The following is a 144,179-nucleotide window of genomic DNA, read 5'->3' as shown; positions in this document are numbered from 1 at the left end:
ATGGATCCATGGGGTAAAGGTGTGAACCAATCAAGGGCAGGTCCACTCGGACTCTTTGGGAAAAACCTTCTTAGATATACATCACTATAGGAGACTTCCTAACAAGCTATGTAAAATTCTCTCATGTGCTCTCTAGGGTCTCCTTTTCCTTTGTACTTGTCAAATTTAGGGATCTCAAACCCTGCAGATAGGGAGCCACTAAAATAGATGGGTCAAAAGGACAAGGACATATTTCCTCAAAAATATAGGATTTCTTGGTGTCCCTTCCTTTAGATTTTTATTATCTCCTTCATAGCTTGAATTTCTTTTATAAGATCATTTAGTTGATTTTGGAAATTGGGGAACCCTTGACTGAAGTTAGATGTTAGGATATGTGTGAATACAACCGGGATACTACCACCAATATATTGATAAGAGGATGTGGCTATTTGGGAGATGGTAAAAGGGTATGACACAGTAGTCATGCTAATAAGTGGTAAGCTGATGTTGATATAGTTGGAAAATTATCAAAGGGTGTGAATGTTATATATAGATTGAAGTAGAGGTTTATCAACAAAATCATTTTCCATAGGCATGTCAAGGATGGACCTATCAAAGTTTGGAGGCAATTTGGCCCCTTGTTTTATAAGCGTAATTAGAAAGGTGTTGGGATCCATCTTGATAAGTTTTTCAATCATTTTCCTATTATATAGATCATCCACAAAGGTTCACAAGTGTGGAGAATGTTTGGGATGGTAAACATATTCTTCCTTTGTTTGATTATCATGATCAACATAGAGGTCAGGGTTGAGTAAATCATTGCCTTGGGCAGCCATTTTTTTCTTTTGTGCGTGCGTGTAGACCATACAAGGGTGACCTCAAGATGACAAGGATGGAAAATGAATTAAGATGGTATAGAAGGAAATGGTCAAGAGATGATGATAGAATGTGGGGTGAAAATGAGGACTTGGACTTAGTAGCCTTAGTTTGATAAATGGAGATTTTGCCTTTTTAGGGTAGGGTTTGGTATGATTAGATTGGATCGGATGAAACTTTGGTCCTTGGATTAGGACAAGGTTGAGTTGGATTTTGATGGCACCGTATTCCTTAGATTAGGATTAGGCGAGGTTTAGGAATTAGAGATGCAGTTCAAGAGCAAGGCAATAACCAAGCTAGTCTAAATCTACATCTTTTGATTAGGATTTTATTAGGATTAAGTCTTCTCCAATTTAGGGCAGGTTGAGTTCCTAAGCAATATTAGCCAAGGATGAGGGTTTGGATAAACCCAAATGATTAAGACTAATTAAGAAAGGTACTTGAGATAGATAGTTTCCCAAGCACCATACCAATTAGGGATCAACAAAGAATAAAGATCTAAATTGGACTTTGCAAAGTTATGACCTGGGTTTTTAGGGGTCAATGATTGATGGATGAAGTCAGATCAAGAATTGATTGTGGTTCATGTACCAAGTCCTCGAGGATGGAAAAGGGTGATAATGGAAAAGAATGGATTGTTAATGGAAGAGTGGTAAAGGAGGGAGGTTACCCAAGACAAAAAAGACACTAGTATGAGATCTTTGGGTGAGGAATGCTAGAGAATGGAATATGACCACTCCTATTAATTTTTTGAGACAAGGCAATTCATTGTTCAAAGGTTCATGTTCTTAAGGGATCTTAGTCAAATTCATTGTTAAATCCATGAAGATAATCATGAAAACGGTGTAGGAAGACCTTAAGTTTTAACAAAAACTTGTAGTTCTTGTACAAGAAACTTCTTCTCTTTAGGATCTTCTTCAAATTGAGCTTCATTTTCTTGACTTGGTGATAGATAGACTTTTTGGGATGCTTAAAACACTTTTGGATATGGTGCATTGATATTTGGACGGAGACGATGAAACCAAGGTGGAGACGTTGGTTTACAGGCAAAGATAGGTTATGTAGTTAAATAGAGATAGGGTTTTATGAGCGGAGGTGGTAAACTAGAGGTGCAGATGGTGAAAGATAGTTTAGACAAGGACTTGGCAAATTTTGATTGATTTTGCAATATTTTGGTCGAAGTTGGAACTAGAAAGTTGTCTTCTTGGAAAGAAATGTCAAACAATAATACCCATTGGCCGAGGTTGACTCTCGAAACAAGTGTGAGATAATGGAGGGCCTAAATTAGCCCGATTTGAACATCATAGGTTTCCACATTTGAAGACACTTGTAAGCATGTATGGCCTAGGCTGGAAAGAGGATACTACTTGCTAAGGCCCTTCGCTATAAATAGCAATACCTTAGACAAAGCAAACACATAGAGACTTTGTGACACTAGCTCCCCCACCACAACACGGGTACACCAAATCTCTTACTCCAAAGGTCTGAAGACATTTTGATTGAGGAATTTTGTGTCTCGTAATGAAGGTTACAAAAAGGGTTAACTTCGAGGTATAATCTGCATCCCCTATATTAGCAAGTATTGGGACTTTAGCCACTACAACAAAGGTGTCTAGTTAGCTTTCGACGTAATATTGGTGTCTACACATGAGGCGGATCACTCATTTAAGAGGCCTCCAAGCCCTTAGAACAAGGGTTTTAATGCATCACACAGATGCTAAGGGAGACTTTTGTCAGTATAGAACAATGGCACCAAGTGTTTGTGACTTTCCTCACAAACACGATTATTTATATAGCAGACTGAAAGAAAGCATCGCTTGGGTCATTCCCTCTCACTTGCACGAATGCTTCGAGAGGTAGGCCCTCTAAGTAAACACTATGTTTTATCCTTACCCACCAAAGAGGGAAGAATACACCAAAGTGTTTTGGGTTCTAATTGCAACAAAAATGGGGGTAGGTTTGGCTTTTGGTCATCCAAACTTTCATAAGGGGAAAGCATATACCTACTACCCCACACAACCACAACAAACAAGATTTTATTTAACTATTTATCAAAAAAAAAAAGGTCCTAATCAAGCACTTAGTGGAAAAACCAATCTTGGACAAGAGAACCCGCAAGAAATCAGTAACTAATTTGTAGAAGTTGGTCTTGGATGGTCAAAACGAACTACAACAACAACATGATTAGGAAAAATTGAAACTAACTATGGTAAGACAAATACGCCAATTAGAAAATGGAGACGACACTTTGTCTACACTGACGTCGAAATGGAGATGCTAGCACAGACACCATTTCAGGCTTCTGCAAAAACCAATTAGTTTACAAAATCAAAAAAGTGTTACTTATTAGATATATATATATATATAGAATAAACAAAAAATACAAACTATTAGAATCTACAATAAATAAAAAACTAAAAAATAGTAAAGAGATGGTTTCTTCTTCTTTTTTTGATTTTTTAATTTGCTAAAATGTTAAAATTTAATAAATCTGCTAATGAAAAACTTACACAAAAATTAGTTAGTGCAGAGATGGCGTTTTACGGTCATGGTTTGTCATTTTTTAGGCAAAGACAGTGTTCTTCAATTGCAAATGCCAATCCACAGAACCTACAAAAACAAACTTGTTAGAAAAAAAATGCAAAGTGGAGATGTCATTTGAGGACCACAAACAACATTTTGCAAGCCCAGACAGTGATATGGGGTGTGTAATGCCGACCAAAATACCCTAGAGAAAATAAGCTAAACTAACATCTAATGAAACACTTTTTTTTAATGTAACAACTAATGTTCACTTAAACATATTTTATGCAATGTGTGTAACAAACAACAACTCATTAATAACATGATATTAACATTAAACCATAATCCTTTATCAATACGCAAGCGAAACTACTAACAGCATACACATTGCTCTACTTCCCTAGGGTATCTCAACGTCGTTACTTAGTTTCCTTAAACCTAAGCAATAACATCTATGCATTATTACCTAATCTAAAACCATTACTATTTCATCATTCTCATATGCAATTCATTTACTTATTCCCTTAGAATGATATGCAACTACATGATCATTGATGCACTCTATTCTAGGTTTAACCTCCTACTCAATTATATGCATTACTTGATACATCCTTTAATCATCTACATATATGCAATCCACTTAACATTTCCTTTCATATTAAATTCTTTCCTTTATTATGATATGCAAACCTTTTAACCTCTTAGACTACATGAAATCAATGCATAATCAATCCCATTTCTAAGGTACATTTTAAAATCCAATTCCAAATGTTCCTACTGTCCCTTAACCATTCAAATCCTTATGAAAACTATGCAACCATCATGTTTATCTTTCACTAAATGCATAGAATATACGACCACTTATGAGATACTTAACCCTAATATGTTATTTTCTTTAAATGTTTCCTATATGCTTAATGCAAAGTCGTAATGCCATTACCATTGTTATGCCTAACATTTCAATGCATTAACATGAATGAAAACCACATTTAAGAATGATAATATTTCAGCCTTGATTAATCCTTATAATCATTCTACCATATAAGGCTAATTATCACCTAAGAATCCACTACAAGGCTAGTTTCCCATTTCTTTCAAATATCAATCAACGCATACATGAAAAAGTCTAGTCAATATGAAACCATTACAAGAATAGGGATCTACATGAATCACTTTCATAACATCAAACACAAATATCTCAATTACATTACATTCATAAGCCTCAATCCAAGGCATCATCTAAGCTACATACATCATTGCAATTACATGATTTACATAACAAGAGAATATCTCATCCATCTACTACATATCCTATGATCATTACAAGAGTAATTTACATCTCATATACATGATATCCAAATACATAAATCTGCTACAATAGAATCCATAATCCATCATGATGAAGAATCCACTTCCACTCAAGAAAGAACACCAACAAGGGGGAAAAAACCAATGGTAAAAAGCACCAACCACCCGACCATGTGGAACCAAAGGAACCACCCCACGTGCTAGGAGATGACACAAGGTCCCAACAAACACTCTACATCTAGGTTGACACTTAATACAAAAAGACAAGATTACAACAACACTCACAAGCATGGAGAAAAATACAACCAACATAAACAATCACAATAAGAAACTCCCAGAGGCTTATCAATCAACAAGGCATAGTCATAAGAACATCACAGGGAACACATGTAGGAATGGAGTGTCATCACATGCCATCCACATAACACCTAACAAAAGGCCCTAGCTTGATGGACATGTGGGGCCATCTCAACCTATGAGAGATCAAGGGAGATTGACTTACCATCTTTATGGCCTTCTCATGCTTATCCTAAAACATCCTCCCTAGGATCAAGTCATGAGGCACAAATCAATTAATTGTCTTATTTAATTATCTATCTACCCATCCCATGAGTTCATTATTAATTTTCCACTTGATTACAATAGCATGATAAACTCCCAATGTGCCCTGGCAATCTAGACTTCATGCATCCTTACAAGGAACCTCATGCAAGCCTATCTCTCGTGACCCCGGTAATCACAAGGAATCCCACTCCCCCCTAACATGGTCTCAAATAATGACAATACAAGAGGTTCTAAAATCATAATCAAAACTGAGAACATACATGAATCTTAAATCATAAACAATCCATACGCAACCAACAATCTCATCTCATAAGCATGAAACATGTGAAAGGTCACACATGGGAACCAAAACCAATGAGCCTCTTGGCCAAAACAACATCACAAGGACCATAATAAAAATTCATACAAATCTAAAATGAATCATCAAATAGTCTCAGCAAGGCCAATTCACTTGCTAGCGCAAAATCACAAGAATCTCAATCTCTCTCTCGGTGCATCAACAAGAGAGGAAGCACAAACAACTCAAATTGCATAAAACGCATACAAAACTCACAAATAAATCATATGAAGACGTCACTAATTATAAATCAACATTAAACAACACCATAAATGCCCTCAAAAATCCTCTAGTACGGCCCAAAATCCAGCTGACTTCAAACAGGACCTTAAACTAATCAAAACCCTAAAACAAATAGTTTGGTGCATACATATACCATTTTAGCACATTTGTTTAGTCATGCAGAGCATTTGTCAAATCCTGTAGCACATTTACAGAGTCCTATAGCGCATTTGCAACAGACTGTACTTTTTGACAAAAAAATGTAGAAAAACATGATCAAATTTGCACAAGACCTATTAGTGGGCTTAATATTACGTAAATATACTCATTGGAATCGAAACAAAATGAACTCTAAGAAGGTATGAACATCATAAAATAATAAAATTCACCCAAGGAACTCAAAATGAAAATATTCTATAGACTTCAAGAGGAAAAAAAAACATCTCCAGCAAGTTCAGAAAACCATCTAACACCAAATCTTGAATCCAAATCATGGAATAGACTCAGCACACATCTAAATACAAACAATAAACTTATTCCAGACATGAAAACACATAAAAAAATAATGAAAATATAAAATGTCTGAGAAGGAGATGAGTCTCGTGAGTCTTCCTCGCGGCAAGGCCAGACTGGAAGCTCACAAGACTCTCTCCCCGCAACTCCACAAACTCCCTTAAATCTTTAACAACATGAAAGAAATATCCAAAGCAACAATAATCAAATACAATCACACATATATAGGAAATCATTCTGAATGCATAGAAAACTTCATGTCATGCATTTCACGGCAATCACAGGAAGATAATTTCCAAATTTCATCAAACAAAGATCTCATAACCCATGGATTCACAATCAAATTCATTAAGAACAGAGAAGATGGAAGCAAACTATTTATTTTCTCCCAAAAAAAGCATTCACGGAATAAACATTTATAGACAATGAAAACAAAGATAAACAACTAAGGGAATGGCCTCCAACCTGCAACCCGTGTGATGGTAGATAGCTAAAGGAGAGCCCACAAGCTTTGCAATCTAAATCCAAGCCAAAATATCTTTCAAACCAAGTCCAATCAATCCACCGAGAATCCAAAGCCAAAGAATGGAACCCGTGAACAGTCAAAGGGAATCCATTAAAAAGAAACAATAACTAGGAAACCCTAAAAAAAATCCAACCAATGGGATAATTCCATTTTGGAATATTTTTCTCATATCCTATTGTTTCCCAAAATAAAATCCTCCAATAGGAGAATAGGGTAGATAGGAGATATTAACATATATTATAAGTAGGTGGGATAAATATATTCTAATAGCCCAATGTATAATTACCATACAACCAAATAAATATTAGTGTTTAAACTATAGCCCTATAGGAAATAATATTTAATACTTTATAGACTATATGTATTTTAATTAAATAATCACAAAGGAAAAACATAATCAAATAAATCAAACATTAAATAATTAATTACTTCCAATTTAAATATTAATTAATAGTTAGACTAGAGTCAACCATCAATAATTAATTAAATAATCCTTACATGATTATTAATTAAATAAATACCATAAATCTTAAAATCATAAATCAAATAATCAAAAGCTCAAATAGCTTAAATCAAATAATTTAAAATGTATAATACTATCAAATCTCTCAACAAATAAACAAATAATCCAATGCCACATAAATAACCATGTGACAATTAAATCAACCACAACATGAATAATCCACATACCAAAAGAGTCAATCAATACTAACATACTCACAATACTGAAAGAGCCAAGCTGACAACTGACATGACCCATTGTGCCTAGTGACAACTTAAACCTAGAGTATGTGAAGGGAACTTGTGTCAACTCTGAAACCACATATTACCATTGGGATAAGGACACACTCACACCTGTTAAGTCAGGGGAGCTCACACCTGGGAATTCCACGAGGAATGGATGTCCAGTACCTGCAAGTCCTACAACCACCAACAAGGATACATGTATATATACATATATAATAGACAAGTGGTATAATTATGCCACGGCACATCCCGCTCACAATGAGTGATGTGACGTTGATTCTCCACGAAGACAGTCAAGCAATGGTTAACACATCATACAACATCTCATCAATTAAATCCATGAAATGGGGTTAGAATATCAATAATAACATCAGATACTAAATCAACATAATATCATCCAATGCTTGATCCATGTAATCCATCAACAAAATAGGACATGTAAGATATTCATTACATGAATACATATGAAGTCCATCAAATCAAATATATCTATCCTATCATGGAATCAATAAGGATAGAACCATCATCTATATAAATCATCAAAGTATCATAAGTCCTCATAGTAATCTATAACATAAAGCAATTGAAAAAAATGCCAAATCATCATCATAATCCATAGCATCATCATGAAGAGTCTAAATAGGTCTAAATATGTCTATCAAGCATAAAATAAAAGTCTAGTAAAGGGTGGACACTATAGGGCGGAGACGGCGTTGCACTACTTGTGCAAGCTAATCACAAAAAACTCAAAAAAAGTTAAATTTAGGGACATGGGGTCCCACCGGGCATGCCAAAATGTAAGTGAGAAAAGATGGAAAGGTTTGTTGAACATGCAAAAATTATAAAACCAATGAAAACATGTAAAGCAACTAATCTTATACCTTTCTTACTCCCTCCAATTGAGCTTGAAGTCGAAGTGCCCTTTCTGCACTTGATTTGCTCCTTTGAGTGGATTAATTTGGATTGCTCTCCAAATACACAACAATGTGGGTAAATGGGTGATGGATTATGAGGATTGGATCTGACTAAATGTGAGCCTAATGTGGATACAATGGATGAATTCTTAGACTCAACTTAACAACATGACAATGTAAATGAACTAGATGGATTGTGAAGGGAGGAGACTCCAATTTATAGATTTGAGGGGCCCAAATGGACGATTCAGATTAAAATGAAGGACCAAGATTGAAGGAAAGGTGAGGTGGCTTGGATAGGACAAGTGGGAGATCCAAGATATCCTTTCCATAAAGTTATTTCTTGTCTCCACACTCCTCAAGGACATTGGAAAGAGATCCCAAGTAGATTGCGAAGAGAATTAAGGAATTAAAAATTCCTTAGGAAGAGGGGGCATGGAGAGATTCAAGGAATTCAAAATTCCTTAGATAGACAAAAGTGGGGAGCATTTAAGGTTGGGAGGTGAGATGGGAAAGTCATTTATGGCAAGAGGTTGACCACTTCCTAATCATGGAGATTAGGATGTGCAAGTGATTAGTGAGGGTGATTAGGTGAGATAATGGAGGATTCGGATGCAAGTGGGTGAGGTATGAGGATGTGACATGAGGAGAGAGAATGAGTAGAGGAATTTAAAATTAAAATAAATGAGAATGAAGGTTAGGCTTAGATTAATTAGGCTAAATGACAGGGATTAGGAAGGAATTCGTAGGAATCAGGATATTAGTTAATTAATTGAGATTAATTAACTAATTAGGATTAGAGGGAAGTATCGAAGGGGTTGGCTAAGGTTGGGAATTGAATGGATTTTAGAAGAATTGAAAATTTATATAGTTAATTAACAAATTAATTATATGGCTAAAGTGACAAAATTAATTAAAATATAATTTAATTAATTTTGAGAAGAATAGGGACTAACATAATTAATCAATTAATTATACAAGAAGGGATAAATTAATTAAATATTTTTTAAAAATTAATTAATTATGGACGTCTACAAGATCCATTTGTATTTAAAAAACTTTGTAGTATATATGTATAGTTTTGACTTGACCCTTGATATAGGTAAGCAAAATTCAAAATGGGTCCTGGATATAGCAAAAAATTGTCATTACATTTCCAAAAAGAGGATAAAGCTAACAAAAAAGAAAAAAAAAGGAGGAAAGGCATCAGAGATTAGTTTAGTGGCGAATATTCACCAATGGCGAATTTTTCATGTCAGCGACTTGGGAAATGGCGAATATTTCGTACCAACTGGGGGTGGCCATGTCCCCAGAACATTATCAATTTCCGTCAAATTCACGGCCTGATCGCCATATGTTTTATGTAATTAAATGTTTATTTGCAAGGATTTCACCAATACAATATACAGTGGACACACGGTAAATTTAATTTTTTCGCCTACACTCTCCAAGGTTGCCTTAATAGACGACCATAAATCACCTATAGGCATATGAAGATTTGGTAGCCAGGAGGACCCAATTCGCCAAGCATTTTGCTGACACGTGTCTCCATTCACCCCAACTTTCACCAATTATATTGCATTTGCCAATTATTTGGACGACCCATAATCGCCTTGAAAATTACATAAGTCATGTTATAGTTACGCAGGATTCACCAGATATTTGTATACCATATAAAATTTCCATGGAATTCGCCATATAAGGATTGGTATAAATACATTCAAAAATCATATCTATCTCTACACAATCTGGTGAGTTCTAGGCTCTGAATTTTGATCAATAACGAAGTTTCAGACTAACAAAAATCATTATTGTTGACTGCATTGGTGACTGCTAGTGACCTAAAGGTGAGCAATCATATTTTTGAAGTGTTATAATATTATCTGAATTTGTCTATATTTATTTGCACGGTTGAGCTCATTCTTATTCAGTGGGGACCCATCAGTGCCAAAGGGTCAGCTGGGAAATTCAGACCTCAAACATCTAGATTGTAGGTCATAGGGCCAATGAAACATATATTATACTTTATAGTCTATTATTGCTTCTTCAACAAATTGATATTTTTTTGGTAGCCTTTATTTCTTTGGAGATGTCGAACAGGAAGAAGGGTAGGAAACCTGAATGTGGGGAAGGTCATGAGAGGCCAACAAAAAGCAGAGCGTTGTCTTCATACTTTGGCTTTGGAAAAAATTGTGGTGAAAATCAGGAAGGTACATCATCACAAGTACAAGTACAAAATTTGCAACCTACACCGCATGTTGAAGATGGCGGCAAACCTAATATCTCAGATCAGGATGATCTTGAAGAAGATTATCTGGTAGATGCCCAAGTTAGCCAGAATGATATAATTGACTTGGGTGATAATGCCATTGATGATAATGCACGGAAGGGGAAAAGAAAAGCCAGATCAAAAAAGGATCAACCATAATCAAAAAAGGATCGGGAGTGGGATATGTCAATGAGGAATTTTTAAATTAATTGGGCATCAAAGTATCCATTCATTGAACCAGTGGTGAATCCAATTCAAGGCGAGCCTCCAATAGAATGCAAGTGTAAGATTTGCACTTGGAAACATAGCAAGGAAATTAGGTTGTAGCTAAAATTTGACACCATAGAAAAGCATATAGGTAAAGCTTATGAAAAACAAATGATAGACGAAGTTGAAAAATCAGTGATAAGATGGAAAACAAAGGAGGAATGTAAGCATGTAAGGAATGCCGAAGAGTATTATTTTCATGAGAAAATACATATGAATTATGTAGAAGTTAAAGGTTCTATTGAAGCTAGTTTTGGAAAAGCGGTGCAAATTGAACAACTGGGAAAAGTTGTTCAGTTAAGCATTGTTTTTTTATATTTTGAGTAGAGGGTGTGCTATGACAGATTTCCCATCAATTGGTGGTTTATTACACTTTTTAAAAGTTCCTAACTATCCTAATAGACACTGGTCAGTAAACAATGGATGGGAATGGGCAAGTTGTCTTGTTGAGGTTCAAAAAGATGTAAAGGAAAAAATAAGAGAGTCAAACTTTATTGCATTTTCTTTAGACAAAGTTACAGCAATAGACAATACTTCATGGGTATGCATGCATGTTTATACTATACAAAATCATGCCCGCCAACCTCATCTACTATCTGTTGCTAAAATGAAGGAGAATGCGACAAGAGAAAATTTATTTCAACTAGTAAAGAGAAGTTTAATTGAATATGGAGGTATGGATGACATGACAGTTGCCAAAACAATGGTGTGTGTTGGAGCAGATGGAGTTTCAGTAATGCAAGGTCACAGGAACGGTCTTTGTACAAAGATTGAAACTTCATTTGCATTGTACATTACTGCAATTCACTGCATGGCTCACAGAATGAATCTATCTTTTGGAATTGTGAGCAAGTATTCTTTGGTAGAAAAAAATGAAATTTTAATCAGAGAGCTCTACTCACACTTTTGTCGAAGTCCCAAGCGATTTATGGAATTTCAACACTTTGTTGATGGAATAACTAATGGGAACAAGCTTCTCAAGGATAATGGTACCAAATTGATCTCTTTGGATGGTCCAGGGCATCAAGTTTTTTCAGAATATCCATCCTTGATTGGACTATTTCACACAACTCGCGATGAATCAGAGAAACCGAAATTTCTTGACCTTTTTCGGAGGTTAAGTAATCTAGAAACACTCTTAACTTTAGCAGCTCTTATGCCCATGCTAGAGGAAATGAGGAATATTATGAAGGTTGCCCAAAAAAGAGCTTTGTATATTGCAGAATATGCTATGCTGCGTAAGATGACATGCATGACCCTCGACAATCTCTATCGAAATCAACCAACACTATCTTATAAAAAAATTGTTAAATGGCAGACACTCACAGATTTGTACAATCCTAATAACTTTTTACAAATCAGTGCAAATGGGGAGGTATGTGCCAATGTACGGGGAGTTGAGCTAACAATGCACTTCTATGCCACGGTCAACCCCGAGGAACTAGGAAAGCGCCCCATGAAGCAACTAGCAAGAGTTACAAGGGAAGATTTCGACAAGATTGTTGAGTTTGTAACTACTTCTGTGAACAAAATTGCCTATGATCTTTCCTCACAAATTAGAAGTAGATTCCCTCCTGACAACCTACTCGAAGCCATGTCTATTGTGTTTCCTCAATATTGGAGCCTCAATAATGTAACTGATTTTCGAAGTAAGCTATTGACTTTGATAAAACAATTTTGCATATCTAGAGAATTGAATGGAGTAACTATAAATGGAATATTAGACGAAACTCATCTTAGAGAGCAATCATCTCATTTTGTATACACTATGAGGGAACAATACGGCACAATAGAGAACCCCCACAAAGAGGGATCAATAAAAAGGCTTTGGAAATATATAGCTAAGAACACAGCGTTGCGTGATTCAATGACAGAATATTTGAAGCTTGTTGATTTATGTCTTACCATGATATTGGGTTCGGTGGAAGATGAGAGAGTTTTCAGTGTTGTGGGGTTCCTAAAATCAAAGCTAAGAAATAAACTAGACAAAAATTTGGAAAATTGCTTGAGGCTCTATACATCTAGGTACGATGTCCACACTTTTCCTTACGATAGGGCACTGCAAATCTAGAGGTCCAAATGTGAAAGAAGAGGTTTGGGAAACACTTCAAACCAAAGTGCCAGTGGGACTATTGACACATGTACTGGACCTACTGGTAGCATTGAGATGCATTTCAACAAAAGTATGCAGACTCAAAGTGAAGAAAACACAGACAAGAATCAAGAAAGCTCTGAATTTGATGAGGATGAATGGCAACTGTAAGAGGTTGGTATTTATTAATCTTATTATTGTATCTCATCATTCATATTACAAAACATATTATTATGGTTGATAACTTGATGATATTTTATGAGTCTCTCAACTTTTTGCAATTAGAATTTAATATTGATTTGTAATTATATTTTTCAACTTTCTATTTCCAGATTTAAAATACCATAATAAAAGACCATAATGTGTTTATTGATACAAAGATGTTTATTTAGACATGTTGAGAACTTAGATTTTCATCAATTCTTTCAAAATATAGCCATATGATACAATTCATTCAATACACCACTCTATGTGATTCTCCATGCAAAAGTCAATACAAAGTTTCAGAACCCTTTGCAAATGACCTTGAATTCCCTTTTATAGAAACAAGGGAGAAACAACAACTTTAGGTCGATTTACAACATGTGAAGACTCAACATCAAAATCACAAACTCGGCACAAATTTGCATGGCCATCACAAGCCGGATTAGCAATTTAACAACTGCTACATGTCTGATGTCTCCTGTTCAAAAAATAGTTCAAAATTAAATATTAATTCAATCCATGATAAATTAAATATAGATAATAGCAGTGCCCAAAACCTAGTAATCGGAAATAGAGAAATGCATAAATGTTAAAACTTGGGAGAATTTGAGAATACAAATTTACACGTTGAAGGTTTGCACTATGCATCATAGATTCATAGGCTGGATTACCAATAGCGAGTGATGGTTTTTTCCTGTTCATAAAATAGAGTTATTTCAAGCGATGCCAAATTCCAAACAGAAAAAACATAAAACCTTGAAATTAAGAGTAAAAGTAGAAAACTGTGCAATACATACTATGATTCTTAAGATTTTCGTCTCAGTTTTTGTAGGGTGTTCCACTCTTCGTCTAATGGAAGGTCAATATTCTTTAAACTATGGAAAGTCAATTGCAACTTCGTCAACAATCCATATTTAGAAGAGTGACTTGACATCACTGTTTCACCCAATACCACATTCAGAGTTGTAAATGGTTGGATGAATTCCAGAAAGCTTTGCGGAGTTGTGTTCTTAGGAAGCAAGTCTAAATCAGACTTCTTTTTTATCTCCGTGTTTTTTTAGTAATCTTCTTTTCCAATGAATTTATTTGATGGGTCAACGGTCTTAGGAAAACCAAGTTTAATCAAAGTAGTTGTCTTTTCTTGCAGCTTCAATATCTTTTTGCCACATTTATCTATAACTTCTGATGTTTCTCTTAGTTTTTGGCATTTTTGAAGGATAGATGATGTCTTAACTGTGGCATCAATGCGGGCTCTTAATTCCCTTGGATGCCAAATAGCTATCACTGGTACTGTAGACTACTTGCAAAATTTGTTTTGCCATATCCTCTTTTGAATAAACATGTATACTCTTCTCAATGTGCCCTTTGATTTTTATATAAATTAATCTCAGACTTTCATTCAATTCAAACCATTCACACAACTTGTCACTCCTCTGCATTATTTGCCCCCAGATGTTTTCTTGTATATACTTCGTTGTATTTTTCATATTATCTTTCAATCTATCCTCCGATGTTTTAATTTTATCATTTGCATTGTGCAGGTCTTCTTTCATTTGTGCACATATTTTTCTTTCTTCCTCTACTTCCTCTTTCAAATGTTTTGTTTTTTCTTTCTCATGATCCAATAGGTCTTGTATTTTTCTTATTTCGGTAGCAGCAGACTCATAACTTTTGTATTATTTTTTAAAACTGGCACTTTCCTCATCAATTTTTTTTACTGCTTTTAGTCAGTTTTTCTCTCAGGTCCTTCAATTTTGCATCCATCTTTTCCTCCTCTGCAATTCTATTATAGAGCCCGAATTTTTAATCCTTTTCTATAAACCATTGCACTTGTTATCTACTGCTTTCCTCTTTGATTTTTTGTTTGGCAGGTTTACCTATAACTTTTCTATTTGTTTCTCCAGTTTATTTTTCCCTCTCCACCTTTAGCAGTGAAGTGTAGACCACTTCTTTAGTCCTTTTTGTCACACTAATTTTGTCCACATTATGTACTTTGGAAAAATCCATTTGGAGGGTGCTAACTTGAAATTTGGAGGGATCTATTTGACTGTGTGGTGGATTTTTATCTTTAGTTGGGGGAATAACAACCATGAACTCCATCATATCTTTGTGTGGGTCATATGTTGGAAATACCCTATTCCTTGCAAGTTGTTCGTCTCAAAGTTCAGTCGGGGCACCCCTATGAAATGCTCACTTTTTTTCTTTATTTGCATTTTTTATGTGTTCAAATTTTTCATAGTAATCACGAAATTGAAAATCTGGGCTTGATGAAGCAATTGAATGTTTGAAAGGTGAAATAAGAATAGCAGAGGCTCCATTTCCACCTATGCATGTGGTTTTAACTAATGCATTATGAGGATTACCAACAACCATTCTTGATCCTGTCCCACTATCACTTTCATGTGTAGTTTTTATAGTCTTTTGAGGGGTCTAATCTGAAGCTACAAATGATAGATTTGTAGTGTCAGTGGCACTTGATATAGGATTTTGAATAGTATGAGTATCTACCACTAGTGGCCTCTTGCGAGAGACATTTTGTTGTTGCTCTTGTCCAACACCAAGATAACTAGTATCAGTAGTAGTACCCATGCCAACCCCACCAATCACATTGGCACTTGACTGAACACTAATAGGAATACTATCCCCAGATTCTCACTAGTGGCAGTGGCACTTGATTCACCACCAATGGGAATATCATGATGTGGTGGTGGTGGTTGTGGATTTGAACCTGAAACAAATGCACGTGGACCCTAAGGGTAATGAGTAGTACCTTTCCGTGATGAATCTGAAGAATCAAGTCCGAAGACTGGTTTAATAGGAGCTTTTGATTTTGAATTTGATGGAAGTTGTATCTCAAGTGGAATATACCAAATGCCTTCTCCTCTGGAACCTAGACCACCACCTTCAAAACCCATCTTTTCCACAATGTTTGCCCCTTTGCTATATTTTTCTTTCATGGACTCATTGACTCCACCTAATATTTTAGGGATTATAGTAGTTGTTGGAGTGGGCTCAACCTCATACTCATTTTCAACTTCACTCATGTCATATGTTGTTGTGGGATGCTCCATATTCCACAATTTGCTAAACTCTTCATCCTCGTCAATGGACTCAAATTTTGCACTAGTCTTTGGTTCACCAAGATTCTTCCTCATAGTCAAAAAATGATTTATTTTGGTTCGAGTCTAATAACTATCTTTACATTCTTGCAAAATTGTTTTGGGAATAGATTTGCTAGATGGATTAGCAGATTTTTGGTAGAAATTGTAGGACCTCCTATTTTGGATGCCTTGACCCTCCTCTGTTTTCCTCTGTGTGTGCAATGCCATAATTTGTGATGACATTTCTTCTGTTGAAATGTTATTGTCAACGGCAATTTTTTCCATCTCTTTTTTTACCTCATCCCAGGAGTCCATGTTTCTAAGCTTTTCTAGCAATGGTTTACTTTCATGTTGACATGACACTAAAGAGTTCCCATTTTTCTTAAGCCTTGCTTGAGCTACACCAATTGGATCATACTACCAGAGACCCTCATCACCAAAGCTAAAAACTCTCAAAAATTCATGTGCCACATTGAATAATTTTCTCTCAAATGTGAACCCTCAACATGAGAAAGGCAAGGAAGGAAATATGATCTTCTTTTGCTGACCATGGAAGTGACTATTTGTTCTCTCCAACTGCCATACATATTCCAATGCAAATACCATCTCTGTCACATGTATTGGAAGTGTCTAGGATTTTACTGTTGATCCGTAAAACCTTAACACAATGTATTCTTCCATAAAGAACTAGTCAGCCAATTGTATTTGACTTCCGAGTTGAATGCAATCTCTACAAGACACAAGAAATCTAGGCATTAGAGTGCTTGTAATTTCATTATACATTGGTGACAAAAAGAAGTCTACAAAATGGTTGTAGTTCTTTTTGTTACCATGCATCCTTATCTTTGGTGTCCATTCATATATTGGACACTCTCTTCTGTTCCGAGTCTTCTCATCAATCTTATAGTTCACAATGTGAAGATTGTTGGTCTCAAATATTGCACGATACTTGGATAGAAGGAGATAGCACAAGTAGGATGAGAACCTAAATGTCTTACAGGAACCTTTTTTTTATCATTAGTAATTGTTTTTGCATGGATTGAACAACGTGCTCAACAAAATTATATCTTACTGGCTGAGTTACACAATGGAAATTAAAAATCATTTCAAGAAGGCTAGCACCCACTTCCTTATCATTTTCCAATCCCAAGCAAAATGTCAGCAAAGAAATAGTATCTCGAACCCATGGAACAAAAATATTAGAATCATAAGGAGGCATATGATTCGGATCCAACGGAGTACCACGCAATCTTAGAGCTCTAATAAATGAATCTCTACGACCTTGACCGAGACTCTCATAATTCTTTGTCAGCTTTCCTAGGTCAATGTGGACATTTGAGTTTTGTGCTTCAAACCCTAGGTTCAACAAACGAGAAAATTCTCCCACGTTAGAATTTCCTCTTTTGTATTTTTATTGACAATTATTTTTTTATCTTCATCATAATTTTCGGTGCAAACCATGACAAAATCAAGGCAAGGGAATACTTCAGGTAACACCATGAGTCCCAATCCAACATCCGACGATGCGATTTTATTTGTTCTTTGTTTTAACATTGTGTTGAAAATAGTAAATTTTGCCCTGCTTGGATTTGTCGCCTTATTAGACAATGCATATATAATATCTATGATATACTTTTCACCATGGATAGCAGCGTCATAAATATCATGGTATTCATCAGTGAAACCTGATGTTTTAACCAGTTCGATTAGGTACATTTTTTTTCACTTGGCTTCCTGTTGAACTATTGCTTCCCGTTTTCACCATCGTTGTTATTGTTAATAATTCAAAATAATGCTAGATACAACCCTAAAAATGCTAACCTTCAAATCGAACCACTAGATTAAAAAAAGTAAAAAACGCAGGATGTAGGTGTTTTAGATTTTACCCGAAATTTCTATTTCACTAGATTGGTGCAAACAGACTTTGTTGCAACTTCCATTCCTCAATCTAGTAGTCGTTTTTGAATCTCCCTCGATTTACTGGTTTGTCCATGAAATGAAATACGATTATGATTTATGAGTCACTTATTTTGAAAACACTGAAAAGTACAAAAGTAATACCTAAAGGGAAAAATATCTAGAATCCTAATGTAATTTTATTAATTATTATTAATAGCTATTTGCCGTCGAAGGACAAAACATTCATTGCTTCAGTCTAAATTCTGAGGACATTAAATGTAAAACGTTCAATTCCAATCGAAGTTCTCACAAATGTGTTCACTTCCCACATTTGGGCCAAAATCCACCCTAAGCCATTGATTTGTGCTCATCCAACAGACGATGGTATCTATTGTCAGTTGTCGTGGGTCCCATGACTTTTGCCATTTTTTGGGCACGTCACCACACTCGAGTCACTTTTTCGGATTGTTTTTAAAGTCTTTTTAATTCTTCAACTTCCACCCGAAATAGAGTTTTATAGACTTAATTATATTTAATTAAATATAAAACGTTCAATTTCGGGCGAAGTTCTCACAAATGTGTTCACTTCCCACATTCAGACCGAAACCCACCCTAAGTCGTTGATCTGTGCTCATCCAACAGATGATGGTATCTGCTGTCAGTTGTCGTGGGTCCCATGACTTTTGCTATTTTTCGGGCATGTCACCATACTCGAGTCACTTTTTTGGACTGTTTTTTAAGTCTTTTTAATCCTTCAACTATCACCCGAAATAGAGCTTTATAGACTTAATTATATTTAATTAAATGTAAAACGTTCAATCTCGGGCGAAGTTCTCACAAATGTGTTGACTTCCCACATTCGGGCTGAAATCCACCCTAAGCCATTGATTTGTGCTCATCCAACGGATGATGGTATTTGATGTCAGTTGTTGTGGGTCCCATGACTTTTGCCATTTTTCGAGCACGTCACCACACTCGAGTCACTTTTTTAGACTATTTTTTAAGTCATTTTAATCCTTCAACTTCCACTCGAAATAAAGCTGTATGGACTTAATTATATTAAATTAAATGTAAACATTCAATTCCGGCCGAAGTTCTCACAAATGTGTTCACTTCCCACATTCGAGCCAAAATCCACCCTAAGTCGTTGATCTGTGCTCATCCAACGAACGATGGTATCTATTGTCAGTTGTCGTGGGTCCCATGACTTTTGTCATTTTTCGGGCACGTCACCACACTCGAGTCACTTTTCTTGACTTTTTTTTAAGTCTTTTTGATCCTTCAACTTCCGCCCGAAATAGATCTTTATAGACTTAATTATATTTAATTAAATATAAAATGTTCAAATCTGGGTGAAGTTCTCACAAATGTGTTTACTTCCCACATTCGGGCCGAAATCCACCCTAAGTCATTGATCTATGCTCATCCAACGAATGATGGTATTTGTTGTCAATTGTCGTGGTTCCCATGACTTTTGTCATTTGTTGGGCACGTCACCACACTCGAGACACTTTTCCGAACTGTTTTTTAAGTCTTTTTAATCATTTTCTTCTTTCACCCGAAATAGAGCTTTATAGACTTAATTAAATTTAATTAAATGTAAAATGTTCAATTCCGAACGAAGTTCTCACAAATGTGTTTACTTCCCACATTCGGGCCGAAATCCACCCTAAGCCGTTGATTTGTGCTCATCCAACGGACGATGGTATTTGTTGTCAGTTGTCGTGGGTCCCATGACTTTTGCCATTTTTCAAACACGTCACCAGACTCGAGTCACTTTTCCGGACTGTTTTTGAAGTCTTTTTAATCATTTTCAACTTCCACCCGAAATAGAGCTTTATAGATTTAATTATAGTTAATTAAATGTAAAACGTTCAATTCCAGGCGAAGTTCTCACAAATGTGTTTACTTCTCACATTCGGGTCAAAATCCACCCTATGTCGTTGATCTAATTGAGTCTAATCCTCTTCCCTAATTGAGTCTGAGAATCTTGAATTTTCTTCTAATGACCTTGGCCTTGAGTCTAATAATGTGGTGAATCTTATTCATAAACCTGCACCTCCTAAGGACCTATGCAATATGCATTACCTTTGATCCTAGTGAGACTATTGAAACATCTGATGGCCCACTATATATCACTGCAAAGATCAAAGACATACTCTCACGAGGGGTTCTCATTGATCCAACATGTATGGTGAATGTATTAACTTAAGAATATCTTTATACTTTACAATTGCATGAAGTAACTTATGATAAATTTGATTTAGTGGTTAAGATCTTTGATGGTTTCTCTTGTCCTACTATAGGTTCTATTACTCTTCTCATTAAGGTTGGTACTAAGTGCTTAGATGTCACTTTTGATATCATTCCTACATCATATCAATTTTGTGTGAAGTTGGGACATCCTTGGTTCTCTTCCATGAAAGCGATCCCATCTACCGTTCATAAATGTCTCAAATTTCTTCATAATGACAAAATCGTAACTATAAATCATAGCATGTACCAACCCATGCATGCACTAGTTCAAAACTTCAACAAGTAAGTTGGACTTTTAATTCACTTGTTTTCGCAAGATAAACATATTTTTTATATGTATTTATAAAATTATAATCAACCATAATCAATGTACAAATAATTAATGGAACAAACTGGATTTTATATATATATATTAAATATAGAGGAAGAAGCATTACATAAAAAAGATCACAATATTAAATTTATTTCCATTGTTTAACAAAATATTGAAATAATGTAGCTCATAGACAAAAAGCATTTGCAAAACTATCATTAATAAAATGAAATAGAAAGCACTTTAATATCCATAAGATGCAAACTGAAACGAACTGGAATTTGCAAAATTATCATTAATATTTATGTTTCGGAAATTTACAACTTTTACATGTTTGAGACTTGAGTCCTTCAAAAACTTTAAAGCCAAAATGAGTGAGCCACTGAGCCTGTGAGGTTACGAGGACATAGCCAAAAACATAAAACTACTAGGGGGTCAGAGCTAGGGCACAGGTAGTGGACACATTCATGGTTTACCCTAAGAATATGGCCCTCCCTCCATGTAGAATTCTTCAGACATTATAAGCTGAGAGAATTCTTCAAGCCAACTGTAGTTTGGAAAGTCATCCAGGAGGAACCATTTTCGGAAAAAGTCCCTGTCAATCCACGCCCATTTCCTATGACGCGTCAATTGCTCCGCATTCGGGATCAAAAGAACCGGTTGTCTGGCCACTGGCACTGTTTGGTCAAGGAGGAGAAGCTTGGTTAATTGACTCGCCCAAGGGATCCCCACCCCTACTTCTGCAAGAACGACAACAGTAACGTCGTCTCCAAGGAAGTCTTCTTTAAACACCTTCCTTAACAACATCAACATATCCACCTTGTGTCCTCCGAGGTCTAGAAGAGATGCCAAGAACTGGGACGTAATGTCCGTGTTAACATGGTATCTATTTTTGTTACGTAGAAAGTATTTGCCCAACACCATCTTCACAGCCTCACTAGTGAACATCCCAACCTCCTTGCAGACTAATTGGAGGGTTGGGTCTCTAATGGAGCCCAAAAAGGCCCTCTGGTCCTCCGCAGAAATGCTTCTCAAGCGGATAGGAGTGTCCATCTTGAGAAATCAGATTACCAAATTAAATAGTCTGAGCCTATAGACCTAAACTAGAGGCAGATTTTAAATACCATGAGCTTCGACGATATATCTACCAAAGGCTAATTGAAGATGAAAGAAGTAGAGATCGTATATAAATAGTTGAAGCTCTTGATTGTAATAATACCTTCTTTAACCGTATTAATTGCTTTAAAAAAATTTAAATCTTTTGTATATCTCTGCAAATTTTCCAATAAATGCACGAGTACCAAATTGGAAACAGCTATAATTTATAAACCAGTACCAAGTACCACATTGTAAGTTGTGGGGACAGAGTGGATTGCAACTAGTGACTAGACATATATTAAATGACCAACATTATTGACCGGGACATTTGATACGTGTCTATTGAATCCAATTTCATTCTAGGCACTTTCTCCTGAACTACGTTCTCTTCAAAAATTTGAGCCAAAATAAGACTTCAGCCATTGATCTATGATCATCGAACGGTTTAAAATCATTGATGGATTTTAGGTACATGTCACCCTTCACGTGTCAAAGAAGTCGCGCTTATCGATACGTCATGCAGAGTCCGGACTCAATGTGATGTATTGATGTGATGTATCATGTGTCTTGTCTATTAATGGCAATGAATTCATGAAATCGCCAATAAAATATATATTTTTCCATAAATAACAAAATATTAGCCAAACAAATTAAATAATTTTCAAGCGGTGGATAAAAACCACCAATACGCTTAAATAATTTCTCCTTTGGACTAAAAAATTTCGCCCATACAATTATATATTTGTTCCTTTAAACGAAAAAAATATTTGCCTCCTACAATATATATTTTACCCACATAACAAGGTATTATTCGCCAGAATTTTATGTAATTTTTGTACCCTAGGAAAAAATCGTCAATACAAAATAAATTTTTTTCCTACTTTGAAAAAAAAAATCGCCATCAATATGAAAATTTCCCCCAAAAAATTATGTCTGATTCGCCAGGATTTTACACTTTTGCCCGAGGGGTGGTTTCTTAAAGTTATCCCTAAAAGGCATTAGTCATTTTAGAGGCATATCATCCTCACTTTCTTCACTCTCGGTATCTTCCACTGCAAACACACCAAGGTAGACCATGTCTCGAAATTCCTCCCACCATGCTACGTAGTAAATAGTTTCCACTCACATTGCCTTTTGTAGGAATGAGCAGGTAAGGGTAGATTGTTCTTGTGTTCTTCAACTGTGGCAGTTCTTAAAGTTCGACAAAAAGGGAAGCCTGACACCACGACAGTCCTCATCTACAAAAGCCCTCAAGTTAGTGGTATTTGAAATACCTAACCCATACTGAGCCACTTCTAGAATCTCCTCCAAGTCATTTGTATAGTCATCTTCAAACAAAGACCTCATAAGCTTGGCAATGTTAGGCTTTGATTTGCCCAAATCCAAGAGAGAAGCCACAAAGCAAGAGACAATGTTTGAATTCGCCCTATATCTATTTTGTAGACCAAGAAATCCTCGCCTAGGACCCACTTCACAACAACAATGACTAGGTCATTCTTCATATTCATCGCACATTGTAAGCGCAAGTCTAAGATTAAGCCTAGAAATGCTAGTTGATTCTTATCACTTGTAAGCCTAACTGGAGTATCCATCATGATTGGATTAGTGCCTAAATTCTAAATTTGGAATGTCATGTTTAGCAAAATAACCTTGGTTTTATAGACAACTGAGGCCTTTTTCACCCGAGCGAGAAATCATTCACCTAAAGGTTGAGATGAGTAATCATTCTGCAAGATCAAACCTTGAGGCACTAAGTTGGCATGTGTGACATGTCTGTACTTGGCGAGAATTTAATTTGAGAGTCCCATTGGATGACAACAAGGATTATATGAGGCAAATTCTGCTTTTAAGACAAGTATGAAATTAATGCATTAATACTCTAATATATCACATGAGATTTGGCTTAAGTCTAACAAAGATTTTGGCTTTCTTTTCTAATACAACCCCTATCGTAGGTGTCATGTCATAGCAAGCAATGACTTCTATGAAATTCAATAATAATAGTGAACATTTAATGCTTCCCCAAGAAAGAATATGGTAGAAGCGTGTCTTTCATTAAGTGAAAAATCCTAAGGTTGCCTTTACTACCACTTTGATTTCTAGCTGGATAGTTTCACTTCATTGTCAACAAATTAAAATGCAGTAATATAAAGAAAAAATATAATATATAGATAAATCATTTGTGCTCAGGAGGTACAAGCAACTCTACCAGAGGTATAGATGCTCAATCGGCAATAGAGTTGTGTTCAACAAAAAAATCAAAGAGATATCCTTGTTGGGGCTATGGATGTCTATCTAGCCTGTTGGCTCTGTCCTGGTTGGCTATGAGGGATGAATCCAATTATGTAGCTTAATCAAAGCATAGTTTCTACTCTAATATATGTAGCTTCTACTTCTAAGACAAGTATGAAATTAATGCATTAATACTCTAATATATGACATGAAATTTGGCTTAAGGCTAACAAAGATTTTGGCTTTCTTTTCTAGTACAACCCCTATCGTAGGTATCATGTCATAGAAAGCAGTGACTTCTACGAAATTCAATAATAATAGTGAACATTTAATGCTTCCCCGAGAAAGAAAATGGTAGAAGCATGAATTTCATTAAGTGAAAAATCTTAAGGTTACCCTTGCTACCACTTTGATTTCTAGCTTGACAATTTGACTTCATTGTCAACAAATTCAAATGTGGTAATGTAAAGAAAAAATATAATATATAGATAAATCATTTGTGCTTAGGCAATACAAGCAACTCTATCGGAGGTATAGAAGCTTGACTGGCAATAGAGCTATGTTCAACAGAAATCAAAGAGATATCCTTGTTGGGGTATGGATGCTTGTCTAGCAGCAAGGCTCTATGTTAGTTGGCTATGAGGGATGAATCCAATTATGTAGCTTAGTGAAAGCATAGCTTCTACTTTATTCATCCTTGGAAAGAAGTGGGAAATGAATGATAATACACATACCAGAATGATTTGAGGTTTTGGACATTCTGCCCTTTTGTGGGTTCTTGGTAAAAGATTTTTATCTTTGGAAGCCTTTCTCAATCTCATTTCATAAGTTTAGGTAACGAATACATAAATCTCCTCTCCTTTTCTTAGGTAGCAATTTGTTGTGGTCTTTCCACAACACACCCCTTTTGATCATACTAAAGTCGAAACCTCATTATCGTCTCATTAGCCCACTAAGAGCTCAAGAAAGCCTACAGCCAATAGCGCTCCACACTTACTTAGACCCGAAACTCCCATCCAACTCATGCCCTTGCCCTAATTGTTGTGCTTGTTAAATGTTAGCCCCAAAAATGTTGTGAAGCATGAAACCAAGCTGCAATGTCATCCATAAAATCCATATCTATCCAATTCAAGCTAAAATCATTGCAGCGACCGTCTGTTTACCCGGATCCTCTTTGGGGTGTATATGTTTGTCTTTGATTTAGAATAAATTTTGATTTGCAATGCAAATGATTGCTTGAGATGCACAAAAATAGTTGTCAAATCTAAGGTGAATGGTGATGATATTTTAATAATTAAAATGCTTTTATCTGTAGGAAGTGGGAAGGCCATGAGATGGAGCATATACAATTTGTGGTGGACTAGCATGAAGTAAGGATGGGTGTCAACTAGATTGATCACCTCACAGGGGCTTCACTGTCTAGGCAATATTATATCATGTGCATTCATATTGTGGGGTTTTAATATCCCAAAAATGAGGGTACAATATATTGCCTATCGGTGAAAATAGAGGAGGGGTTTAATTCTAGCTATGAAAAAATACAATATTTGGCAAAAATAGGGGGCTTTTAATTCAAGCTGTGTATTGGGAGGGGGTGACAAAAAAGGGGTTTAAGGCAATATTTTTTGAAAATAGGGGGATTCTTTAGTATGCCATGAACGCACATGCTATAACCCATGTTCACTAAGTGAAGCCCCCATGGATCGCCTAAGGAGGTAGAATGATCAACCAAATCAAAACATCTCGCAAGTCCATTGAATGTTGGCATTCTTGTAATCCCATGATTCATCGTTAAGAATCGATCTGAGAATATTTGGAATGCATCAGCAAGATGGAAATTTCCTATTGACGTGAGTGGCTCATGCATCCAGAAACCAGAGATTTTGGATTCAACCTACACAGGCAAAACTCCCCTATGAGTCACCAAAGCTATAGATTTATCTACAATAGCCTAAGGCCAAGCTACAATTCATATTCTTAAAAAGACCCTATGGCTTTTTCTATTATTTCAGCCTTGTTTGAGCAACCTACAATCTTAATATTCTTAAGTGTCAAGCTCACTATGAAGCGAGCCACATGGCAGAATGGCAAAGTTTCTAGCAAGACCACAGCCTTTCATTTTCGCAAAGGCACGTGAGCATGCCACGTGGTGGCACAACAAGGTCTTTACAAAAAGCTTTTGTTTTAGCAGTGCCCATCACAAAATGTGTCATGTATTGGTATTGTGGGGTTTGGAGAGGAAGGAAAGAGCAAGATGCCCAAAAGCTCTGGCAGTGTGTCACGTGTCTAAAGTGTGTGCTTCTAAAAGGAAAGCACACAATATTGTGGTGCGAGCAAAGGATACCACATGTCAACATGGTAGAAGCCCATAGATGTTTTGAGCCCGAGAATGAATTATAAGAGCGCTATCAGTTGTTCCGTAAGCAGAAAGGCACTGGAACACATCGCGTGGCTAAACCAAAGGACACAAATGCAAATAAAAAGCAAATATCTATGTGATTCAAGAGTTCACTTCGCTCAAGCATTTGCAATGAAAGTAATGGATGATTCCAAGTGGCATCCATGTCACGCACATAAATGGAAAGTAGTGATATCAAAATCACCAACTCAAGGTAGTTGCAACTATCTCCATGATGGCACTTAACACATGACAAATATGCAAAAGCCTTTTTTAGTTGTAGGTACCTTTTTCGACATGGGGCGTTTCTTTATATAAGCCTAAGGGCACATTGTAATAAGAGGTTGGAGTTTTCCGCGATTAGGTTCACCACTTTTTTTAAAAAACTATGTCATTAAATAAATGTAATCGCTGTATAACGATTGAAGCTTTTATGCAGGCTGTGGATTATTGGATCATGTCTTGCACTCTTTCATTTTCTACAATGTTTTATGTTTGGCCATCATACTATGCTTGTTGGTGAATGATCATTAGGAAAACCAAGTTTTACTAGATAAAAGCGATACACCCATTTTCATCGAGCCTAGACAAGTGCTTCCCACGCTAAGGATCTAAATGTTATGCCATCTGTTTACATGACCTTGTGTATCCCATCCTCGTTCCAACTATAAAGAGTTTGTAGCATGTTGTACTCAATTTGCAAAAGTTAGTCATTTCTTGTTATCTTTAGAAGGGGGAATTTAAAGTGTTGTAAAAGCTTTGCATCGATACATTGCCTTAGAGTAGCTAAGTTTATATTTAGTTTTCTCTTCCCTTTTCATCCCCTCTGATATCTGAAGAGCCAACTTCTAAAATCTCAAAGGTTTCATAAGTCCCAAGCCCCACACTTTTGAAACTTTCAAGCCCTCTTTAAGCGTAGACTTTGGAGGTCAACAAAAACCAATAGCTTTTGGTCATCATGCATGCATTCATATCATGTATGAATGATAAAATAATTTAAAATATCATTTTCCAGCTACCACCGCTCATTCAAAGTAGATACATAGACTAACAAAATATATGTCATAAATTTGAATTACAACTTATTTATATAATTACATATTATTTTCAACATATTTTGAAAATATTCTATATATTTCTCTAAATAAAAGAAATGTTTATATATAATTATAATAAATATAAACTATATGAAACATAACTACAATATGAGAGAGACCTGCTGTCATAGATAGACCTTTTAACATCCAAGAGGCAAATAACTTATCGTACCATTGAAGGGAGCAACCCTCCAACACAAACACCCAACGATCATGCTGCTCCTAATATGGTTGCAAACTACACTAGAGAAAATAAAACACAAAAGACTTTTTTCCCATTTTCTCGTGTTCTCTAGTTTTCAAAGAGAAAACGCTTCCACTTATTACTTTTTTGACCAATGATATGATGTTATTATCAATTGTTAGTTGGCTGGCTACATTAACACCTATAATCAAGTGAACTAATCTAATTACGATCTCACGTTGTCTCGGGCTGATTTAATTGCCAATTATGATCAGGTTAGATAGTGCAGCTACATAGACGCCGTTTAGATTTTAACGTCCATGATAATATGTTACTTGTTTAGATTAGAAATGTCATGTAGTTTCAAATTTATTAAGTTTAATCATGTTCATTTTTTATCAAATATGAATATAAAAACTTGTTTATCCAAAGGATGGTATGCATCTCATATATGTTAATAAACAAGGTCATTTTTCCAGCATTGATTGTAAGATACACTAAATATTCCTGGTCTATGTTAAGTCTAACAAATTCATGAAGAGAAATGCATACAAACGTAAGGAATGTTATGTTATATTGTTGTAGTGGTTCATGGTTGAGGAAAGACGTTGTATGCATAGAACAACGAATACATCAGAAAGCATTAGGTGATATTTTATATGTTCATCATGTCAGAGTCGTTTGCTTTTGCTGTTCTTCTCTAAGTTAACAAAGGAACAACAGGATCACATTCAGTAAAAAGAGTCACGAATGAAGGTGGTTGACCTTTCATGGCGCAGCTAATGGAAATTTGGGCAAAGCAGGATAATGAGAAATGATTCCAAAAGAAGGGGGATTGTCATCGTCGCTTTTTTTATCTCAAAAACAACATCATTATTCTAGTGGAAGATCTCCATTTATTGGTATCCGTAACAGTTGGAAGCCTTTCAGCTTTGATCAATATAAAGAAAACAGTTGGAAGCCTGTGGAAGGGACCACCCTAAGTCGGCATCTTCCCCTTTGCCAGAACCCTGCTGATCAAATCGTAGAATGTCGAAATTCTAGTAGATTTTTATCAGTCCAACAAAGGATACCCCACCATAGATAGGATGATCAGGCTGGTCAAAATCGATTGCGACCACGAAAATACAGATGTATTTATTAAAAAATTAAAAATGAAAAAGACGCCATATTCAGGATTGAGGTCTAAAAGTAACAATTACTTTTAAATGTTCTAGATGTGCCCAAGGTAGTGTTGATCAACAACTGTCACGAATTTTGTGAAATAGGACCTAAAATAAATCACCACAATACTTCTCTGTGCTTCTGTCGGAAAGTGAATATCGTTCTCAGAAAAGGAATGAACCTTAATTATTAATTTGAAGAGATGATGGAAGCATTCGTATGAGCTTAAATAATCAATTTGGGGAGAAACTAAGAGACATTCTCATAACCTTAACAATCAAATTGAGGAGATAGTTGGTGACATTCTTAGAGTAAAAAGCGAAAAAAAGTTGGAGATAGCATAGCCAAACAGTATTGACTTCTCCTTGGGATTGTAGCAGAGAACAAAAGTTAGGCAAATCTGTGATATAGGGGAGAGGAGAGGGACCAATACATGAGCACCCTAACTTTGCACTTCTCATTATCTTATGTGGATAATCCAAATCTCTCAATTTTGTACAGCAATTTATTTGTCAACTTTCCTAATTAAAAACTTTGTTTTCCAGTCCACATGGTCAAATATGATGCACATCAGAATGCTTTTCTGTGAAGATGTTCAAAATGGTCTCCAGAAAAAAGTGAAACCAATAGGTGTGCACTCAGTCATGTTTAATGGTGCACTGATGTGGCGTCACATGATTGGTTGCTTTTTGAAATTTAGAGAAATCTTTTTGGAATAAGTATTGACATGACATTTTTAGTGCACCACTATAGGGACCGTTTTGGTCACTTGCTGTAACATGTATTGGTACCACCATCCACTACTGGTCCCTCTCCCCTAGCAGGGAAGAAAAAATCACCAAAGAAGGCACCAAAAGGCTAGTTTGCTTAACATGTTTCCAAAATAACTGGTAAAACAAAACTCAAAATTAATAATATATTGAGTGACTATCCAGAGAATGCACTGGTGGTGCTAATATTCACATCGATTCTCCAAGTAGATTGCTGAGATAAAAGGATCTGTTTAAAATGTGGGAGAAAAGACATTTATGTGATTGAGATTGATCAGTGCATGATAGCAATCAGAGATTTCCTCCTTGATGCTATCAGCATTTGACACAGAGGATACTGTATAAGTGCGGAGTGGATGCATTTCGAATTGAAGTCACACTTATCTTCTCTATGCACTAACATTCTCGATCAAAGCTTTTTTATCAATTCTCTTCATTATCCCTGCTATAACCTGGGTGGCAGAGAAAAGGATGGCATAAGCTTAACATGTAACATTGTGCATCAGATGCTTACATATCAATCTAATGACATAATTACCTTGCCACAACCTAGCTCATAGCTAGTCTTCAACCCCTTGCCCAGAAGAGACTTCAATGTAGTTTCCCACTGAACTGGAGATGTGACCTGCAAAATATTAAATTACTGCATTATGTATGGTGCACCTTCAAAGAATGTGGGAAATCTTATCTTGTAATGGACACAACATCAGAGTCTTAATCGAAGGAACCACATGATTTGCAAGAATTTGGATTACAAAACATAAAAACTGCTTCTGATTTAGATCTAATATGTAAATGAAACCTTAAATTTAAAACAAAACAATTCATTTAATCCCACCAGAAATCGGTCAACCATTATCAACCACTTAAGACTTTTTCATGAATGCTTCCAAATTCTGCATATTAGTAAATGTGCTTGACACTCTGAACATGCATAAATTTGTTTCTGGATTAAAATGAATAGAATAGATCGAATAGATCGAAAGCTGTTTCTGGATTAAATTGTGTACAGAAACAATTTAATCAAGAAACAGCTTTCGATCTATTCTATGGATTGTGGAAATCTCTTATCTTTAATGCATAAATTTACTAAGTGCAATAACACCGGCAGTAGTTTGCTTACTCTATCAGCCAAAGATATACTGACGACCAATAGCATGATGCAGAAGTATTAACCTATCAAAATTAACTCAATATTGAAAAAAAAACCATGGAGTGGAACATGACAGTCAAATAATCTACCTGACGAGCTAAAATCTTCTTAATAGTAGCAGGATCTGAGTGTGGCTGAGCATCAACATTTGATATGACTGGAATTCGTGGAATCTTGATCTCTGTTGCTTCCAAGGCTGCTTCCAGCCTTGAGACAGCTGGCTCCATAAAATGAGTGTGGAAAGCACCAGCAACAGCTAAACGAACCTGTCAACCATAAACATACAACAACTACGCATTAAAATTAAACACACAACTTGCTTCCAAACAATATAATTTATGGGCAGGGAAATCCATGTCTTGGAGCCATCAGTTCAATATGCACCTATCTCTAGATAAAGTTTTGTCTAGGAAGATTCATGCTATGTTAGAAAAACCTAAGAAGCAAAAGGAAAATGTAAAAAGTCAAACCAACTATGACCCATGTAGTGCAAGGAAAGTATTCAAAAGATTTCATTCCATACAAATCCACTTAATAAAAATCAATACAGGAACACATCGTTGCAATACAGTTTAAACCATCAATTGTCACGACCCACTTTTGCCTCATTCATTAATTAATTAATAAAAAAATTGGGTAAATTAACAATGATTATTACAATAATTGACAATTTAAAAATCAGTTTATTAGTTAATTTTGCATTATCATTTATGGTGTAAATTGTGATTATAATAATTTTCAAATTTCAACGTCTTTAAAAACATTTATCGCATTTTGTAACTGATGGGAGTTACAAATAAAGTCAATATGGTGTATTTAATAGTAGAGGATAAAATTAGTAAAGAGACCATCAGTGGGAGGGTGGAATCGACCATCACATACTCTGGCAAGTTGGTGCACTAGACAAAATATGCGAAGGGAGAGATCAGATAACTGACTCTAGTACGAAGGAAGAGAATCCCATGGAAGGAAATAACCAGCAAAAGGGGCAGAAAAACGTGGGGAAACTACTAGTGAATAGCACAGAAACCACAGTCAACTATTAAAGATGACATTGTTGACATTTTTAGTAGTTAATAAGTGCGTGCAATCAAGAACTGTTGTTAAGGGAATATACGATGTCTGATGAAGCTTTTCAGCGACTATATAGACCATTACGATTTGCACGGGTGTTTTGAATCTTTTAAATGATCTAGATGTATTTGGAGTCTATTGTTTTGTGAATGGATTTTGACATGCATATATGCCTCCTGTATTCGTATTCCTCACAACTAGGAGGTATTTTGGTTTAACATATGGATGGGTTTCATCCTGATTTAGTGCCACCAACATTCCTCGCACCCTGCATGTGTTTAGAATATTATTTGTATAACTTGCAGAGACATCTTGATCCGCATGTCTTGATATATCGATGCCACAATTTACACATGGTTAATCTTGGTTTTGTGATTGAAAATGATCAAAATTTCAGACCTTGTGACTCACAAATGCTCTTATTTTGCTTTCTACAACCTACTATTATGGCACCGATTGTAATGTCACCATTTTGAAATAGGATTTAATAATAATGCTAATAATAAAATTAGAATAAAAAATAAAATTAAAATAATTCAAGTTTAGTAAAGCTTAATGAATGGTCAACAGGCATGAAATGAAAAGTTGTCACTCCCTCAAATGTGAGATATATAAGGGAGAAGAGACCTTCACTTGAATGGGGGGGGGCGGGGATTTGGAGAAAGGCAGAAAGAAGGGAGCATGTGAATCAAGGAAGGATTAAGGGAATAAGAAAACAATAGGAAGTAAAAAAGGAAGTGACTCTTTCAAAAGGGCAGACATTATGAAGGGTTGTACTCTTTCAAAGGGCGCTAAAGGAGAAGAAGGATCAAATGGAACAGAGAAGGAAGTGGAATTAGAGGAGATCTAGAGCAGAATCAGATCAGAAGTATATGGAGGGATCTGAAATAAGATTTGAGAAGGAAAGAAGAAAATATGATATGCAGATCTAGAAGAAGAAGATATGCAGATCTTAAATGGGATATATGCAAATTTGAAAAGCAGTAAAGACAGAATTGAAAAGTGAGAGATAGGTGAAGATCAAATAAGAAGTAAAAGGGCAGCAATTGTTGCCAAATAGTTGTATCTTTTCATAACCAAGGTGTGACCCTTTTTCTCCATGAAGGGTATAAAGTGGAGACCACCATCGAAGAAGGAGAATCATGAGGCATTCGATCAAGGAATATATGCAGATAACATATTGCTTCTAATATATATATATATATATATATAATGATGATGATAAAGACTCCTTTAAGCTTCAACCAATCTGCCATCCCATTATGTAGAGGAGATATGTACATATAAGGAATGCAAGTAGCATAATGGCGGGTGCGGCTGGGAGGCCAAATGGCAGGTGTCATTCTGTGCTCTTGGGCTTGATGGATAGGCTCAAGTGCCTTGTATGATCTCCCATAGTGCTTCATAATGTGGAAGAGTTACTGGGTAAAGCCTTAAGGGAATCCCACATGTATATTATGTATGTAATGACCCCTTCTCAAACCTGATCCTTTCTGCAACCGTTGGTCTCTTTCTAGGAAGCTCGGAGGCCAGTCGGAGGGTAAAATTAGGGTTTCCTATTTTTGAGGAGGTCTTTTTGGATGGGTTCATCGTCGGCTTTTTCTGATGGTTCAGAGGGCTTCGCAACGATGTCTTCATCTCAGTTTTTGGAGCAGTTTTCAGAATTTACTATTTTTAGTAAGTTCTATTTTTGGTAGGGCTCGCGTGGCATCGGGCAATCTCTATATCCTGTTCAGTCAACTCCAGGAGCATGGTCAGGTTCTAGCTTCAGATTTTGGAGTTGTGTGGTCAAGTAACTTTATTTTAATTAAATAATCATTATAATTATAAAGTTGCTTATCCCCCCTTGGCCTAGTCCAACAACTTAAAAACATCACTTAAAAGGGGGACTTTATGGGTGGCGCCCTCATGGAAGATTTATTTAATATTTTATCCTTGGCCAAAGTCAAAACATGGCGAAAACTTACCAAGGTGATATTTTTATATTATTTCATTTGACTTTTTGGCTAGGTGTGATGGCGCCATGTTGAGGAGGGGATTAGGGTTTGCCTTGGAAATCGAATTAGGGTTTTGAGGAGGCAAGTGAAGCTATTTATTGGAGTCTTGGGAGGATTGAAGGGATCTTTTGGCAGAATTTGTATTTGGGCAGCCGTCTGGCTCTGGACATGCTTCAAGGAATGGAAGCCTTCTAGCATAGGCATCTCTTCTTGCTTGAAAAATAGCAACTAGGGTGATTATATTCTCTATGTAATTGCATTTAGCCGTAGTTTATCATCAGAGTTTTCATTGTAATCATTTAGGCTTATAGTTCATTCAGTTTTCTGCATCTAGAATTCCCGCGACTAATTTCATGTTTTGTTCACAACCAGAAAATACAAAAAAATTGCATTGTGGGTATTAGTTCTTTGCATTTGCCTCACCTAGGCGTTGCATTTCCTAGGGTTTCAGCAAGTTTGGTTCATGCATTTATTTTTAATGACAAATCGTATTTTGCAGCCAGCCGTACCATTTTAAATGCATTGGAAATCGTGCCATTTTTCATTGTGAGGGTTTTGCAGTGTTGTTTGAGTCTTTCGCAGGTTTCCACGTCACCAAGGCATTTTGCAATTAGTTTCCGGAGGAAAGAAGATTGTACGAGGACGAAATGAGCTGTTGGCAGTGATCCATGGGTTCGCGGCTGAATGTGCAGGTTTATGTTGAATCAGAAACTCTCTTCTAAAAGGGGAGTTGTGAAAGAATTTCTTTGATTGTACTCTGACTAGTAGTACTGGCAGTCTTGAACTGTGATCTTGATTGTAATTGTCAAGCTAACCAAACTTATCTTATCTACCTCCATCCTATGGTAGCTCCTCTCCCTGTTGGGATTGAAAGCACATCCTGGATGTCGAGTGTCTTTTCAGTTTCTGCAATCAATTAAATTCAAGCATTTAAGTTTCACTCCGTCATATGGTAGCCCCTATCCGTCTGGAGTGGGTAGCACATACTTGGCGTTGAGTTCCTTCCAGTTCTAGATTTCAGGGACCCTCTGACCAATGCTCGCCATCCCGGCGCCATACTGGTTAGAGTTCTTTGCATAAGCAACTAAGACCCTCTGACCAATGCTCGCCATCCCGGCGCCATACTGGTTAGAGTTCTTTTCATAAGCAACTAAGATCCTCTGACCAATGCTCATCCACACGGTGCCATTCTGGTTAGAGTTGCTTCAGCAAATCAAATACTTTTTTCTCAGAACTAATTGATCACTCATATAGTTGTTGTAATTAAGTTGATCAAAAATTTCAAAAAAATTGGCTAGGGATATTTCAGTGGTATCAGAGCCAAGATCCTGCCATCCTGTGAGCAAGTCTGTATATGAGTGACAGAGAAAAAAGATACTGGGCAAGAGAAGATAAGAAGGTTGGGAAACAATTCCAGTTTCATCAACCTCCTGAGGGTCAGACAGCCTCAGAAGTCTTAAGGGCTCACTGGGAATCTTCCAGGGAATCTAACATGGCTGAAGGAGAAAGGTCAATCGGGGGAAATGAGGGGTTCACCCGCAACAGAGATGATAGTGGAAAGGAAAGAGAAAGATCTCTGAGTCCTGGGAAGAGATTTGAAAGGAAGATGGATGCTTTAATGGACATGGTATCCCTCATGATGGGAAGAGTGGGTCAGAACACCACTCCTCAGAATAACTCAGGCCATAGAGGAGAATATAGTGCCTCCAAACCCCAAGATGAACATGCAGGCCGGGTAGTACCTAATAATACCAACATATCTTCCAGGCCCTTTAAACCCACTTTCCTGGCACCTACAATCAACCAGCCAGATCCCGAGGAGAATGCTTCATTTGTGGAGCAGTTGAGACTCGGTAGAGCAGAGTATGATTCTCTGCCTGATGACATCAAAATGGATATGTCCTATAATGATTTTATGGATCATAAAAGGAAAAACAAAGGACAAGGGAGGTATTATGACCAAAGGAGATCATTCAATCAAGGGGATTTGTACCAAGCTGTCAACAAAGTTATCCTTCCACACTTTGACGGAAGTGAGACTAATTCAGCCCGAGCTTGGATTCAGAAGCTGGATAACTATCTAGCTCTTAGGCCAATGGCAGAAGAAGAAGCGATTAAGTTCGCTACGCTGCACCTGGACGGAGTAGCGCACGAGTGGTGGTACCATGGCCTCATTACTCTTGGTCATCGATCTATCACAACGTATGATGAGTTCACCACTAGGCTCATCGAGAGGTTTGAGAAGAAGGATCCTGAAATCCATTTCAGAGAGCTTGCTCAACTGAGACAATATAGTACGGTCGAGGCCTACATTGCAGAGTTTCAAAGGCTCTCAGTCATGGTGACTGGAATCACGGAAAGGAGACTGGTGATTTTGTTTAGTGAAGGGTTGACAGAACCTCTCAAAGGTTGGATCAAAGCCTTTGACCCTCCATCACTGCAAGAAGCCATGAAAAAGGCAAGGAACATGGAGTGGGCTGCTCCTAAGGCCAAGTTTCAGTCAAATTCCCCCTTTCAGAAAAGGGATAAGGGAAAAAGGCCTCAGCATAGACCACCCTTGAGACCTCAACACCAAGAGTTCAAGAACCGCAATCCAAATGTTACCAGATTGGATCCAGAGACCCTGAATGAACTCAGAAGGAAAGGGTTATGTTTTCGGTGTAGAGAAAAATGGTCTCAAGATCATGTTTGCCAAAAGGGGGTTAAGTTCAATCAGATTGAATATTATTCTGCTGGTGAAAGTGGGTCTGATTTATCCGACCAGCAATCTGATTATGAAGAAAGTGAAGGTGATAGAGCCCCAGAAGAATCTGGAGATGAAAAGGAGTGTGGTGGAGTCTTGGCCCAGCTCTCTAGTTTTCAAAGAAACGAATCATTCAAGGTTCGTGGGATGATCAAAGGGCAGCGAATTGTTGCCTTGATCGACACCGGAGCAACACATAACTTCATTGATGAAGTTGTAGTAGCCAAGAAGGGGCTGCAAACTGAAGAGTTTGAAGGGTTCAAGGTCATGGTTGCAGATGGATTTCATATCTCTTGCACCAAGAAGATTTCAAACATGACCATGCAGTTGGGAAACTACGAAGTCAAGGATGACTTCTACGTAGTACACATTGGGGATACTGATGCTGTCTTAGGTATTCAATGGCTGCGATCTCTTGGAGAGATCTCCTTGAATCTGCAAACTATGGAGTTAAAGTTTCAATCAGATGGGAAGAGAGTAGTTCTAAGAGGCATGTCTAATGGAGGTCCGCGAGTGGTGTCATTCAAAAGAATGGCAAGACTGATCCGTCATGATCAAGTTGAATGGGTTGCCGAATGTATGATCCTCCCTGCAAATCCCATTGAGGCTAAGCGTGATCAACCTCCTGATATCCAGTCTCTGCTTGCAAAGAAGAGTGCAGTTTTTGCCGACTTGCCTCCTGGACCTCCCCCTGAACGGGGTTCAGAACACATTATAGAGCTCAAGGAAGGAGCTAAACCAGTGATCACAACTCCATACCGGTATCCAAAGAGGCAGAAGGATGAAATAGAAAGGAATATTCAAGAACTCTTGGAGATGGGTTTCATTCGCCCAAGCAAGAGTCCCTTTGCTTCAGCAGTAGTGCTTGTTAAGAAAAAAGATGGGACCATGCGCATGTGCGTGGACTATCGTGCTTTGAATCAAAGCACCATCAAAAATAGATACCCCATTCCCCGAATTGATGAACTCATTGATGAGTTACATGGGGCCAAGTTCTTTTCGAAGATCGATCTGAGGTCGGGCTACCACCAGATTCGGATGAGGGGATCTGACGTGGAAAAGACAGCCTTCAGATGCCACTATGGCCATTTTGAATTCCTAGTCATGCCCTTTGGGTTGACTAATGCTCCAGCCACCTTCCAGTCTTGCATGAACCGTGTCTTTCAGAATCAGTTAAGGAAATTTGTGCTGATATTTTTTGATGACATCCTGATTTACAGCAAGACTTGGGATGAGCACCTTAAACATTTGGAGGTAGTGCTTAGTACCCTAGAGTCAGAAAGTTTGTTTGCAAAAGCTTCCAAATGTGAATTTGGAATGGAGGAGTTATTGTACTTGGGTCACATAATCAGTGCTGGGGGAGTAAAGGTGGATCCGGAGAAAATAAAAGCAGTAATGGATTGGCCACCTCCCGAGAACTTGACTCAATTAAAAGGATTTCTAGGTCTATGTGGTTTTTATCGGAGGTTTGTTAAGGGGTATTCCCAGAATGCAGCTCCTCTTACTGATCTCACCAAAAAGGGGGCCTTTGTTTGGTCCGAAAGAGCTCAAGAGGTGTTTGATAAATTTAAGAAAATCATGAGCTCGTGTCCAGTTCTAGCCATTCCAGACTTTTCCAAACCATTTGAGTTGCAGTGTGACGCATCAGGTGAAGGAGTTGGCGCTGTCCTGATGCAAGACAAACACCCTATCGTGTTTGAGAGCAGAAAATTGAGGGGTGTGGAGAGATCCTATTCAATTTATGACAAAGAAATGCTTGCCATTATGCATGCATTAGCCAAGTTCAGGCAGTACTTGGTGGGAAACAAGTTCGTGGTAAAAACAGACCACAATAGCCTCAAGCATTTTATGCACCAGAAGGATTTAAATGAGAGGCAACAGAAATGGGTGAGTAAGCTGCAAGCTTACGACTTTGACATTGAATATGTCAAAGGGAAAAATAATGTCGTGACCGATGCTCTCTCCCGACGGCCTCATCTTAGCTCATTGTGTGAGCTTACTGCAGATTGGAGAGACATGTTGCTTGCTGATTATGCCAAAAATCAGTTTGCAACCAGCATTTTAGAAGGTACTTTCCATGATGAGAAGTATCAGGTGGTTGAGGGATTGATTCACTATAAGGGAAGAATCTTTTTGGTGGCTGATTCTAAGCTCAAAAGAAAGATCCTTGTGAATTTTCATGACATCCCAGTTGCTGGCCATCAAGGTTTTTTCAAGACCTATAGGCAGATCCGCGAAAGGTTTTCTTGGAAAGGTCTGAAGAAGGAGGTGCAACGCTACATTCAGGAATGTCCTGTTTGTCAAGCGAATAAGAATGAGCATACATTGCCCGCCGGATTGCTGCAACCACTTCCCATTCCCAATCAAAAATGGGAAAGCATTTCAATGGATTTCATCACTGGGTTGCCCAAGGCCCAAGGGAGGGATTGCATTTACGTGGTGGTTGATAGATTAACTAAGTTTGCTCATTTCTTTGCCATTACTAGTACTTTTTCTGCAGCCCAAGTTGCAGATTTATTTTTTCGAGAAGTGTTTAGGCTTCATGGATTGCCAAAGAATATTGTAAGTGATAGGGACAGTAAGTTCCTAAGTACATTTTGGCAGGAAGTCTTTAGAATGAGTGGTACTGTGCTGACTCCAAGCACAAGTTATCACCCCCAAACTGATGGGCAAACTGAAGTTGTGAACAAGTGGCTGGAAGGCTACTTGAGAAATTATGTGTCAGAGCAGCAGAAAGCTTGGGTTAAGTGGCTGCATATAGGCGAGTATTGCTACAACTCTACCTATCATATGTCAATCAAAATGTCTCCCTTCTTGGCACTTTATGGGTATGAAGCACCCAGCTTTGCAGATTTGGTGTTTGGGGATAGCAAAGCCCCTTTAGCCAAGGATTTATTGCAGCAGAGTCAAGACATAATGAGGTCCTTAAAGGATAATTTGCAGATTGCACAGAATCAGCAGAAGTTATATGCTGATCGGAGACGGGTAGAGCGTTCTTTTGAGGTTGGGGACATGGTCTACCTCCGGTTACAACCTTATAGACAGTCCACTCTCAAGAAGAGTGGAGCTGAGAAGCTGAAACCGCGCTTCTATGGACCATTTAGGGTCATCAGGAAGATTGGGGCTGTAGCTTATGAATTAGAGCTACCTTCAGATAGCAGAGTGCATAACGTCTTCCACGTGTCTCGCCTCAAGAAGGCACTTGGACACAATGTGGTTGCTTCTTCACAGTTGCCACCGTTGGACGAAGAAGGTCTATTGATTCTAGTTCCCGAGGATATACTTGATGTCAGAGAACGTTCTTTGAGGAATAGAACTGTCAGAGAATATTTAGTGAAGTGGAAGAACCTACCTTTGGAGGATGCAACATGGGAAAATGATGAGATATTGCAGCATCCTAGGTTGCGATTGCTTGAGGGCAAGCAATCTTGGGGAGGGCGGACTGTAATGACCCCTTCTCAAACCTGATCCTTTCTGCAACCGTTGGTCTCTTTCTAGGAAGCTCGGAGGCCAGTCGGAGGGTAAAATTAGGGTTTCCTATTTTTGAGGAGGTCTTTTTGGATGGGTTCATCGTCGGCTTTTTCTGATGGTTCAGAGGGCTTCGCAACGATGTCTTCATCTCAGTTTTTGGAGCAGTTTTCAGAATTTACTATTTTTAGTAAGTTCTATTTTTGGCAGGGCTCGCGTGGCATCGGGCAATCTCTATATCCTGTTCAGTCAACTCCAGGAGCATGGTCAGGTTCTAGCTTCAGATTTTGGAGTTGTGTGGTCAAGTAACTTTATTTTAATTAAATAATCATTATAATTATAAAGTTGCTTATCCCCCCTTGGCCTAGTCCAACAACTTAAAAACATCACTTAAAAGGGGGACTTTATGGGTGGCGCCCTCATGGAAGATTTATTTAATATTTTATCCTTGGCCAAAGTCAAAACATGGCGAAAACTTACCAAGGTGATATTTTTATATTATTTCATTTGACTTTTTGGCTAGGTGTGATGGCGCCATGTTGAGGAGGGGATTAGGGTTTGCCTTGGAAATCGAATTAGGGGTTTGAGGAGGCAAGTGAAGCTATTTATTGGAGTCTTGGGAGGATTGAAGGGATCTTTTGGCAGAATTTGTATTTGGGCAGCCGTCTGGCTCTGGACATGCTTCAAGGAATGGAAGCCTTCTAGCATAGGCATCTCTTCTTGCTTGAAAAATAGCAACTAGGGTGATTATATTCTCTATGTAATTGCATTTAGCCGTAGTTTATCATCAGAGTTTTCATTGTAATCATTTAGGCTTATAGTTCATTCAGTTTTCTGCATCTAGAATTCCCGCGACTAATTTCATGTTTTGTTCACAACCAGAAAATACAAAAAAATTGCATTGTGGGTATTAGTTCTTTGCATTTGCCTCACCTAGGCGTTGCATTTCCTAGGGTTTCAGCAAGTTTGGTTCATGCATTTATTTTTAATGACAAATCGTATTTTGCAGCCAGCCGTACCATTTTAAATGCATTGGAAATCGTGCCATTTTTCATTGTGAGGGTTTTGCAGTGTTGTTTGAGTCTTTCGCAGGTTTCCACGTCACCAAGGCATTTTGCAATTAGTTTCCGGAGGAAAGAAGATTGTACGAGGACGAAATGAGCTGTTGGCAGTGATCCATGGGTTCGCGGCTGAATGTGCAGGTTTATGTTGAATCAGAAACTCTCTTCTAAAAGGGGAGTTGTGAAAGAATTTCTTTGATTGTACTCTGACCAGTAGTACTGGCAGTCTTGAACTGTGATCTTGATTGTAATTGTCAAGCTAACCAAACTTATCTTATCTACCTCCATCCTATGGTAGCTCCTCTCCCTGTTGGGATTGAAAGCACATCCTGGATGTCGAGTGTCTTTTCAGTTTCTGCAATCAATTAAATTCAAGCATTTAAGTTTCACTCCGTCATATGGTAGCCCCTATCCGTCTGGAGTGGGTAGCACATACTTGGCGTTGAGTTCCTTCCAGTTCTAGATTTCAGGGACCCTCTGACCAATGCTCGCCATCCCGGCGCCATACTGGTTAGAGTTCTTTGCATAAGCAACTAAGACCCTCTGACCAATGCTCGCCATCCCGGCGCCATACTGGTTAGAGTTCTTTTCATAAGCAACTAAGATCCTCTGACCAATGCTCATCCACACGGTGCCATTCTGGTTAGAGTTGCTTCAGCAAATCAAATACTTTTTTCTCAGAACTAATTGATCACTCATATAGTTGTTGTAATTAAGTTGATCAAAAATTTCAAAAAAATTGGCTAGGGATATTTCAATGTAATTTACAATAAGGATTAAGATAATGTCCCTAACTCTAGTAGGAATGATCGATTTTATATCTAACATGATTGAGTGGTCTCAATCAGGATCTAACTTGTAAATGATATCTCTATTTCATTCCTTACTTCACTTGGAATTGTGATTTTAGAGCAAAGACTAGGGCATTGGAAAAGGGGCCATTACACCCATCTTCAATCAACCTACTATTCAGAGTTTCATGAAAATTTTAAAAGCCTTTTCACCAAATCCATTTAGCACATACCCCGCAATCATTCGTATCATGAAATCCTTTCAAACCATTCTGTCATACAGTTTGCAAAGCCTAGTATTTGCTTCCACATTTTGAATACGATCCCAAGTGCTCATTTTGGCACAGGCATGGAGACTACAGGCGGCAAAACTTGTCGAATTTGTTTCCTTACCAGTCGAATGCATTTGCAGGTTAGTTCCTAAAGCTTTTCAAGAAATCCATTTTGTGCATATCCTAGAACCTTTGTTATCCACAAGACCATCTCATTGACACATTTTATCATACACTTGTGGTGCATTCTCTACATCTTGCATACATGTCCATGAGAGCATTTCCAACTGAAGCATGAGGCTGAAATCTACTCCTTGCAGCTTGATTATGGACTTCAACACCCCATTCCAAACTTTGGCACATGCCGAAACAACACTAGAAAAGGTGAAGTGATTAGATTGAAAATCCACCAGTTGTAAGTTTGTTGGACTCTGCATCTTTCTTTATGCATTTTGGGCAGCATAATATAGATTTATTTGTGTTATGGACTTTCATTTTGCCATTTCTCCAGATTGAAAAAGTCTTTCTCTGTCAGTTTACTCATTACACCTACTCTTATGTTTTGAAATTATTATTTTTGATTCTTTAACCACTGGATTTATATTCAGAAATTATATTCTTTTCATGTATAAAACACTATATTATTGAAGGGAAATAAATAGGAATGTAAGTAAAAAACAAAAAAACTTGGATCTTAATATGACAATTTTTGTATTGAGAATAACAATATACGTTTCAATGGTAAACAGTTATCTCTGTAGTTCACAACTAAGATTTGTTCTGAGAATCAGGAACTCCAAATAAAAGTTATTCATGCAACTAAGTAATATTGTCAAACAATTGGTCTTCCTGAGGCTTCATCAAGAAGCTGAGGGCTTATTTTATCCTGTTTTAAAGGGTGTGAGTTGATGTCTGCCCACTATTCCTTCGATGTTGAATTCACATCCAAATTGCATTGAATGGTGTTCACTTCTGTTAATTTATTGTCCTATTTTCAAAATTCTATAGACTGCAGATAGACTCTTCAATTCTCCTGTATCTCTTTTTAGTTTTGTGACCTACGTTGCCTCATGCAAACTTATTAATGCCTATTCCCTTCTCTCACGATCTACATCTATTAGGATAATTTTATACCTTGATCTAGGCAAAACGTTACTCTTTCAGAATTAGAGAACTAACATCTTATTGCTTCAGTCTTTTACTTATGATTTATTATTATAAACTTTATCTATGTTTATAATTGGGAGTTTTCAAGAAACATTACAAGGGTTATCATTATTAGGAATTGAAATGGTTAACTCAGAAATATCGCATGTTAACCTTCTAATTAGCATGAGATGGATCTATTTCTTTGTAACCCTTGGTTCTTTTGTTAAGGCAATCTGCTATAATCATTATGAACACTGAGTAGGGGTATATAATATATGTAATTGCCAAATGGTTTGCGAAGAAAGTTAGAAACTCTTATAGTATGTGACTGGTTTCTCTATTAAATATATCCATTCTGATTAAATGGTTGTTGTGTTATCACGACTGCAATACCAAAAAGGTGATTAAATATAGCCATTCTGTATAAATGGTTGTTGTGTTATCACGACTGCAATACCAAAAAGGTGAAGCCATGCTGTAATATCAATTTGAAAATCTCAATTTAACAGGGCTCAATTGTTAAGTTCTTTCAAAGTTCTGTGATCAAAATAGAAGAGATGGAGATATGATCTGAAAGTTGTATTTTATCTGCTATAGCGTGTTTTAAAGATGCACCACACTTATCAATTTCGGTGTGTACATCCTCCTCAATGTAAGCATGCTATTTAAGTGGATGAGGGGTTACGTAGTGAAGAGATATGTCTTCCCACGTGGGAAGACACATCTCTTCCCTACGTACCTCACCATAGTATATAAACTAGTCACGTGGGAAGACATATCTCTTCCCTACGTACCTCTCACCACAGTATACAAACTAGTCACCGTTTACTTAACCGATCGGAAGGAGTGCGACTTGTTTGAGAATCGCTTTACCACCCGATACCATGAACGGTGTAACCGTTGGTCAAACGCGATAAGTTAACTTTGGTTTTATTTATCATTAGTTAACGTTAACATATTAGTATATGAAATCAAATTTATATATATATATATATATATATATATATATATATATACGACCGACGTTACAAAATTAACACCCCCTCTTAACTAGGGAGGACACATTTCATGTTAGAGAAAACATCACAATTCATCCATTGATTGTGAAGAGAGGAGATATCACACCATGGTGATATTCAGAAATATGGTTCACCAATGAATATCAAGTCTCATGATACTCACCATAACTCATAGTTATCAAGTAAGGTATGTGCACTGGCATCAAGTCACATGATGCCTACCATACTGATAATGATTTCATGGCATGTCCACGAATATTATGTTCATAATATTCACCATGAAGATCTCTATCATAATTATGGTTTATTTAATGATATCAACCAACAGATATCTACCATAAAGTCTCAGAGATATATATACTATCATGACATGTCCACAGATATCAAGTCACATGATATCCATCAAGATAGTTAAATTGATAATTGTAAAATCGTCACCTTACAATATCAATTTGAAACAAGTGTTCATTTTTTAAAAGTCGTCAACCTTCAATAATGTTCACAGAAGGCCCATGCAGTCATGGAGTCACACACATGACAAATAAAAGAGTTTACACACTAAACATCTTTAAATATATTAGTATATCAGAATAAATGAGACTCTATCTAAAAATTAAATAACATTTTCAAACATACCAAGTTTATCTCTAAAGTGTTCAATCTTGATTCTGGAAAGAGGCTTGGTAAGAATGTGTGCAATCTAATCACCTGTACTAATATAATTCAGTTGGATCACATTCATTTCCACCATATCTCGAACATAGTGATAAGGAATCTCAATGTGTTTAGACCTGTCATAAAATATTGGATTCATTGAAAGCTTGATGCAACTTTGATTGTCACAGTAGATGACAGTAGGATTTAAGGGCTGACCAAACAGTCCTAAAAGCAATTTCCGAAGCCATACAGCTTCTCTTGCTCCCATGGAGGCTACAATGTATTCAGCTTCTGTAGAACTCTGAGCAACGGAAGACTGTTTTCTACATATCCATGAGATCATTCCCGAACCTAAACTGAAGCAACATCCTGATGTGCTTTTCCTGTTAACTATGCTTCTAGCCCAATCAGAATCAGTGAATCCATGTAGGTCAAGTTCTACATGTTTATATTTCAAACCAAAACCAATAGTTCCTCGAAGATATCTCAAAATATGCTTTGCAGCAACAAGATGTATTTCCCTGGGTTCACACATGAACTGACTTAGTGCATTTACAGCATAACATATATCAGGTCTTGTGTTTACCAAATACATCAGAGATCCAATAATCTGTCTGTAGAGTGTAGGATCTGCAAACTCTGATTCTGCAGCTGTTTCCTCTAGCTTGTGCAAATTTGTCTCCATAGGTGTGGTCATGGATCTACAATCCAACATTCTAAATCTCTTCAGTATATCAATGGTGTATTTTCCTTGATTAAGGATCATACCATCTACCTGTTGCCAAACTTCCAATCCAAGGAAGTAGTGAAGAATTCCTAAATCTTTCATATCAAACTCAGAGGCTAATTCTTTCTTACATCGAGAAATACAATTATCCTCTCCTGTGATTAGTAGATCATCAACATAAAGAATAAGAATTAATAATTCACCATTGATTACCTTTTAGTAGAGATTTGGATCTGCTTCATTCTTGAAAAACCCTAATTCCAAGAGATAGTGATCAATTCTTTCATACCATGCTCTAGGGGCCTGTTTCAATCCATAAAGAGCTTTCTTTAATCTGCAGACATGTGATTCAACCTTATGAATCACAAAACCTTCAGGTTGCTCCAAATAAACTTCTTCTTCAATCTTACCATTCAGAAAAGCAGTCTTGACATCCATTTGGTGGACTTTCCATCCTTTAGATGCTACAATAGCCAAAACTGCTTAGACAAAAGTGTATCTAGCAGCAGGAGCAAATGTCTCTTCATAGTCAATACCTTCTTTCTATGAGAAACCTCTGGCAACAAACCTTGCTTTGTGCTTCTCAATGCTGCCATCTGCTGCATGTTTGATTTTGAAGAGCCATTTAGAAGATACCACAGATTTGCCTTTAGGCCTAGGCACAATATCCCAGACATCATTTTTCAGAATTGACTGATACTCTTCTAACATAGCATCTTTCCAAACTTGATGCTTGAGCGCATCTCCAACACAGGAAGGTTCTGCATCAATGATCTCACTCATCAAGGCAGTATAACTAGAAAATAGGTTAGGTCTCTTACTTTCTCTGAAGGTCCCCTTTGGAGCAGCATAATTTTCAGCTTCTTGAAGCATCTTTTTAGCCAAAAGTGGTCTCTTCCTAGTTTCGGGATAATTTTCTTCTAAAGGTAAGCCTTGAACTTCATGCTCAGCATCTTCAAGGGTCTCCCTCTGAATCTCAGGGGTGGAATCCTCATCCAAGCTTGTAGGAGGATCTTGGTGTTCTAATTCATTAGAGCTTTTTGGAACCTTCAGAATGCTATGTCTTCCTCAAAGATGACATCTCTGCTTAGTTCAATTTGTCTTTGACCAGGTATGTATATTCTGTAGGCTTTAGAGGTTTCACTGTACCCAACAAATACTCCTTTCTTTCCAGAAGGTTCTAACTTTGACCTCTTTTCTTTGGGGACATGAATATAGACTGGACACCCAAAGATCTGGAAATGACTTATGTCAGGTTTGTTGCCAGTAAAGGCTTCTTCAGGGGTTGTATTGTCAAGAAGAGAATGAGGACATCTATTTTGAATGTACACAGCGGTCCTAGATGCTTCAGCCTAAAATAAGGTTTCTATATTTTGGTCAAACAACATAGCCCTAGCAGCTTCTACTATAGCCCTATTCTTTCTTTCAGCTACCCCATTTTGTTGTGGGTTATAAGGTACAATTAACTCCCTCTTAATCCCAGCATTTACACAATAATCTTTAAACATATCAAAAGTGTATTCCCCCCCATTGTCTGTTCTTAAGGTTATGATTTTCTTACCTGTCATATTTTTTCTGCAAGATCTTTGAATTCCTTAAATTTAGAAAGGATTTCTTCAGACTCCTTGTACCTCAGAAAATATATCCAGGTCTTCTTAGAATAATCATCTACAAATATTACATAATATAAAAATCCCCCTAATGAGGGTACAAACATGGGCCTTCATAAATCAGAATGAACTAATTCTAATACATTTTTGGATTTACTATTGCTAGAATTAAAAGACCCTTTAGTATTCTTTCCCAAGGCACACCCTTTGCAGGCTCAGGCACACCCTTTGCAGGCTCCTTCAAATTTTTGACTTAGCTTGGGTAAGCCGATCACCATCTTCTCTATCTTAGGTAGGGTATGGAAATGAAGGTGCCCTAATCTTCTGTGTCAAAGTTCATTCGAATCTGGAGTCTCATGAATCAAGGCTAGAGGTGGAGTGGTGCAAAATTTGTAGAGGCTCCCTTGTCTTAGTCCAATGGTGTGGGCTTTCTTGATGGTGGTTTCTTTGGCCAAGCAAGTACCTTTCCTTCCATAAAGGTTAATCTGTAACCCTTATCTTCAAGTGCAGAAACTGAGACAAGGTTTCTCTTTATACCAGGTACAAATAGAACTCCAGTCAGTTGTAGGGATATGCCTGACTTTAGGTTGATATTGTAGGTTCCTATTCCCATAACTGGATAATTTGAGTTATCACCAATTGTCACTTCTTCATTTGAACTTTCCACAAGTGTATCTAGGTGCTCACAAAATCCAGTGATGTGTCGAGATGCTCCGCTGTCAATCACCCATGTGTTGAAACTGGAGGTGACTTAACTAGAGAGGGTTGAGTAGAAGACTAGCTTCTCGGAATTACTCCCTTTCTTAATTTCTGCCATTGAAGCTTGTTGTTTGATCCTGTCTGGACACTTCATTGCATAGTGCTCATATTGGTCACATCTAAAACATTGTACTTCAGAAATGTCTCTCTTCTTCTTTGAAGACCTCTTCCCATTTGAGTTGTTGTCCCTCTTTCTCTTAAATTTTTTCTTCTTTCCTTTCTTGTGGGAATTAGAGTTTAAAACTTGAATGTCTTAATTACCACTGTTTTGTTTTATTCCTCTTGTGACAAGCCGAGATTCCTCTTGAATGCAATCGGTTTTCAATATATCAAACTTAGGAAATTTAGAACGAGCACTAATTCTTTGAATGAAGGATTCCAATGAGGTAGGAAGTCCATTTAGGGCCATCATAGCAAGTTCTTTGTTGTCTACTAGATGTCCAATAGTTGATAGTTGATCCCTAAGCTCAGTGATCCTCAAGAAATAGGATGTAACTGTTTCTCCTTTATTCATCTTTATATGGTGTAGTTGATTCGTTAGGGTGAGAGCCCTGCTAGTGTTGTTGATTTCATAAATGTCAACTAGTGCTTTGAACATCTAAAAGGCCGTCTCATATTTAGAAATAACTGGTACAATGTGGTCTCTTACTGAATCCACAATTATCTTAAGGGCCTTCTCTTTGTCCTTACTCCACTAAATTTTCTCTGTATCATCAGAGGGTTCAGGAATTTCACTTTTGACATGGGAGTCAATTTTATTTTCTTTCAAAACAAGCATGATCCTGAATTTCCAAGATACAAAATTTGATGCTCCATCTAATCTATCTTCAAACCTAACTTTGGTTGCCATTAGCATTATGGGAATGTGATCTTAGTAAGAGCCTGGTGAAAGTTTATGAGATCGTTATAGAATTTTAATATGATCTTCCTTAACTTCGCTCTGATACTATGTTAAGTTCTTTCAAAATTCTGTGATCAAAATAGAAGAGATGGAGATATGATCTGAAAGTTGTATTTTATCTGCTATAGCATGTTTTAAAGATGCACCACACTTATCAATTTCGGTGTGTACATCCTCCTCAATGTAAGCATGCTATATAAGTGGATGAGGGGTTACGTAGTGAAGAGATATGTCTTCCCACATGGGAAGACACATCTCTTCCTTACGTACCTCTCAGCACAGTATATAAACTAGTCACCGTTTACTTACCCGATCGGAAGGAGTGCGACTTGTTTGAGAATCACTTTACCACCCGATACCATGAACGGTGTAACCGTTGGTCAAACGCAATAAGTTAACTTTGGTTTTATTTGTCATTAGTTAACATTAACATATTAGTATATGTAATCAAATTAATATATATATATATATATATATATATATATATATATATATATATATATATATATATATATATATATATATATATATATATATATATATATATATATCAGAAGCATGAAATAGTACGACCGACGTTACAAAATTAACATGAGATGGTTATTCATGCAACTAAGTTAATATTGTCAAACAATTGGTCTTCCTGAGGCTTCATCAAGAAGTTGGGGGCTTATTTTATCCTGTTTTAAAGGGTGTGAGTTGATGTCTGCCCACTATTCCTTCGATGTTGAATTCACATCCAAATTGCATTGAATGGTGTTCACTTCTGTTAATTTATTGTCCTATTTTCAAAATTCTATAGACTGCAGATAGACTCTTTAATTCTCTTTTGTATCTCTTTTTAATTTTGTGACCTACGTTGCCTCATGCAAACTTATTAATGCCTATTCCCTTCTCTCACGATCTACATCTATTAGGATAATTTTATACCTTGATCTAGGCAAAACGTTACTCTTTCAGAATTAGAGAACTAACATCTTATTGCTTGAGTCTTTTAATTATGATTTATTATTATAAACTTTATCTATGTTTATAATTGGGAGTTTTCAAGAAACATTACAAGGGTTATCATTATTAGGAATTGAAATGGTTAACTCAGAAATATCGCATGTTAACCTTCTAACTAGCACGAGATGGTTCTATTTCTTTGTAACCCTGTTGTGACGTTTTCACACATCGCCCCATTTAAAATGGGGACCCCCTCTTTTCGCTTTTGTTTTGCCTGTTCTTCTCTCTGCTTTTAGGGTTTTGAATGAGTGAGTTGTCTGTCTGGGCTAGGGCTAAACCTTAGGGGTTTCTTTTGGATATTTTTCAAGCTAAGTCCAGTCAAATTTTGAAAGCTATTAAGCGTCCTCCCGAGGATTGAGATTGAGTCGATAAGGTGAGTCTGTCAGGAAGTCAGATATGTCCCAGGTTAGGTCTAGATTCGGGAATTTTTTGGGGTAAAATTCAAATTTTGTCTAAGTGTGAGCATTTTGAAGATGAAATTGTATATTCTTGCCTAGTAAATTTTGATCAATTTTCGAAGGCAAGATGATGCTTGAAACAACAAAAGTGCTCATGTCCCTCTCTAAGGGATCAGGGCGAATTTCATTCTAAGTGCAATTTCTTATTTTGCGAGGGCTTGCTAACTGGTTCCTGGCCTTGAAGATGACCTAACTCCGCCTTGTGAAATGATTGGAGACCTAAATTTTGAATATTTTAGCCAGAAAGGACAAAAGTGCTCCTGTCCCTCTCCAAGGGACCAGAGCACAAATGTTATTTTATGCATATTTGTCACTGACTTTTCTATTTTGTTTTGTGCAGGGTCTTCCGGAATGATAATTGGACATGACTTGATACTTTTGAAGATTTTTTGAGGCACAAAAATGGTGAATTTTGAAGGTTAAAAGGAAAAGTGCTCATGTCCCTCTCCAAGGGACCAAGGCAAAGTGCTCCCGTCCCTCACTGAAGGACAAAGGGCGAAAAGACTTATTTGAGCCATTCCTGGCCTTGTTTGGTCAAATTGAAACATCAAAGGCATAGTGAAGGACGAAATGAACATGATAAAGCATCCAGACTTGATTGAAAACAATGAAATGATGAAGTTTTTGCCTAGAAGGTAAAAAGTGCTCCCGTCCCTCACTGAAGGACCAGAGCACTTTTCTTTATATGCACAATTCTAGACCTTTATTGGACATTAACTTCTATTCATAGCATGAAGTAAGATAAAATCTTCCCTAGCAAAGGAATTTCGAGACGAAAAGTGAGACAATTTGGCTAAGAGAGCAAAAAGTGCTCCCGTCCCTCACTGAAGGACCGGAGCACTGAATTTCAAATTCGCACTATCTTTGCAAGGTTAAGGTGATTTTATGATTTGAAGAGGTCAAGGGAAGCATGTTTTGTCCATTGAATATAATTTAAGTGGTCTACAAAGGAGTAAATCAACCCAAATGACAAAAAGTGCTCCCGTCCCTCACTGAAGGACCATGCCACTTTTTCAAGTTTCTCTTCTTTGTTTGGTATTTTATGGCAAAACTTGACTTGGATGGGAAGGACGAAGGATGTTTTATGCCTTGGACGCGATTGAACTTTTAAAAGAACAAAGAAATACACCAAGATGCAAAAAGTGCTCCCGTCCCTCTCCAAGGGACCAGAGCGATTTTCCAAAAGTGCTCCCGTCCCTCTCCAAGGGTCCAGAGCAATTTTCCAAAAAGTGTAAATTTCCTGCAAAGACAAGGCAAGTTTGTGATTGAAATGAATGGAAGAGGACATGATTAGCCCATTGAAGATAATTTGGGAAGCTAGCAAAGGCCGGATAAGCTTGAAATTGAAAAAGTGCTCTCATCCCTCACTGAAGGACCAAAGCACTTAACATGTTATCTAGCCCTTCTCTCCAATTTTGGACAAATTGAGGCCAAGGCGCAAGTTTGAAAAAGTGTTTAAAATGCCTTGAGGTGGAATTGAAATGCGAGAGTTGCAAATTTTGACGACAACTTGCAAAAGTGATCCCGTCCCTCACCAAGGGACCAGGGCACTTTTTCCAAATATGACTATTTACATTGCATTTTGAAATGATATTTTTATTACCAAGGCTCAAGATGGAGTGAAATGTGATATTCTACGCCTGGAGGATAATTTGAAGTTGATATGATCAAGAATTCATGCAATGGACTCAAAAGTGCTCCCGTCCCTCACTGAAGGCCCACGGCGCTTTTTATGAAACAACAAATTCCCTCCGAGATTATGCTAAGGCAAAGTTGTGTGAGATGGGAAAGATCTTCTAAAGCATGGTGAACAAAGGTTTGACTTCAAAAAATTGAGAATCCTAGCCTAAAAATGAAAAAGTGCTCCTGTCCCTCTCCAAGGGACCAAAGCGAAGTTAATGGCATTCATTATTTTTTACCATATTTGGGCATTAATATCCTCCAAATCACGTTAGATGCCAAATTGCTAACTTTGGAATATTTGAAAAAATTAATTAAATTGGCATTTAATAAATTAATTTTGGGCCTCAAAAAATTGAATTTCTATTATAAAGGCATTTAAAATTAATTTTTGTGAAATAAAAAATTAAAAGTTGAGCGCACAAGGCATTATTTTGTCTTTATTTATCAAGTCGGCCTTCTTCTTAGTGTTTTTTTTATATTTTATTTTAAGGCTTATTTGCTAGGTCGGCCTCTTGGAGGAAAGAAGGTGAGCGCTCTATATAATAGGGGGGGCATTGTTTCAAGTTCAAATCATTCATTCATCCCTTCTAAAGTGCGAAAGTGTGGAGACTAAGGAGGGCGAAATTCATCTTGAAGCCTATTGGAGAGGCAAATTTCTTGCTAGATTGGAGGATAATTTCCAGATTTTTTGAAGACATTTGAAGGCGAATTTCCAGATTTTTGAAGAGGCTAGTGGAGTTTATTCTTTTTCAAACTGGAGGAGGCATACTTCATCCAAGGAAGGACTATAAATCTTGCCCAACAAAATCCGGTCCTCTTCCTTCATTTTTCAAGGTTTCGTACTTAGATACTCAAAGGGAAGGTATGAAGAATCATTTTTTGAAGTTCTTATTCAAGACTTATTATGATCCCATTGCAATTTTGTAAAGTCTAAGTCTTGAAGATCCAAATTCCATTCATTATTAATTTGAAAATGTGTAGTTCTTGATTTATCATGACTTTTTTCAAATTAATATCTTAAGTTTTACCGTTGAAAGGTCTTAAATTTCATGCTTTGAGGTTTGATGCTCAAAAGACTAACTTTAATATTTTGTGTAGGCATCAAATGGAGATCCCGGAGTTGTAAAATCAAGCCAGATCAAGGACGGTCTCATCAAGGACGATCAAGCAAGGACAAGGGCGACCTCCTCCAGCCTAGCATCGACAAGGACGACCTTCTTCGATCCAGCATCATCAGGATAAGGGCGACCTCTTCCAATCCAGCATTCCAAGGCGAGGTACATCAATCATCCTACACATCAAGGACACAAGAAGTCAGAGCAAAGGTTCGTTGAAGAAGCAGATAGTTCCAGATGAGTTAATTAAAGCTAGCTTCTCAACAACATCAAATTGAATATCTACCAAGCTACAAGTGTCAAACGAGTTGGCATCCTAGTCATCACTCCTCCAATCGGATTGGTCCACCTCAACAATGTCCAGATTCAATGTACCTAACTCATAGAAGGTAGCACAAACTTCAGTGTACCTACCCTGGCTATCCATTGGTCGATTTTTCCAGAGAGGACATGTGTCCAAGCAATACAATTATTTCATTGGTCAAGCATTAAATGTTATGTAATGGTTGTAACAAACCCTAATTAGGGTTTTCATTATTGAATCTTGGCCATTGATCTCAAATTGATCTAAGCCATCGAATTGTATTGAGGGCACTATATTAGCCCTGGCATTTCATTTGTAAAGGGAATAGATAAAAAGCATTAGGCAGTAAGCAGTTGGAAGTAATAGAATAGAGTTAGTGAATAGAGAGTAGTTAGAAGGTGATTAGAATAGCAATTAGAATAGAGTAGAGAGAGAAGGCAAAGATTGTTGCCAAGATGTTGTTGTAAAAGACTTGTAACTTCATTGAAGAAATGGTGAAATTTATGGGTCGATTTGACAATTTGCATGGTCTCTATACTTCTCATATTTGATTTCATGTTATTAGATGAGTGGAAGAAATGTGCTTGATTGATGGTGAAATTCGTATATCCATACTACTAGCAGTTTGTTGATTGCAGACTTGCCTTGTGTAGTCAACTGGAATCATTCAACTTAAGCTTAACTTCAATTGTCGCTTCTTCATTGATATGCATCAACCTAATGGTGTCTATGCCTGCAGTGATGATTTGAACATCACAAAGCTTTCCTTCGAAGATCACACTAACCTTGTGGAGATGGTCTTGGGATGTCAAAACAAGACTTAGTTAGAATTCCATCAAAGATCATTCATTGCTCTTACATTCTTAGTGTTAGGATTAGATCCTTTCCTCGCCCTCATCTTTTTTCTTTTTTTCAAATCAAAGCTAGTAAAATCCTGTGTTCCAGCAATATTCAAAGCAAATCAGAAGTTTAGTCATCAAGTGTAAGTCCCCTTGTGATTCCAGCAAAATCACATCATACCACAAAGAGCTTATCCACACGTAGAGATCCTACATACAAGAACCTTGAAGTCATCCCGATTGATCCTTTTCGCGATATCTTCAGCATTCGAAGACTTTACTCAAGAGAGGATAAGGTACCTTTAGGTATTTTATTCTGTGTTTGATAGTGTACAAAATACACGTCAACAAACCCTTGGTTCTTTTGTGAAGGTAATCTGCTATAATCATTATGAACATTGAGTAGGGGTATATAATATATGTAATTGCCAAATGGTTTGCGAAGAAAGTTAGAAACTCTTATAGTATGTGACTGGTTTCTCTATTAAATATATCCATTCTGTATAAATGGTTGTTGTGTAATCACGACTGCAATACCAAAAAGGTGATTAAATATATCCATTCTGTATAAATGGTTGTTGTGTTATCACGACTGCAATACCAAAAAGGTGAAGCCATGCTGTAATATCAATTTGAAAATCTCAAGTTAACAGGGCTCAATGATGTTTGAAATATGATTTTATTTGTTAAATATTAAGGTAATGATTATAATTGACACTGTCTTGGTCTATGCGGAAAGTTTTATTAAAATTATTTTGTTTTAATAAAAAATAAACTATGCCTTGTATTTAGAAGAATTGTGTATTTGCTTTCTTTAGAAATTAAATGATTTTTGGACGGATGCTGAATATGGAGCAACAGAGAAGGGTAAGTTTCAACTATTAACCTGTCTACCAATAATGGCTTACAAGATGCTTTGGCCAAATCTTGCAAATCATTAGTAATAGTTACTACTTGATTATTTTTCCCACTGCCACATCATGATATATGTACTTTAGCATCTTTATATGCATTAGAATGTTAGATATATCATGCTGCATCAGATTCCATCACACTTGCTGGTTCCAATTTGCTAGGCCCTTCATGTAGGGTCAGGAGTTCTTCGTTGGAAGAACACCAGGAGAGTGTAAACTAATGATGTTCTTGCCCTTGTGAGCACTTGAAAGAAATACTTGGCAGGTGTCGTCATTACAATTTGCGTAAAGGATGTGTTCGACCATGTGGTCTATTTGTAAAGAAATCACTTTCCTAATATAAAAGCAAGCCTTTGAGCTTATGCATCAGACATTCCTTGTCCAATTTGAAAAATAGTCAATTAATATATATTTTGAACAAGAAAGTTCAATTGTGTATTTTATTATTATTTTATTATTATTTTAATATTATGGAGGTCCTTACATCAATAAAGAGGTATTTTACCTGCTGAATGTGTTTCATTATGCTTTAAGATAATGTCAATGAAGTGAATTAATTATGAAATGAGAAATATCTTTTCCTATGAGATTTTGAACATGTTTCAATTTGTCGCTGCTAAGTTTCATCAACCCCTATCCAAGTATTTGTTTAGTTTTAGAATACTTCGCAAATAAGTTGCTGAGTATTAGGAAGAATCCAATCAACAATATCAATAAGTCAACACTTATATCCTTGTGAAGTTTAAAGAAAAAATTTGAAATGACAGAAAATCACAAATAAGAGTGTCTATATTGATAATATCCTAGTTTCTCTGAGACTGGAAAAAAACCTTCAAGGAATTTGGATAAAAAGCTTTGTTAGTTGAATAGTATGGATTATGTCTGCTAAAGAAGTAAATGCTGTTATTTTAAAGATGTAGATTTTGGGGGGCTAGAAAGCAAAATAATGTTGGACATTGCTGCTGCTAGGATATGTTGTTGTCATTGATGTCAACATATTCCTGCTCTGGTGATTGCAGATTGGTTTATTGGGATTATGGTTTGGTGTATGTAGTATTTCTAGTATCAGTATATTCTTCTGTATAGTTTTGGTGATTCGGGAAGCATAATTGATCATATCAGATGATCATTGTAGTTTGATTTTCTGATCAGTGCTTTGCAGAGTTCAGTATTTCCTCCGCTATATTTCGGTGTGATTAGATCTTGTGCTGAGATTTTGAGAGTTTGTTTGGAATGGCCTTGTGTATCTTCATTTCAGATGGTTCGTGACTTGGTGCTCCACAAGTTATCTTTTTTCGTGTCAGTTGTTGTTGGTTGAGTGTTCTTGAGTTTCAGATGTTGATCGATGAACATTTGATAAGTGGTGTTGGTGCAACTGTTGCTGATGATTCTAACATGCTTGTTGGTGTTTCCTAATTGTGTCCTATTTGTTTTGATGATCCGCATTGATCGTTGTGCGAGCTCTTGATGATTTTGCTGAACCGGTGATGTTCTTCGTGTTATGCGGTTTTCCTGGTGGTGTAGCGTGTTAAAGTTGATCTTGGCGTGATTTCCGGTGGTGTTGCATGTTTGGAGATTTGATTTAGGTCCATGTTATGTCGTGTAAATCATTATATTGGTCCGGTGGTCGATTTTTGTATCGTGTGATGTAATTTTGTAATTGTGAGTTGAGGGTCTAGCCGACCTTGTTATCAAGGTTGATGAATTGTATAAATAGGTGATATAGTCATGTTATTTAGGTGTCGTGGTTGTGTCTGCATTATCAGAGAGTGGTGTATGTGCAGACAAGTGATTCATCCTTCGGCATTGTGATTGAGCAGAGATTGGTGTTGCAGAGAAGACAATTGTGCTTAACCGGAACTGTCACCAGGCATTTGGAGATGCTATTATTGCAGTTCATTCCTTCCGGATTATAGTCCGAATCTTATTGTAAGTCAGTGAGACTTCCCTGAGGGTTGTAGCCTTTTGGGTCATTATCTTTTGAGCAGTGAGCTCTAGGCAATGTGCCTAAATGCATGTGCATTCCCCATTGTAATATTTTCACATACTACTGCAGAGTAGCATCTTATTGTGGGTAGGTTCCCACCGTGGTTTTTCCCTTTACCGGGTTTTCCACGTCAAAATCTTGGTGTTGTGTGTTGTGTTATCAATTTGCTTATCTTTATTATTGCTGCAGTTTATCAGATTTGTATTTGTAGTTAAGTTTGTAGAACTCCATTAATGGTTTCCAAAGAGTTCAACCACTCCAAGTATTACAAGATTTGGAGAAATAGATCCCTCCCCCTTCAAAATTTTTAAAATTCAATTTCAATGGAACCTCTAAAGGTAATCCCAGAATCTCTGAAGTGGGGTGTGTAATCTGAGATTTCTTTGGCTCCTTGATTCATGTTGTCTTAAAAATTAGTTCATGGAACCAACAAGGCTTACGTTCAAGCCTTCGTCTTGAGTTTACAGTTTGCAGACTAATGCAGAATTTCAAAGATTTGTATTGAGGGAGACTCAATGATCATTATCAATGCTATCAACAAGCAACATTCCCCAATTGGAAATTTGGGAGCATTCTAAAACAGACTAGGTGCTGCTGGATTCCTTTGAAAGCTTTTACTTCGCCACTAGTAAAAGGAGGTGAATAAGATTGCTGATTTTATTGCCAACTTCAGGATTGATTCTCAAGAGTCACTTGTTATCGACAATGGCATTGGTCACTAGGAAGGTCTCAGGGTAATTTGGGAATCGGGATCCCAAACAACTTCCCTTCACTTCTCAAAAGTTTATTTTTATCCCTTGCAATAATGGTCATAGGTTAAGGATATGACTTGTTTTGTGTCCACATCAAATCATGATAGTTTATTCAGATTTGAGTAGAAGTTCTGACACATGACCACCATTTTGGGAGAATTCCTCACAGAAGATTTTTCAATCTATACTTTATAGGGCAGTTTCTTCCTCACTTTCTGCATCCAAGATGGAACCTTTTTGCCAAGTATTTTTGCAGATCTACAATGGATTGAGGATTTGATGGAGCCCTGCTTTTCTTGTTTGCAAAGAAGAGAGATGGCATTTTGGTGGCACATGTTAGATGCCAAGCTCGCCATTATCTTCATCCAACAGGATGGCTCTGTGAAGCAAGGGATCAAGGAAATTTTGGGTTCAAACTTCAAACTACCTAGAAACAGAAATTAAGAGCAGGGTGAATTCGGAGGTCACCTTCATGTTCATTTAAATTGTACTTTCACTGATTACTGACAAATTGACAATTACAAAATAGGTTACACACTTTTTCAGGGTAGAATTTCAGGGTGGCCTTGATTTGGTGTTTTCCTTGGCAACCGTCGAGAGTTTTAAATAGTCTTCTTGTAGTCATGGAGAGCAATTTGATCCTTGGCTTAACATCTCTAGTCTGCTTCTAGAAGAACTTCATGTGAATAAAGATATCTATTTTTATTACTCTATATGGTATGCATTGTTATTTTTGTTCATTATTTCAAGTGTGGTTGAAAAACTCAGACTCAGAAAAAAACTTGGCAAGGCTCGAAAATGCGAGATGGCAAAAATTTGGCAAAAACTCAGCAAAAAGCTTGGCAACTGAAAAATTGCTTAAATTTCATTAGAAACTCATTTTTTTTGCAAAAAATTCAATGAGATATATTCAAGGAGTTAATAAATGAGTACATAAAATAAACAAGTTGAGTCTAGTTATATTTCATTGATTTAAAAATTGGGTAGAAAATGGCATCCTCATAGAATGAGAATGGTTGATAGTCTAAAACAAAATGAAAATAGCATATTGTTTTTGTAAAACTAAAAGTTAAAACTACATCAAAACATTTTACATCTTCCTCTTCCCAACTCTAGTGAAAACTAGGGGAGAGATGGAACTAGAGGGTCTAGTCCTAGAAGTCTGTTATGGCTCCTCCACCTCGCCAAAACAAGGTTGAGGGTAGCACCCCTCATGGGGGTCTGAGTGTGAGGAAGAAAAGGTAGAGAGATAGGTCTAGATCTTGCGGGAAAGAGGAGAGAGTGAGATAGAGAGCTATAGGGAGAGAGAATAGAGGAAAAGTGATAGGGAGAGAGATAGGTCTAGATTTTAGGGCAGATAAAGTGAGTGAAATAGAAAGAGCAAGAGAATGCTGATAGGATCTTGTTGATTACTAAAATTTGATTAAGTCTAAAAATTTATAAGATCTTCTAAAACCTAGAATTTGCATTATAACTCCTAGAGATCTAAAACCACTCTCAAACATCTTGCATATATACATGAAATATAAGTATAACAAAGGAATTCTTTCTTATACTTAAATGTTATGTTTCATGTATATATTATGATGAAGAGAATGAGACCGACTTGAAAGAAAAGAAAAAATAGTTTATTTTTTGACACATCTGGGCCTTTTTTTATGCAGCTGAGTTTTTCTGAAAAATTCACCAAAAACTCACTAAGTTTTCTCTACGAGTTTCTAAAAACTCACAAAGCAAAAAAACTTTCAAGTTTTTAAAAACTCACAAAGCAAAAAAACTTTCAAGTTTTTAAAAACTCACCGAGCAATCTACGAGTATTTCAACTATGATTCCAAATACTAGTTTTATTAAATTGAAGAGTAAACACTAGTGTCATTGCCTTAAAGAAACCAAGTCTGACTTAAGATAATTTATGCCCTTAGACCCCAATAAAGATGGGAAGAGACCACAATATGGTGAGGACCGAAAGATCAAATGTTCTCTAAAGTTAGTAGAACAAAAAGAACAAAGAAGATGACTACAAGAGGTAGCCATATAAACTCTAGTAGTTCAAATTCAAAGCAAAAGTCAAAGTTAGAACATTAGTCAAAGTAATCAAGAGTGAAGATATCAAAACATTTGACCAACTATGAATAACCACGTGAAGGAAGAGTGGGAGTAAATAGCTACACATCTTCCATTATCGGATGAAGCATGTATCAAACTTGCAAACCAGTTTCAATATGAATAATCAATATCATTGAGACAAGGAAAGTCTTTGTTGGGAGACAAAATTCAAAGATTCCACAAATAAAGAGAGGGAAGCATACGAGAGAAACCTTCAAGGTGTCAAACAATTAATATAGGAAGAAACCAAACCAAAAACTCTAGGGCTAAGGGTTGGGGCATACAAGAAAGAATTGGAATGTGAAACAAGTGTGTGTCACGTTGGAGCTAGAGTAAGTGTAGAGGATCACCAAATATTCAAGAGTATCAAATGAACACAAGAAAGTCAAATGAGAAGTCTTTGAGGAGAAAGATCCAAGCGTTAAGTTTGCATGAGAGTAAAACCATGGTGACTCTACCATCACGTCCAATTATAGAAAGGCGAAGGTTGCCTAAATTTATAGGAGATGATCGAAGGATTCAACGAGACATTCTAAGACTTGTGAAACCATTTGGGCAACAAATGGCCAAAACGTCAAAGCACATTAGCTATTGTCCTTTCCAACCAGCTTGAGAGATGTGGTCATTGATTAGTACATAGAGATTGAACTAGCCTCCCAAAATACATGGGAGAAAATACAAAAGGCTTCTGAAGTGGAATTCAAACTTCTTCAAGATGATAATGAAATTGTAGTGAAAATCTACAACACCGAACATGGTAAGCATTAAAGTGTAAGAGCTTATTATCGTAGGCTTAAGGAATTTCTTATAAAATTAGATAAAGAACCCAAAATATATTTATCAAGGGCTTTATCCCTTCATTGAGGATAAAGATAAAAGTTGTAACACCGTCATACGTAGAAGTGTATGGTAGAGCAATGGGCACAAAAAGTGAGTATAAGATGTCTTCACGATGCCAAAGGAAAACCGATGAAGATGATGACTCAAATGGATGCAAAGACAATAAATCTCAAATGGTACAAGCACTTCGAAGAGACATGCTTTCAATGATGAAGGAATTGAAAGCAAAGAAAGAGACTAACAAAGAACATAAAGAATTATGGTGTAGAAACCACATAAACAAAGATCACACCAAAACTAATTGTCCCAACAAAATGTTTTGTGATATTTGCAAATTATGAGCCAAAGAGTTCCCATACAATTTGATGAGTATAAGTAGACAAGAACTCTTCACACAAGGAGAGATCCACTCCACTAAACACTCCATGGAAGCCACAAAACAACATTAACACATCTCTGAATGGCTATCAAAAGCAAAGAGGGGACTTTGGGGTCAAATATAGTATGACCCAAAAGTTTGTCCCATTTTCCAATGTCAACAATGTAGTGAATGGGGACACTTTGCTAGTGATTGCCATAAAAACCAAAATGAAATGCAACTACATTGTAAATTGTGTGGACCTGAAGATCATGCTGATGCAAGATATATAAAACAAAAGGGAAGCATCAATATAATTGATGCAAATAGGCATAACGAAGTATTGCCCATTACTTGAGCCCAAGCAAAGAAGGTCGTGTACCCATAGTCATACCCACGTGCAAACAAAGAAAGACTTCGTGAAGCAAAAGCCAAGGTAGAGCATGCTGCAAATAATGGACATTGCAACTCAAATACAAATGCTAGTATGGTTACAAATCAACTACAATATGATTAAATTATTGCAAGGCAAGTATTTCAATCACTATACCAATTAAAGTAGTGGGTTTATTACAAGGTATTCTCGAACTCAAAAATGCTATAATTAACATTGTCTCTAAGAGGGATGAGATGATGCATGCCACTAGCCATTTAGAATTTGGCAAGATGTTACATCCCTCTTTTCCAGCTTTGGAATTATGCTTATTATGCCTTTTGTGATTAGTTAATCAATGACATTATATTTGCTTTCACATGTCGATGAAAACTCTTAATGATTAGAAATTGAATAAGAAAGTTATTTTGAAATTGATGTTTCATGTATTCGGATATAATGTTTAAGATTAGACTAATTGGTTTTTATGTAACCAAGTGGATGCATGATACGCAAAACCCTCAAGAGGGAGGGAGAGTATCATCAAGGAGAAGATTGCAGACTTTGGAAAAGATTAATTCCCATTGAACCCTGAGTCGGGAGATAAGTTGTGTTTCTTTTTTTTCTTTTTTTTTCTTTTTTTTAATAGATTAATAGCTGTAGAGGGGCAGCACCCTTGTATTAATCAAAATTCAGAAATACATACATGGTTCAGAAAGAGCCGTAGAGGGAAAGAACCACGAAGAAAACCCCCTACCATTGCTCCAACAGTGAACAAAAAGGCCAGCCAAGCTGGCAAAGATCCTAAAAAGCTAGAAAAGAAACAACCAGAGGAGAACAAAATGTCGATTGAAGCCAAAAGCCTACAATTATCTAAACAATGCAAGAAAATGAGATATGGAAAACCAAAGAGGATCATAACACGGGGCCGAGGAGGTCGATACATTCAGGATTCTTCATCGCTTGAGACTGGGCCCTTGTCACCGGGAGCAGGAGCAACGGCTGCATCCAAAATTACCGGGCAGTCATTCCCGCAAGCAGCATGAGCCAATGCTTCCGCTTTTTCCCAGGGGTGGCGGACATCATCTGGAATCCACTCTTCGCCGCAGCCAAGACCCCAAGAGTTGCCATCAACTATGTCACCATTGGCCATAATGCCAATGTCTTCTTTACTCGAAAGCCCTTCCTCCTGGATAAAGGTGCTTCTCCCAGCAGCCGTGAAGCCTGGCAGTATACCAACAATCTTGCAGAGGAACTCAATATTTCTATTAATAACAGGCCAAGAGGCCTCCAAGGCATTGAATTCAAAAGAGTTTGCAATCACCTTTTTCCGCACCTCCACACCATTTCCCAAACTCATATAATAATTTTGGGGGAAGGGCAATCTGAGATTGTCGTCGACATTGTCCAAAGCTGCGTCAATTTCCCCAAGAAAGCGGTGTTCGAACACCATTTGGGTGAGAAGCTTCGCCTTTTGTTTGCTAATCCTCATATAGAGCAACATAGCTAGGAAGAAAGTCGAGATGTCTGCATTGGCTTTGTATCTGTGGTATGCATTAAGGAATTCCTTCCCCAAAATTCCTTTAACACAGTGCAAAATCAAAGGGTGGTTTGAGGAAAGAACCGATTGCAGGCGCTTATCAGAGATTTTGCCTAGGAATGCCATCTGACGGCAGGTCGCCTCCAACAAAATCGGTGTTTCCATTATAAAAGAACAGAGCAAGAAAGAGGAAGAGTTTGATATGTTAAAAATATGCAGGTCTTCCTTTATTTATCTCAACAGCTCATAAAGGTTGAGGAGCTCAAGGACTTAGCTAATCGAGCCAAATTACTTCGCACAAACAAGGCACATCTTAAGCATGCCATCTTTAATCGTAATTAATTGCCTCTTTGATGTCAGTTGCCGTCTGGCTTCATCATATCTAATAGTAATGATGAAATTAGATTATCTTTTGACAACAACTAGATCGGAGCTGGAGTTAGTGACCCCGGTAAGATCATATTACCGAAACCATAAAGAATACCAGTATGTCTCCCAGTGAGTACTACCAACCGGTAGAGGCCAATACATCGGGGAAACAAACATTTCATGCTTAGAACAAGGTCGGTTGCATCACTCAAGCCATAGTAATCACCATAATCAAATGAAGTTGTGCCTCAATCCGAACAGGGTATCTGAGGAGAGGAACGATTGCAACCGCTTATCAGAAACTTTGCTAGATTATCGTTCTAGCAGCAACTGCAATGGGATTGTAGTAACCCTGATGAGAACCTATACCCGAACGTAGTAAATACCGGTTGGGGACAAGTGCAAGAGACCTATGTAAACAACAATAATGCCAACCGGAAGAGACCGAGCAGCCGAGATGGATACCCCTACCGGTAGGAGCCAGAATACCACAATCAAAGAGAGACCTATACCCGGTAAGAGTTCATCCCCCGGTATGAACTACCGACCAGTAGAAAGGGAGATAAGTTGTGTTAGTAGTTGGTTGTCACCTTGGTTTTAGGGTTGACCATCTCATCTTTGTATGTTGATTGTTGGTCAGTTTATACCTTGTTGTCTAGAGTAATACTTGAGTGGGTATTGTACCTTAGTTATGCAATCATTATTTCTTTTCTTTATTAAAAAAATCTCATTAATTAATTATATATATAAGAAATATATATATATATATCCGTTAAATAGCATTGATATTTAATAAATACATATTTATATCTATATACATATCTATACATATACATTGATAAGATGTGCACACACACACACACACAAATGTATTAATGATATATTTATAACTGGGAAAAATGTATTTATATTTGTATATGCTTTCAAATGCTTCATCTTACTTTATCTATCTACAGGCTATTAAGTCAAAGGAATATTATTTAAAAGTAAGCATTTGTTTAGAGGCGTTGTTCCTTACCTTCATAGGCGTTAGCACCATCACTATAGTGCATGACCTGTCAGGTTTCAGTTTTCTTGTTCGAGCTCCCTCTTCTTGGAGCGGTAATCAACGTAAATGCATTCATTATTAATAACTTTTCTTTCGGCTAGTCGTGGGTCATCATTTTTGGAAGGAAGTGACACTTAAATCAAAGCATGTAGTAAAAGGACCATTGAAGCATTCGTATTCTATTGTGTTCAGTCTGTAGCACATTGTTTCTATCTGGGAGGAAGGAAAAAGATTATACATCAATCTCTAGCGGTATCGCATCACTGGATTGTCATCTAGGATCACGCAAAGGACTGGTTTTGTCGGTGCTTTGGGTAGAGATTAGCGAGCAAAGACATCTTCTCTCAGGCATGAACCATTACTTATATCTTTTTCTGTGATTTATTATATGTCAATGCCAAATCTATTATAGAGGTGTGGGTATATAAATGTTAGATTGCATTTACACAATCCTTGATTACGTATTCAATTGATTAAGCATGCATTATTAGAATGAACTGCATTCATGGAGATCTGCTTAACCACTTGTGTACCCTTACCATGGTATTGTAGAGCCGATTAAACAAAATCTTGGGATTCAATTAGATGTTAAGAATTCATGGAAATAATTACTGCATGATAGTTAAGACAGTAATGAAACTATTGATTCAAAATACCTTAAATTAAAAGAAGTAAAAAAGACATGTATTACGGAATCACAGAGTATGCGTAATGATCCTTTATGATTCGAATGTAAGAACTATGTTCATTGCTTTAAGAAAACAACTCAGTAGGTGATGTTGATAATATCAGATGTATTCTAAGTCTACTATGTCTTGTTGATCAGGGAATGTTTTTCCATGTTCGTTTAAACAGCTTGAACTGTAACAATTAGTTTATGATGTCCTTGTAGCAATGAGAATTGTCAAATTATGTAGACAGCAGTAGGCTGGTTGTTAAATCAAGTTACCTTGAAGGTTGTTAAAAACCATTAATGTCAGTTGACTAGTGATTGTTTGAACCCAGTCAGTTATTTCCTTGCATCAAATGAACCATAGTGCTGTATGAATTTGTGAGTTAGTTGCACTCCAATCTATTTAAGCTAAGTAAGGGTCATGAATGCTGACAGCATATTATCGTGCATGTTATATGAAACCTTGGCCAAGGTGGCGCTACAGTTGGCATGCGACCGTCAATTCACATGAACCAAATACACCACTAGTCAGATGGTCATGCTAATTAGGGGGTACCTATAGTGTGTGACCGGCTAGTCTATGTAGGTTCTAACACCAGGCTCAGATGGCTAAACGGTATTTGATCTTTCCTTAGTCCGCTTCCCTTGTGAAGGGTCGGGACCTTCCAAAAGGAAGAGGCACGGGAGACTAACAAGTCTATGGTTGGGCAGTAAAGCCCTTGATGATGCTCTTCCTCTCAAAGCCCTTGATGATTCTCTCCCTCTCCAAGATTATGTCGAGGCTTGTATCAATCATCAGCAGGAAACTTGTTGCTTTGTAATCTCTAAAGTCTTCTCTATTTCAGTTGAATTAGAATAACTAATTTTCAGTTGATAGTTAGTTTTCTCTTTCTGATGAAAGTTAGTTAACTGTTTTCTTTTTCAGCTGAAATTAAACGTTAGTTGTAAATTCTTTCAATAAATATTATATTAGATACTATTTATCTTTACTTCTGTTTTGTGGTTGTTACACAAGACCTCATACTTGAACCTCCATTGTTGGGAGACCAAGTGATCAATCCCATTTTATTGACGATTAACAAGCAAAGAAACCAGTAGTGGAGATCCTTCAAAGGAATCTCACTAGCATAATTATTTATGTAGGTCTAGTGTGAATATACTTTTGTAAGACACTAGAACAAGTTTGGACAAGTCAATCATTTTGCCTTGAACTTTCCAGTTGGTAGGAGTGGATTAACAAGGAATTGACGTGCTTGGAATCCTCATGGGGCAAAAGATACTTATTGGAACTCAAGATTTTTTATTAAATTTTGTGGTCATCTCATTATGGAAGAAAGTATTGATGCATTGTTGGGTTAGGGTTGGCTAGCAACAACCAAAGCCAACCACAACTAGAAAAAGAATACACTCTATTGAAAACAATGATTGGAAATACATAATTGATCTAAGGAAAATATTAGTGAAGAAGCTTCCTCAAATCCGTGAAAATCGAACTTCAAAGAAGAGTGGACAAAGAAGCATGATGAAGGTCCAATAGAACCAAACATCAAGGGAATTTTGGGATTACAATTGTGTTGGGAATATGAAATAAATTCCCTTTGTGGCCTGTTTCATTTGCAAAGTGAGGACAATGAAATAATTTTATCAAACTACAGTTTTAATGAAACAATAGAAATTAATGACAAGGAACAAGGACTATTAGATAACAATTTTGAAAAGTTGGACAGTTCATGTATCCGTGAGGAAGTACATGGTTTGCAAAGACCAAAAGCTTTAAATATGAGTCCTCGATGTTCCAACAAAGACACCCAACCCCACTGAAGATCCCAAAACTAAAAACATATATCTTAAAATAATAATATTAAAAAATGCTAGATTTGGATCCTATGTGTACTTCTCCTAATGAATGTTTCAAAGGACCATACTCGTGTTGTATATATCAACATGACATCAATGTCAAATCAAAGTAAACTTCACAAGAAAATAAGGGAAAACAGATAAGTATAGTACAATAGGTCCAAAAAAAAATCATGAATTCAGTGAGGAAAATAACAAGTGGACCCCACATGATAAGAACAAAAAACTAAAGGGAAAATATTGCATGGGTGGAAAAGACAAAAATAAAAAAAGAATGAAGTATGGCCACCAATGAAAAGAGAAATTAGAAAATTATATTATTAAACTCATACTTTTTATACAGACATAAAACAATCATTAGAGGAAAAATAAAAAATTATAATAATAAAGTTGTTTATTTCATAATGTACGGCCTCCCAAAAATGGAAAATATATCCTATTATACGGCATACGAGGAAGGAGAAAATTAAACTTTGTTAAGTTCCAAATTATTTTACCATATAACAAGCTGAAAAGGACCCCACCGTACAGCATTCAAAAGCAGAACATATTAAAATTTATGATAGTAAATTTCTCCACTCAAATTTGCACCCCTTTTCTACTATCATATGCACAGCTTTGTTTTGAACTCTGTTGCCGGGAATAATCATTATGTCATGTTGTCGTATTATGTTATGTTGTCGTCGGTAATTATGAGTTACGGCAGTTAGTTAGTCGTCCCAAAGGGCAGTTGGACGCGACGGTTGGTCACACCCCTTCGGGTATTATATATTGCATACCTTTCCTTCGAAGTAGCATCATGATAGTCGTATCTGGGTGTAATGTTATAAGCACTTGATGTACATGGACTGTTGAATTAATACAGAATTTGGTTTTCTAATATATTTCAATTATGTTCTGTGCATTTACTTTCTGCGTTTAATCGTTTACCCGTATGTGGCAAACAAACTCCACATACAGTACTACCAGCAAATTTTTCCCATCATACAACTACTGCGAGCACTTTTTATATAGGACTATATGACTCTTGCCAACAATTTATCCTATACAACTGCTTCAATTGCTCCTATATTTTCTGTCATACGTGTTGCTTCTCCTCATGATGTATAGTCTTGTCGTTTCCACTCTTTTACTAGTATTATATGGTCTATGTATCCTATTAAAATAAAATCCAAATCTACTATTGCAATTGTTCAGCTTTTTTTACTTAATTCTTCCCCAAACTCAATTTGGTAGAGTAGGAAGCATTCCTACAAATTGGCGAGCATGGACAAGCTCATTCCTAACATATGTGATGTACAGTCTCGTCATTTCCACTCTTTTACTACTATTGTTTGGTCTATGTATCCTATTGAAATAACATCTAAATCTTCTATCGGAGTTTTCCAGCTTTCTATACTTGTTTCTTCCCTCGACTCAATTTGGTAGAAAGCAGGAATCATTCCTACAAATTGATGAGCTTGGAGCAAGCACATTCCTAGCATATGTGGGTACTCGACATGAAATTCATGATGGGAATAATACTAAAGTGCCTAAAGTATTGTTAGGGTTCAATTATCAACTTGAGGAAGCATTTTTTGAGTCTAGTGTGCAATTAATTTAGGCTCCTTGTTTGTTTGGTACTCCAACATTACTCCTTAAAACTATATGGTCACCGGTCCTTTCTACTTTTTGAAATCATCTCACAAATTTGTGTCCATCTTTCATCATGAAACATTCACTAGTTGTGGAATGATCAAGGTATGATTGGGCTATTATGGTTGCAAGAGGGAAACATTAGCTCGAAGACCCTTTAGCCATCACAAGTTTGGAACACTTCACTTGATATTACTTGATTGATTGTTTTCCCCTTGTTATTTGGAAGCTGGCCTTTGTTTTCGGGGGGGGGGGATTGGGGGCTGATGTTGTAGCATAAAACAAATTTGTTGTGTTTTATTATATGGCTACATCCAACTATGTACTTTGTCAACTTGCAAGTGGTTATTGGATTCAGTTGTTAGACAATTGTGTTTTTCTTGGCAACCATCAAGGGTTTTAAATAGACTTCTCATATTCAAGGAGAACAATCCGATCCTTTGCTAATCAACTTTGGCCTACTTCTATAAGAACTTTGTGTGAAAAAGAATATATTTATCTACTATGCATTATTATTTCTATTCATTATTTCAAGTAGTGGTTATATCAAATCAAAGACTAAACTTTTTCAAGGAGATTTTTGGCTCTGGTTGGACAAATGGAGATCCAAAGGCTAGTCATTGCAGAAAAAGTGATGAGAGGTTTTAACAGATTTGGACTTGTCTACTCTTTAGAAAGCCATTTTTCACTCCCTCTCTGCACCAAAATCTAGGTCATGCCACCAGAATAATTATGGCAGCCAAACTCTAAATGAGGATAGCAAGAATAGGTGTTCAATGTATGGACCTGTTGGTGTACGTTTTATCATATACCGAACATTAGAATAAAATGTCCAAGGATACTCTATCCTCTTCTGAACAAAATCACTACTTGTGCCAAGATTGCAAGAAAGACCACAAGGAGACTCCCAGGTCTATATGTGCGAATGAGCGACTTTATGTGGATAGCTTCTTGGGTAGTGTGTGCTGAAATACAGGGGGGGCTTACGCTTGACAACTAGCATCATTCACAAGCTGGACTTAGGCAAATTTATCAATGAATGCTCTTTGTTTTTGGATTTTCTGATTTGGGATTTCAAAAAAACGATAAAAGGATAAGGGTTTAGAAATTCTAACTACTACTAAGAACTCAAGAGATAATGTAGACTGGATGAAACCAATAAACGACACTTTATTTCGCCACACTTAGGACAACTACGCAAAGCATGTGCAATCTTCTAAGGTTGTGCTCAAGATTTTTACACGTATGAATAATACCAACAATTGAACAATTACTCAAAGTAGAAATTAAGCATCCACATCAAAAGCTCAAGCTAACTTTACACATTGAATGAAAATCATCCATCCAAAAAAAGTATGAGCAAAATTTCACCAATCTAAACTATCAATCCTTCATTCGTCTAATAACTTAAAGCAAATTACTTAAAACAAATCTATTCTAAGTGTTGAAGAAAATATGCAACCATGCAACCACTTGATAAAAATAAGACTTCAAAACAATACTAATAATGAACTTTTTATTATCCAAGTAGCTCTACCCAACAATTTCATAAATCTCTCCACACTGAAATGAAATGAAATGAGAGAATGAGTTTACATAGAGTTTCCGAAAACAAATGAATGGCCGAGATCAATATAAGATCAACGGTCGAGATTAAGACAATATAACCCTAATTAGGGTTTCCCAAAATAAAACTAATATCCAGTGCATGGAAGACAAGTAGCACAAGGTGCTATCTTTTAGGATTGCACCCCCTTCTCCTGTTGAGAAGCAAAAAATTCAATGAACTTGGTCACAATTTGATCAACCTCTTCCATCGCGACATGTGGCAGAACACTGACTCTAATTCTAATCCTTCCAAATCATCTGCACATACAGCAAAAGTGATTTACCAATCTAATTCCTGTTTTTGGAAAGCATCTCTGATGGACAGGAGGTTCGATGCCTTAGCCAAATTCTACTTCAGGACTGGTCCAGTGGTGAGGATCTCTTGCGTCTTAGTCTTTAGATTTTCCAACTTCATGTCCTCTCGGATAGTTTCTTTTTCAAGTACCTCTGCAGCTAATAAGGTAAACCTTGTTTTGAATTTCTTTTATCTGCTCTTCAGCTTTGTCTGCATCTACCTTCACTTTCTACAAGACTTCACTACGTGCAACCAATGCCAAGTGCCAACTGTTGAAGTCATATCTAGCTCTTGCTTCAATTATATTTCCATCAATTAGCTCTTGCTTCGAAATTCCTTTCAATTCTCTAAGGCATGGGACAATTTTGTCTTGAATATCCTGGAGATCAGCCCATGCTTCTGCCATACTTGCAATCCTGGAGAGTAAAGAGGAGGTTTGTCCATATGTTAATGCTAACCTTTCCACAAATGTGGCTGCCTCTTTACTTGTGCTTTCCATCCATTTTTTAGTTTCCTTGGTCGTTATTGTTTCTTCCTTAGAACTTCTAGTTGTTTCTTGTGAATTCAAGAGTGGAGGAGCTTCTGGATTGGCTTGGTTAAGTGGCTTAGTCAAGTGTTGAATGTATTCCCTCATGCGCTCAACTTCTTTCTTATATTCCTTCTTCTTTTCTACTTCTTTGTCCACTCTTGCCTTCATGAAAGCAACTGAATTATCCAAGTCTTCAGCTTCCTGCTTCTTGGTTGTTGGTCCTAAACTGATTGTAGTGACTTCATATTCATGGGGACCAATATCTCCCTTTATCTTGTCTACTTTTGGCACAGCAATTTGCAATGTCCTGCAGCCGGCTTCATCTCTCTGGATGGTGGAAAACCTTCTAGCTGGCTTCTTTGTGGCAACTTGTTCTAATCTGGCCAAGAAATCTGCCATATCATCCTCTTCTTGAACTTTTGTTTCTTGTGTCTTTACTTTCAATCTTTCCTTCAACCAATCAAGAACAATGGGCTACTCAATGCCTTCCACTTCCTGATTGCCTTCTTCACATGTGATACCCCAAAGGGCAGAAATCATTCCTTCTTGAAATTCACCTTCCTCAACATCCATTTCATTGTCCGACTCCAATACTTTTGTGTCGGTAGGAGATGGAGGCTGCTCATCTTCTAGATGGATTGACTCTACGTTTTCTTCATGAACTAGGGAAGGAATTTCCATCTCTGCCAATGACTCATCAATGGCCAATATGTCATTTATGTTTGTTGATGCGGCAAAACGAGATGGTTCTAGCCTTTGTTTCTTCTGAGCAGATCCTTCATTCACAACTGCCTTCCCTTTCTTTCTAGAACTTTCAATTGGCCTGGCACTTTGAGATGCCTCTGCATTTGAAGAACATTCTTTTGCTTCACCCATCAGGTCATAAGTCAAGGTTATATTTCTCCGATTTAATCTATGACTTTGTTGATCAACCCACCACCTGAAATATTTCACAACTGGCTACATCAAGGTGGTCAAATCTGCACGCTCTGGGTTCTGACCATTTGATAGGAGGAAGAGGTGCATGCTCATCAAAGCTAGGCTGAGTATATTCTGCATTATCTTCCAACTGATCCAGCACAAGGAAAGGTTCAGTCGTTCTGATCAAGCTTATTAGCAATCTGGACCATAGTCTTTTCCTGATGTCAAATTCATCTACAGCATTTGCCCAAAAATCCTCTATGTCCACTCTATGTCTGAATCTTTCTCCATTCACTGATCCAATATTATTGTGAGGATCACAATTAGCTCTAGGTCGGTAGCATGTAAAGGGATACCATTGCATTTCTAACCTGGCACTTTCAGTTATTTGTGTCGTCGAACAAGACTCTTGCATATTTCCAATAAAGAATGGAAAGGTAATTGTTGCCTTTTGTTTTATTCTTTTGAAGCTCTGATATGTTTCTAGTTGTCTAAGAACTTCAAGTAGGACCATCCACAATAAGGACGACCGTCAAAACCTTGAACTCTTATGTATGTAAATTTCGGAAACTGGATAAACCAAGATCCATACTTGTCAATTAAACTTTTGGCTTCAGGAGATAACCATTGGTGAGTTCCTCCTTGTAATGTCCTTGTAATGTCCTTGTGATGTACATCAGGAATGCATCATTGACTCACTTGAAATGGCTTTTCTCCTTGAGTTGTGGTTGAAAATAACAATCATAAGACTTGAATTCGTTTTCTCCATTGCCAACTACGCCTCTGCAGATCAGTCTGGAATATCTAAAGTTTCTAGCCAATGAGTAGATAATGTAGGAGCTCATGTAGAATGATTGTCTTCTCCAAATTTATTAACTGTTTATGAAGATTGTTGCTAATTATGTGGGACCAATTGAACATCTTGACTCCCGAGGTAATTTCATCTATGAAGTAGTACATCCATGTCTCAAATGGTACACTCTAAGGGCTGCCCATTACTCTATTCAGCAGTAGGATGATATCACCATATTCTTCTTTGAAGTATGGACGCAACAGATTCTTTGGCACTTTCCCTTGGGGTCTTTTCTTTTCCAACCATGACTTGTTAATATTTGTCGCACAGAGTTCAGACTAGTTATCATAAATCTTTTTGGTATCTTCTTTGGTCTTGTAGGAGGTTTTATTGTAGCTTGGAATTCCAAATGTTTCTTGAATGGCTAACTCTGAAAGATTAGCTAAAACCCTTCCATCGGATGCAATGGTCTCTCTTGATTGTGCGTTGTAGTGGATAGCACATTCAACTATCAACTCAGCACATTCTTTTGCCGGAGGAAATCCAACTGCCTGGACAATGCCATTTTTCATCATCCAGCAAGCAAAGGGTGCCAGTAGGTATCCATCATGCCCGTACATTCTCTTTTTGAATTCTTCTACGTCCACATGTCCAAGGTCAATATCTGTGACATTCTTCCATTTAGATTTGATTTTGGATTCTGATTGTACTCCTTTACTAGCAAACTTCATTGGTGCTTTTCTCGAAGGTGCTCCTTTGGTGGTCATTAACCTACATGACACATGAAAAATCAATATTATTTTCAAGACAACTTGCTGATTTTAATTCTGATTTTCAGACCTTTTTACTTAAAAATTTCACTTTCAACTTGTCAAAACACTGAATTTCTTTGGAAAAACAAACTGAAAGTAAGGAATTTGGTCTAGAAATTGATGAATTTGATGAGAAATAAGACAGAAAGGTAGAAGAATTCAGTAAAATTCAGATTTTGGATCATTGAAATTGCTCTTTGTGACTGAAATTCACCTTTAATTCTGAAAATTTTGTCTTAAAATCAGAAAAAAACACTTTGTTTTTGTGTTTCAACACTTCGAAAATTTTACTGCTTCAAAATTCCTCTTCAAAAATCAATTTTCACAAAAATCCGAGAGAAAACTTCTTCTCAATTGCTCTCCAAATTTTCAACCTGAATAGTGAATTTTGAAAGTGACTGGTTGAAAATATATAATTTTACGATTTTAAACTTAAAGCTTCATCTTTGTGTTTTTTGTTTTTTTTAAATTATTTTTTGTGTTTTTATGTTTTAAATCTTTCCAAAATGGAAAGTTTTATTTCTCTCTCAAAATTCCATCCTTAGCTAAGAATCTTCTAGAACTTTCTCACAAATTCCAAAATTCTTGAATTTTCGAAAATATTTCTAAGTGTTGAAATTATTTTCCGTTTGAAAATAATTTCGAAAATAATTTTAAGTGTTCGAAAATAATTAAAAATATTCATGTGTCAAGTTTTATTTTCCAACCCGTTCATTTGATTGACCCTTGATTCCATGTGCTTATTTTCTCAAACTTATATTTCCTTTAGCCACTTTTCTCTCTTCGTCATGGCAAGTTGATTGTCTCGTGTCTAAGCCATGGGCGAATTTTTTCATGCCTTGCTCAAGTATCTTCACATATTCCATTTATGCCTAGGCCAACTTGGAAGTTCTAATGTCTTATTTATCTTGGCCAATTTTGTTTTCATGTCCAAAATTTCTTGCTAACTTGGCAAACTTGTCATCTTGTTTGGCTATTTTTCACATGCCATCGTCGGACTTGATATATGCTTAGGCCATGTCTTGCTTGTCATTTAGATTTCCTAGCTTATATTCTTATCTTTGCCAACTTAACCTCCTCATGGGCGGACTTTGAAGGTGTCTAGCCAAGGGTGGACTTGAATGTTTCTTAGACATGCTGAGAAGAGGGCGGACTTCAAGTGCACTTAAACATACTAACTTTCACCTTGCTTGTCGAAATTGTTATTCCTCTTATCCATTTTTCTCTTCTTCATAGCGAACATGACCATATATATATTATACTCCACCTAGGCGGACTTGGAGAGTCTTTAGAAGTGTTTTGCTTTGTCATGCTTTTCCAAGGGCAGACCTGGAATGTGTTTTGCAATCCGTCCCATGTGCTAGGCGGACTTCTTACTTGTCTTGCCATCTTCAAAACTTCGTTAGCTTTTCCTTGTGCTTGCTTGATTTTCTTTATCTAGATGGCGAAGTTGACATGTCCTTGGACATGTGTCTTTGGCATCTTTGTTTTGCTTTATTCCTCTCCTTGTGGCGGACTTGGAATCTTCTTAGACAAGGTGGAGTTCACACAAGTCTAGACATCTTTCTTTATGCCTTGGCGGAGTTTTAGGGTGCCTTGACATGGGCAGACTTGGAAGGAATCTTATGCCAAGGCAGACTTTGAAAAGCCTTTGGCATGATTTGATTTCCTCTTCAACTGCACGTAGGAATTAGCTTGACCTCTACCATGAGTTAGTTGACAGAAGGTAGGAGTTTGATGTTTGCTTTCCAACCTTGTTTGTGCATGGGCGAACTTTGAAGAGTCTTAGCCATCCTTCCAACATACTTAGGTGGACTTGAGAGGTCCCCTGCCATGGGTGGGCTTGAGGAGAGCTTGGACATGCTAGTTAATGTGCCATCTTCCAAGCTTCTAGACAATCTTTGTCTGCCATTCCTTTCCTTGGGCGAATTTGTCCTTGGTGCCAATTTTCCTTCCAAACACATTCATTTGAGCTGCTATGTTTATATATAATCTGCCATATCAATACTGGATTCATCTAGAACAAAACCCTAATTAGGGTTTCCATCTTGCTTTTTGCACTTGGAGACCTAATTTTTCAATTCTAAGAACATGGGTACTGATGAAATGGCTTGAGGAATGATCTTCTAGAACAAAACCCTAATTAGGGTTTTTACCGAGACAAAAAAATTTGAATTTGACAACATGGGCAGTAACGATATGGTATGAGGATCAAAACCCTAATCTCAGAAAAACGCAGAAAAAACATAACCCTTCTTTTTGTACTTAGAGGCAAAAAAATTTGAATCTGAAGACATGGGCACTGACCAAATGACCTCAGGAACAAAACCCAGTATCTATACTTTCAAAAAAGCAAAAAAAACAAAAAAGTGAGAAAAGCAAAAAAGCAAAAATTCCTAAAAATAGAAAGTTGTCAAAAATGACCCAAAGCAATTGTGATCCTCGTCCTTTAGACTTTCTAAGCACTTTGACAATGTTCAAACATGATTCTGAGCATGATTTCTCTATTTGGCTCGGGATGACTTCAAAACTCTAACTCAAAACTCACAGAGAAAATGGATTTATGAAACTGCAGAGCTAGGACAAAACCCTAAAACGCAAAAACAGGGGGACCCCATCTGCGATGGGGCGATGTGTGAAATAGGTCACATCAGGACCCAAATGGAGGCATTTTAAGCAGCAGCAACAACATTTCATGTCCACAGATTTGGTTAGTTTATAGATGTTATGTGTTCTTCCCATTTTTGTTAATTACAGCCCCATTATTATCTTTTATTCCTAATTTAAAGACTTGGTTTCGTTTTTCTAGATTTCAGCTTAGTTTTGTTTTTTTGTTGAATTTTGTTCTCCCAATTCGAGAGAACAAAATTTTCAGTTAGCTTTGTTTAGTTTTCAAGTCTGGCTATAACAGGTCGATAGCAAACATCTACGCAAATGATGCATTCATGGAACAAGGTTCAATTAAGAAGTATCCAACAATGCAGCCAAAACAGAAAAAGACTAGATTCAAACAGCGGAATGAAGATAACACAAGAAATGAGTAAAACAATACTTCATTGATTCATAGTGAAAATTACATCAATAGTCTTTGTCGCAAAGGATTGCAACAAAATGAGACCTCAGTCTTCAGTGATGACTTACAAGCACAATCAGTGTGCGAATTCTCCAATTACAATCTTCTAAGTTGATATACAATATATGATGCCCTTAGACCTTCAACTATATCTTGCAATGTGGAATGAATGATTCTTTATAGCAAATGCAAGCAAGCTAAATGTTATGGCATCGACCAATGAAAGCATTGCACATTAAAGATGGAAAAGCATTTAGAAGGGCCTATCTTAGATGAATGCAGCAATGTGTAAGAATTAGAATTTAATGTGGTCCCAATCATGAACCTCCCTAGGACCAATAAGGTTATACGTCTTCAAATGTTGACACAAGAATAAAATGTTTGGTGGATGATTCAATTAGGTTCTCAAGAAATTTGATGAGTCATATGTAATGTCCCCTTTTTAGCAGTTATCTGGCGATTTGTTGTTAGCCCTTTTTGTCATGGTCCCGAGAGCTAACCAGGACTTTGCAGGGATTTGCGTTGGTTTTGGCCTAGGCAAATTCAGTTTCGGGCCAAACGGAGTTGATTTGATAGGGTTTCCAGGAACTTACTATTTATAGTAAGTCAGTTTGGGCACAGCGTCGGGTAAATTTTGGTACGATTTTCATCAACTTCATTTATGGTGCATTTATTCATTCGCCTGGATTGAATTTTTATGAAGGAATTGATTATTCAGGCAAAAAATCAAAAGTTTCTAAAGTTAAATTTAATTATTTAACTTAAGGGGCTATTTAATGCTGAAGCTAATGTTTAAAAAGGAAATATTAAATGTACCCCTTCTTTGGGAGACATATGGGGATAATAATATTTTATTCAACTTTTCCTTTATCCCACATTGATAGTGCTTTGGAATGTGTGCCCAAAAGAAGCAATAAATAAGTGCATTTAATGAAGTTTCAGATATCTTGGGGAATTGTGAATGCTGGAATTTGTGTTTCTGGAGAAATGTGGAAAATTTTCAGGCATTTGGGGACGATAACCCTCAGTTGTGACATTTCTCTTGCCTGTGAAAGATCAGGTTTGGAAGATTTTGGAGAAATAAACAGGAAGATTAGTTCATTGAAGCTGATGGAGAGCAATGGTGAAGTCCATAACAGACAGCTGAGTGCTTCACAGTAAATAGCAGGTATTCTTTAAAACGTAGTCTCAGTTTTTGGTAGGAGGAAGACTTCAGGGAAGGAACCAATTCGGTGTAATAGCTGCTGAGGGGTTGAATAGAGGATTAAACACGATTTTTTTAGCCACGTTTTCATACTTGAAAACTGAAGAAGTCGCCATTGCTGAAGACTGTAAACTCCATGTTGAGAAGATTGGCATCACCTTAGAATACTGGAAACCACGAACTGCTGCCACCGTCAGTATATTCTGGGAACCACGAACAGCTGCACCAACAGTATTGCCGACTAATTTACTGTGTATGACGCAGCCTTGTAATGACAGATTCTGACATACTTTGGCATATTCCTCATCGTTCTGAGTGTATGTATTGATAGAGCTGCTGAACTGATGGAAGAAAGGACTCCTCTGTGCCGTGGATGAACTTTAACAGACCCAGCACGTTGAGTGAAGGATCTAAGAACTCAGCTGGGCGTGTGGGTGGTAATTGGCGCGACTGCAGCAGCTGCTAAGATGTCAACACAGTGGTCAGTAGAAACTCGCACTGATTCTGATGTATTTACTTTGAAGGAAGTTACCATGTAAACTGTACTGCTGATTTATAATTGATCGATTTGGAGTTATTGTCACTGCTAGTTAGCTTAAATTGTAAGGTCCATTGAGTAAATTGGTTCATGTTGGTATTGAATAATCAACAAAGTTTATATTCCTTAATACTGGTCATGCATTGACTATTTCCTGAGTATTTTTCAGTCTTAGTGTTTGTTGAAAAAGTGTAATGGCAAACAATATAAAACCCAAAAAACCCACCAAGTATCATTAAAACAAACATCAGACCTTAAAGGATCGTCAACCAACTGTTTGACAAAATTTCCACAGCAGACTGTTTGGAAAAAAGAAAGAACAGGGCAGCCTATTACATCATATCAGATTAACCAATAGTCAAAACACTTGGTAATGACATAGAATGATGTAAAATGACGTGTTGAAACTTTGATATCAATTTGAAGGCTTTGTGATCAAAACATGTTAACCATAATAAAAATACTATTTGAGCATTGATAAGCTGATGTGTTAAAACATGAATTGTAGGAGTTGAACTAATGTGGAAAGAACAAAATGACTAAAATACTTCTAGGTAACAAACATTAAAAAAAAAAAATTTGGTTTATGCATGCTTACACCCTGTATTCTCTTGCATCAATAAACATTTTTTGTAAAGTCTATAAAGGAGAGAAACCCAGTCCCCTTGCTTATGTTTCAAAAAATAATAAATTTTACAAATGAAGCATACAAACCAAAAGGTCCTCCAATTGATAATTTGATATTTTTGTCAATCAAACAAGATTTGTCTCCTTGTGTGTGTGTGTGTATATATATATATATATATATATATCATGGAGGTCAGGCATATAATATTTGTATAATAGCGTTTGTTACAAGGTTCAGTCAAAAAACCCATCTCATACCCAAACTGGTTAGGACCACCACCCTCGCCTTTCCTTCCTCCACACCTTAACCCCCCATACGTTAAAAATTGCATGAAAGAAAAAAGACCCTGACAATTAAAAGTGACTTCTTATGTCACAACACTCCAAAAAATATGCACCCCTATCTCTCATTAACCACTCACCCAAAACTCCAATAATATTCATTGCTCAAGGCTGCAAGATTTCTTTGTGTTCAGACAACATGAACTTGCCATGCCTATACCTGGAGGAGTGTTAAAAAAGTGTCAAGAAGATCATAGAGCTTCATTGCTCAAGGCTGCAAGATTTCTGTGTTCAAACAACATGAACTTGCCATGCCTATACCTTGAGGAGTGTTCAAAAAGTGTCAAGAAGATCAAAGAGCTTGTATCAAGAACAATTTCCATTCATGTTTTTTTATTAATTTCTTTCCAAGCTCCACAAGAGCTAGAAAAAAGCATTTAGTATTGTTTTTTGATCTCTTGTTCACATTTTTAGCAAATAATAATAGCTTAAAGTTACATTGTTATTTTAGTATTCCCCGAAATTTGATTATTTTAAAACATGTAGATACAAGCTAAGTCATGGAGTTCGCCCAAAATTTGTACGGATAGCCCTTTTTTTTAAAATGAATCTTTGGGTGTTTAATCTATGTAGCTTGTGTTGAATTCATTGGCCAACATGATGACCAATGCAGGAGTGGACAATTCAGACGAGTGGAGGAGTTGTTCAAAATCCAATGTTGTAGAATATCCGACTTCCAAATCTCACCACTAGCCAAATGTGTTTGACTCCCTCTCCCATGACTCAAATATCAATCAATCAATCAATAACCTGCCACCCCTTTCTCTTTCATAAAATAATTCCCCAACCGACCCACCATCATCCATGACAAGTTTAGGTTTTGTTTTTATTTTTAAATTTTTTTTGTTTTTTAAATAAAATTTAATACCTTTATATTTTTCTTTTTTAATTTTGTGTGTAATTCAATATTTTAAAATATTTAAATTAGATATTTAATTAAAATACATTTATTATTTAATATATGAATTTTAATATATTTTTTTATTTATATATTAATAATATTTAAATTAAAAATTTGGATTCATTATAATATATTCAGATTTTACATGATACTGTTTTGTTTTTTTCAATTCATTACTTATATTTTTAAAAAAAATTCAAATTTATATAGACAAATTTCATGACAGTTCATTTTTTGAATTTTTTCCCCTACCGAATTTTATTGTTGTCAAACACAAACTCAAACTTGAACCTTATGACATGGGATTAAATCATACAAGTAAACTTTAGAATGGTTGTGTTGTGAGGTATTCACACATCGCCCCATCGCAAATGGGGACCCCCACTTTTTTCTTGCTTCCTAGGTTGTGTTTGAGTCTTTTGCTATTATAGCCTTTGCATTAGAGAAGCATAGGTGCTTAAAATGGCTAGGAGTCAAGTGAAGAGCCTTGTGTGAAATGTGAAGTAAGTGAGTAAGTTTATAGGGTTTGCATGTCATACCGGTTAATCAAGAGTCTAGCTAAAAATTTGAATAAAATTGCTGATAGCGTCAATCCAAGAGTTCAAGGTTGTAGGTAAGCTTCAATTGTTATAATTTTCCCTTGACTCTTTTGCTTGAGAATTGGTGTAAGTATGAGTTTGAGCAATTGAATGAATTATTCCAAGGATTGAAATCTTGTGCAATGACGTGATTAATAAGCTCATTTGTAATCCGCCTCATCTCTAAGTCTTCTCTAGGTTTTAACTTCATGACTCACACTTTTGAAGCAAACTTCATGTTTGAAGGATATGGAGCGAACTTCATGAGATGGAGGATTGGAGCGAATTTTACACAAAGAGAACTTCATGAGTTGCTCCTTTGGAGCGAACTTCATGAGTGAGACTTTTTGAGCGAACTTCATGCTTGGGAGATTTGGAGCGAGTTTCTTCATGTTGGAAGTGGAAGAAAGAAGGAAATTGCCTACTTCATGACTTGCCTCCTAAGAGCAAAATTTCTTACTTCATGACTTGAGCTTTTGGAGCGAAATTCCTACTTCAGGAGTTGCCTTCTTAGAGCGAACTTCATGACTTCACTTCTTGGAGCGAATTTCATCAATGAGCATGCACGAGCAATCCTACATGAACGAAGTTGAATAAGAAATGAAGGATGATCGCCTTGAGTAGATGCAATGCCAAACGAACTTCATGACTTTGTGTTTTGGAGTGAACATCATGAGTTGTCATTTTAGAGCGAACTTCATGATTTCACCCCTTGGAGCGAACTTGAACTTCATGAGTTGATGGTTAGGAGCGAAATTCATGAATAAGGAGGTTGGAGCGAATTACATCTTCAAGTTTTCATGAGTAAAGTTGGGAATAAAAGGAATGAAGCAAATTAGAGAACATCAACTTCATGAATTCAACCTTTGGAGCGAAATCCTTACTTCATGACTTTGCATATTGGAACGAAATTCTCAACTTCATGAGTTGCCTTCCAAGAGCGAAATTCTCAACTTCATGAGTTGCCTTCCAGGAGCAAAATTCTCAACTTCATGTTTGCACTTTGGAGCGAAATTTAAACTTCACGAGTTGGGTTTTGCAAGCGAACTTCATGATCTCACAAGTTGGAGCGAAATCTATACTTAATGAGTTTAGCAAGTGGAGCGAAAAAACATACTTCATGAGTTGAGCAACCCAAGCGAAATCCCTACTTCATGATCTCACAATTTGGAGCGAAATTTGCATTTGAAGTAACTTCATGAGTTGGAATATTAGAGTGAACTTCAAGTTGGAGAGTTTTGGAGCGGATTTCATGACAAGCAAGCTCAGCAAAGCAAGGTGATTGAGATAACACTTCATGTGCATTGTGCATACCCCTTAGGTCGAGATTTACAACTCATGAGTTACCATCTTGGAGCTCACATTAAGACAACTTTGTGAGTTGGAGTATTGGAGCGGATTTTGCAACTTCATGAGTTGGAGTATTGGAGCGGATTTTGAAACTTCATGAGTTGGAGTATTGCAGCGAACTTCATGTTTGAGTGATTAGGAGCGAACTTCATGTTTTGAGGAAATGGAGCGAATTTCACACAAGCAAACTTCGTGAGTTAGAGATCATGAGCGAATTTCATAAGTTGGAGAGGGAGAACAAGCTTGATGAGCAAGATGAGAGAAACAAGCTCCATGTGCACACCAATTAGAGCGACCTTCATCCTCAAAGGCTTCATGAGCGAATATCAACTTCATGAATCAAGCTACATAAGCGAATTTTCACTTCATGTTTCATATAAGCAAACTTCATGTAGAGAGCTTCAAGAGCGAATTTCAACTTCATAACCCAAGGTATATGAGCGAGTTTTACATTTTGGGGACGAATAAACTTCATAAAATGGTGTAGAAGAGCGAACTTCATGAACTCACCCGCATGAGTGAATATTATGATTTGATCTACATTAGCAACTTCATAATCTCAGTAAGGTGAGCGAATTCAAAAGTCAAGGTATATGAGCGAGGTTCAAGAAAATGAAGAAGAGTAAGACAAGGACAATGTCATGAACATCAAGGATGAAATAAACTTCAAGAGCTCCTCTCTAAGAGTGAAAGCCAACTTCAAAGTGTTCCTACATGAAAGCCAATTCTCTTTATATGCTCTCATTAAACCTATATATCAAGTGTATTTGATACTTGCTTGTTCATTTTGCAAAAAACAAAGCAAGATACAAGGAGAACCTCTTCAAGAAGCTTCATCGGCAAACACAAGAGCATCAAAGAAGGATAACTTACATGATGGAAGGATGTTTTACAAACTTGAATTCCCTTCGCGAATCCAAGAATCAAAGTTAATACAACGAAGAGCTACATTTAACCAATTGCATCACTCACAAGTATGTTGTGATGTCCCCACCCTAGTCAGTCTCTGTGACTGATGGGTTAGCCTATCATTTTTGGACTCTCGTAGGCTAACATTCTGGATAGAGGATCTCAATGGCAATTCCACTTCTTCAGTTCAGTCTTGGGTTCAATTCCAGGGCCTTAGCAGTTGGTGTGTGGGCTTAGTTGCGGGACTTACTATTTTTAGTAAGTCAATCTGGCAGTTGTGCTATGTTTAGTCAGGGCACCTGGACACATGGGGGTTATTTAGTGTTGACCCCTGCTTCTGACAGTTCGTCAAAAGACTGAATATTGAGGGAGATATTAATATTTTAGTGGTTAAGTTATTTATTTGACTTATGTGCTTATATTATAAAGTCACAAAGTGACTTTTTTAATTTAAGAGGCACTTAAATATTATAAAGTGATTTCTATTAAATCACTTAAATGATTTGGGAACCCAAGTTGAATATAAACTATGCAAAGTTAATTAAATACATTTTAATGTATTTAAAATGCATTTGGGCGTACTTATTGAAAATCGTGTCATTTGGGGGTTATAAGGAAATTGGAAGCAATTTAAACTCCATTATTGATTATTTGATATTGCTTGTTATTTTCTTTGTGGATTGTCTGAGACAAGGGTTTTAAAGGGTTTGCTATTGAAGAACGTTCATTCTTCATGGATCTGTGATTTTGAGGATATGCAAGATCAACTGAATTATTGCAAACTAAGAGGGCTTCACACAGAAGTTTTCAGGTGCTTCATCAGAGGTTATTTGTGTTAGTTATTTGCAGATTTGGAATAAGGAAGGAGGCAATACAGTTTAGAAGCCTCGTTAGCAGCATTCTTTCAATTCAATAACCAGTCGTACAGGATTCATTGTTGGCCGTACCAATTTGGTTGGCACGTGGGGCTCCAGAAAAGAGGCGTTTTGCCAGGGAGGCTCGAACGCCTACCCAAAGTGCATTCTGAATGCACAATTCCCAACGCCTAGTCCTTTCAAGCTATTCTACCTACTTTTTGCCTCAAAGAAATCATTTCCTGGACTTGCACGGCCCTTTGATCAGTTTCCCAGTTTTGGCTGGCAAACACCAAATTTCTTCCTTTAAAATAAGCTAAGAACCCACGGGTATGCAATTAGCAGTAGGATTTATTGTAGCAAGTATCTTATTCATAATATAGTTGTAGTTGCTCTCAATTTTATTTCTATTTGGTTTTATGTGCAATTCTTGCCTGGCACGTGTTATTTTGTGTTTTTTAAAATTGTTCAAAAACCTTGAAAATCCAAAAAACACAACAGCAATAGTATTTCAGGAGATTTAGAACCAGCAGAGTTCCTACAGTGGTATCAAAGCTTTGATCTTGTCTTCCTGGAGGGTTAGAACTTTTTATGCATCAACAACAGACTGGGCCTCACAAGTATCACACACGCAGCAAACCTGGTTTACAGGGTGATCCTGATCAAACTGATGAACTACCCTTGGAAATTATGGGGGACAAGAATGATGGTGAGCCACATAGAGAGGTTGTTAACAATGAGAACCAAGACGTCGGAGTTATTATGAGGGGTTTAGTAGCAGGGCAGCGATAGATGGCAAATGTGTTGCAACAGTTGACTACAGCCATACAGCAAATCACTGTGCCAAGGGGGCATAATCAAAACCAAGAGGAAAATGGTAGTGTTGTTGGTCGCCCAAGGGCAAGAGTGACTCCCACACACACCTATGATAGGCCTACATGCCCAACCTTTGTTAGAAATGAACCTGAAGAAGAGGACGTGGCTGAGGAGGAAGATGAGGTGGCCTTTACGGTTAACGTGACCACACTTCATGATGAATGGGATGCATTACCACCAAGAGTTAAGGACCATCTTAACTTTGACAAGTTTATGAGTCAAAAGAGGGAACACAGCAAGAAGTGGAATTGGAATGACAGGAAACCTTGGAACAAACTAATGATCTCAAATATGCAATCAACAAGCTCATACTTTCTACTTTTGATGGCAGCGGTAGAGTTACAGCTAGAGCTTGGATTAGCAAGTTCGATACCTTCTTGCCCCTACGTCCTATGTCAGAAGAAGATGCTATTAAGTTTGCAGGTTTGCAGTTGGATGGGGCAGCTCATGACTGGTGGCACCATGGGATGGTTACTTTACATCATGACCTTATTACTACATACCAAGAATTCATTGATAGATTGATTGAGCGTTTTGATAAAGGAGATCCAGAGTTGTATTTCAGGGATTTAGCTCAACTGAAACAAATGGGCAGCTTGGAATCTTACATTAGTGAATTTCAGAAGCTTTCAGTTATGGTAACTAACATCTCAGAGAGAAGGTTGGTCATTCTTTTTGTTGAAGGTCTTTATGAGCCTATGAAGGGTTGGATTAAGGCTTTTGATCCCCCTACCTTGCAAGAAGCCATGAGGAAGGCACGTAGCATGGAACTTACCACTCCTTGTAGTAGGTTCACTCCAAACAACTCAAAACCATCCTCATCATTTAATGACAACAAGTCTGATCCAAAGAAATCAGAAAATGTGGACCAAAAGAAGAAGTTTGCAACACCTTTGGATAGGGAAACACTTAATGACTTGCGTAGAAGGAAACTGTGTTTTCATTGCAAAGGCCCTTATGATCAAAACCATGATTGTCCCCTTAAGCCTAAGGGTCAAAATAGGCATATGGAGTGCTTTTATGAGGGAGAAAACATGACTGATAACACAGACCAGCAAGCTGATCAAGATGATTCAGAGACTGAAAATTCAAATAAGGGAGTTGAAAATGAAGGGGAATTTGATCTATAGGAAGCTCATATGTCTAACATGCAGGGAGAAGGTTCTTTTAGGTTGCGTGGACTCTTGGCTGGTCAAAGAGTCATTTCTCTACTTGATACAAGTGCAACTCATAATTTCATAGATGCACGGTTGGTGGACAAGAATGGGATTCAAACTCGAGTTTGAAGGCATAAGGGTGAAAGTTGCTGATGGTAATGTGCGGACTTGTGATAGAATGATTTCAAACTTACCCATGAAACTCAATAATTATGAATTCAAAGCTGATTTTTATGTGGTTAACATGGGAAACATGGATGTGGTCCTTGGCATGACATGGCTTCATGCAATAGGTGAATTTACACTCAACCTTAGAGATATGGAGATGAAATTCAAGGTTGATGGGACTAATCATGTTCTTAAAGCTATCAAGGCTAGCAACTTAAAATTAATCACTCTTAAAAGAATGGAGAGACTTATAAGACATGACATGGTGGATTGGGCAGCAGAGTGTAAACTAATGCCTACCTATGAGGAGCAGCATAAAACACCTTAACATTCAGATATTCAGGAGCTTAGAGTCAAGTAGACAAAGGTGTTTAGTGACATACTTCCTGGTAGGCCTCCTGATAGAGGCATAGAGCACATCATTGAGCTTGAAGAGGGCACCAAGCCCATCATGATTACACCTTACAGGCACCCAAAGTATTTGAAAGATGAAATTGAGAAAACCATCAAGAACTTCTAGCAATGGGACACATAAGGCCGAGTAAGTCTCCTTTCGCTTCATTAGTTGTTTTGGTGAAGAAGAAAGATGGCACACTTGGAATGTGCATTGATTATCATATGCTGAATAGAAGGACGATAAAGAACAGGTATCTCGTTCCTCGCATCGATGAGTTGATAGATGAGCTTCACAAAGCTGGTTATTTCTCTAAGATTGACTTGAGGACGGGTTATCATCAGATCAGTGTCAAGGAGCAGGATATTGAGAAGACTACATTCAGATGTCATTGTGGACACTATGAGTTTTTGGTTATGCCTTTTGGGTTAACCAACGCACCAGCCACCTTTCAGTCCACTATGAACAGGGTCTTCTAGTCTCAGTTGAGGAGATTTGTTCTGGTTTTCTTTGATGATATTTTGGTTTACAACAGAACTTGGGAGGAACCCCTGGTTCACTTGGATACTGTTTTAGGCATACTTGACAGGGAGTCTTTTTACGCCAAGGAGTCCAAGTGTGCATTGGGTATGGTTGAACTTTTGTATTTGGGTCACATAATCAACAGAGAGGGAGTTCGCATGGATCCTAATAAGGTCCGTGCTATTGTTGATTGGCCTATGCCTGAGACTGACTCGTCTCAGGGGATTTGTAGGTTTATGTACCTTCTACAGTCAATTTGTTAGTGGTTTCTCATGGCATACCGCACCCCTTATTGATTTGACAAAGAAGGGTGCATTTGTTTGGAAACCTCTAGCACCGGACTGTTTTGAGAAGTTCAAGCAATTGATGACTACATGTCCAGTTCTAGCTTTACCAGATTTCACCAAACCCTTTGAGCTTCATTGTGATGCATGTGGAGAGGGTATTGGTGCAGTGATTATGCAAGATCGTCATCCTATAGCTTTCAAGAGCAGGAAGCTTAGGGGTCCTGAGAGGAGCTATAGTATTTATGATAAGGAGATGTTGGCCATCATGGATGCAATGGCTAAGTTCTAGCAGTACTTAGTTGGCAGCAAGTTTTGTGTCAAAACTGGTCATAATAGCTTGAAGCATTTCCTTGGACAGCAGGATCTAAATGAGCATCAATAGGAGTGGGTCAGCAAGTTACAGTCTTATGATTTTGACATCTCCTATGTCAAAGGGACTCAGAACATTGTTGATACCTTATCTCGCCATCCCCATTTGAGCTCCATGGCAGCAATTTCGAAGGATTGGAAACACTTGATTATAGCAGAGTATGCCAAGAATTTGTGGGCTTCTAGCATTATTGATGGGACAATATAGGACAGCAAGTACTCTCTTGTGAATGATCTTATCATTTACAAAGAGAATATTTTTAGTCCCAGATTCAAATATGAGGAACATGGTATTGAGATCGCTACATGATTCACCCATGGCTGGTCATCCCGGTTACTTTAAGACCTATAGGCAGGTAAGGGAGAGATTTACTTGGAAAGGTCTCAAATCTAATGTTCTCCAGCATGTCAGGGAGTGTTCTATCTGTCAGCAGAACAAGCAAGAGCATACTTTCCCTGTTGGATTACTAAGTGGGAATGCGTCTATGGACTTTATTACGAGCTTGCCGAAAGCTCAAGGGAGAGACAATATTTATGTGGTAGTTGATCGATTGACTAAGTATGCACATTTCTTCCCGATCACGACTACTTATTCAGCTGCATAGGTGGCCGATCTTTTCTTTCGTGAGGTATTCAGATTGCATGGGTTACCTTGAAGTATTGTTAGTGATAGAGACAGTAGGTTCATGGGTAACTTTTGGCAAGAGTTATTCAGACTATGCGGGACAGAGCTCACTCCGAGTACTAGCTACCACCCTCAGACTGACGGGAAGACAAAGATTGTCAACAAATGGGTGGAGGGATACCTACGGAACTACATTTCTAGGCAGCAGAAGGCTTGGGTGAAGTGGTTGCACCTTTGTGAGTATTGTTATAATTCCACTCACCACATGTCTATTCGGATGACACCATTCAGAGCTTTGTATGGTTATCATGCTTCTAGTTTTCTGGATTTATTGTTGAGCGATTGCAAAGTACCGAGTCCAGGGGATCTATTGCAGGAGAACCAAGATATCATGAGCGCTCTTCGTGAGAACATTCAGAAGGCTCAGAATCAGCAAAAGCAATATGCTGATCAGAGGAGGGTTGAGAGATCTTTTGAGATCGGGGATATGGTGTATCTAATGCTTCAGCCCTATAGACAATCCTCTCTTAGGAAGAAGGGCTCTAAGAAACTCAAGCCACATTATTATGGGCCATTCGGGATTATCAGGCGAGGTGGTGAGGTGGCTTATGAGTTGGATTTACCGACAAATAGTAAGGTCCATAATGTGTTCCATGTTTCGTGCCTCAAGAAGGCATTGGGACAACATATAGCTCCTTCTTCAAACTTACCACCCTTGGATGATGAGGGGAAGTTGATTTTAGTACCTGAGGCCGTCATAGAGACTAGAGAGCATCACCTTCAGAGGCGGGTCATCAGAGAAATTTTGGTTAAGTAGAGAGATCTGCCGATAGAGGATGCTACTCGGGAAAGTGAGAGTATTTTACAGCATCCAACATTGAGTTGGCTTGAGGACAAGCAAATTAAGGGAGGGCGGACTGTGATGTCCCTACCCTAGTCAATCTTTGTGATTGATGGGTTAGCCTATCATTTTTGGACTCTCGTAGGCTAACATTCTGGATAGAGGGTCTCAGTGGCAGTTCCACTTCTTCAGTTCAGTCTTGAGTTCAATTTCAGGGCCTTAGCAGTTGGTGTGTGGGCTTAGTTGAGGGACTTATTTTTAGTAAGTCAATCTGGCAATTGTGCTATGTTTAGTCAAGGCACCTGGACACACGGGGGTTATTCAGTGTTGACCCCTGCTTCTGACGGTTCGTCAAAAGACTGAATATTGAGGGAGATATTAATATTTTAGTGGTTAAGTTATTTATTTAACTTATGTGCTTATATTATAAAGTCATAAAGTGACTTTATTAATTTAAAAGGCCAGTTAAATATTATAAAGTGATTTCTATTAAATCACTTAAATGATTTGGGCGCCCAAGTTGAATATAAACTATGCAAAGTTAATTAAATACATTTTAATGTATTTAAAATGCATTTGGGCATACTTATTGAAAATCGTACCATTTGGGGGTTATAAGGAAATTGGAAGCAATTCAAACTCCATTATTGATTATTTGACATTGCTTGTTATTTTCTCTGTGGATTGTCTGAGACAAGGGTTTCAGAGGGTTTGCTATCGAAGAACGTTCATTCTTCATGGATCTATGATTCTGAAGCTGTGAAAGATCAACTGAATTATTGCAAATTGAGAGCGCTTCACACAAAAGTTTTCAAGTGCTTCATCAGAGGTTATTTGTGCTAGTTATTTGCAGATTTGGAATAAGGAGGCAATACAGTTTAGAAGCCTCATTAGCAGCATTCTTTCAGTTCAATAACCAGCCGAACAAAATTCATTGCTGGCCGTACCAAATTGGTTGGCACGTGGGGCTCCAGAAAAGAGGTGTTTTGCCTGGGAGGCTGGAACGCCTGCCCAAAGTGCATTCTAAATGCACAATTCCCAACGTCTAGTCCTTTCAAGCTATTCTACCTACTTTCTAGCTCAGAGAAATCATTTCCTGGACTTGTACGGCCCTTTTGGTCAGTTTCCCAGTTTTGGCTGGCAAACACCAAATTTCTTCATTTAAAATAAGCTAAGGACCCACGCGTATGCAATTAGCAGTATGATTTATTGTAGCAAGTATCTTATTCATAATATAGTTGTAGTTGCTCTCAATTTTATTTCTATTTGGTTTTATGTGCAATTCTTGCCTGGCACGTGTTATTTTGTGTTTTTTAAAATTGTTCAAAAACCTTGAAAATCCAAAAAACACAACAGCAATAGTATTTCAGGAGAGTTAGAACCAGCAAGGTTCCTACATATGTCAAAACGAAGAAAGATCAACCAAAGTCATCACAAGACCTATATCGAGCACGATTGAAGTAGATTGTTTCAGAAGAGTTAATCAAAGTTTGCTTCACATCATCATCATCCCTTTGAGCAAGCTGGATAATGTTGAGTATCAAGAATATCTTCATGATGATCATCTATCAAGCCTTCAAAATGCGAGTTGAGGTGGAATCCTCACTTTTCAACGTCTTAGGCAAAATAGGGGGTCAAATTGAGGATTTCGCTCTAGATCCTTTGGAAGGGTCAGGAGCAAAATTCCTACTTTAGGTTGATTTTCATTATTCCATCACCTGAATCCACCTTTCAAAGGCAAGAACACATCAACGTCACTCCAACCATGCCTTAGAAGTCCAAAACTTGGCCATGACAAGGAAGAAAATGAAGGTTATGTGAATTTCGCTCTGGACCCTTTGGAAGGGTCAAGAGCGAAATTCTTACTTGGGCTCATTTCTCACCTTTTTCCTCCCTTCCCTGGCTTGGATATAACTTCTTAGGCCTCCTTCCATCATGATCAAGTGAATTTGCTCCTCAAGTTGGCATCTAGTTCAAGATTTTGTGAAGAAATAGGGTCTTATAAGAATTTCACTCTGGACCATTTGGAAGGGTCAGGAGCGAAATTCACCCTTTCGCTCAAATCCTGACTTCATTTTCACATTTCTTCATCCAAACAAGTGAATTGCCTTCAATAATACCTGGGATATGGATTAGTTTATAGTTTTGATCAATGTAGAGTGTCCTATAGAGAAATTCGCTCTGGACCCTTTGGAAGGGTCAAGAGCGAAATTCCTATTCTAGACTCAATTCACCTTCAAATTGACTTGACTTTGTCTTAGACTTGATCCTAGATCCATTTCCTTCCATATCCTTGCAAATTTGCTCAACCATTCAATGATTTAGGTGAAGAATTTAGGTCCTTTGCGAAATTTCGCTCTAGACCCTTTGGAAGGATCAAGAGCGAAATTTGACATTTTAGCCTCTCCATCAAGATTCATATATGGAATATAACATTTAAGTATAAGTGAAATGTCACTTATACTTTAAGTTATATTCCATATATACTGTCAGGATGTTTGAGAGTGATTTCGGACCTTCAGGAGTTATAATGCAAAATCTAGTTTTTGGAGGATTCTTCAATTTTCCAAACAGTCAAATTTCAAGATTAGGATGGCATTCCATACTTAGCCAAATTTCAGGACATTTGAGGATCAGGATAACATTCCAGACTTCTCAAGGCGAATTCGCTCTGCCCTTGATGTAAGGGATGGGACCTAGGAGGACATTATGCATTTAACCAAGGCCTTTTGACTTGGTTGTTAGGTTGTTCCTTCATCTTTTCAAGTCAATTCACCTTCAAGGTGACATCATTTCAATGTTTTGATGACAATTTAGGTCTTTTCCAAGGATTTCGCTCTGGACCCTTTGGAAAGGTCAGGAGCGAAATCTCTCCTCTAGGCTCATATTTTGACCTTTTCATCAAATCTCCAAGTCCAGACTTGTCCAAGGTGTCCCCAAAAGGATAAATAGGTTGGCTACTCATCAATCAACGCCCAAGACTTCATCACTCACCAATTTGACCTATCTCAGACCTTCAAAGATGATATTCACTCACCAAGCTTCATTGACCTCCTCAAACTCAAACAAGACGCAATTAGCAACAAGAGCAAAACTTTGTCCTAAGGAAGACTTTCAAAGAAACCTTAACCCGGAGCATCCACTGACTCACCCTAGCTCAAACAGAGCCTGCTATCGTAGTGATCCCTCTAACAACTCTTCAAAATGCAAAGGCTAATAGACAAGACCCTAAAAGACCTAGAAAACAAACCCTAGAAAGCAAAAATTAGGGGTCCCCATTTTTAATGGGGCGATGTGTGAATACGTCACAACACGTCCCAGTCACTACTTCCACCAATCAGAGAAGTTCCACATCAGCTCGTCTTGATTCAATGAACCTGACTCACTAGTGATAGCACAAACTCCGAGGCACCTACCCTTGTTGTCTATTGGTTATCCTAAAATGTTGTAATCATTTCATTGGCTGAATTAAGTTTGTTATAACAAACCCTAATTAGGGTTTTCATTATAAAATCTTGACCATTGATGGAGATTCAAACCTGGCCATTCGTTGTAAATGAGCTCTCTATAAAAGCTCAGACTCTTCATTTGTAAAAGTTAATAGTTGAAGAATAGTTAATAGTGAGTAGAATAGTGAATATAATAGCAATTAGAATAGAAGTTAGATTAGGAGAAAGCAAAGATTGTTGCCAAACCTTGTTGTAGAGAACAATTGATTTCATTGAAGTTATGGTGAATTTGATTTGTTGCTTCAACAACTCGCATGGTCTTTACTTCTCAATTTACTTTCATGTTAATTAGATTGAATGGAGGAATTTGTTGAATGCATTCATGTGGGATCCGTTTAATCCATACCACTAGCCTCTTGCTAATTGTAAGTGTGCCTTGCGTGGTCAACTAGAATGATATGAGTTTAACTTCAAATCGTTATACGTCCATTGCTTATGCATTAACTTGAATGGTGATCAATGTTCGATGGTAATGATTTGAATATATTTGAATTGTCCTTAGAAGATTGCACTGAGCTTGTGTCAAGTTGTTCAGTTTGATGGTGAGACCTCGCTCAGTAGGATTCCACCTAGTCATTCATCTATCTTCTTACATTCTAGGTCTTAGAATAGACTCTCTCAACCCTTTCCTTTTGCCATTTTTTTAAACTCAAACTAGTTTAGGATTAAAAGCATCGCCATATTGTAATATCAGATGATCAAGTTCCAACAAATCAAGCATTCAGGCATTCAAATGTAAGTCCCTTGTGATTCCAACATAATCACATCAAACCAATGAGCTTATCCACAAGTAGTGACCCCCACAATCATGAACCTTGGAGTCTTCTCAAGTGATCCTTAAGCTAATATTCAGCATTTGAGAGACTTTGTTCAAGAGAGGATAAGATACTTAAGGTATTTTATTCTATGTTCGCATGTGCATAAAAACACATCAACAGGTTGGAAGTTCTACCTCCATAACCCAAGGGTTGGGTAGAGCTTTCACAATCAACAATTTCCCACCGCTCTAGTGACACACACAATGATTGAGCAATGCCATGTAGCATCAGCACAACCACACAATATTTGTACAGTGCAATCAGTGGGAGTGGCACTGCTGCTACTTGTGGTTTTAATGAACCAGCCAATAACATTAATGCTCTCAATGAAGAGCAATATGATGACTTCTATTCCTTGTGTAGAATCACACATATAAACTTTTTGAATTATCTTTGACATATAACAATTGACATTGAATTATCAATTATCAGCTGTATTCTATATTTAATTTTGTACACTATGAGTAAACTATATATATATATCTGTGTGTGTGTGTGCATGTATATGTATATGTATATGTGTATATCTATATATACATACAAACATATATACATACATACATACATACATACATACATACATATATATATATATATACATACATACATATATACATACATAGATACATACATACATACATATATATATATATGTATGTATGTATATGTATATATCAAACCTATGTATATGTATATATGTGTATATTTATATATACATAGAAACATATATACATACTGGCAACTTTGATAACAGCAACTTTGAATCCCAAACCCAAATCCAAACTGGCAACTTTGATAACAGCAGGTATGCTACTAAATTCTAAATGGATGAGTATTGTGCCCATTCAAGGCCACTTGATGCATTTGAAAAGAAAAAGAAAAAATGAAGTGACTAAATAAATGGTGAATAAGACAGACCCAAACTCTATCCACTTTAATTTCTATTTTATAATGTTTCTCGGTTTTAAATGGAAAAATTATATCGCAAATAACATGATTTTCAGGCGCTATATAAAATAATTGCAAATTTGCAAACTCAATCCCTAAAGTTCAGTGAACCCTTTGACAGCCTGGAAGGATAAGTAATTCATGCAGAACAATAGAAAATTCTCAAATATTATGGGAAAAAAATTTTAGAAGGGGTGTCATTATGCCTCTAATGCTCCACACATCATTATGTTTAATTGAGGTATGAGGTGGCAAACTTATGGGGATAACCTATGAACAGTCTTCCAAAAGTTTCATAGTTTTTGATAAGTCAGTCTTATTAGGGGTCTAAGGTTGTATAAATAGTTAATAGGCATATATTTGAGATCATGAATTATAGAATTCATTTCTTGGCCTAGTACTCTTGGGAGGTTGCCTGCTCAAAGTGCCTTTGCTTTCATATTTCAATAAATAGATATGTTCAGTATTTTGCTATCACATATAATTTCAAATCTGCTCATTTCTGCTCCGTTGCCTGTATTGTGTGGGATGGCTACTGCTTTATTGTCAGGATTGTCTTTTCACCTGTGAAATATAACAATATCATTTCTGAATAAAAATTGATCAACAATTTTAAATTGTATAAGTTTTTGCAAGGAATTAAGTAGTTGAGATGTGTGGGAGCAACTTCTAAAATTTGCTTGTGATGTGTCTGTTTTCAACTTTCAAGTGTATGTGGTTGAAGTTAATTTATATAATATTGTATCATTCCTATGATAGCTTGGATCTTTCAAATTCAAAAGCTTTAAAGGAGATTGCTTTTTCAGGAACAAAGCTTATCTGATAAAAAAAATTGAATCTTGATCATACTAGCAGCCTATCAACAATAAAGAAAGCTGGCTAACAGCTTCATCCAAATAACTGTTTAATTTGTGCTTTATTTTGTTTGAGATATTAAGTTGCAACAAATTGTACCTATTTTTGTTTCTCAAACTTAGCATTCACTTTTTATCCTTTTTAAAAGCTGACAAATACTTATTAAGATTTGAAGTAACTGGATGTAAAGGACTTTAGGAATTTGTGATCTAGAGCCTATTGAGCACTCTCCAGTGACTGAAAAAAAGTGTAAGCTTCAGAGTTTCTATAAGTTACTCAAAAGAGCATCCCACTTGTTACAAATGAAAGGATGCTTGGAAGGGTTAAAAACACAGCTGACATAAAGACTTGCACATAGAGCAATACCGTCATCCGTGCTTTGAATGATTTAGCTTTTGACTCCACAACTTCTATTCCTTTCAATCCCCCTGAAACTGCATAATTTCCCTGTAAGACACTCGTTATATCAATTGTTGATATTCAGAAGCACCATGGTCTAACAGGACACTAGAACTGCATGAACTGAATCAGAACAATGTATACTTGCTCTCAAACAAGCCAGAATAGCCATCAAAAATTCCATCTCACATACATTACAAAGATAATTAGCAATCTGCACTCTTTCTTTCTCATCAACTTCTGCATTGGCTGCATCACAAAGCATTTGAACCTTCTCTGCATCAAGTCCAATAACACTGACCATGCCACTTTGAGCAGCATCTGATGCTTCCTAAGGAATGGATGGAAAATGAATAAAAATTATTGTCAGAATATAATCATAAATAAGGCCTAGGGGCGTAGGGAAACTTCTCAATAAAAATTGAAATGACTTACTTGCATTGCCTCCCCTCTGAGTTTAACAAGTTTGAGTCCATCCTCAAAACTTCAGCACGAAAATAAGCCAAACAGTAAATTCAGTAGCCTATTTTGAAATTTACATTTTTAAAAACCAACACACAAGCAGCAAAAATAAAATCAAATCATAGCAACATGTGCATTCTCAAGCCATATATTGAGAATCAAGACAATATTATATTCAGTGAAAGACACCTGAGAGCACCAGCAAAAGCGAGTGCTGTATACTCGCCAAGGCTTAGTCCACATGTCACATCAATGGAATCAATGATATCCTGGCCTTCATCACGAGAACGCAATACCTCAACTGCAGCCAAGCTTGTCACATATAATGCAGGCTGTTCCAAAAACAAACTAAATAATTGATAAATCAAGTTTCAACAATAATACGAGAGCCATTTAATTATTTACCATCAATAGTTGGAAATGTTTAAAAACAAAGGCTTTATTCATTTCACAAAATCATTGACTTGAATTCAGAACAAGAAAATGCATCAATCCTTAGCAGCATGTTTCATCAAATGCATATCTGTTCTTTTACCTGACTTATAACTGTTGAATCCAGTTTTTCCTTAGGTCCATTGAGACACAGCTCTAGAAGATTATACCTGTTACCAAATCCAGATTCCAAAAAATGGCTTATGCAAGAAAAGATATGTAACATGTCCAGCTGAAACCATAACGGCTGATTGCAAGATTTACATTTCACCAACTTTTTTTTTCTTCAGATCAAGATAAATATTAAAAAACAATTGTGGAAGACTTGTATATTTCTTTTTCACTGGCTTAGGTAAAGCTGAACTACTTTGATTATTCAAATTGAAGAAGTAAATGGCATACCCTAGTATTTCATTGGCTCTTGTAAATAAATTAGCAGCATCTGGCACACTCTGGGCATCTTTGCCCATCCCCACAGCTTGCGCACCCTGCAATAAACATAAGTTTAAAGAGTAAAGCTACTTTTATTTAAGGAAAGTTAAATTTTAAAAACTGAATAGAATAATCCTGAAAAGGACATTGCACAAAAAAAGAATTGATGTGTTCCCGAATAAAGATGGATAAAGACTAACATCCTATCTACTGGCATCCATAAGTTTGCAAAAACTAGTTGCAATTTTAAGTTCAAAATTACCCCACATGGAAATGCAAATTTCAGCAGACTTGACCATTCAATCCATAACATGAACAGTATCTATTATCATCAAATGTCCTCCACGCATAGAAATTGTCAAAGGCATAGAGAAAATAGACAGTACTTAAAACTAGCTTTACTTGCTTCATTAAAAAACTCATGACATTATGAAATTCCTTGTAATGTTAGACTGTGTTGGACTAGCATGCATACATCCCTAGTCACTAACACACCCCAGCATGAGTAAGATTACTGAATTGAGACAAATTAACAACAATGTCCCAAAGTCACCCTCAATGGTCTTAGTAGCATCTTCTCCCACTTCCCATGGCATGTGGGCTAAAGCAGTATGCAGTGTTACCCCATATAAAATGAAAAATCAAATTAGAGAGCCACCATGGTATTTGAAGCCATTATTGAACCTAAGTTTGAGCGAGAGTACAAATGATTTCCTCAGACTACACTGAACTATAATTGCAAAGTTTAGTTTAAAATAGATAGTAATGTATTAAAAAAATATTTCTCCTCAAAGCATATAGAGTATACAGTGCATGTAAGACACAATAAGATTAAAATATAAAAAATTGCCAAGTTTGTAATAAACTCAAATTTTGTAAAAGAATATATGGCAGGCATAAGTGAGTAAACAACAATGAGAACGAGAATTAACCAGAGAAGCATCTAAGTGCAATCAGATAAATGATGGTTTACCTATTTGCAGTCAATTCTTAGCTCACACTAACATTCCCTTATCTAGGCATAACACTTCTTGAAGATTTTGCAAATGGGATAGTAAGCTAAGAAGCTAAGCGAGCTTGATTGTGGGGAAAACTAGGTGGTTAAGGACACTTGAGCCCAAGTAGTTCATCAATGGGTAAACTCTTGTGAAGTTGTAGTGTTTACACCTATCTGCATCACCTAGATGCAATGATTGCGAAGTGGGACATTCAATGGTTTCTCGTGAAACATCATCCATGAAGTAACACGTAATTTGATAAAGTACAAAATTAGCACTCGTATAAAAAACAAAGATCTATAATAAATGATTCACAAGGCATAACACTTGCTCAAAGTTTTGCAAATGGGGGAGCATGCTAAGTGGGATTGATTATAGGAGGAACTATATGGTTAAGCAAGTATGAGCTGAAGTAGTACAATAGGTGACCTCACAAGAAGCTCCATAGCTCAACCCTTTTGAGCATCACTTAGATGCAATAAGTGCTAACTTGACCATTCATCCTTGTTGAATACCAAAAATTCAACACATAATCTAAATACTAAAAATTCAGCACATAATTTGAATGCCAAAAATTCCATTGTTGAATACCAAAAATTCAGCAAATAATTTGATACACTGCAGAAATAACACTTGTCCAAAACTGAGTAAGGTAGGGAGCTCTATTATGAATGGTTTCTAAGACACAACACCTATTGAAGGTTTTCCCAATGGGATAGCAAGCTCAAAAGATTTTTCCACTACTAATGAAAAATGTGTTAGTAGCAGCCAAGAAGGAAGACTGAGAGGCGGGGGTGAATCAGTCTTCACCGGATTAACAAATTTAAAAGATCTGATAAACAACAGTAATAAGATAGATAAACAAATTGAACGCACAACACACAACACCAAGATTTTGACGTGGAAAACCTGGTTAAGGGAAAAACCACGGTGGGAACCTACCCACAATAAGATGATACTCTGCAGTAGTATGTGAAAATATTACAATGGGGTGAACATGCATTCAGGCACACTGCCTAGAGCTCACTGCTCAAAAGATAATGGCTCGGAAGGCTACAACCTTCAAAGAAATCTCACTGACTTACAACAAGATTCAGACTACAATCCGGAAGAAATGAACTGAAAGAATAGCATCTCCAAATGCCTGATTACAATTACGGTTAAGCACAGATGTCTGCTCTGCAACACTTTCTCTCCTCAATCTCAACACCGAAGGATAAATCTCTTGTTCGCACATAAACCTCTCTTTGATAATGCAGACATAGCATCGACACCTAAATTACATGACAATATCACCTATATATACAAATCATCAACCTTGACAACAAGGTCGGCTAAACCCTCAATTACAAAATTACATCACATGATACAAAGATCGACCACCGCACCAATATAATGATTTACATGGCATAACATTGACCTAATTCAAATTCCCAAACGCTCAACTCCATCGGAAATCACATCAAGATCATAACACGAAAACCATCACCGGTTCATAGAAACCACCAAAAACTCACACAACGATCAATGCGGATCACCAAAACAAATAGGACACGACTAGGAAACACCAGCAAGCACGTTAGAATCATCAAGAACAACTACACCAACACCACTTATCAAATCTTCATCGATCAACATCTGAAAGCTCAAGAACACAACCAATCAGCAACTCTCACGAAGAAAGATAACTTGCGGAGCACCAAATCACGATCCATCTGAAAAGAAGATACACAAGACCACCCCAAACAGTATCCCAAAATCTCAGCACAAGATATAATCACACCGGAATATACCGGAGGATATACCAAACTCTGCAAAACAGTGATCAGCAAAACAACACTACAAACCGGATCATAAGATCTTCCCAATCTGCAATCACCGGAGCAATACACAGGAGTATGTTAACATCAATGACAACAACATATCCTAGCAGCAACAATGACCAACAATCTCCAACAAAATGGATCTAATGTAGATCAACTCAAAACTTTGCAGTTGAATACCAAAAAAAATCATCACATTAAAATATGGTGTTTTTTGTCTATTACTTAAAAAGTTTCATTAAAGTTACTTTTAGTAATTATAGAGCCTCAAGGTGAGGCACCTAACCAACACAATTATATCGAGGATGAAATCCTTTTTAGTAAGGTCGGACCATCAGTTATTTGGCTCTCCCTTCTGGCATTGCAATTTTCCCTACTGACCAGTGAAAGTGGGTATTTGAAAAATCTGATATTCAAACTTCCAGAAATGAAAATAAAAATCCATCCCCCACCTAGGATTGGACTCCTCCAATTGAGCACATCTTCAAGGCTTTACCCTCTTTCCATCTATAGAGGCATAATGAATGCTACAAATGGTACTCAAAAGATTGGTCTAGAAGTGCAAGGGTGGTGATAAGGAGCTTCACTTAGGAATAGGTTTCATTCTTCCAAAAGAAAATGGTGATTAGGGCACTGGAAGCAGCCTTAAAAAGTAGATGGTGAAGAGTGATTTTTAGGGATGCACCTTCACAGTCAGTAAGGCACATAATTCAAACCATTCTTAAAGTTATAGTGATTACTCTCACAGCCATTAAAATTGTATTCATAGATGTTTGTTCTATTATCAAAATGCTTAGCATAGTTTGAAGCATGCAAAGAGACTAAGTCATTGCTGCTAAGAAAGAGGATTAGAAATTTAGAGTAAAACCCTTATATGCCATTTAAAAGGCATTACAATAGAGCATTCAAATAAATAAAACTACTCCCAACAGGACTAAGTAGTAAATAATCACATCCACCTAACAGTCCTCCTATTCACCATAGTCCTCCTATTCACCATAAATTTTGAACCTCAGATGTATCATCATACATCTAAAGGTATAAGTCACTACTGATCACAATTGAGCAATTTAAACAAAACACGACCATTTGCTACTAAACAAAAGGTGAAATTTAATGCAAAATTGATTAAGTGTCCTGATAGAAATCTGTGTATAGAAAGACATAAAAGGCTTTCTTTTGAATAATTTCCTTTCCAACAGCTAAATTTAAGCACTAATAACTTAAAAATCATATATCTGTCAAGTTGCATTCAGTTCATTGGCAGAATACAAGGTCATTTATAGGATGGCCTAGTTTCTCAATAGGATTGAAAAGGTACAATTTTTTGTGCTTCCATAGTTGATCTATAAAAAATAGGATGGATATTCCATACACTAGGCATCAAATCACAGATTTCATTATGGACACAACAGCTGAAATTTTGAAGCAACAATAAAAGCTCAGAATGCATAAAGAAACAAGAGAAAATCCTCACCACAAAATAGAGACAATGATTTACCTTAGAGACACACACATATGGGACAAAACTCCAGCAAAATGTGAACTACAACTCACTTAAAATCCATTACTCCAATGGCAACACAGAACTTAACCCTCTTGGGCCTTCTCACAAGCTGAACCTAACTAGATTCAACCCCTAAGATTCCTATCAAGCTCTCAAACAACTCCCTGTTTTGTTCTTGCCTGAGCATAGTCTACATGGAAATCAGAAATCACACCAAAAACCCGTCTAAATCCCAATTACATGCCTTTTTGATACCCAATTCACTTTATATACAAGAATGGAAATCCAAGAGTCAAAGGAAGCAGAACAATCGAAGATATTGGAATGCCACGAGCCATTCATATCGTGTAAAGAAACCGACGCTTGTCTGCACAAAACTGCCTTGACAGTTTCAAGCAAAAGCCAGTAACACCCCTTTTCCTCAGTTTCCCTTCTATTAAAACCTCCTTAGAGATGTCCCATTTCATCTTAAACATTCTCCAGCATCCAAGTACCTGACTCTGTCCCAAATCCTCTTCTTCCTTGTAATGTCCCCACTCTAGTCAGTCTCAGTGACTGATGGGTTAGCCTATTATTTTGGACTCTCGTAGGCTAAGATTTTGGATAGAGAGTTTCAGTGGCAGTTCCACTTCTTCAGTTTAGTCTTGGCTTCAATTCCAGGGCCTTTGCAGTCAGTGTATGGGCTTAGTTGAGGGACTTACTATTTATAGTAATTCAATCTGGCAATTGTGATATTTTTAGTCAGGGCACCTGGACACATGGGGGTTATTCAGTGTTGAACCCAAATTCTGACGGCACGTCAAAAGACTGAATATTAAGGGAGATATTAATATTTTAGTAGTTAAGTTAATTAATTAACTTATATGGATTTTATAAAGTCATAAAGTGACTTTATTAAAATTATAAGCCACTTAAATATTATAAAGTGACTTTATAGAAAAATTAAAAGGTCACTTTAAATATTAAAAGTGATTTTAAATCACTTAAATGAAAAAGTGCGTTCAAGATGAATTTGAACTATTGAAAAGTGATTTAAATACATTTAATGTATTTAAATTTGCATTTGGGCGTACTTTTTGAGAATTGTCCATTTAGGGGTTATAAGGGAATTGAAGGCAATTCAAACTCATATTATTGATTATTTGACATTGCTTGATTTTTCTCTATGGATTGTCTGAGACAAGGGTTTCAGAGGGTTTGCTATTGAAGAACGTTCATTCTTCATGGATCTGTGATTTTGAGGCTGTGAAAGAACAGCTGAACTATTGCAAACTGAGAGGGCTTCATTCAGAATCTTTATGTGCTTCACCAATGGTTTATTTCTTCAGTTATTTACAATTTTGGAATAATAAAGGAGGCAATACAAGTTAGACGCCTCATTAGCAGCATTTTGAATTCAATAAAGGCAGTCATACACTTCTCCTTTGCTGGTCGTACACTTTCAGCTTGCCACGTAGGGGTTCCAAGAAAGAGTTTTTTGGCTGGAGGTTGAAACGCCTCCCTAATTTGCATTTTGAGTGCACAATTCCCAACGCCTAGCCTATTCAAGCTCTTCCATCAAATTTCTGGCTCAAAGAAATCACATTCTGGACTTGTACACCAATTTTGGTCAATTTCCCAGTTTTCGCTGGCAAACACCAGAATTCTTCATTTAAAATAAGCTAAGGACCTACGGGTATGCAATTAGCAGTAGAATTTATTGTAGCAGTTCTCTTATTCATAATATAGTTGCAGGTGCTCTCAATTTCATTTCTATTTGGTTCTATGTGCAATTCTTGCGTGGCACATGTGTTATCTTTTGCTTTAAAATTGTTCAAAAACTTTGAAAATTCAAAAACACATCAGCAATAGTAATTCAAGGGAGTTAGAACCAGCAGGGCTCTTACAGTGGTATCAGAGCTCTGATCCTACCATCCCGGAGGGTTAGGAGTTCTTATGCATAAACAACAGCTTGGGCCTCACAGGAATTATACACACAGGAGACCTGGTTTGCAGGGGGATCCGAATCAAATTGAAGAGATACCATTTGAAATTATGGGGGACAAGAATGATGGTGAGCCACATAGAGAGTCTGTTAACAATGAGGACCAAGAAGCAGAAATTATTATGAGGGGTCTAGTAACGGGGCAGCGACAGGTGGCAAATGTGTTGCAACAGTTGACTATGCCAAGGGGACATAACAAGAACCAGGAAGAAAATGGAAGTGTTGTTGGTCGCCCAAGGGCAAGAGTGACACCCACACGCACCTATGATAGGCCTACACGCCTATCATGTCCCCATCTTTTTGATGCAATTCCCACATTGCATTTGATGAATAAAGACATTTAAAAATTTCTAAGTGTCAAAAGTCATTAAGGAAAAATAACTTTTATAAAGTTACTTTATAAGCCTAAGTTTCTTTTTTTTAATAAAGGCTTATGTTTGAATAAAGTGCTATGCGTACCTTTTAATAAAATGGCCCCTTTAATGTCAACGCCCCCTTTGCTCAAATCACTTAAATGACATGGCATGGTGGGACCCTTGCCATGTCATTCTTTAAAAGCCTTTAAGCCTTTAAGCTACGTGGACCCAAAAGATGCCAAGGAAGATGCCTTTTGAGTTGGATTCCAATGGGATATTCCATTTAGGGCTATGTCACTCTTTGGAAAAGGTTATTAGACATTTTGGAGGAGAGAATTGAGATTATGTTATTATTTTATTTCTGATTTTTCTCTGCTCTACATTAGCAGTAGAAATAGCAGGTGTTTGGAGGACGTAAACCCTCAGATTTGCATTGGTAGTGGAGGTGTACCCACTAATTTGCTCACGTGGGACAAGGATGTGCCTTGTCTAGACCCATTGGGGGTCAATTTAGCAACAAAACCAGCCCAGCAATCACCATTAGGTATGATACATCAGTTCTGAGCAGTTTGTCTTGAAATTGAAGCAAGTGTGGGTTTTATAATTGCAGCCGTACCATTCCAGGCAGAGTTGTACCATTCTAGAAGGTTGTGCATCAATTTAAAATTAAATGGAGGGTTCTAACTCCATTTCTTATGCTTGATCTCATTGTTGGGATTAGAAAGGGGAGTGTGGAAGAAATCACAGTCAACTGACTAGATTTGTGATTAGGGTGAGCAAAACAGTGGGAAAAGAAGATCAAAATTGTATAATTTTGCCTGGCAAAGGTTGGATTTCCAGCTGGTAATTGGGTTCTTGCCCAATTTGTTATTGGTAATTCATCTTATGGCAGAATAAGCAGATTGGATCCAATGATTTGCTCCTACACCATCCTTCTCAGCTTGTATCCATTTTCTAGATAGCAAACCAACCTCAAACCCTAGCACTGGATCTTTCGTATGTTTTTTGCTTGTACATGTGAATGTTATTTCACTTCTAGATGATTGTAATCTGCTGTCATATAAAAATCAGACGCTGATCTCTTGATTACAGTTCATATTTATGTTGTTTCTTGTCATGTGTTGCAAACCCCATCACCAAAAAAACAACACAAAAGAAACAAACTCTTCTGCATCTTCTGTCTAGTCTCTAAGAACACCAAAAAGGCCCCAAATATAGTTTATTAAATTAAAATTAAAACAGGGCATCAAAAGACCTATTTAGGGATCTTTCAACGCCCAACCTTTGTAAGAAATGAACCTGAAGAAAAGGACATGGCTGAGGAGGAAGATGAGGTGGCCTTTACAGTTAATGTGACGACACTTCATGATGAATGGGATGCATTACCACCAGGAGTTAAGCAACATCTTAACTTTGATAGATTCATGAGTCAGAAGAGGGAACATAGCAAGAAGTGGAATTGGAATGACAGGAAACCTTGGAATAAAACTAATGATCTCAAATATGCAATCAACAAGCTCACACTTTCTACTTTTGATGGCAGCGGTAGAGTCACAGCCAGAGCTTGGATTAGCAAGTTGGATACCTTCTTGCCCTTACGTCCTATGTTAGAAGAAGATGTCATTAAGTTTGCAGCTTTTCATTTGGATGGGGTAGCCCATGACTGGTGGCACCATGGGATGGTTACCTTGCATCGTGACCTTATTACTAAATACCAAGAATTCACATAGATTGGTTGAGCGTTTTGACAAAAGAGATCTAGAGTTGTATTTCAGAGATTTAGCTTAGCAGAAACAAATGGGCAGCTTGGAATCTTACATTAGTGAACTTCAAAAGCTCTCAGTCATGGTAACAAATATCTCAGAGAGAAGACTGGTCATTCTTTTTGTTAAAGGTCTTTATGAGCCTATGAAGGGTTGGATTAAGGCTTTTGATCCCCCTACCTTGCAAGAAGCTATGAGGAAAGCACATAGCATGGAACTTACAGCTCCACGTAGTAAGTTCAACTCAAACAATTCAAAACCATCTTTATCCTTCAATGACAGCAAATCTGATCCAAAGAAATCAGAAAATGATGATCAAAAGGAGAAATTTGCAGCACCTTTGGATAGGGAAACAATTAATGATTTGCGTAGAAAGAGGTTGTTTTTATTGCAAGGGCCCTTATGATCAAAACCATGATTGCCCCCTCAAGTCTAAGGGTCAAAATAGGCATATGGACTGGTTTTATAAGGGAGAAAACATGACTGAAAATACAGACCAGCAAGCTGATCAAGAGGATTCAAGATCTGAAAACTCAGAAAATGAAGTTGCAAATGCCGAGAAATAGGAGCTACAAGAAGCTCGTATATCTAGCATACAAAGGGGAGGCTCCTTTAAGTTGCGTGGACTCTTGGCTGGTCAAAGAGTCATTTCCTTACTTGATACAGGTGCATCGCACAATTTCATAGATGCACCACTGGTGGAAAAGCGTGGTATTCAGACTCAAGAGTTTGAAGGATTTAAGGTAGAAGTTGCTTATGGTTGCACTCTCAATTGTGAGAGAATGATTCTGGATCTGCCTATGAAACTTAATAACTGAGTTTAAGGCAGATTTTTATGTGGTTAACATGGGAAACACGGATGTGGTTCTTAGCATGAAGTGGCTTCGTGCAATTGGAGAGTTTGCACTCAACCTTAGGGACATGGAAATGAAATTTAAGGTTGATGGGACAATTTACATACTTAAGGCCATCAAGGACAGCAACTTGGGAGTTATAACTCTCAGAAGAATGGAGAGACTTATCAAACATGAAATGGTAGAGCGGGCAGCAGAGTGTAAGTTGATGCTTTCTTATGAGGAGCAGCATACAACACCCTATCATTCAAATGTTCAGGAGCTTAGAGTTAAGCACACAAAGGTGTTCAATGGCATACCACCTGGTAGACCTCCTGATATAGAAATCGAGCACATCATTGAGCCAGAGGAGGGCACCAAGCCCATCATGATTACACCTTACAGGCACCCAAAGCGTTTGAAAGATGAAATTGAGAAAACGATCAAAGAACTTTTAACTTTGGGACAACATGTGATTCCTTCTTCAGGCTTCCCACCCTAGATGATGAGGGGGATTTGATATTGGCACTTAAGGCCATTCTGAATTCCAGAGAGCATCATCTTCGGAGGTGGGTTAACAAGGAATGTTTGGTTAAGTGGACAGATCTACCGACAGAGGATGCTACTTAAGAGAGTGACAGTATTTTACAGCATCCAACAATGAGTTTGCTTGAGGACAAGCAAATTCAAGGAGGGTGGATTGTAATGTCCCCATTCTATAGTCAGTCTCAATGACTGATGGGTTAGCCTATTATTTTGGACTCTCGTAGGCTAACATTTTGGATAGAGAGTTTCGGTGGCAGTTCCACTTCTTCAGTTCAGTCTTAGTTTCAGTTCCAAGGCCTTTGCAGTCAATGTATGGGCTTAGTTGAGAGACTTACTATTATAGTAAGTCAATCCGGCAGTTGCGATAATTTTAGTCAGGGCACCTAGACACATGGGGGTTATTTAGTGTTGACCCCAACTTCAGAAGACTGAATATTGAGGGAGATATTAATATTTTGGTGGTTAGGTTATTTAATTAGCTTATATGGATTTTATAAAGTCATAAAGTGACTTTATTAAAATTATAAGCCACTTAAATATTATAAAGGGACTTTATAGAAAAATTAAAAGGTCACTTTAAATATTAAAGTGATTTTAAATCACTTAAATGAAAAAGTGCGTTCAAGATGAATTTGAACTATTAAAAAGTGATTTGAATACATTTAATGTATTTAAATTTGCATTTGGGCGTACTTTTTGAGAATTGGCCATTTGGGGGTTATAAGGGAATTGAAGGCAATTCAAACTCATATTATTGAGTATTTGACATTGCTTGATTTTTCTCTGTGGATTGTCTGAGACAAGGGTTGCAGAGGGTTTGCTATTGAAGAACATTCATTCTTCATGGATTTGTGATTCTAAGGCTGTGAAAGATCAGCTGAACTATTGCAAACTAAGAGGGTTTCATTCAAAAGTCTTTATAGTTTATTTCTTCAGTTATTTACAATTTTGGAATAAGGAAGGAGGCAATACAGGTTAGACACCTCATTAGCGGCATTTTGAATTCAATACAGGCAGTCGTACACTTCTTTGCTGGTCGTACACTTTCAGCTTGCCACATGGGGGTTCCAGGAAGGACGTTTTTTGGCTGGAGGTTGAAACGCCTCCCTAATTTGCATTCTGAGTGTGCAATTCCCAACACCTAGCCTATTCAGTCTATACCATCAACTTTCTGGCTCAGAGAAATCACATTCTGGACTTGTACACCAATTTTGGTCAGTTTCCCAGTTTTGGCTGGCAAACACCAAAATTCTTCATTTAAAATAAGCTAAGGACCTACGGGTATGCAATTAGCAGTAGAATTATTGTAGCAATTATCTTATTCATAATATAGTTACAGTTGCTCTCAATTTCATTTCTATTTGGTTCTATGTGCAATTCTTGCATGGCACTTGTGTTATTTTTTGCTTTAAAATTGTTCAAAAACTTTGGAAAGTCAAAATCACATCAGCAATAGTAATTCAGGAGAGTTAGAATTCCTCATTGTCGTGTAGTCAAACTGATCCTTTCACAAATCAACACTAGTCCAATATGGATCAAATGAAAAAAACTATATACTTACAGTCTATCAGATTCAAAAAATATGGCAGACATAAAAGTCAATAGAGTTGTCATACAAACAATAGGAAACAGGAATATCAGATATTCAGTATTCAACTCTTTTAGAGTTGCATTTTGTCTCTTTCAAGATAATTCAAACAAGAACACTATATGAGGTAAAATCTCTCTTCAAATTTTAAGGGGAAGCTCCTTCAGATTTAAGGTAACCCTAGACACTAAGTTATTGAGAAAATATATAGTTATTAACACTATACAAGATTTCCTAGGAGTTTTATAACTATCTCCCTATCTTTATGCCTTTGCTAGGGTTTTATAACTATCTGCATATCCTTTGCCTTGGGTACAAACACAGAAATAATAACAGTTCTTATCTCACAACCGAGATTTTGTAAATTTTATGAATGGAAACAGCTAACTTTAAACAAAACACCACCTTCTCATTGACCAAAGCAAACCAATACAAGATTTGAAAGGAATAACTACGTCAACAGGAAACAACACATGATTCCAACAACTAAATAGCTAAGTCGCATTCAAAGCTACAGTCTAGATGAACAAATAATCTCAATACAAAAACTGAGATTACTATCCAATTTCAACTTAGTTAATGAAATCAAAATGCAGTAAATGTAGCCACAAGAATAACAAATTGAACAATGTTTAGCAGTATACATGTAACATCAACCATCAATTAAAATTTAGGTGCTCAAAGCAATTATTTATAAGGTTAAATACAATTTTTTGGGGATTTAGGATAATAATTAATTTATCCCAAAAACCATTGTTTCAAAGCATAACTGCTTGAAGCTTCTAGAAAGCAAGAAAGAAATACATTTGAAGCGGATAATTACTCTAATGCATATACAAAGCTAACTTAAAGCAACATAAATGTAGGCCTTCGAGCCTTTGTCCAAAAATAGGACCTCGAAAGTAAACAACTACTAAAAAACAGTCTGATACATGGACACCTTCTGAGATTCTGATTCAACTCCCACTCTGAATATTTGGAATATTTGATGAATTCCAAAACCCTAACCATTCATCATGTAACAACTTCATCATCCAATCTACCAACAATTTCACAAACCCCAAACAATTCTTTTTCTTGCAATCTCTTCTAATGTGTCCAATCTTTACTTTCTCTTTCTTAGCCTTGTTTTTCTTGTAATATCTACTTTTGTTCCTGTTCTTGCCTCCTTCCTTCTAATTGCATCTCATGATAAGTGCACCCTGAATGGAATTAAAAGTTTTCCACCTCACTTCTTCTAACAACAAGGCTTCAACCACCTCCTCAAGCTTCAACTTGGACATAGTACAACTAATCGCCATCACAAGGCTATTCCATGAATCTAGAAACGAATATAGTAAGGAAATATATTGATTCTCCTCAGTCAGCTTGACATCGATTGATTTAAACTAACCAATATCAATGTTGAACTCATTCAAGTGCTCAATCACTAAATCTCCATCTCCTATCTTCAAAAGAGACAACTTCTTCCTTAAGAACAGTTAGTCAAGAAGCATCTATCTTATAAAAAGCAATTATTTTGTCCCGAAACTTCTTGATTGAATCTTCACCAAAGACATTTAAGAGCTCTAAATTTGAAAGGCATAGGCAGATGGTGGACCTAGCCTTTATGTCAAGTTTGTCTTGATCTTCATCTTTCATTACAATAGGTTTTTGTCTAATCACCGCAATCCACTTATCACAATCGACAATCAAATCCTCCATTTCATGCTTTTATAGTTCAAAGTTCTAACCATTGCAACACTCAATCTCCATCTTTATTGTGCTTGTCATTCTTTGTAACTAAAAAAAGATCACCTACACAAAGCTCCCACTTGAACAAAGATTAATAACAAACCAAGGAGACTATACCCTCCTTCAAGCCAATGGCCCAATACTGGACACAGATACTAAATGAAAGGAAACTAGATAATTACTACACTAAAATCGAATGAGAGAAGCACTACCATAAGTTAACAATCTACAAGGTTTAGTGGAGAAAAATTCCATGGCACAATATATCCTGGTAAATCATTTCAATAAAAAGCCAACCTCCAAAGCACACTTAATATATTAATCAACAATAATAAGATTACAATTCACTCAATTATCGAGCAAAAAAGATTACAATTCACTCAAAGTATCATTGCTTTCAACAAGAGATCTTCAACTCTGTGTCTAGAGTCAATCCAGCAAACATAAACTAACTCTAAAATCACCATCATACCAAATCCATCCTATACATTCAATATATAGGCCAAAGAGAATTCAAAAAACCGCTAGCAGTTTCCAATGCCATAGGCCAATCCAAGAGACCCAATTCAAGAGCCTAAATCCACAATACAAATTTCAATGACATCATCATGAATGCACCTCCCGAGAATAATATGTAACTTCGAAGTCTAGGAGGATCCACCCAACAAATGTGGGTGCTCAAATTTAGTCCATTCAAACCTCTAACAAGATGCTCTTCCACTATGTAATCACCTTAGTTATTGTCCTTACATGTGTCATAGACTCGCTTTCACATCTTACAATATCAAAGATGCTCTACACATCTTCCATGACATAGATACCTGTACACATCATAATACAAAATGGCAGGTGGCATAAAGTGCCATCCAACAAATCTTCAAATTCCTCCCAAGTGTGGTGCCCTGTCTCATGAGGGGCCAAAATACTGTGACACACTATAAATATTAAATATTCACAATATTACACAAATTTGCAAGGTGTACAACAACACCTAATCCTAAGAATAATGTGTGAAGGCCTTCTAATTTAGCCAAATTTCAGTCCAATGTCTTATACATTTAGAAACAAAATCAACAAACACTACATTTCATGAAGTCCGACTATTGTCAAACCATCTATGAGCCAAATATGATATCACAAACCCCTTTTTTGATGTCATTAAACTTTTGGTTCTCAAAAAATTAGAGCCCATGTTTAAAATTAATCTCTAGTTGTATTGATTGAAAGAATTATCTCTATATGGGGACAACAATCTACAAAGATTTCTTCTAGCCTTCTTAACTCCCCCTACAAACCATCTCTCCACAAGTGCTCAAGATGAGGGGGAGTTTAATGCACCAAGTCAATCCTAGGTAAGTATCCCTTTTTCTTATCCCCTTTCATTTTGCAAGTCTAATTGTTTATGTTATATGATTTGATTATATTGTATGTCCATCACATATTTACTCGATTGTCTTGTGTATGCTTTATTTTTATGCCTTGCATATTGTCTTAGTTTATTGCCCTACATTATTGCCTTGCATATTGTCCTAAGGTCCTACCTATAGCCCCCAACTTACTGCCTAGCATATTGTCCTAGAGTTCTACCTATAGCCCCCAACTTATTGCCATATTTATCTATCACCTTATATATTTTCCTTTGAATGTGATTGTATTGTACCCATTGAACATTTACTTAATTTAATGCTTTGTGTGTACTTTACTTTATTGCCTTGGATATTTTCTTACTTTATTGCTTGCATATTGCCCTACAGTCCTATCTACAGCCCCCAACTTATCGACATATCTACTATCACCTCACATATTTTACTTTGAGAGTATACTGAGAGAGGTATTCCACCCTTTTCCCTATTTAGAGGATATTGTGGTAAAGATCATATCTTAGTAAATACACCATATAATGAAGAAAGATATGTGATCTAATGTAAATAAGAAAGATATGATCTACTGTGCTAGGATATTTGCATTCACCAACAAACGGGCATTTATTAAACCACTAAACATATTTGTATGGACTCAAATGGTAGAGGAAAGGATGGCAAACTGAAATCATCTTAAGACCCATGCTTTTCCTCTTCTACCTGAATACAAGTAACACGTAGCATATTTTGTTTTATCTATGAGAATCCTAAATTTACTTGAGCTCAATTTTCCTACAAAATTGGAGATGTGATAAAAGAAGAGAAGCCATACTGCACTTTCCACTAGTTGATGTGGTGCCTTGCACAGATTATGCCATTTTATAAATAAATATTTACTCGAAGCATCAAATATATGTGGGTCATTGACCAAAAAACACTAAAAATTTTCATGCTTCGTGGAAAAAATAAGCAGGCTTGGAATCAAACACAGTACCACCCATCAGCCCAATAAGATGTTCTATGATAGATCTAACTGCTCTCTTCAGTTCGTCGTTCCATGGTGTGGATTGCTAACTCCAACCACCTTAATGGCATGCTCCATTTGAGATCCACTATATGTCCACAGGCCAACACTAGCTCCAGCATAATGTAAGAAAAGAATGGACAGGCTACAAACTGAACTGAGGATCACCCTACAGCCAATGGGTTACTATACCACTAACTCTTGCCCTCTCCAGAATTCCTTGTTTGATGGTTTCCATTGTTACCTTTCCCCAGCCAAAGTCATCTGACTTGGAACTTGGTATTGACTTGAGAAAGCTAAGAGTAAGAATGTGATTCATCCTTAACAAAAATAAACTCAGGAAAAATTCAGAAAAATGGAAACAGAAAGATATACAAGATTTAAACCCCAAATATTATTTCTTATTTCATAAATTGGAATCAATATGGACATAAAAAGCTATAAATAGGCCAAAACCGTTGTCATAGAATGCACATTATGAATAAAAAGATATCCATGTGTTTAATACCACTTGTTATGTTCATTTTTATGTCTATCAATCACAGTCTTGCATGGTGGACTCATGTAGAACTCAGCAAGCTGGAAAGTAGCAATAGATTTGTTGTTGTCAAAAGAACAGGGTGATAATTTAGGAAACCACTGACTCTGCCTCCAATAATATTGCAATTATATTTGTTAAAAATAAACAGCATCCGTCACCAAAGGAAAGACACACAAAGCCCAATGCCCTAAAGCCTTCCTAACGTATGAGCAACCTGTACAATGCAAGTCCTATGCTGATGTTATGCGGATCCATTAGGATTTATGCTTATCTGACTCGTGCAGTGACATATATGGGAATACAGATCCCACTTTAACACGGCTGTTGGCAATCCAATCCTAACCTCTGTAGGTGGTAAACAAATATTGGCCCAACTGTAATCAGTATTTCTATCAAATCTAACCTCCACCCTCAGCCCCATCCCCATCCAAATGAGAAACAGGAACCAAATAAGTATTAATCCAAGCATTGTACTGATTGCTGAATAAGAACATAGAACTATTTTTATACATTTTTTCTCACCACCCGTATCCTCTAAGCAACAGTGATTACCACCACACACACCAAATCTCAGTCACCCAAACAAAGAATATAAGATAAAGATGTGAGTCAAGCCAAACCATACTCTAGTTAATGGATGAGACTGAAAATATGTTTTTAAACCTGTTTTTCATTGCCACCATTAATTTGTAATTAAAATAATAATACTAATCAGTACTTCCATCAAATCTGACATCCCATCCTAAAAATAAACAAATACAGCTTGAGGAATTGTGATGTAAAAATAATGGGGAACATTCGTGAGAACTTTGGTCCAGGTTCAATTTCTCTTTACAGTTTACAGCAATAGAGTGACCCATAACTCCTCAGACATGTTGGCAAGGTTGCAGTCCAAGCTTATCCCACACCACTTTAAAGGTGACCCATAACTTCCTCAGATCTAGTGATCCAAGCTTATCCTACAATATATTAAAGGTGACCCATGGCTTCACCCAAAAATTTACCAAGCAAAATAAAATAAATACATACATTATCCAAATGTCAATGGAGCCAACATGATCAAAACGTGATTTAAGCCACACTACGTTTCAACAAACTAAACTGAAAGATTTTAACAGTGCCCACCTGAATCACTAAACAACAATGGAAAAACGTATTTAGCTTACAGTCCATGGCACGTAGGGCAACTGTACAAGATCTGACAAGCTAAACTTTGACATTTGTCACTTCTTTCTTATGGTTAATTCTTCCATTATTAATTTTCTCGAGAAATTTTTTCTTTTTCTCCTGATCTCGCTTCTTCAAAGAAGACAACCAAAGAGTCAATCCTCAAGTTAAGCTGTTAAAGTTACCTTTGTACTGCATAAGACCCCAAATTCATTCTATAAACTTAATCCTGGGCAACCACACAGCAAAACTATATCAAACCCCTTCAAATGGCAACCAGAACTAAATTTAAATTTCAGCTACAATTGATATTTTTTTATACTTGAGCCTTCCGGATCAACTTGCCTTGAACTTTTAAGTTCCCACATTTTGGGTCTCACTACTGGGCCCATCATATTGAAACCATAGAAACGAATGCTTGAGCAAAACTGAAAAAAAGGGGAGGATTCTGTAGATAGTACCGAAATAAGAAGAGATTTTTAAACTGATGTATTCTGTTTCGATGATTAGTTCATCATTAGACAAATTCGATCCAACATAAACAGAACCCCCACCATTGCCCGCTAAATGATACCACTCCTACTAGCCATTTAAAATGAAACAAAACACAGGCATACCTGGCCAGGAAAGAGGAAGGCTGAAGTGGGTTTGTAGTCAACAAAGAGGGCATCGCTAACAGAGGTATGTGCCCCCACTGCAGAGCTCATATACACCTTCAAGCAGGACTTGCTCTCCGCCCATCTGGAACTACGACTCCTTCCACTCTCTAAACTCAATAAACTTATGCTCTTCTTCAATAAATGAGCATTGCAAATTCTATTACAAGGCGCTAAAGAGAAAGAAGATGGTGATGAGATAGATGTTGCAGAACGCAGGGTGGTGGGAGTGAAAACGCCTGAAATCGCTGTAGACATTTTGAATGACAATGTTTTCCACCCACTGAAACGTTGATGCAACATACAATTTAAGTGCATTCAGCTGATGTTTGTAAACGGGGAGTTTAAAGGCATGGTCGACAGAAACAAGATGGAATTAAAGTTCGAAGTTAATGAATTCATCTGACGGTGGATGATGGGTGGGAGTAATGGTGGAAGACGGATATTACAACAAGGTGGGTGATAAATGGTGTCATTTTATGCTTGTTTAAGCTGGTTAGGACGGAGGCCACTATGTGCTCGGCCGTTGGGGCAGGTGATCTTTTAACTTCGACAGCAAGGACTTATTTTTGGCTTTTTTTGACATAAAGTTCATATTGTGACATTTTTCTACTATAAATAGATATCTAGGTAAGGTGGTATTAAGAGTGACTTGACAATGTTTATAAGGGGCATGAAAAGAATGTGAAAGAAGTTCTTAAATGTTTATCAAATCATAAGTCAAGTTATAATGTCAAAATTTGTTGGTGATCTTGTTAGACTTATAATTTAATTTTTCATCTTCTAACTTCTTTAAAGAAGAATCACATTGGCAAGACGTACAAGTTGTTCCAGAAGATATTGTTAAAGATCATATTTCTAAGAAAGTAGATACTGAATATAGTAGATTCTTAGATCATGATCTTTCTATGGAAGAATTAGAACGAGCAGTCTTTTCAATGCCCCATAATAAGAGCCCTAGGTTTGATGGCCTCTCTATTGAGTTTTATCAAACAATGTGGCCACGCATTAAAGAAGATTTTTTCTGCTTTATTTGGAAGCTTTGGAGCAAGGTTCATTAGGGCCTAACATTAATAAAGGCTTGATCAAACAAATTCCAAAAGGGGAGAATGGAAATTTTGTTTTTAGATAGCGTCCAATTACCTTACTTAATACTTCTTATAAAATCATTGCAAAAGCAATAGCTACAAGAATCAAACTTGTTACAAAAATGATGGTAAGGCCTGCACAAATGGGATTCCTTAGTGGAAGGTTTATTCTTGATAATCTTATGTTGGCCTAGGAAACCATTGAATGGGCTAACCAATCAGGAGAGAATGTTCTTCTTCTCAAGCTTGACTTTGATAAAGCCTATGACAAGATGTGTTGGAGCTTTATCCTTGAGATGTTATAATAGTTGGGTTTTAGGCCCAAATTATGCAAACATATTCAAATGTTATTTACTGATGCTAATGTTCAATTGGTCATAAACAAGTCTTTGACTGATCCATTTTCTTTACAACAATTTATTAGACAAGGTTGTCCTTTGTCACCTTTTCCTCTATGTTCTTGTTGTTGATGCCTTGGGTTATCTGTTGCAAAAATGCAACCAAATGAACTTGATTAAGGGTGTATATTCCTAATAATGCGGTGATTATTAACTCACATTTTGTTAATGATAGTATGTTGCTCATCCAAAACACTGAGGGAGGAAATTAAGAATGTGATGGAGAATCTCAATCTCTACTGCTCTATTTCTGGTTTGAAGTTGGCATATCATAAAATGGAGTTTCTTATGGTGTGTCTTGATCTAGCTCCTCATTGGATCCCTAAGGAATGGAAGTAGATCAAACATGGTCAAATCTTCTGATACTTGGGAATCCCCTTTGGGCTTGGAGTTTATTTTTCTGACATGTGGAGTTGGTACCTCGATAAGTTGAAAAATAAACTTAACACTTGGAGCAACAAATATTTATCTTTAGCTGGCAAGATCCAAGTTGTGAATCATTTTTTTCTATCTTCTCATGTATATTATTCATCTTGTCGAATGCCTTCTAATAAATGCTATTATGATTTGATTAAAATAATTTGTAACTTTTTATGGGCTAATTGGAATGGTTCTGCTAGGTTCAAATCTACCTCATGGCTACATTGCATTCAACCAAAAACTAAAGGAGGATTAGGCTTATTGGATCCCAAGACTCAAGGGGTTTGCTTATTGGCAAAATGGATTATAAGAATTATGTCTAGGGACAAACCATGGAAATATCTAGTTAGACATCACATTGTTATGGCTTCTTGTAAAAAGAAATGGTAGTTAGTTAATTGGTTAGACAAAATTTTACTTGCTCCATTTTTTAATATCAAAGCTTCTTTCCCTTTACAGACGGTCTGGAAAGCTTGGCAACGTGCCTGTAAATGCTTAAATTGGAAAAGTCATTCTTTACAACATGGTTTCAACTTTATGGATTGAAGGGGACTCTAACAACATCATCAAACACCTTAAGGGGTGTTGGGAGTATTTAAAACTGAGTCAAGTTTATAGGCCCATTTCAAAATTTTGCCCTGCATTTCCAAATGATTAAAATAAGTCAGTTTGAATGGCCTAGTTTGCGAGAGGGTAAAATGGGGCCAGTTGATTTTCAGAGGGTAAGGCTCAGGATTCATGTCCCACGCCTTTCATTTGGCCTATTTAGTGTGTTGCAACTTTCAGAATTCAGTTTGGAGAAGTTTATCAAGTACCCATTTCGAGGGGTGAGCTGAAAGTGCATTTTAGGCACAAGTGCAAATTTTATTGAGTAGCCTACTTTGAGCGATTACATCTTTTGCCCTGTTGATCGTCATGGAGAAATTAAAAATGGATTCAATTCTATGCATAAATATGAGTCAGTCTGCAAAATTTCAAATCCTTATGAATCCGTTTGCTCAGTTTTCAAAGCTCAATCCGTTTGTAGTTTGTGATGTTTGCACGAGTGAAATTGCCTCTACCAGCAGCCTCCCTTTACATGGAGTGAAGTTTAAAATGTAGAAGCTTTCAATTAAATGCAAACACTTAATGGCAGCCCATGCGTGGTGGCTGTGGAAAAGATTGGGCAAATAAACTTTAGCCAATGCAAACCTTGTTGCCTCGTCCCTGCGTGGAATAGAAGGTGGAGTATGGAGAAGGCAATGAACTCCAATAGCAAATTAAAACTATTGGCAATTCTCCCTCTGCGTGGCTGTTTGTAGGCAAGTGCTGATTTGTTAACAGCAAATGGCAAATGCACATTGGCAGGTGTAATTCAAATCCATGTTCTGCCAAAGTTTTCCCCCTGCGTGGAGTTTGGAGGGCAGCAAAGAAAACTACAGCAAGTTACAGCAGGCAACATGGTGTTTTGGAGGCTTTTAAACTTTTAACCAAATGTATTGGCAGCAATGAAAATGGCACATAAAACATCCAATACAATTACCAGGTGAAGCCAACACTCTCCTTCACGTGGCTATTAAACTTTCAGCAAATCCCATTCGCAAATGAAAGCCCCAGGCAAGGCGCCATTAAAAGTTTCACAAAATGCACAGTTTCAGGCAAACACATTATCCCACATTGACTGGGAAAGGGACGTTTTTGATGTTTATATGCAAAAACGCACTGTAGTAATATGTCTAAGCCATAAAGGCTTTTGACAGATGGTGTTTGAGGGCGCCCAAGGTGGGCCCACACGCGAGCACGATTCTCGAGGCGATGGAGGAGTTGACTGGACGAAGACCAAGTGGACCCCACGCAGGCACACTTCCCAAGGCAAATAGGCAAAATTTTGCAGACGAAGGTCGGGTTAACGAGCGAGCAAGTTCGAGAGAGATCAACGGCTCGCGCTATTTCACGAAGGAAGATGCACGTAGTTTAAACCCCGCGAAATAGCGAGAGTGAACGAGAGCCATCCATGTGGCACACAGGTGGCGGGTACAGTCAGCGGTCCAGCAGGCGGGTCCCGGTGAGGTGGCACCCAGTGGCGATGACGTGGCATACGAGCAAGCACCCAGTGGCGATGACGTGGCCGACAAGTGGCAAAAGATGAGGTGTCATCCCAGGTGGCGTTCGCTCAACCCCATCAGCCAATCAGAAGTCGCCACGTGGCAAGGCGTCAGAGCACAAATGGAGGCAAAAATCAAAATTAAAATGATTAAATGATATAGTTTAAACTATAGAGAAATTCGAAGAATTTAAATGATGGGTCCATGTTGAGGATTAATTCGCCCAGGGCTCAATTTTTTGCCAAAGTATAAAGTGTTATATGTTTTCGGAAAGCTCTCGGAGTGAGGAATCTGATTATGAAGTTAATTTTGACAAATGTGAGATATTTTAGAAGCAGTTTCCACGGGAACAAAATTCAGTTAGAGAGGATACACTTGGCAATTCAGTTGCAGATTTGTTTTTCTTCCCTCATCTTTTTATTCCCCATTTTTTCTCAGTTGTAGGGGTTCCAGAAATTTGGAGAATGGCTCCATTTTTTCATGGCTTCCAATTCTGAATATTCTTCCAAATTGTACAGAGAAGGGTTATCCTTTTAGTAATGGAGTTCGATTATTTGCTATAGGTGTTCTTAGCTGCAAGTTCTTGTGTATGTAAGGCATGCACAAATTCACACAGAAGTTGTCTCTGGATTTGTATTTTCATTATATTTAGATAAGATCCTCAAGGAGGATGAGATTTGTTATCTCAAGGAGGTAATTGTGATTGTTTGCAGGGATTCTTCAAGGAAGAATTTAAATTCTGTAATAAATCATGATTAATGGAATACAGTGTCTAGATTTGATATTTTCTGTGAGTGAGCTGAGTAATGCATTTATGCAAGGCATTAAATGCATGAATATTTAATAATGAAGATGGATTTGCAGTATAAGGTTTCATTTATAGTTTGATGTGTGACTCTGTTGCCCTTGGATAAGGCATTGATCTTACAAGTTTGGGGATGTCTTTCAGATCAAACAATTTAAAAGATAAATCTATTTCCCTTTATGTTTAGGGGTGTGTTCTTCTCATTCCAAGCTCTGTTTTCATTTATGATTTATACAGATCTAGCCAATCTGTAGTGTGTTCCTAATTTGGTGAGCTTGTGGAATGGTTTGTCTGCTCATTGTTGATGTAGTCTTATGTTTGTGATTGTTGTATTCAATGCATCAAAAGGGTGTCCCCCCCTAGGTTTAGCAGAACCTGAAGTGCAGGAGGATCATTAGGGTCCTATGTTATGTTGTCCAAGCCCTGATGTGTTTTGTAGACTGAAATTGGCCATTTCATAGAAAGATTTGCAGGTGCTCTTGGGTTATCACTTTTGGTGAACAACAAGGGGACCTCTAAGCCCTCATGGTCTATTAATAACATTATAAAGGCCGCTAGAGACCTCATTAACACTTTTGAGAAAAGTTACATTTCTCACATCTACCGTGAAGCGAATGGTTCTGTTGACTAGGCAGCCAATGCAGTGGTCAATCAAGACGAAATGATTACTTGGAAGGGAGAACAAGGCCTCCTAGAGGATGTTAGATTAATCATTTTTAAGGACTGATACAATAGCACCCCAAAGATCATTAATGTATAAAACAATAATGAAACAGATTAAAAGGAGTACTTCGAGCAATTATAATATTGTCAACACCATTTATTATAACACTCCATCTATCACTTCCCACGCTTTCTGGGTAAATTTGGTAGCTCCGAGAAACTCTTTGTCTAAAGCTCACTCCAAGTTTTGACATTTAGCTCTTAATAACGAAAATATGGGCGAAAGCAAGCGTCGCTACGAACCTAGCAGTTGTAAGGAATGGAAGCAAAAGGAGGCAGTTTGGAACATTCTGCAGAAGGGAGGGTTTTCAAAATTTATGGAGAGGCTCCATGGACAGGACGCCACAGTCACTAATTTCTTTTGTAAAAACTGGAGAAAGGGCACTTTGAAGATGGGAGACTAGTCTGTTGTCATAGATGAAGACCTTATTGCCCAGGCCACGGGTCTCCGAAGGGAAGGAAGCAACTTACTACAGAGACAGAAAAGTGAGCAAGGAGGCCATTGAAAGATATCCTGAAACTGAAAAGGAGAAAAAATGCCTGGTGAAGCTAAGTAAAACTTACTATTCCCCTGGGGCTTTTGTTAAACCATGGAGGGAGGTCCTTTTTGTTATAATGCGCTATATTACTTTGGATGGTAGATTCACTAAAGTATACGGCTACCATTTTGTTTTGATGAATCATTTTAGGCATGACGAGAAGGTTAACATTCCATATTGTATGTTATGTTCTATGAATGCCACCATTAAGGCCTATAAAGAGAACCCTACGGGTGACACTGCCATGCATCAAGGCTTAATGGTTCTTATTTATGACCACCTCAAAGCTAACCAAATAGCCGGCCCGCAGCCCTCTATTTCTGAGTTTGAGGGGATGGGTCAGACTCTGTTTTTTCTTTGGATGAGGGTTCTGACAATGATCCAATGAGCGAATCTAAGGAGAGTACGGATGACTCAGAAGTTCAAGTAGGCAAAAAGAGGAAACATTTGAAAACCAGACCTTCCTCCTCAAAGGGCAAGAAATCTAAAGGAAAAATTCTCCAGATAAGCTCCTCGGAGGAGGAGGAGGTCTCTGAAAATTCAAAGAAGGAGAAACCCCAGGGTTCTCTGAAAAACAAAACCAAAGCCCATACTCAGACCAGAAATAAACAAAAGAGAAAGGATGAGAATGTGAAGGAGACGGAGGAACATAAGCGGAAAAAAGATTTCAGATGTTGATCAGAACTTGGAGGAGGTGACCACTGGAGAAGTTCATATGGCTGAAGATAAAGCTACTGTTAGTGACACCCCAAATAAGGAACAAGACAACTCTGGTAAGATAGATCCCCCCTCAAATCCACCTCCTAAGGGTTTGAAAGGTTTTATGGACACCATGGAATGGTTAATCACCAGTTACAAGAAAGTTGTGGATGACAACAAGAAGCTTAGCCACAGAATCCAAATTCTGGAAACTATCAACATTGGTGAAGGGAAGACTATGGCAGATTATATGGAGGATTTGACAAATACAGTTGCTAAAACTGAAAATATAAGAGACTCCTTCAACCCCAGATTCGAGCAAATCAAGAAAGACTTGCTGGAGAGGAAAGTGAATTATGCTAATGCTATGGATCAAACTATGTCGGGAACTATCAGTAAAGTCAATAAAATTGAGGAATGTCTCAAAAGTATTGTAGAGCAAAGCTTAAACATTCTGAAGGTCTCTGTTGGCAATACCAAAACTCTCATCAGCAAATTGGATGAGGAGAAGGACATCCTGGAAATTGACCCTGACATTGAAGGTACAGGAGATGTTTAAGGACCTAGAACAAGAACCAGAGGTAAAAAGAAGGAGAAGAAGCCTAATAAGGACCTGGATAAACTCAAAGTTGTTCCGGCCACCTATGACCAGTTGGTGATTAAGGTGGAGGACCTCCTGAAGACTCTTTAACTGTGCAGTGTTTTCTTGGTTTATGTTGTTTTGTTGTTTCTATCTTTTGTTGTCCTTTCTGTTTACTGGGCCTTTTGCCAGTCGTTTTGTAAGCAGTTTTTTATGGTTTGGATACTCTATGATGATACTTCTTAATCTCCTATGTTAAAGGTTTTGGGTCTTGAAAACCTGTTTTTCTTATTAATCAAAACATGGTTTCAACTTTGGAACTTCATCTATCTAGTGGAACAAGTCGGTTCAATATCATGGGCAACCCTTATTTGTTGCCTTTCCAAGACAAGCTCTTTATCCTTTTTAAAAAGGAATTCAACAGTTTGGGGACATTTGGGATTTTAATTCTCTAGATTGGGCAACCTACCACAACATTCAAAATAAATTTGGTATGCTCAACAAGTTTAAAGGGTTCATGATATTTGTTAAATCTTTGGTGCCTATGGAGCTGTTGACGAAGATTTATACTCCACTTCATTGTGATTTTTTCAAGGACTGGTCGTGGCTATCCACACATCCTTTTTTATGCTTTTCGTTGAAAAAGGTATATTTGAATCTCCTTCCTGCTATGTCTCTAAATCCGAGACTCAACTTAAAATGGAAATGCAAACTAAAAGATAATACTTGGAAGAAACTTAGTGCTCAAGTTTGGAAGTCCAAAGTTGAGGGTAATGCTCAGATTTTGACTTGGAAACTCTTGCACTTCAAATTACCAATGGGTGAAAAATTGAAATATATGAAGGTTCAACCTCTGAATTGTCTTTTTTGTCAAAAAAAATAAAAAATCTAGAACACATATTTTGGGACTGCTCATGGGCTAAGAAGAAGTGGAATGCAATTTTCAAATATCTCCCTATTGTTTTTGGTCATGGTCTAAGCTGGATGCAAGCCATTTTGGGGCTTGGCTTACATGATAATGTTGTGGCTAACACATTGAAATAGACTATTTTACTTTGTATATGGAAAATCAGATGCTTGGCAATTTTTTTAAAGCAAATTATTCATCTGGAAGCACAAATGCTAAGGTTTTACTCTGACATCGTCTTTTCAAATTTTATATTTGTGCTCCCAAGTGTAGGGGATACACAAAGAGCAGGCGAAGACTTATCAACAATTGGATGCCATCAAATATGAAATTCTCCAACTTCATGATAAAGACACCATGTGTTCCAAGCAGATGCAACTATTATTGAAGTTCAAAGTTTGATTATGTTGTTGTTCTTGGTTGATATGATGGGATTTATAGTCCTCTTTGAGACCTCAGATTTGGCTCAATGTATGTTGGTTTGAATCTTCTTTCTATTTAGACTTTTGTTATATTCAGGGTTGTCCATTTAGCTATTGTATGGGCTGAAAATTCCCATGTATACTTGTTGATTTGTATTTTGGTGGTGGTCATCTCCTCTTCTTTTATATGGCAGCCTATTTGTCACTCTTATTTTTGTAACATTTTTGCTTTGCTTCAATCTTAAAAAAATAAAAAACATTTCATACTATTTTATCAAATTCACCATCCATGACACTAAAATAATTGATAAAAACTTAATGATGATTAAATCAATTATAAATGATAACCCTTTCAAAAAAACACTTATGGTGGGATGATTTATGGATCTCCTAACATAACAACCATCTTCTATTATGTCTCGTGTATCATGTTTTGACTATCTCTAAGCTAATTGTTTTGTGTTTTGAATCCATCCAATAGTTTGTTGTTACTCATATCACTAGACATGTATTAAAATATGTTAGATGAGTATAAATGTCTACTAGTTAAGATTGAATATTCCAACTTGAATGAATTTGGTTGATTGAGTTGGTTATTGTTTCTCTATGTACTTTAGTTTTATCTTAATGTTTTTTGTCTTTAATTTTTCAATATTGTTTGATTGTATCAAACATATATTTACATTTTAATGTTTATCTTAATTTTATGTATTTGAAGGATTGACATAATTGTTGCTGGAAAGATATGGATAAGCAACTCATACTTTTCACAAACAAGAACTAGCAACTTATAAAAAAAATTTGTCAGTATTGCAAATTATATGTTTCAAACACCCAACATAACCCATAATCACTATTTTTGTGCATGTTCTATCATTGTCCACATATATATATATATATAAGGCCTCTTTTAACAACACAAACACTGACATGATAGAGCAAATAACCTAGTTATATGGAAGAAATTAAAAATAATACATTTCTTAAAAATTAATATCTACCCACCATTCTTCTTCATTAATAAGAATAGGAGGATAATCTAACCCCATGAAACAACCAAATAAGTTATTGAAGGAAAAGGTCAAAAGAATAGGCATTTGATCATTGAGATAAATGGATTTATCTAACATTTTTTATAATCTACTAAACTAACCAGCACTATCTACTTGTCTTTCTATGATGACATATTATTTGGCTCCACTTAAGGCGAATATAATAAAATTTTCATATCAAAATATTTAGGGAACGGTGATGGTCATGAGGTATCCTAATGAAGAAAAGCATCATGCATAATAGTCATAAGTTTCTTCCCCTGTTAATGGGGCTAGGAAGGTTGATCTTCCTTTCAACCCTAGAATTGGTATATAGTGGATGACTTTGGATATTCGATAGATTAAAATAAACTTCGATGGAGCTTTGAAAGGTGACTTGAGACCAATTGGTGTTGGTTGTATCACACAAGATCACATTGGGACAATCCTTGTTGAAATAACAATGCACCTTAGGGTGGCCACAAACAATCTTGTAGAATTCAGAGCTGCTCTATTAGGATTGGAGTAAGGGGTCGATTTAAAGGAATGCCATCTCCACTTCAAAGAGGTTTCTCTAATCAAGAAATAATGTCATTGTACAAAATTCAACTCCCAATTGGAAACTGGAATGCTAGCTCAAACCAATTTGAGAACTAATCAATAAATTTTAGGATTTCAAATTGACACATGTATATAGGGAAGGAAATGGTTTGATTGATGACCTTGCCAAGATGGCTACTAATAATGATGCCTAGTGGATGCTAAGGCGAGGGGCCTCAACATGTGACTCACCCCGATTAAGGTGGCAGACCTCGTGAGGACTGGGAGGGGTTGATTATACGAGAATGTTGAGTGTGGCATGATTTAACATTCACAAGGCATGAGTGGATCACCTATGTGACTGCAGATGATGTGGCTAGATGCCACCTCTCAATTGGTAATTGGGCTTTGTGAAGCACAAATATTTATGGCAAGAGCAAAAACTATTGTGGGAATTTGATCTCCTACCAACTAGACGAATATCAAGAGATTTGAATAGACATTTCAGTGCAAGTGGATTGATTGCATGATGTGGTGATTATTTGCTTTGGTCAGTTGATGACAACTTACAAATATCTACTTACTCTCTCTGACAGTCTTGTGTGATTCATACCTTTTCATCTGAGAGTGCAAGGTTGTGGGATAAAAATGGATACTCCCGTTAGATTAATATCCGACAAGAAGCAAATATTTTTTTAGGGGTGATCACAAAGAAGAGGTTCAAGGTCATTATGATTTCTTCTCATTGTCTATTCATACATGCAGTGATGGCCATCCTTGGGGAGGAATTTCTTAATACCTACTACAAGCATTTCATTCATTTGGGACAGTTTGTTATAAAACTTCTTTTGTATACGGATGACCTTATTTTGATTGTTAGGTATGCTCTTGGCTTACAAGAGCACTTACAATCTCTTGAGAAGTTTTGTAGAATAGTAGGCATGCAAGTCAACATTAGCAAGATGAAAGTGATAAAAGAAAGCAGAATCAACATAAGTTCTTCTTTGAAGGCAATTTTCTCGAAGAAGTGGCATATTACAAGTACCTCGGAATTGACTTCAACAAAAATCTAAGTTGGGAAGGTTACAGAAAGAAGCGTATATTGGGAGGTTGGAAAGAATTTTATGATTTTCAAAATAGATGCAGAGAGGCAAAGCTATGGGATTGGAAGACTACCCAAAATCTCTTTGGGCTTTTAGTGCTTTTGGTTGTTCTTTATGGCTGCGAAGTGTGGGCCAGAAGCACTTTCGATTCACAGTGAAAACAAATTGAACAAATTCAAAAATGCTTGATTACAAAAAAGTTCAAACTCAAAAATTCAGTCCCTTATGATATCATGCTGAGTGAATTTGGGGTTGCACCTATGGAAGCAATTGCTTTGGTGAGACTCATAAGTTATTTGAAAAGAGTTGAGCAAATGGAAGAGGGTTGATGACCTAAGATCATCTTCAATGACACATTATGCAAAAGAAAGAAGACTTGGATGCGACCAAACAACAAATGGTTTTGAAAATGGGATATATACTTGAACAGGTGCTCCTCAAATAATAAGGAGATAAAGGCTTATTTTATGGATAAGTTCTACAAGCGTTCTTGGAATAAAGAGTTAGGGAGGGAGAAAAATTAGTACATTGAAGAGTTTAATCCCTCTCGTAACCAACTTCAAAAAACATACATTCGGGCCCAAATATCATGGAAAGCCAAAATCCTCATTGCTCAATTAAGAACTAATTCTCATCAACTTCGATGTGAAACTGGGTATTGGAAAAGACCAAAAGAAGTTTGGGAGGAAAGAGTGTGCTTATGCACTTCAGGTAAAGTTGAAATAGAGAAACACTTCATTCTTGAGTGTGACGCTTTCAAAGCCAGTAGACACAGTTTTGAAAGCACTTTAGTATCCAGTTCTTGGGGAAATCTATTCAGCGAAGGGTGTGTGGAGAAGTTAGGCGCTCTCATCATCATTTTGAACAAGAAAAGAGTTGAAATGCAGAAATTGGTTTGTGAAAGGATCTGTCCCATAGGCTATATTTAGCCTCGTGGACGTTAAAATTATTTCTTCTTCTTCTTCTCCCCGCCATGTTCATGGTGACTATGTTGAATATGGGGGAATCAAAGGATACCAAAAATCTCTTATGTTGAAAGTTCTTCTAGAGTACATTTATTAGAGAGATGGATATTGTTCTAAAGAATGTGAACAGTGAGCTATAGGTCCCTGTGCCACGAGATTACTTTGTGATCTTTCGCTAAGAGAAGGAGATACCCAAATCACTAGTGCTTACCACCTTTGAGTTGGAGATTTATGAGAGTTGAAGGCCAAGTATTTGTAGGAACATTATTTTCCTCAAAAAAATTTTAGGGATTACTTTGAATGAGGGTAGCAAATGGATTAAATGCTACTTGAGGGCAAAGGGTCTTGAATGCAAAGTTGATGAAGCTAAATTTGGAGTAGACATCAAAGAGGTGTTTCCAAAGGAAGATGTGAGGGTGGTTCATTCTCTTGAAATTGAGATGATGGGTCATGTGCATGGTGGTGAGGAATGCTTGAGTGTTGTGATCACGAGAAGGGAGAAGAATTGATGAATATGGCAAGGCTGATCAAATCTCTAGGACAAATATAGGCAAGCAAATGTAGGATGTTTTTTGTTTTTTATGTACCTTCTGTTACTCTCTAGGGTCACCATTTTAGGGAGTTGGTGACCAATTGTGGATATATGTAGGTAGACTAGGGATATATAGCATAGTCAATATAGAGCTAGGCCTCGGGGTGCATAATAGACTGGTGACATGAATATGGAGTTATAAATGAGACTTTTTTTATATCAATACAAAGGGTGCTAGCTCATACTAGATATTAATTTATCGAAAGAAAAAAAAAATCATAAGTTTCTTCTCTTTTGTACTAATGCAATTCATCTCATCCTCAAACTCAAATGAATATTTCAAAGATGCCCTTTTAACAAATAAATGATAAAACATTGTCCATGAGTTACTCCAAATCTTCTCACAATAAATTTGTATGAATTTAACCTAGGACAACACATGTGTTACACTAGTGTAGCATGCATATGGATAGATCACTCATGCTTATGTGGTAGGCTCCAATGGAGTGACAAATTATTTGAAGGACTACCCTTTTTTTAAGGAAAAAGAACCATATTATTGTCAACAATGTTTGTGCATGGAGTTTTTGTTGTGCCAACTTCATTGCTTACTACAAAAGGAATGCTTGATGATGGGTAATTATGTTGATGCATAAATTTGTGATAAAATTGTGTGAATGTTTTTGAGAAAACCTTTGAAGAGGTGTTGTTATAACGATTCTTGTGTGGGTAGGCACATTATTAGCATGAATTAAGTTTAGCTCCTAGTGAGTATTAGAAAGAAAGGCTTTTAGCCAATAATTTTTTATATTAATCAATTATTAAAAGAGAGCTAGCTCTTTTGACTTGATAAAGATGTGGCATAAAAGTCATCATTCAATCAATTTTTGTATCATCTTCTCTCCTCTCTAGCTTGGGGTGCTCCAATTGATGGAAGAATGATAGGAAGATAGAAAACTAGGCAAATGGGAATGGTAGAGTGTTCTGGTACAATAATAGAAAATTTTAACTTCAAACTAATAAAAATTCTAGAGGCTTGCAAGGGGCATGGAATCTATAAAGAAGCATTGAAAATTAGCTTTAGTACATCAAAAATGACTCACTAGCCTACTCAAACAATAATTGAAGGATGGGCAATAGAATCACAACTCTCAAAAGAGGATTCCAATGAAGAGCCAAATGCCATTTGGAATCTAAATGGGAGCGATTAAGGGGGAACTCGAGAGCTAACATAAGTAGGTGGAGTTAGAACTCGACTAGGCTCAAGACTAGGTATGAAAATGACAAGGACCAAAATTAAGAGTTCTAATGCACCAATTTGGAATGTTGAGATCATCCCTTTTAACAATTAGGGTCACATTTTTGTACCAAGGCACAATTCACTTGGGCAACTTCATGGATTCTCAAACCACCTCATAACTTGATCAAGGGGGAAAAAACAATTTTGGGCAAGTATGATGATATTCAAGAAAATTGAAATGCTTGAGAAGCTAATATAAAAATATGGAAGGATCTTAAATGTTGAGTAGAAATTTCAGTCATGGTCAAAATGGTTGAGAAGGAGTTTTATTCATGCCATGTGGGTCATGAATTGAAGTAGTAGATCGTCATCAGACTAGTATGTATGCCCATAAAATTTCGAGATATTACATATTTACCCCCTCGAGTATGATGATCAACATGGAAGGTAGGTGCCATTTCTTGAAATAGGCATGTGGTGCCCTACACTTGCCTATACTTACATTTTTCATTACCTTGCATCTAGACTTGCAAGACAAAAAACCAAGATCATACATAACATATAATAATATTTAGAGTATAACTAATGTTAAGATTGATAAGAGTGTTTACCATTGTTCCAATGTTAAAGATATACTACAATCATCATCCTCCCCTATCACCCATCTACTTACCTTTTCTCTTCCACCTCACCTAAAGAGGTTGAAAGAGGAATATAATCATCTACAACCACCTTCCAAAATCGTACAAAACTTTTAATCTAATATTAAAATGGGCAAAATTCGTTATTTTAGCAATATAATACTTTAAAAATACACTTAAACCCATACTATACCCCTTTGGACTTAATTTTCCATTTCTACGAGACCCAATGGGTTAAATAAAGGCCATGAAAGTATAAACTATAAAGATGAAAAATTACCACAAGCTACCATACTCTAGATAATGTTCAACCCAACAATACGAATAATAACTCTAGTTGAAGTCTCAACCCAAAGTTTGGACATTCACTTGGTAAAGTCACTATTTCCATAGCTAGTGTTCATTTGATTGTCAACCCAGGGACGTAGTACTTGAAATGGGTCTGCGCTATATATGCACTAAGTTCCTGCAATAGCTACCCTACATTACTACAGCAACTAACATCTATGTGGAAAAGATAAGAAAGAATTGAAACTATTGAAAGGCTATAGGAAAACTTTTGCATTAATATAAATTCATTCAAGCAATACTGGCTAAGTTCAATGCTGCTAAACATAAATTACTCTGTTTTGGTTTGGCTACAGGAACAGTCATTGAAATTGTTTTCAATGGCTACAGGAACAGTCAATGCAAGAATGTCTACTGTAGCTAAAGAAGAAACTAATTTTAACAAAGGCACAAGAACACTCCCAAAGTGGGCCCCCTTGGATGAGTGATTCCAGGCTTCCCAAAAATAACTCTAAGTGCTCAGAATAACATATTTTTATTCATTGTTCTTTGGAAGTCATTACATGATTCAACATCAAAAGAAACTCAAAACACTTGTAACTTTATTTCTAAAATCCTCTGCTTTGCTTTCTAATACAGAGCATCATGAAAAACCAACCAAGAACCCCAAATCAACCACGAAGTCCCAATCCTAGGGTGCTTAATGACCCAAAATAATCATCAATCTGCAAACTTGATATGTTTGAGGCATCCAAAAAGATTACTATCAACCAACCAATCCAATATCAAATCTATATAACCCTTTAAACATTATTCAAGACCCAAACAATGCATTATGTTGTCCCAGTTAATGACAGTCTGATAGACCCGTTCTCTGTTATTAATAACTTTCAAATCCGACCATATTTTGAAGATCGCTTCGGTAAGGTTGTAGAAAACTAGGTTTCTAAAACCATATCCACAATTGAGAACAATCCAACGGTGTAATTAAGAGTTATGGTCTCTGCACCGAGACCGTTTTGACTGTTACAAAAAAAACAAGAAATCTTCATTCCTAGTCCGCCTAGGGCATCAAATATCTCATAAAATACTTAACCAATCACATTGAAACATAATTAAACCCTCTATCAAAAACCAAAGTTACAACAATTTCCAATGGCGGTATCAAAAGATTTTAGTGAAACTCTCCACAAACCCTAATTTGGAGGGTTTTTTGATAGTTTTCACCAAAACTTGCATAACTTGCTTCAAAATGATTGAAATTAAATGAAACCAAAGGGAAAACAAAGTTAACTCATGCCATTATCATATCAAATATATTTCCCAAGGATGCAAATTATTTTTCATAGATAAAAACATGAATGATCAAACTGCAATGCCCAGAAAACAATGTGGAGTGTGTAAAAACTTCAAATGTTGTTCATTTCCTTCCTCCAATCTTACACACACCCATTGGATTCGACCAAATGATGGTTTTTATAACCTCCACACATCCATATGGCAATTACAATTGCTCAATACCAATTGCATCCTTGGTTTGCAACTTTTAGAACATGGTTTGTTGCTTGACAACACTTAATGCCACAAATGACAACTTTGATGAATATGAACTCCAAACTTGTAAGAATTCACATGAACCTTCCAAATACATCAAAATGGAATTCAAATACCTTTTACAACCTTTTTACCCTTTCATGACTGGTTTATACAAATTTTACCTCATAAACCCAATCAAGACCTTATTAGGACAACTTGGAAAACTCATTACAATTGGCTCTTTTAGCCTAACTTATGACCTCATAATGACTCAAAATACATTAAAATGACCATATGAACTCAAATATGAGTGAAATTATTCATGGCATGATCTTTAACCTCCTAGTGTATGTTTGGGTTAGGTGCTCCTACACCACTTTCTCTCTTTTCTATCTAACCTCTGAAAAGAGATAAAGACCTTTATTTAAAAGAAAACAATTACTTCCTATTACACATATCACATCAAAAAGAAGAGGTGGATAAATAATCAAGAAAGGAAACATCTAAAGTTAAGTTGCTGATAATGTGGATCTAAATCGAACCACAATCATAACACATTGTGGCGGTATTTTCAACACTAATATCTACTTGATTAAGACATCAGTAAACTTTGTGCAATTACTTTTCTTCTATCGTTCCTTATGCTCATCAACATTTCTGTTGATTTGATCTTTCAGTCTCCTCCTTGAATATCTCCTATTGCAACTGGCGCGACAGGAGAGCCTTCCCAACAACATCAATTTATTCCTGCAATCTCATAAAGAAAGAACATACAAGAACATACACATCTATTTTAATTAATCAAAACATCTATTAATTTCACACATGATATTGCCTAAACAATCCACATGGAAACAAGAATGAATAACATGGCTACAGGAATAAACTGGCAAAGACAAAACATGTTTTAATAGGTTTAGGCTAACATCTGAAATACACATAGTAAACTTCTGATACATCATTACTATTATGTAAATAAAAATATGAAAAAACCTAAGAGTTTTGAGGATAAAAATATGCTAATGTCTCAACTCATCATGCCCCCCAACTTTAAGGTCTTGTTGATCCTCCAGCCAGAGGAAAATTTCTGATTCTAGCACTAACTCTTAAGTCACCAACGGTTCCTTGACATGTTCGTCTTGAAGGCAAATTTCAATAAAACCCCTTCATCTTTTCTAATCTAGACCATCTGGCCTCCTCTATAGCTGCTTCATAAGGGTGATCTGTAACCTTACATCCCAACAATGGCCACATAAGTATAGGGGGTTGAAAGATCAAAGGTAACTAGTTATTGGTTTTCATCCTGCCCAGTTGGATATATTTAGGGGCTCTTTGCATAGCTGCATGAAAATTTGGTAGTGAATGAGGTTCTCCTTGTTTCAATTCTTCTGGCAAATTATTCCAGCGTTGAGTTAGGCCTTCAATTGCAGCTGCACTTTTATTTTGAACTGAATGCTCATATGCTTGGAATATTTCTTCCCTCATTGGCAACACTTGATTCCTCACATCTTGCCTTACCAATAGCTTCTGCCATTCATAATAGATAACTCTTGGCTCTTTTTCTTCCTTCCTCAGTGGTAATGGACAATCAAATTCAACATCCCTATGTGTTCTGCCGTGTGCTCCCATGTTGATCTCATTTTGAATCCATGACATTAAGGCTTTTATGTGGATATCACCAATGTATAACAAGGGATTCCACTCACTATTAGAAGTTATAGCATAGTTATGCAAGTAAAGCTCACACAATAAATTTTTCACAGCTACTAGGGAAGTCTGATAGGCATCAATTTCTAAAGAAGGGCTAAGGTCCCTGACAATGTGGTTTAATTTAACATTTAAATACCGCTCTTTCAAATGCAGAGCATAAACTCTTGGCGGTGCCCTACATTGCATTAACTCTAGGACCATACTAGTGATTGCATCAACTTTGGCTTCTAATTATTCAATTTTTTTATCCCTTTTTTCAATTTCCTTCTGTTGTTTGTCAATAATCCCCTGTAATCTAGCCCTTTCTATCTCCCACTGCCTATAAAATGTTAATGCAATAGATAAACTGTCGAGGGATGATGGAGGTCTAATAGCTGTTACCTTTGGACGTGGAATTTCTTCAACAAGTTCCTCAAGTTGTCCCGCCACATATGCCAGGCTTGAAAGTCTGTCAACATCATCCTCCTTCTGAATTTCAACCTTTGCTGGGCTCTCTTCTTCTAATGCTTCTACTGAATTGCATTACTTACTGGACGAACTTTTTGGGTAGTACTCCCAGTTCTTCTTGTATAAACCTTTGGAGTGGTTGCTGGAATGGTTTCTACCTGTGGCTTTGCTACAGGAGTATTTATCTTCAGTCTATGCCTCTTGGCTGCAGAGGAAACTTGAGTTTCCTGTGACTGAACCATAGGTTCATCTTCTGCATTAATTCCTTCTAATTCCTTCCCTTTTCTTTTAGAAGATGTTGATTCTCTTTGAAAAGAAGTGGAGGGTTGCTCCATGTTTGTCTCAACCATCTCTTCCTCCGTAATAGTCATAGCTCCTTCAATGATGAGCAATTCATTCTCTGCATAAATTATGGGAGAAGAGGGTCCTCCCATTTCCTTCTTTTCAACTGCTAACTCGTTTGCAACAGGAGCATCTTCAACCCTAAATTGCAATATGTCTTCAAATACCCCCCATTCCATCTATGAAACATACCTAAGAGAATGTTCTACCAACAATTTTATCAAACCATGATGGCTGATAGAATGATTTCCATTCTTTTGTGTTTCTTTGGCACTTGTGGAAATGAGGTGATAAAAAAAATTAGGAACATTCACTCTCTGACCATGTCGTAAATGACTAAGCAATTTGAAATGGGGTGAAGGTAAATTTGAATACCTCCCTTCACAAGTAATGTACTTCATTACATATAAAGCCACCTGGGGCCACTCTGTTAGAAGGGAAACCCTCCTGGTTCCTTGCTTGTCCACTATTAGAGTTCCATCCATGGGGCGTGTAAATTCTGCTCTGGCGCTTCTAGCGTCTTTTGATTCTGGAAACAATTCTCCTTCCTACAACAACCCTGTAACCTCAGCTATTCGCTGCTCTGTAGCAATGACCCTTAATCCTTTAACAGTAGCCTCACCTTCATTGAATGAATGTATAAACTCAAAGGCAATTTCTTCATTATAATCCCTTATTTTCAGATTGTAGACAATCCAACTATGCCGCCGAAAAATAATGCTCACAAAAAGCATCCTGTAGCAATGCATCATGGATTATTGGTTCATGGCGGATTGGATCTCCACCCATTTCTTAATCTGTTAATGTAGGAATCTCCATAGCTGAGAAATGAAGAACCAAAATACTCTATAGACTGAAAAATTGAAACTTCCTTACCTATTTGCAAATTTGGCGGCAAAATTCATTACTTTCGTATGCCAAAGAATATCTCATTAAAGGAAAGATGGCAAGCAATCAAATCAAGGTACCGAAAAGGATGAGTAATTACTAATTTTGGAAACCGAACCATAAAACACCCCCCCAACTTACTTTGGCATGTGTCCACACATGTTGAAAGTATTTAGGGAAGTGTACGCTGATTTAGCAAATACAATAATCATAATGAAATCATAAATGCCTAATGAAAATAAAATAAAATATGTACATACTTGTAGTCGTGTGAAAAGAATGGCAAAATGAAATGAAATGCCAGATAAGGAAATGAGATGGAATGACGTGGATGGAAAAATTTATTTATGGAGAATAATATTTCTATAAGACATGGAAATATTGTTGCGAAATGACATGTGGAGAATTATGAAGTGGCAAGCATGTTCACTGCAGAGGCTGCAGGAACCTTACCTCCAATACTTTGTTCAATTACAGAAGGAACTTGATCAGTTGCTGTAGGAACTTGTGTTTGATCCTTTTTAGCAAATTGCTGCAGGAACTCCTCTTTGCTGGCAGGCTTATGATAAAGATGCAATCTGTGACCATTTACCAAAAGCTTGAACTGAACCGGGTCAATTATGGTCAAATGAACATCTTCATTATTGAAAACTTCCTCTATCTCATATGGACCTAACCATCTGGTTTGCAGCTTTCCCATAGCATCTTTATATCTTGAGTCATACAATAGTGCCCAGTCACCTGCTTTGAACTTTTTATCTTTTATGTATTTATCATACCACTTGGCTCTCTGATTTTGTATCAGTTCTGTCTGTTGGACAACCATTTTTCTCCATTCATCCAAAGCATTCAATTGTTGAATATGTTCTTTTTTTGCTTTAGAAAGTGTTATATTTAATTGCAAAGTTGTCCTCAGAGTTTTATGCTCAAACTCAATAGGCATCATTGCTGCTTTTCCATACACCATCTCAAAAGGTGTAAAACCAATCAGTGTCTTCCAAGTTGTTTTGTATGCCCAAATTGCTTCTGAAAGTCTATGAGACCAGTCTTTTTTATGAATAGTTATTGTCTCGGTAAGAATAGCCTCAAGCTCCCTATTTGTAACTTCTACTTGTCCATTAGCTTGTGGATGATATGGGGTAGATTTTTTGTGCCTTATATTATATTCATTGACCAAGGCTGCAATCAATGTTGAAGTAAATTGTGGTCCTTGGTCTAATACAATTTCCCTTGGTACTCCATATCTTGTAAATATCTCCTCATAAAGGAATGCAACCACCTTATTATCTCTTGCATGTGTCATGGCGGGAGCTTCCACCCATTTGGCTACATAACCAGTACATACTAAAATGTAAGATTTTCCATTAGAAGGGGGATCGATTGGGCCAACAAAATCTAATCCCCATTTATCAAATGGTGCAACCAATATTTGTGGATACAATGGCATCTCATCAGATTTAGTAGGTCTCCCCATGCACTGGCATCTATCACATTTTCTTGTATACTGTGTTGCATCCTTATATAATGTGGGCCAATAATATCCTGTATTCAGTATTTTGAGTGTTGTTCTTTTAGCAGCAAAATGTCCTCCACACGGCTCATCATGACATGCATGCAGGATATCATATGTTTCATCTTCTCTTACACATCTTCTCATGAGTTGGTCAGGTCCAGTATAAAACAAATAAACAACAATCCATGAGAAGTTAAAGATTTTCTCAACTAGCAACCTTCTTTCTTTAGGGGAGAAATGAAGTGGCATTTTAGCAGCAGCTAAATAATTGGCAATATCAGCATACCAGGGAGTGTGAGATTGTATAAGGAATAGATGTTTATCCGAAAAAGCATCATCTATGGCTGTAGGATCTTCCTGTAACTGAAGCCTTGAAAGATAATCTGCAACCACACTGGACTTTCCTGGTTTATCAATAACCGTGATATCAAATTCCTACATCAATAATAACTAACGAGCTAATCTACCGGTAATTGAAGGCTTATTCATGAGATATCTGATTACAGTATGATCAATATGCACAAATATGGGATACCCTGTTATATAGTGCCTGAATTTGTTGAGTGCATATATAACTGCTAACATTTCTTTTTTAGTGACTATATAATTTAACTTAGGCCCCTGCGAGTTCTTGCCAATATAATATATTGCACTCTCCAAGTTATCAACCTTCTGTCCTAAGACTTCTCCTATTGCATAATCAGATGCATCTGTATGAATTTGAAATGGTAAAGACCAATTTAGACCTTTAAGAACTGGTGCTTGGGTCAAAGTGTGCTTAAGCTTTAAGAAAACTTCATTGCATGAAGAAGTCCATTTAAATTCCATATCCTTGGTAAGTAAAGAATATAAGGGACTTGCAATTTTTCTGAAATCTTTGATAAACCTTCTATAATATCCAACATGACCAAGGAAACTTCTAACATCTTTTTGCTTTACCGGTGCATCGATATTTTGAATAACTTCAATTTTTGTTGGGTCAACCTGTATTCCTTTTATAGAGATATGATGACCAAGGACTATTGCTTCCTGCATCATTGTGAAGCACTTCTCACTGTTTAATGACAAACTATAGTCTTCACACCGTTGCAAAACTTTCTTCAGGTTCTCTAATGCCTCTTCAAATTCAGAACCATAAGTTGTAAAGTCATCCATATAAATTTTCATGATGTCTTGGGAAATATCTGAAAATATGCTTATCACTGCTCTTTGAAAAGTGGCCAGAGCATTACACAATCCAAAAGGAAGAACAAAATATGCATATGTTCCCCAAGGACAAGTAAATGTAGTCTTCTCTTGGTCCTCTAGGGCTATCTGAATCTGGTTGTAGCCACTGAATCCATCGAGAAATGAAAAGTATCTCTTCCCAGCCAAAGAGTCTAATACCTGATCTATAAATGGCAATGGAAATGATCTTTTCTTGTTGCTAAGTTCAAAGCTCTATAATGAACACATACTCTCCATTTTTCTCCTTTCTTAGGAACTATTACCAAAGGTGATACCCACTGACTATTAGAGATAGGATAGATAAACCCATCTTTTAACAACTTTTGCAATTCCTCTTTAACTATTTCTTTTAATGCATAATTGATTCTTCTTTGTGGCTGTCTAAGTGGGCAACAATCTTCTTTTATGTAGATATGGTGGGTATAAACTATTGGATCAATTCCATGCATGTCCTTGTAATCCCATGCAAAGGCATGTTTATGACATTTAAGCAAGTCCATGAGTGCTACTTTTTGAGTATTTGCAAGATCACTATTGATATTCAAATATTTATTCAAATCAACTTCTATTTTGATAGTAAGATCAATCTGGGATATATCAGAAAAATGAGAAGTACAAACTTCCTGCGGCAACAGAGTATGCAATATATCAGTGACTGCAGGAAAGTCTAAATCTGCAATATTTGGTACCAACTCCTGCAATTGTTGTTCTTGTTTTAACTCATTTGTTAGAATTTTATAAAGAATTGAGTCTTCGTTATGGAATTGCATCAATGGTCCTCTATTAATCATCATAAGGTGATTAATAGAGTCAACTCCCTTGGATTATTCTCCCAAAGTAGGCCAAATGGCTTGTTCTTGATCAAACTGGGGTTGAGCAGGAGAATACAAAGCCAATGTTTTTGTAGAGTTCCCATCTGAAATAGTCATATCCCCTGATCTAAATTCAAATATATGCATTAGCTATGGCAAGCCAAGGTCTTCCCAGAATCACCAGATATCCTCCTAATGTCGCCTTTGGAGACAGAATCATAAAGTCTGCAGTGTATTCCCAGGAATCCAAAGTAACAACCACATCTTCAATCATACCATCATGTCGAACAGTAGAGTTGTTAGCAAGTTGTAGGACTGTAGGTGTAGGTCTGAGACTATTGATTTCAAGTCGCTGCATTACTTCTCTTGTCATCACATTAATGGTTGCCCCTAAATCAACTAAAACATTCCTTATCTGAGTGTCATTAATGACTATATTTACAACAGGACTACCAGGATCAGAATATTTAGGAATTGAAACCTTTCCTAGCATAATATCTGCCAGTTGACCCATCACATGCACTATTTGCGAATCCTTCTTCTTCCTACCAGGTTTTTTTAGACATGTCTCCCTGAGTGCCTTACTGTATATAGGAACATATTTTATTGCTTGCAACAATGGGATTTTAATACATACATGTTTCAGTTGATCTATGATATCAAAACCTCGCTCTTGTTCTGTAAGAACTTCCTTTTCTTGTAATCTCAGGGGAAATGGGGGTAATCTCTATTTCTGAGGTATTGTGGTTGTTGGATTAGAGATTTCTTGTTCTTCTTGCATTTCAGTTATAACTGGAGGAGATGGATTAGGTAGAGTTGTCTCAGATCTGAGGTGAATATCACTTATAGATAGAGAATACGTTGGGTATTGATTAGGATCAGCTAAATAAACTTGTTGTTGTTGCTGAGATTTAATATTAGGATTTGGCATTGGCTGAGTGGGCAACTGCGTTGGTTTAGGTGGAACAATAGTGGCTACAAGGGGAGGCATTATTGTAGGTGGTTGTGGCTGTTGAATAGGCTACTGATATCCAGAAGATTGGGTAGTCCATGGTTGAATTCCCCTCTATTGAGGAGTAGGTTGCCAATTCCCTTGAAACTGGTTCCCTTGTGCCTGAGGTGGATACCAATTTCCATGTGGTTGCTACCACTGTGGCATTTGACTAGCAAAATGCTGCCCTTGGCCTTGAGGACCATACAAGTTTGGATAATTACCAAAATTTTGAGCATATGGTGATTGCCATTGATTATTTGGTACATAAGAACTTCCACTATTACCAGAAAAAGAAAGTGGATCCGGAGGCATTTCTTGTCTTTGGAAATTTGGCCTTCTTTGAGCAACATAGAAAACTTGTTCATCCTCACCTTGTATTGGCTTGAAGTCAGGAACCTCAAGATTTGCAACCATTTTACATCTGCAGTCCTTTTTTCTTTGTCTACAATGAGGGTAAAATTCTGCAAGAAATGCATCAACTTCTTCTTAGCTAAGAGTGTATCCAACTGAGTAGCCATATTGTTTATGATGTCCTCCTTAAAGTCCTTCAACAAATGGCTAAGTTCCATTCTAGAAACTCCACTACTAGATGTTGATGAAGGAACTCCTGGCTTGAAACGCCTATTTTTTTTAGAAGCTGATCTAGAATACTTCTTACAAATTCATCCTATTTCATTCCATGTAGATTGTGTAATGTCACCTCCTCCCATAAGATCCAAAGCATCAGTGCATTCATCACTGGTTCCTCTTAAAAATGTCAGCTTGAGGGAATCTTCATTTAGAGTGCCATGCTTGGACTTTTTGACACTAAACAGAAACCTTTCCAGATAATCCTCAAGACTCTCATCTTCTTTCTATGTCACTCTAAAAATATCATCCCCATGGCGATCAGTGCCTCTACAATAGTCTTTATACTTTGCAAGAAACAATTGTTTCATCTCGTCCAATATATTGATTGTGCTACTACCCAAACTCATAAACCATCTTAAAGATGATTCTTTCAAAGTGATAGGAAATATTTTGAGTCTATGGGCATTTGTAGTATAATCAAAACTCCTACAGAGAACATCAAACTCAAACAGAAATGTGTCTGGATCCTCTGTCACTAATACATAGAATTTAGGGAGGGAAGAAGCTAGAATATTCTTGAGATTAGCATTATCATGGTGATTTGATATGGGGAACTCAAATGTTGGGTTCAAAGGTGGATTATTCCCACCAGGAGGTGGATTATTCCCTCCAAGAGGTGGATTTCCTTGCATTGAACTTGTGGGGGGAGTTACCAAATGAAATTCTTTTTCTAGTGGTCCAAAAAGGAAATGAAGGCTTCCTTTAGGAAATTCAGATTTAGGGTGGTTCAAGTTCTTTGGGGTTTGATAAAGTTCAACAAAAGGATTTATATTTGGGGAATTAATTTCTGCATGATTAGGATGACTGGGTAGAAATCTACCTAGAACATCTCCTCTTCGCCTATGCATTCAAGTTCATATTTTTTTGAACAATTAGGTATGCCAGAAAAACAATTAACTAAAAACTGAAAAAGACAATTACCATAACAGGTTCTTAGTTTGACACCATCCCCGACAACGACGCCAAAATTTTTCAACCCAACAATAAGAATAATAACTCTAGTTGAAGTCTCAACCCAAAGTTTGGACATTCACTTGGTAAAGTCACTATTTCCATAGCTAATGTTCATTTGATTGTCAACGCAAGGACATAATACTTGAAATGGGTCTGCACTATATATGCACTAAGTTCCTGCAATAGTTACTCTGCATTACTGCAGCAACTAACATCTATGTGGAAAAGATAAGCAAGAATTGAAACTATTGAAAGGCTATAGGAAAACTTCTGCATTAACATAAATTCATTCAAGCAATACTGGCTAAGTTCAATGCTGCTAAAAAAAAATTACTCTGTTTTGGTTTGGCTGCAGGAATAGTCAATGGATTTGTTTCCAATAGCTGCAGGAACAGTCAATGCAAGAACGTCTACTATAGCTAAAGAAGAAAACTAATTTTAACAAAGGCATAGGAACACTCACCAAGTGGCCCCCCTTGGATGAGTGATTCCAGGCTTCCCGAAAACAACTCTAAGTGCTCAGAATAACATATTTTTATTCATTGTTCTTCGAAAGTCATTACGTGATTCAACATCAAAAGAAACTCAAAACACTTGTAACTTTTTTTCTAAAATCCTCTGCTCTTCTTTCTCTCTTTTCTATCTAACCTCTAAAAAGAGATAAAGACCTTTATTTAAAAGAAAACAATTACTTCCTATTACACAGATCACGCCGAAAAGTAGAGGCTGATAACTAATCAAGAAAGGAAACAACCGGAGTTAAGTCGCTGATAATGTGGATCTAAACCGAATCACAGTCATAACACATTGTGGTGGTATTTTCAACACTAATGTCTACTTGAGTAAGACATCGGTAAACTTTGCACAATTACTTTTCTTCTACCATTCCTTATGCTCATCAACATTTCTATTGATTCGATCTTTCAATCTCCTCCTTGAATATCTCCTACTGCAACTGGCGCAACAGGAGAGCCTTCCCAACAACATCAATTTATTCTTGCAATCTCATAAAAAAAGAACATACAAGAACATACACATCTATTTTAATTAATCAAAATATCTATTAATTTCACACATGATATTGCCTAAACAATCCGCATGGCAACAAGAATGAATAACATGGCTGCAGGAATAAATTGGCAAAGACAATACATGTTTTAATAGGTTCAGGCTAACATATGAAATACATATAGTAAACTTCCAATACATCATTACTATTATGTAAATCAAAATATGAGAAAACTTAAGAGTTATGAGGATAAAAATATGCTAATGTCTCAACTCATCAGATAATACAAACTCCAAGGGTTCCAAGATAAAAATAATGTTACACCATATTAACACAATACAAAAACCATACTCAAGCTCACATTTATGAAATAAAAAATAGTTACAACATTAACAAATGATCAAATCTCCTCCACACGAGAGATGATCAACCATACTAATGAATCACAATAAGGAGTTGGAGCTCAACCCTGAATGCCCATTGGCATGTACCTACACACCCATAATAGGTGTCAACAATAGATTTGTGAATCATATAGTCAAAGCATAATATAACAATATAAATTGAAATACAATACCCATCAAATGGATTACAACTAAGGATAAAGAATCATATCCCATCATTAATCATCACATCATCTTAACCATATGAATATGCATCATAAGTCATCATCATAAGATACTAAACATCATCAACATAAAGTAACTAAATAACATCATCCTCATAACTCTAAAATATCTTGAGTGGTCATTATAACATCTTCACCATAATTGTGCATCAAAGTCAAGCATATGGAAATTGATTGTAACATCTCATCATTAAATCCATTATCATCTATTCAATACAAATATCAATCATTAATTACAAACATAGTTACAGATACTAAACAACCTAACACAAACTCCAAAAGGAGAGTAGCTCACAGTCACAAATCACATTAACCTAATCTCATCTAAATAGAATCTCCAACATCACGAAATAACATATGTATACTTGAACTAATGTATATGTAATTAAACTCAAATCATGGATATCTAACTCAAACGACTCAAGGTTTAGCCCGCTCTTAAAAATGTGTAAAATTTTCTAATGATCATCACTATCTAGTCTCCATTTTTTTTCGTGGACTATGTGTATGTGGAACTACATGAAGTTGTAGGGCGATATCAATTACTAGGTGACTATACTAATATACCTCGTTCTCAGGTTGATAATCAATAAAATGAATCCTATGTTGAATAATTTTGACTTGTTTGAGGTATATCCCTTGCACTACAACTATACCAGTACTGTAAACAATATGAACCGGAGGTAAGACATGTGCATGTAACATTTTCACTTGAGGTATAATATAATGTAAGGTAATTTGTTCATGTACACACACACATTTAAATGTTCACTAGTGGGAAACAACATTCCATCACTTGTTTCAAGTTTTGTTAGCTTCTTCCTCTCTCCTATGCAACACTGTAAATAATAACTAACATCTTCTATGTTTCCAAGCTCTACTATGACTACAAAACATCTTCTACATCAAATTTACATGAAAAATTTATTAAAAAAATCGGATTTGTCTAGACTAAATCATTAAATTTAACTCAGTAAAGTACTAAACTTTGAATAACTACATTATACATTTACATTAAATTTATCAAACTTACACATGTACCTTTTTCTAATTAATTATAAAATATGGTCATAATCAATTGA

The 144,179-nt window shown here is 36.9% G+C and overlaps 1 protein-coding gene across 1 annotated transcript; it reads right to left on the bottom strand.

Moving 5' to 3' along the window:
- Positions 1-29,974: 29,974 nt before the first annotated feature.
- On the bottom strand, positions 29,975-115,902 carry LOC131043312 (uncharacterized). Its single transcript, XM_057976510.2, has 10 exons — positions 115,364-115,902; positions 97,492-97,577; positions 97,193-97,259; positions 96,847-96,989; positions 96,631-96,679; positions 96,389-96,526; positions 96,163-96,243; positions 31,096-31,272; positions 30,392-30,478; positions 29,975-30,305 (listed from the first exon to the last, which is right to left on the bottom strand). The coding sequence occupies exons 1-10, from the start codon at positions 115,718-115,720 to the stop codon at positions 30,243-30,245; spliced, it is 1,248 nt and encodes a 415-aa protein (XP_057832493.1). The 5' UTR covers positions 115,721-115,902; the 3' UTR covers positions 29,975-30,242.
- Between the last annotated feature and the right edge of the window lie 28,277 nt (positions 115,903-144,179).

Source organism: Cryptomeria japonica, chromosome 7 (genome assembly GCF_030272615.1).
Source record: "Cryptomeria japonica chromosome 7, Sugi_1.0, whole genome shotgun sequence".
NCBI classification, from domain to species: domain Eukaryota; kingdom Viridiplantae; phylum Streptophyta; class Pinopsida; order Cupressales; family Cupressaceae; genus Cryptomeria; species Cryptomeria japonica.
Note: the sequence above shows the minus strand (reverse complement) of the source record. Positions and strands in the feature narration are given on the sequence as shown.

Coding starts and splice junctions, on each gene's coding strand:
- LOC131043312 (XM_057976510.2), bottom strand. CDS start 115,720: ATGCACTTAAATTGTATGTTGCATCAACGTTTCAGTGGGTGGAAAACA. Junction 97,578..115,363: donor CCTTCCTCTTTCCTGGCCAG/GTATGCCTGTGT, acceptor TGTTTATTGCAG/GGTGCGCAAGCTGTGGGGAT. Junction 30,479..31,095: donor AGAAGATTTTAGCTCGTCAG/GTAGATTATTTG, acceptor AATATTTTGCAG/GTCACATCTCCAGTTCAGTG.